The 131481-nt window shown below is 42.5% G+C and overlaps 9 protein-coding genes across 9 annotated transcripts; 1 reads left to right on the top strand and 8 right to left on the bottom strand.

Annotated features, from left to right (window-relative positions):
* Positions 1-10078: 10078 nt before the first annotated feature.
* LOC140727230 (interferon alpha-21-like) lies at positions 10079-16946 on the bottom strand. Its single transcript, XM_073044497.1, has 4 exons — positions 16887-16946; positions 16030-16119; positions 10369-10608; positions 10079-10254 (listed from the first exon to the last, which is right to left on the bottom strand). The coding sequence occupies exons 1-4, from the start codon at positions 16944-16946 to the stop codon at positions 10156-10158; spliced, it is 489 nt and encodes a 162-aa protein (XP_072900598.1). The 3' UTR covers positions 10079-10155.
* A 3663-nt stretch (positions 16947-20609) lies between these two features.
* On the bottom strand, positions 20610-26910 carry LOC140727349 (interferon omega-1-like). The gene is made up of 4 exons (XM_073044622.1): positions 26816-26910; positions 25959-26048; positions 20848-21087; positions 20610-20733 (listed from the first exon to the last, which is right to left on the bottom strand). The coding sequence occupies exons 1-4, from the start codon at positions 26873-26875 to the stop codon at positions 20635-20637; spliced, it is 489 nt and encodes a 162-aa protein (XP_072900723.1). The 5' UTR covers positions 26876-26910; the 3' UTR covers positions 20610-20634.
* A 5377-nt stretch (positions 26911-32287) lies between these two features.
* Positions 32288-39109, bottom strand: LOC140727348 (interferon alpha-21-like). The gene is made up of 4 exons (XM_073044621.1): positions 39015-39109; positions 38159-38248; positions 32501-32740; positions 32288-32386 (listed from the first exon to the last, which is right to left on the bottom strand). Exons 1-4 carry the CDS (start codon positions 39072-39074, stop codon positions 32288-32290), a joined length of 489 nt encoding a protein of 162 aa, XP_072900722.1. The 5' UTR covers positions 39075-39109.
* Positions 39110-44408: 5299 nt separating this feature from the next.
* LOC140727347 (interferon alpha-21-like) lies at positions 44409-51316 on the bottom strand. Its single transcript, XM_073044620.1, has 4 exons — positions 51222-51316; positions 50371-50460; positions 44699-44938; positions 44409-44584 (listed from the first exon to the last, which is right to left on the bottom strand). Exons 1-4 carry the CDS (start codon positions 51279-51281, stop codon positions 44486-44488), a joined length of 489 nt encoding a protein of 162 aa, XP_072900721.1. The 5' UTR covers positions 51282-51316; the 3' UTR covers positions 44409-44485.
* A 5296-nt stretch (positions 51317-56612) lies between these two features.
* LOC140727229 (interferon omega-1-like) lies at positions 56613-63517 on the bottom strand. Its single transcript, XM_073044496.1, has 4 exons — positions 63458-63517; positions 62603-62692; positions 56903-57142; positions 56613-56788 (listed from the first exon to the last, which is right to left on the bottom strand). The coding sequence occupies exons 1-4, from the start codon at positions 63515-63517 to the stop codon at positions 56690-56692; spliced, it is 489 nt and encodes a 162-aa protein (XP_072900597.1). The 3' UTR covers positions 56613-56689.
* A 5411-nt stretch (positions 63518-68928) lies between these two features.
* Positions 68929-75162, bottom strand: LOC140727228 (interferon alpha-7-like). Its single transcript, XM_073044495.1, has 4 exons — positions 75031-75162; positions 74801-74890; positions 69142-69381; positions 68929-69027 (listed from the first exon to the last, which is right to left on the bottom strand). The coding sequence occupies exons 1-4, from the start codon at positions 75160-75162 to the stop codon at positions 68929-68931; spliced, it is 561 nt and encodes a 186-aa protein (XP_072900596.1).
* A 5952-nt stretch (positions 75163-81114) lies between these two features.
* LOC140727227 (interferon tau-3-like) lies at positions 81115-87912 on the bottom strand. The gene is made up of 4 exons (XM_073044493.1): positions 87853-87912; positions 86996-87085; positions 81328-81567; positions 81115-81213 (listed from the first exon to the last, which is right to left on the bottom strand). Exons 1-4 carry the CDS (start codon positions 87910-87912, stop codon positions 81115-81117), a joined length of 489 nt encoding a protein of 162 aa, XP_072900594.1.
* A 3638-nt stretch (positions 87913-91550) lies between these two features.
* Positions 91551-97982, bottom strand: LOC140727346 (interferon alpha-21-like). The gene is made up of 4 exons (XM_073044619.1): positions 97745-97982; positions 96770-96859; positions 91764-92003; positions 91551-91649 (listed from the first exon to the last, which is right to left on the bottom strand). Exons 1-4 carry the CDS (start codon positions 97796-97798, stop codon positions 91551-91553), a joined length of 483 nt encoding a protein of 160 aa, XP_072900720.1. The 5' UTR covers positions 97799-97982.
* Positions 97983-111496: 13514 nt separating this feature from the next.
* On the top strand, positions 111497-115709 carry LOC140727226 (interferon a3-like). The gene is made up of 5 exons (XM_073044492.1): positions 111497-111523; positions 111673-111720; positions 112772-112861; positions 113646-113885; positions 114718-115709. Exons 1-5 carry the CDS (start codon positions 111497-111499, stop codon positions 114814-114816), a joined length of 504 nt encoding a protein of 167 aa, XP_072900593.1. The 3' UTR covers positions 114817-115709.
* Positions 115710-131481: the final 15772 nt, after the last annotated feature.

Raw genomic sequence — 131481 nt, 5'->3', positions numbered from 1 at the left:
AGCCTCCCTATTTCCTCAAAACTTCCTACCCCTCCACCTTCAAATTGCCTGCAAACTTTGCAACAAAGCCATCAATTTCATCATCTAAATCATTGATATATAACGTAAAAAGAATCGGTCCCCAACACAGACCTTTGTGGAACACCACTAGTCACCGGCAGCCAACCAGAAAAGGATCCCTTTATTCCCAGTCTTTGCCTCCAGCCAATCACCCATTGCTTTATCCATGCTAGAATTTTTCCTGTAATACCATGGGCTCATAGCTTGTTAAGCAGCCTCATGTGTGGCACTTTGCCAAAGGCCTTCTGAAAATCCAAGTACACCACATCAACCAACTCTCCTTTGTCCATCCTGCTTGTTACTTCAAAAAATTATAACAGATTTATCAGGCAATATTTTCTCTTGAGGAAACCATGCTGATTATGGCAAGTACGCTAAGACCTCATCTTCTATAATTCGCTCCAACATCTTCCCAGGCACTGAGGTCAGTCTAACTGGCCTATAGTTTCTTTTCTTCTGCCTCTCTCTGTTCTTGAAGAGTGGAGTGGCATTTGCAAATTTTTAGTCTTCCAGAACCATTCCAGCAAATTGTGATTCTTGAAAGATCATTATAAATGCCACCACAATCTCTTCAGCCACCTCTTTCAGAACTCTGGGGTGTATATCATCTAGCCCAGGTTACTTATCTACCTTCAGACCTTTCAGTTTCCCAAGGACCTTCTCTCTAGTCATGGTAACATCACACAATCTTCATGATCCCTGACACCTGGAACTTTTACCATACTGCTGGTGTCTTCCACAGTGAAGACTGATGCAAAATACTTACTCAGTTCATCCACCAATTACTATCCCTCCAGCATCATTTTCCGGTGGTCCAATATAGAACCATAGAACCATAGAACATTACAGCACAGAAACAGGCCCTTCAGCCCTTCTTGGCTGTGCTGAACCTTTTTTCTGCCTAGTCCCACTAACCTGCAACTGGACCATATCCCTCCGTACACCTCTCATCTATGTACCTGTCCAAGTTTTTCTTAAATGAGACAGCATTTACCACTTCATCTGGCAGCTCATTCGACACTCCCATCACTCTCTGTGTGAAGAAGCTCCCCCCCCCCAATGTTCCCTGTACACTTTTCCCCCTTCACCCTTAACACAAGTCCTCTGGTTTTTTTCTCCCCTGCCCTCAGTGGAAAAAGCCTGCTTACATTCATTCTATCTATACCCATCATAATTTTATATACCTCTATCAAATCTCCCCTCATTCTTCTATGCTCCAGGGAATAAAGTCCTGACCTATTCAACCTTCCTCTGTAATTCAGCTTCTCAAGTCCCAGCAGCATCCTTGTAAACATTCTCTGCACTCTTTCAACCTTATTAACATCACTCCTGTAATTAAGTAGCCAAAACTGCTCACAATACTCCAAATTTGGCCTCACCAATGTCTTTTGCAACCACACCATAACATTCCAACTCTTATACTCAATACTTTGACTTATAAAGACCAATGTACCAAAAGCTCTCTTTACGACCCTATCTACCGGTGATGCCACTTTAAGCGAATTATGTATCTGTATTCCCAGATCCCTCTGTTCTACTGCACTCCGCAGTGTCCTACCATTTACCTTGTATGTTCTATCTTGGTTTGTCCTTCCAAAGTGCAATACCTCACAGTAAACTCCATCTGCCATTTTTCAGCCCATTTTTTCAGCTGGTCAAAATCCCTCTGCAACCTTTGAAAACCTTCCTCACTGTCCAATACACCTCCAATCTTTGTATCATCAGCAAATTTGCTGATTCAATTTACCACATTATCATCCAGATCAATGATATAGATGACAAATAACAATGGACCCAGCACTGATCCCTGTGGCACACCACTAGTGACAGGCCTCCACTCAGAGTAGCAATCCTGTACTACCACTCTCTGACTTCTCCCATTGAGCCAACGTCCAATCCAATTTACTACCTCACCATGTATACCTAGCGACTGAATCTTCCTAACTAACCTCCCATGTGGGACCTTGTCAAAGGCCTTACTGAAGTCCATGTAGACAACATCCACTGCCTTCCCTTCATCCACTCTCCTGTCTCTCTTTTTTGCACTTTATATATCTGGAGAAACTGTTGATCACTTCTTTAATATTATTGGCTCGCTTATTTCTTATTCCATCTTTACCTTCTTAATGACTTTTTTAGTTTCCTTCTGTTAGTTTTTTAAAAGCTTCCCAATCCTCTAACTTCCCACCAATCTTTGTTCAATTATATGCCCTCTTTTTGGCTTTTATGTTGGCTTTGATTTCTCTTTTTCGCCACAGTTGTGTCATCTTTCCTTTAGAATACTACTTCCTCTTTGGGATGTATATATCCTGGGCCTTCCAGATTGCTTCCAGAAATTCCAACCATTGCTGCTCTGCTGTCATCCCTGCCAGTTCTTTTCCAATCGATTTTGGCCAACTCCTCTCTCATGCCGCTGTAATTCCCTATACACCACTGTAATGCTGATACATCCGAAGCTTCTCCTTTTCAAATTTCAGGGTGAATTTTATCATATTATGATCATTTTCCCTGATAGGTTCCTTTACCTCGAGCTCTCTAATCAATTCTGGTCCTTTGCAAATCACCCTATCCAGAATAGCTGATACTAGTCAGCCCAACCACGAGCTGCTCTGAAAAGCCATCTCGTAGGGCCAGGCACTCGAGAAATTCTACCTCCTGTAATCTAACACCAACCTGATTTTCCCAAACCACCTGTATATTGAAGACCCCCATGACTGTTGTAACATTGCCCTTTTGGCATGCATTTTCTATCCTCCATTGTAATTTGTAGGCCAGAACCTTACTGCTGTTTGGGGGTCTGTATACAACTCCCATCAGGGACTTTTTACCCTTGCAGATCCACAGCTCTATCCACAATGATGCAACACCTTCTGACCCTATGCCACCTCTTTCTGAGTATTTACTGACTATGCCAGCAGGTAAACAAATCTCAGGATTGTAAATCGTGAAATATATCTATTTTGATAATAACTTTACTTGAACTTCGAACAGATATTGCGAGAGTTTCTGTCTTAAGATGTTTGTTCCAAATTCCATCTATGAATTGTGGATTTTTTCCTGCTATCCTGTACTCCAAAGTTTTGCATTCAATCTATAACATTGGTCATAAAAAATCTCTTCCATGTGGAAAGTTTATGCATGTCTACAATCATAGAACCACGTGATATGGCACATCACTGTCCGGTCTCCTCTCAGCTTTTATCTCCTTGATACCGATGGGCCAGCTATAATGTAAAATAATTTAACGAGAAACCTCACAATTCTTCAGCGCAAGTCATTTAAAGTGAAGTAGGTGGTTCCATCACCAATGAAGCACGCGGGTAGTGTGATGATCTGAGAGGATGCAAGTATTTCCTGTGATCAACAGAACTCGCAATGTTATTGGGGGGTGGGGTAGAGAGAGGAACACACAGGGAGGGAGAGGAAGAAGTAGCAGAAGGTGATAAAGGTGGACGCGTTTATTGGTGACAGAGCATGTGAAATGATGAGAGGGAATTGGGTACAGAGAGTGAATTACCCGTGAGTGGGACAGAGAGAGAGGGGGGAGCAGTGTGATAATTGAAATGAGATCTATTCAGTGTGAATGGGGTCCTGAAACTCAGAGTGACAGAGTCAGAAAATGAGAGTGACAAGGAGAGAAAGAATTCATATTCTGATATAGGCAAATTATTTGGATAAAGTTCGGATCCGATCCTTCGCATTACGTAACATAATGTCTCGAATTAATTACACTAAAGTAAAATGCAGAGTTTACTCACAGGAACCTCCGCCGAAAGTTTCACCAGCTCCAAGGGCTTGGTTTTCAACGACAGCCTCTCAGTCACACACTGTCGAGGGAGGCGGCCACCCTGAGACAGAAGATATCAACGTTACTGACAATCCCCAGACACAGAAACACCGGAGAACAGACTCTTTGAAATCACCTGATCGGTAACAGCAAACAGCCCGGGGACTGTCAGGACCGGTCTCTGGGAGCGGGTTCAACTCACCATTTCTTTCAGTTCGCCCAGAGTCTCTGTGTTGAGAACTCGCAGTAACTGTAACCTCTCACAGCCCAGGGTCAGGGTCACGGTCAACAACAGCCACACACTGCAAACTCTCCAAACACGGCCCAATGCCATCTCCACCCAACACTGAATAAAGCACCGATCTGAGACCAGAATCAGCTCCGAAAACGGGTCTTGTTCGCCGAATGGAACTCTCGATATGGAAATGCCACGGCTTGTGATCCGGGAGCGGACGCCGGTGCTGCCGAGACCCGTGTCTGGGGATCGTGTTGTGAGCTCTCTCTCTCTCTGCCATGCTGCCGGATTTTATATGTTAAAATCCAAAAATAGGTGACATTCGAAAAGTGAAATGACTGCGGGATATTTGGGAACGCGTCGGGAGAGAGCGGTCTCCGCTCTGAAGTAAGGAATCTGAAAGCGGGAGAGTCCAGCTGCAGCGACGGGAAAATCCGCCACCGGAGAGAGCAGCAGCGCTCAGGCTCTTGGTGCGATCGTTCAGTTCGGGGGGTCCAAGGTGTTGTGGAGGGTGGGTCGAGTTTGGCAAGGGACGTGGTGGGGTGAGGACGTGACTGTGTCGGTGCATCCGTCGGGGCTGCATTTTATCAGGGTTACCGTAACACTGCATCTTTCAGCGCTGATCTTCTCTGTTACATCCAACTGCAGTGGTGCCATATCGCAGGGTGGTCAGTGCAGAGCGCCCGGGACACGTCCTTCTGGTGGCGACTGTGCTCGCTATGAAGATGGTCTGGTGTCTGGGTTCTTTACAGAAGACACTTCGGCGTTTCTTTCGTCTCCGGATCGGAAGGCGATTCCGATGCCTGCTCTCTCTCTCTGCGGGTTAGTCTCCAGCTCAGCTTGCAGCTGCGCGGCAAATTCACCCGAAACGAAAGTGTCCCAGGGTAAAGGTGACGGTTCGTCACTTCCGAAAGTGTGCGTGTTAATCAACAGGAATGGATCGGCAATAAAACCTCAGAAGCGAGGACATCTACTTCCTGATTAAGTGCTGGAGTCCTCGGAACAGGGGGTTCTATCTCATTCGTATGCTTTTCGTCACTATCTAGCGCGGGAGTTCTCTGATATTACACTGGTTGATGTATATATTCCCACCCCAGGCAGATGTCAAATTAACACCGGAGGGATTGAGCTCCGTGATTAACTGGCCTCCCCAATGCCTTCCTCAGTATCGAAGGGCACTTCAACCAGTTTAGCTTGAAGGAGCCTCTACCGAACTACTGCCAGCATGCACCGGTAACATCCAAGGACTCAACACACTCGACCACTGCGGGATGCAACAATGAAGAACACGCACCAGACCAGCATCCCTATTTTCTTAGTTGAAGGTGATTCAAAATGTCATCGAATACTCTGCCAAACTTCTGCAGAAACTGTGGAAACTCAATGCACAGGAATTCAAGAGGCTGCAGAGTGTAGTACGCTCGTCCAGTTTCGTCACTCTCCACACCATAAATGACATCGGCAAGAGACAGTGCCCCAGGAAAGCAACATCCATTATAAACGTTCCCACGAGGCAGAAACTAGAGGAGCCAGAAGACTCACATCTCAAAGCTCTTCAGCAGCTTCTTCCCCACTGTCTCGGGGTCCTGTACCGACCTGAAATACCCTAACACGACCCTGGATTAACTTGCACAACTTACTTGTGTAGTTATGTCTACTTTCTTTATTTCGTAACTTGTGTATAATTTATGTTACTGTAAGTTTACAGAACATAGAACAGTACAGCACAGGAACAGGCCCTTCGGCCCACAATGTTGTATCGAGGCAGCTGAAAAATAAATTAAAAACGAATCCCTCCTACCTCCATCTTCCTCATATCCACGTCCATGTGATTATCTAAACGTCTCTTTAAAAGCCTCTACTACCATACAGGCAGCACATTCCAGGCATCTACCACTTCCAAAGTAAAAAAAAACTTACCTCTCGATTCCCCTTTGAACCTACCCCGACCCACCTTCAATGCATGCCCTCTGGTATTAGATATTTCTACCCTGGGAGAAAAAAGATACTCCCTGTCTACTCTACCTATGCATCTCATCATCATATAACCATATAACAATTACAGCACGGAAACAAGCCACCTCGGCCCTTCTAGTTTGTGCCGAACGCTTACTCTCACCCAGTCCCACTGGCCTGTACTCAGCCCATAAATCTCTATTCCTTTCCTGTCCATATACCTATCCAATTTTACTTTAAATGACAATACCGAACCTGCCTCTGCCACTTCTACTGGAAGCTCATTTCACACAGCTACCACTCTCTGATTAAAGAATATAAACCCCTATCAGCTCTCCCTCCCAGCCTATGCTGCTCCAAAGTAAACAACCCAAGTTTGTTCAGCCTCTCATAATAGCACATGCCCTCTAAACCAGGCAACATCCTGGTAAACCTCTTCTGCACCCTCTCGAAAGCTTCAACATCCTTCCTATTGTGGGGTGACCAGAACTGTATGCAATACACTCTCTGGGAGAAGAAGTTTTTCCTTAACTCTGTCCTAAATGACCTACCCCTTATTCTCAAACCATGCCCTCTGGTACTGGACTCTCCCAGCATCTGGAACATATTTCCTGCCTCTATCTTGTCCAATCCCTTAATAATCTTATATGTTTCAATCAGATCCCCTCTCAATCTCCTTAATTCCAGTGTCTAACAAGAGTCTATAAAGTTGCAACATAACCTCTTGACCTTTGAACTCAATGCCACGAATAATAAAAACAAGTACTGTATCCCATAAGCCTTCTTTTTTAACTTTTTTATTGTGTTTTCAAATAGTTACAGAATAAAAGTATGCGAAAAAGAAAATATGTGTTACCCATCCCCCCTCTCCTTAACCCCTCCCCCCTAACATCCCCACTGAAAGAAAAAAGAAAGAAAGAAAGAAAAAAAAGGAATGCCTGGATATTAGAAGATCTCCACATGCTCCACGGAGTTCGTAATAACTTTAGTATATATATTTATTTCTTTCCCCAAGTAACCAATTATTTCATCTTCGGAGCGCCTATATATTTAATCCTGTCTTTTGTAAATAAGGGCGCCACATTTTCAAAAATGTTTCATATTTATCTCTTAAATTATTAGTAATTTTTTCAAGTGGAATACAGCCATAAATTTCTTTCTTCCAACGATCTATACTTAAATATGTATCCGATTTCCAAGTAACTGCAATAGCTTTTTTGGCTACTGCCAATGCAATTTTTAAAAATTCTTTCTGATATTTATTCAATTTGGATATCGGTTTTATCCCTTCAGTATCACCTAGTAAAAATAGTATTGGATTATGTGGAAGTTGTATTCCAATAATTTGTTCCAGTAAAACTCTTAAATTTGTCCAAAAAGGTTGAATTTTAGAACAAGACCAAGTAGAATGTAAAAAAGTACCAACTTCTTGGTTACATCGGAAACACTGATCAGATAAATTTGGGTTTAATTTATTTCTTTTTTGTGGTGTAATATATAGTTGATGTAAAAAATTGTATTGCACTAATCTTAATCGGACATTTATTGTATTTGTCATACTCTCAAGACATATTCTTGACCAATTTTTTTCTTCAATTTTAATATTCAAATCACTTTCCCATTTTTGTCTTGACTTATGGACTCCTTGTTTAATTGCCTGTTTTTGAATCAAATTATACATACAAGAGATAAATTTTTTAGTCTTTCCTTTTTGAATTAAAGTTTCTATTTCATTGGGTTTCGGTAATAACATTGTTTGACCTAACTTATCTCTTAAATAAGCCCTTAGTTGAAAGTAACAAAAAAAGAGTATTGTTTGATACTTTATATTTATTCTTTAATTGATCGAATGACATTAATATACCTCCTTCAAAACAGTCTCCTATATATCTAATCCCTTGTTGAAACCAATTATATAAAAGTTGATTATCCATTGTAAAAGGAATAAGTCTATTTTGAATTAAAGATCTCTTTGCTAATAAGGATTTCTTTGTCTCATCGTCAACATTTATCTTATTCCATAAATCAATCAAATGTTTTAATATAGGAGATTCTTTCTTTTCCCGTATCCATTTAGATTCCCAGTTATATATAGTCTTCTGGTATGTTTTCTCCTACTTTATCTGGTTCTATTCTGATCCATGCCAGTTTATCTTTCTCAAAAAAAGATGCAATAAATCTAAGTTGATTTGCTTTATAATAATTCTTAAAATTTGGAAGTTGTAACCCTCTGAGCTCAAATTTCCATGTCAATTATTCCAATGATATTCTTGACATCTTACCTTTCCAAAGAAACATCCTCACATATTTATTCCCATAAGCCTTCTTAACCACCTTATCGACCTGTGTCCCATTCCTGCCTGCACTACCTTGGAGGTCCTTCTCCTCAGCCTCTTTCCTAACTCTATATACTCACTGTACAGGACTACTTTTTTTTGTAAATTATGTTTGCTAACTTCTGTTTGTAATGTTTATAATATGCTGTGCTGTTCTTGCAAAAAAAAAAGCTATTTTTCATGGCATTTATAACCTTGGCACTGATGCTTCTGACAATAAACTTTAATTTAGAATTTATGATCCTGGATTCTAAAAGCACGTCAGTTCTCAATCCCAGTCCCATTCTGACCTAACTGCAGCCTCCTCCACTGCCACAGTGAGCCCGATATAAGCAAGAAGAGCCGTACGTTATCCTCCCTGACAGTGCTACTGCATGTGGCTTCCGCTTTTAAAAAATGGGCCTGTGTTACTCGTTCACTTCGGATTCAACACTTCCTCATTCAAAGGGAGAATATGAAGATGAAAACCAAGAACTTAAATCCAAGTATCATACAGGGAAGATAAAAATCAAGTCGAATCACTGTGAAGTGTACTCATATGCTGAGTGTGACATTGCAGGGGAAAGAATAAAGCGGGGGAAGTACCTATAACAAGGTGTGAGAAGAAGAAATGTTATATTCTGTGAGGAGGATCAGCGTGCACAAAATTTGTATTCCAAAAATCTGAAATATTCAGAATAATTAACATGTAGTAACATCTTCACTGATTTTTTTTATTAAATGTAGAAATATATTATCCATTGCAATTCTCACAATAATAATAAATTAAAACTTTTCAGCTACATGTACATACTTTTAAAAATGATCACAATAAATACAGTATAAATAAATTAAGTTAACTTTATCTTCTAACCATTGGAAGAACAATCACATTATGCTCACTGAAGGTCAGTGATGAAATCAAGAGGAATGGTTTTGCAAACCACAACCTGTGCACTGAGTGTAGGTCAGAACATTCCCTATGCATATTCCCATTGCAAAAATGACAATTAGAGGAATAATTTTTGGGAAAACGAACGGAACTTTAAACAATTTACTTTTGAAAAGGGGCTGAAACCTACAACTCTCAGATTAAACTGATAACACTAGAGGATGCTGGACAGAAGACATCGCAAACTTTCATGTGCATGAAGTTATGAGAAACAAAATTCCACCCAGGATTAATTTTAGGTAGGGAACTAAAATGATGTAAACCATAACAGAGATAAGATGCAGAATGGCAGATAGAGTAAGAAGCTGTCCACTGTGCACCTTTTCCAGGAATGGATCATTGCATTACAGTAGCTGCCTGTCTTGATATGAATGGACAAGAATAGGATCATTCAGCAAATTCACATGTCATCACTGAGTAATACTACAAAAAATAAATTAATAAATTAATAATACAATAAATTAATTCAACACTGGATATGGAGAAAGACCCAGACATTATTCCTTCCACATCACTTGCCAAATGAAAATGTGTGATTAATATAGTTATATAATAAATAGTAAAAACAGAAAATACTGTAAACATGCACAGCTCAGACAACTGCTGAGTGGAGTGAACAACAGTTAGTGTTTCAAGTTTATGAGCATTGACTCGAGGAATTCACTCAGGTTTCTTCTGCACATGCACTGATTATTTGCACCAGTTGGGTTTTCCATTAACATTTCTAGCTTTTAGTTTAATTTATTTTTCAATGTAACATCAGTCTGTTCAGATATACTTTTCCTTGAAAGTTATTTTAAATAAATAGTCATAAATCTTGGTCCCTTATGAAATTGACTCTGGAAAATCTTCAGTGATCTCTGCTGATTTTTGCCATAATGAGAAGGAGCTGTTTCAAATTCGTCATGGTCTCAGTGCGGGTTGTCTCCCAGGCACAGTTGCTGAATCCCTAAAAGGGAGGACAAAAAGGCAAATGTACTCAATAGTGAAAAATTAGATAATGAACAAGTATAAAGTAGATAAATAAGTGTATTGGCAGGCACATGTTTTAATATCAATATACCTTCTGTTTCAGAAACTCTCTCAATTTCTGGAAGTATTTAAGAATTACGGCATTCTTCCTTGGCCTGGACTCTGAGCCTGGTTTCCGGACACAGACATCCAGCACTCTGAGCTGCCGATCCAAGAGAAGCTGGAGGAGTTCCACTGAGCTCTGGACCCAGCTGACTGAGCTCAGGTTCATACTGTAGATCCTGCGGAGGTGATGCAGGGTCTGATGGACAATCCAGATCCGGTCCTGGGCCTGTGCAAAACATACATGGGAACATTAGTAGGGCCGTGGTCTATCAAACGTTTAGAATTAGAACAGAATGTTTATGAGTCTTAGTACAAGACAAAATCAAACATCAACTTAAAATATACAGGCCGCAAATGGAGGGCTACTAACAACTGTGAATTGAAGGCCACATCATTGGCAGTTTCCGTCTACAGCTAGAGATTTCAACAGGGAATGAGCAATGAACCACACGGATGAAGAAGAAGAAGACGCTTGACTGAATGAGGGAATGGCATCAATGCCACAGGATGCTACTTACACAGAGACTAGAGTCTGCTCTCCTTTCACCAGAAATAGTGAGGGGGAGAGTTTATAGAAATCAACAATCTCATAAAGGGGGGAATCAAGGAGGTGAAACAGACAGTCGTCTGAATGGGTTGTTAAAAAGATTAAACAGTAACTTATAAAGACAGTGGCATAAACATTTGCATGTTAACTTTGCAAACACTAGGAAAGCTGCAGATGCTGGAAATTCAAGCAACACACACAAAATGCTGGTGGAACACAGCAGGCCAGGCAGCATCTATAGGGAGAAGCACTGTCGACGTTTCGGGCCGAGACCCTTTGTCAGGACTAACTGAAAGGAAAGATAGTAAGAGATTTGAAAGTGGGAGGGGGAGAGGGAGATCCAAAATGATAGGAGAAGACCGGAGGGGGTGGGGTGAAGCTAAGAGCTGGAAAGGTGATTGGCAAAAGGGATACAGAGCTGGAGAAGGGAAAGGATCATGGGACGGGAGGCCTAGGGAGAAAGAAAGGGGGAGGGGAACACCAGAGGGAGATGGAGAACAGGCAAAGAGTGATGGGCAGAGAGAGAAACAAAGAGTGGGTAAGAAAGGGAGGAGGGGCATTAACGGAAGGTAGAGAAATCAATGTTCATGCCATCAGGTTGGAGGCTACCCAGCCGGTATATAAGGTGTTGTTCCTCCAACCTGAGTGTGGCTTCATTTTGACAGTAGAGGAGGCCATGGATAGACGTATCAGAATGGGAATGGGACATGGAATTAAAATGTGTGGCCACTGGGAGATGCTGCTTACTCTGCACCTACACACCTATGCTCTGTCCACCTGAGAAAGCAGGATCTCCCAGTAGCCACACATTTTAGGTGAAGTGGTTAGGGGAATAGGTGACAGGTGACTATGGGAATGGGAACTTTTTAGGGGTGTCTTGTAATGTGAGCTGAGGTGTCCTATGTCTGCACCCTGTGGTACCTGATGCCCAATGGCCATCACACATTTTTAAGATAAGCAGATCATAGGCATCTTCTACACTTCAGAACTTGAGTAGAGGCAAATAAAAGTCACAGAAAAAAAGGTGCTGGGGTGCTCTCAGTCCATACCACCCATCAAGCAGCCACCTAAAGAAATCTCATTCAGAGTGATTGGGGCAGTGGTTGTAGAAGGGAGATGCAGCCTGGAGAGAAACTGCGAGGCAGGAGAGGCAGTTAGTCAATAGCAAAGAGTCAACCCTTTCATTTCTTCTACCAAAGTGCATGAACTATACTTTCTGACACTGTATTCCATCTGCCATTTCTTTGCCCATTCTCCTAATCTGTCAGTCTTTCTGCAGCCTCCCTATTTCCTCAAAACTTCCTACCCCTCCACCTTCAAATTGCCTGCAAACTTTGCAACAAAGCCATCAATTCCATCATCTAAATCATTGATATATAACGTAAAAAGAATCGGTCCCCAACACAGACCTTTCTGGAACACCACTAGTCACCGGCAGCCAACCAGAAAAGGATCCCTTTATTCCCAGTCTTTGCCTCCTGCCAATCACCCATTGCTTTATCCATGCTAGAATTTTTCCTGTAATACCATGGGCTCATAGCTGGTTAAGCAGCCTCATGTGTGGCACTTTGCCAAAGGCCTTCTGAAAATCCAAGTACACCACATCAACCAACTCTCCTTTGTCCATCCTGCTTGTTACTTCAAAAAATTGTAACAGATTTATCAGACAATATTTTCTCTTGAGGAAACCATGCTGATTATGGCAAGTACGCTAAGACCTCATCTTCTATAATTCGCTCCAACATCTTCCCAGGCACTGAGGGCAGTCTGACTGGCCTATAGTTTCTTTTCTTCTGCCTCTCTCCCTTCCTGAAGAGTGGAGTGGCATTTGCAAATTTTTAGTCTTCCAGAACCATTCCAGCATCTTGTGATTCTTGAAAGATCATTATAAATGCCACCACAATCTCTTCAGCCACCTCTTTCAGAACTCTGGGGTGTATATCATCTAGCCCAGGTTACTTATCTACCTTCAGACCTTTCAGTTTCCGAAGAACCTTCTCTCTAGTCCTGGTAACATCACACAATCTTCATGATCCCTGACACCTGGAACTTTTACCATACTGCTGGTGTCTTCCACAGTGAAGACTGATGCAAAATACTTACTCAGTTCATCCGCCATTTCCCTGTCCCACATTACTATCCCTCCAGCATCGTTTTCCGGTGGTCCAATATAGAACCATAGAACCATAGAACATTACAGCACAGAAACAGGCCCTTCAGCCCTTCTTGGCTGTGCTGAACCTTTTTTCTGCCTAGTCCCACTAAACTGCACCCTGACCATATCCCTCCGTACACCTCTCATCTATGTACCTGTCCAAGTTTTTCTTAAATGAGACGGCATTTACCACTTCATCTGGCAGCTCATTCCACACTCCCATCACTCTCTGTGTGAAGAAGCTCCCCACCCACCCCCAATGTTCCCTGTACACTTTTCCCCCTTCACCCTTAACACAAGTCCTCTGGTTTTTTTCTCCCCTGCCCTCAGTGGAAAAAGCCTGCTTGCATTCATTCTATCTATGCCCATCATAATTTTATATACCTCTATCAAATCTCCCCTCATTCTTCTATGCTCCAGGGAATAAAGTCCTGACCTATTCAACCTTCCTCTGTAATTCAGCTTCTCAAGTCCCAGCAGCATCCTTGTAAACCTTCTCTGCACTCTTTCAACCTTATTAACATCACTCCTGTAATTAAGTAACCAAAACTGCTCACAATACTACAAATTTGGCCTCACCAATGTCTTTTGCAACCTCACCATAACATTCCAACTCTTATACTCAATACTTTGACTTATAAAGACCAATGTACCAAAAGCTCTCTTTACGACCCTATCTACCGGTGATGCCACTTTAAGGGAATTATGTATCTGTATTCCCAGATCCCTCTGTTCTACTGCACTCCGCAGTGTCCTACCATTTACCTTGTATGTTCTATCTTGGTTTGTCCTTCCAAAGTGCAATACCTCACAGTAAACTCCATCTGCCATTTTTCAGCCCATTTTTTCAGCTGGTCAAAATCCCTCTGCAAGCTTTGAAAACCTTCCTCACTGTCTAATACACCTCCAATCTTTGTATCATCAGCAAATTTGCTGATCCAATTTACCACATTATCATCCAGATCAATGATATAGATGACAAATAACAATGGACCCAGCACTGATCCCTGTGGACCACCACTAGTGACAGGCCTCCACTCAGAGTAGCAATCCTCTACTACCACTCTCTGACTTCTCCCATTGAGCCAACGTCCAATCCAATTTACTACCGCACCATGTATACCTAGCGACTGAATCTTCCTAACTAACCTCCCTTGCGGGACCTTGTCAAAGGCCTTACTGAAGTCCATGTAGCCAACATCCACAGCCTTCCCTTCATCCACTCTCCTGTCTCTCTTTATTGCACTTTATATATCTGGAGAAACTTTTGATCTCTTCTTTAATATTATTGGCTAGCTTATTTCTTATTCCATCTTTACCTTCTTAATGACTTTTTTAGTTTCCTTCTGTTAGTTTTTTAAAAGCTTCCCAATCCTCTAACTTCCCACCAATCTTTGTGCAATTATATGCCCTCTTTATGGCTTTTATGTTGGCTTTGATTTCTCTTTTTCGCCACAGTTGTGTCATCTTTCCTTTAGAATACTACTTCCTCTTTGGGATGTATATATCCTGGGCCTCCCAGATTGCTTCCAGAAATTCCAACCATTGCTGCTCTGCTCTCATCCCTGCAGCTCTTTTCCAATCGATTTTGGCCAAATGCTCTCTCATGCCGCTGTAATTCCCTATACACCACTGTAATGCTGATACATCCGAAGCTTCTCCTTTTCAAATTTCAGGGTGAATTTTATCATATTATGATCATTTTCCCTGATAGGTTCTTTTACCTCGAGCTCTCTAATCAATTCTGGTCCTTTGCAACTCACCCTATCCAGAATAGCTGATACTAGTCAGCCCAACCACGAGCTGCTCAGAAAAGCCATCTCGTAGGGCCAGGCACTCGAGAAATTCTACCTCCTGTAATCTAACACCAACCTGATTTTCCCAAACTCCCTGTATATTGAAGACCCCCATGACTGTTGTAACATTGCCCTTTTGGCATGCATTTTCTATCCTCCATTGTAATTTGTAGGCCAGAACCGTACTGCTGTTTGGGGGTCTGTATACAACTCCCATCAGGGACTTTTTACCCTTGCAGATCCACAGCTCTATCCACAATGATGCAACTCCTTCTGACCCTATGCCACCTCTTTCTGAGTATTTACTGACTATGCCAGCAGGTAAACAAATCTCAGGATTGTAAATCGTGAAATATATCTATTTTGATAATAACTTTACTTGAACTTCGAACAGATATTGCGAGAGTTTCTGTCTTAAGATGTTTGTTCCAAATTCCATCTATGAATTGTGGATTTTTTCCTGCTATCCTGTACTCCAAAGTTTTGCATTCAATCTATAACATTGGTCATAAAAAATCTCTTCCATGTGGAAAGTTTATGGATGTCTACAATCATAGAACCACGTGATATGGCACATCACTGTCCGGTCTCCTCTCAGCTTTTATCTCCTTGATACAGATGGGCCAGCTATCATGTAAAATAATTTAACGAGAAACCTCACAATTCTTCAGCGCAAGTCATTTAAAGTGAAGTAGGTGGTTCCATCACCAATGAAGCACGCGGATAGTGTGATGATCTGAGAGGATGCAAGTATTTCCTGTGATCAGCAGAACTCGCAATGTTACTGGGGGGTGGGGTAGAGAGAGGAACACACAGGGAGGGAGAGGAAAAAGTAGCAGAAGGTGATAAAGGTGGACGCGTTTATTGGTGACAGAGCATGTGAAATGATGAGAGGGAATTGGGTACAGAGAGTGAATTACCCGTGAGTGGGACAGAGAGAGAGGGGGGAGCAGTGTGATAACTGAAATGAGATCTATTCCGTGTGAATGGGGTCCTGAAACTCAGAGTGACAGAGTCAGAAAATGAGAGTGACATGGAGAGAAAGAATTCATATTCTGATATAGTCAAATTATTTGGATAAAGTTCGGATCCGATCCTTCGCATTGTCTCGAATTAATTACATTAAAGTAAAATGCAGTGTTTACTCACAAGAACCTCCGCCGAAAGTTTCACCAGCTCCAAGGGCTTGGTTTTCAACGACAGCCTCTCAGTCACACACTGTCGAGGGAGGCGGCCACCCTGAGACAGAAGATATCAACGTTACTGACAATCCCCACACACAGAAACACCGGAGAACAGACTCTTTGAAGTCACCTGATCGGTAACAGCAAACAGCCCGGGGACTGTCAGGACCGGTCTCTGGGAGCGGGTTCAACTCACCATTTCTTTCAGTTCGCCCAGAGTCTCTGTGTTGAGAACTCGCAGTAACTGTAACCTCTCACAGCCCAGGGTCAGGGTCACGGTCAACAACAGCCACACACTGCAAACTCTCCAAACACGGCCCAATGCCATCTCCACCCAACACTGAATAAAGCACCGATCTGAGACCAGAATCAGCTCCGAAAACGGGTCTTGTTCGCCGAATGGAACTCTCGATATGGAAATGCCACGGCTTGTGATCCGGGAGCGGACGCCGGTGCTGCCGAGACCCGTGTCTGGGGATCGTGTTGTGAGCTCTCTCTCTGCCATGCTGCCGGATTTTATATCTTAAAATCCGAAAACGGGTGACATTCGAAAAGTGAAATGATTGCGGGATATTTGGGAACGTGTCGGGAGAGAGCGGTCTCCGCTCTGAAGTAAGGAATCTGAAAGCGGGAGAGTCCAGCTGCAGCGACGGGAAAATCCGCCACCGGAGAGAGCAGCAGCGCTCAGGCTCTTGGTGCGTTCGTTCAGTTCGGGGGGTCCAAGCTGTTGTGGAGGGTGGGTCGAGTTTGGCAAGGGACGTGGTGGGGTGAGGACGTGACTGTGTCGGTGCATCCGTCGGGGCTGCATTTTATCAGGATTACCGTAACACTGCATCTTTCAGCGCTGATCTTCTCTGTTACATCCAACTGCTGTGGTGCCATATCGCAGGGTGGTCAGTGCAGAGCGCCCGGGACACGTCCTTCTGGTGGCGACTGTGCTCGCTATGAAGATGGTCTGGTGTCTGGGTTCTTTACAGAAGACACTTCGGCGTTTCTTTCGTCTCCGGATCGGACGGCGATTCCGATGCCTGCTCTCTCTGCGGGTTAGTCTCCAGCTCAGCTTGCAGCTGCGCGGCAAATTCACCCGAAACGAAAGTGTCCCAGGGTAAAAGTGACGGTTCGTCACTTCCGAAAGTGGGCGTGTTAATCAACAGGAATGGATCGGCAATAAAACTTCAGAAGCGAGGACATCTACTTCCTGATTAAGTGCTGGAGTCCTCGGAGCAGGGGGTTCTATCTCATTCGTATGGTTTTCGTCACTATAGCGCGGGAGTTCTCTGATATTACACTGGTTGAAGTATATATTCCCACCCCAGGCAGATGTCAAATTAACACCGGAGGGTTTGAGCTCCGTGATTAACTGGCCTCCCCAATGCCTTCCACAGTATCGAAGGGCACTTCAACCAGTTTAGCTTGAAGGAGCCTCTACCGAACTACTGCCAGCATGCACCGGTAACATCCAAGGACTCAACACACTCGACCACTGCGGGATGCAACAATGAAGAACACACACCAGACCAGCATCCCTATTTTCTTAGTTGAAGGTGATTCAAAATGTCATCGAATACTCTGCCAAACTTCTGCAGAAACTGTGGAAACTCAATGCACAGGAATTCAAGAGGCTGCAGAGTGTAGTACGCTCGTCCAGTTTCGTCACTCTCCACACCATAAATGACATCGGCAAGAGACAGTGCCCCAGGAAAGCAACATCCATTATAAACGTTCCCACGAGGCAGAAACTAGAGGAGCCAGAAGACTCACGTCTCAAAGCTCTTCAGCAGCTTCTTCCCCACTGTCTCGGGGTCCTGTACCGACCTGAAATACCCTAACACGACCCCGATTTAACTTGCACAACTTACTTGTGTAGTTATGTCTACTTTCCTTATTTCGTAACTTGTGTATAATTTATGTTACTGTAAGTTTACAGAACATAGAACAGTACAGCACAGGAACAGGCCCTTCGGCCCACAATGTTGTATCGAGGCAGCTGAAAAATAAATTAAAAACGAATCCCTCCTACCTCCATCTTCCTCATATCCACGTCCATGTGCTTATCTAAACGTCTCTTTAAAAGCCTCTACTACCATACAGGCAGCACATTCCAGGCATCTACCACTTCCAAAGTAAAAAAAAACTTACCTCTCGATTCCCCTTTGAACCTAACCCGACCCACCTTCAATGCATGCCCTCTGATATTAGATATTTCTACCCTGGGAGAAAAAAGATACTCCCTGTCTACTCTACCTATGCATCTCATCATCATATAACCATATAACAATTACAGCACGGAAACAAGCCACCTCGGCCCTTCTAGTCTGGGCAGAACGCTTACTCTCACCCAGTCACACTGGCCTGTACTCAGCCCATAAATCTCCATTCCTTTCCTGTCCATATACCTATCCAATTTTACTTTAAATGACAATATCGAACCTGCCTCTACCACTTCTACTGGAAGCTCATTCCACACAGCTATCACACTCTGAGTAAAGAATATAAACCCCTATCAGCTCTCCCTCCCAGCCTATGCTGCTCCAAAGTAAACAACCCAAGTTTGTTCAGCCTTTCATGATAGTACATGCCCTCTAAACCAGGCAACATCCTGGTAAACCTCTTCTGCACACTCTCGAAACCTTCAACATCCTTCCTATTGTGGGGTGACCAGAACTGGATGCAAAACACCAGAGGTGGCCTAACCAGAGTCTATAAAATTTCAACATAAGCTCTTGACCTTTGAACTCAATGCCACGACTAATAAAAACAAGTACTGTATCCGATAAGCCTTCTTAACCACCTTATCGACCTGTGTCCCATTCCTGCCTGCACTACCTTGGAGGTCCTTCTCCTCAGCCTCTTTCCTAACTCTAGATACTCACTGCACAGGACTTTTTTTTGTAAATTATGCTGGCTAACTTCTGTTTGTAACGTTTATAATATGCTGTGCTGTTCTTGCAAAAAAAGAAGCTAATTTACATGGCATTTATAACCTGGGCACTGATGCTTCTGACAATAAACTTTAATTTAGAATTTATGATCCTGAATTCTAAAAGCACGTCAGTTCTCAATCCCAGTCCCATTCTGACCTAACTGCAGCCTCCTCCACTGCCACAGTGAGCCCGATATAAGCAAGAAGAGCCGAACGTTATCCTCCCTGACAGTGCTACTGCATGTGGCTTCCGCTTTTAAAAAATGGGCCTGTGTTACACGCTCACTTCGGATTCAACACTTCCTCATTCAAAGGGAGAATATGAAAATGAAAACCAAGAACTTAAATCCAAGTATAATACAGGGAAGATAAAAATCAAGTCGAATCACTGTGAAGTGTACTCATATGCTGAGTGTGACATTGCAGGGGAAAGAATAAAGCGGGGGAAGTACCTATAACAAGGTGTGAGAAGAAGAAATTTTATATTCTGTGAGGAGGATCAGCGTGCACAAAATTTGTATTCCAAAAATGTGAAATATTCAGAATAATTAACATGTAGTAACATCTTCACTGATTTTTTTATTAAATGTAGAAATATATTATCCATTGCAATTCTCACAATAATAATAAATTAAAACTTTTCAGCTACATGTACATACTTTAACAAATGATCACAATAAATACAGTATAAATAAATTAAGTTAACTTTATCTTCTAACCATTGGAAGAACAATCACATTATGCTCACTGAAGGTCAGTGATGAAATCAAGAGGAATGGTTTTGTAAACCACAACCTGTGCACTGAGTGTAGGTCAGAACATTCCCAATGCATATTCCCATTGCAAAAATGACAATTAGAGGAATAATTTTTGGGAAAACGAACGGAACTTTAAACAATTTACCTTTGAAAAGGGGCTGAAACCTACAACTCTCAGATTAAACTGATAACACTAGAAGATGCTGGACAGAAGACATCGCAAACTTTCATGTGCACGAAGTTATGAGAAACAAAATTCCACCCAGGATTAATTTTAGGTAGGGAACTAAAATGATGTAAACCATAACAGAGATAAGATGCAGAATGGCAGATAGAGTAAGAAGCTGTCCACTGTGCACCTTTTCCAGGAATGGATCATTGCATTACAGTAGCTGCCTGTCTTGATATGAATGGACAAGAATAGGATCATTCAGCAAATTCACATGTCATCACTGAGTAATACTACAAAAAATAAATTAATAAATTAATAATACAATAAATTAATTCAACACTGGATATGGAGAAAGACCCAGACATTATTCCTTCCACATCACTTGCCAAATGAAAATGTGTGATTAATATAGTTATATAATAAATAGTAAAAACAGAAAATACTGTAAACATGCACAGCTCAGACAACTGCTGAGTGGAGTGAACAACAGTTAGTGTTTCAAGTTTATGAGCATTGACTCGAGGAATTCACTCAGGTTTCTTCTGCACATGCACTGATTATTTGCACCAGTTGGGTTTTCCATTAACATTTTTAGCATTTAGTTTAATTTATTTTTCAATGTAACATCAGTCTGTTCAGATATACTTTTCCTTGAAAGTTATTTTAAATAAATAGTCATAAATCTTGGTCCCTTATGAAATTGACTCTGGAAAATCTTCAGTGATCTCTGCTGATTTTTGCCATAATGAGAAGGAGCTGTTTCAAATGCGTCATGGTCTCAGTGCGGGTTATCTCCCAGGCACAGTTGCTGAATCCCTAAAAGGGAGGACAAAAAGGCAAATGTACTCAATAGTGAAAAATTAGATAATGAACAAGTATAAAGTAGATAAATAAGTGTATTGGCAGGCACATGTTTTAATATCAATATACCTTCTGTTTCAGAAACTCTCTCAATTTCTGGAAGTATTTAAGAATTGCGGCATTCTTCCTTGGCCTGGACTCTGAGCCTGGTTTCCGGACACAGACATCCAGCACTCTGAGCTGCCGATCCAAGAGAAGCTGGAGGAGTTCCACTGAGCTCTGGACCCAGCTGACTGAGCTCAGGTTCATACTGTAGATCCTGCGGAGGTGATGCAGGGTCTGATGGACAATCCAGATCCGGTCCTGGGCCTGTGCAAAACACACATGGGGACATAAGTAGGGCCGTGGTCTCACAAACGTTTAGAATTAGAACAAAATGTTTATGAGTCTTAGTACAAGACAAAATCAAACATCAACTTAAAATATACAGACCGCAAATGGAGGGCTACTAACAACTGTGAATTGAAGGCCACATCATTGGCAGTTCCCGTCTACAGCTAGAGATTTCAACAGGGAATGAGCAATGAACCACACGGATGAAGAAGAAGAAGACGCTTGACTGAATGAGGAAATGGCATCAATGCCACAGGATGCTACTTACACAGAGACTAGAGTCTGCTCTCCTTTCACCAGAAATAGTGAGGGGGAGAGTTTATAGAAATCGACAATCTCATAAAGGGGGGAATCAAGGAGGTGAAACAGACAGTCATCTGAATGGGTTGTTAAAAAGATTCAACAGTAACTTATAAAGACAGTGGCATAAACAGTTGCATGTTAACTTTGCAAACACTAGGAAAGCTGCAGATGCTGGAAATTCAAGCGACACACACAAAATGCTGGTGGAACACAGCAGGCCAGGCAGTATCTATAAGGAGAAGCATTTTCGAGGTTTTGGGCCGAGACCCTTTGTCAGGACTAACTGAAAGGAAAGATAGCAAGAGATTTGAAAGTGGGAGGGGGAGGGGGAGATCCAAAATGATAGGAGAAGACCGGAGGGGGTGAGTAGAGCTAAGAGCTGGAAAGGTGATTGGCAAAATGGATACAGAGCTGGAGAAGGAAAAGGATCATGGGACGGGAGGCCTAGGGAGAAAGAAAGTGGGAGGGGAACACCAGAGGGAGATGGAGAACAGGCAAAGAGTGATGGGCAGAGAGAGAAACAAAGAGGGGGGAATAAATAAATCAGGGATTGGATAAGAAAGGGAGGAGGGGCATTAACGGAATTTAGAGAAATCAATGTTCATGCCATCAGGTTGGAGCCTACCCAGCTGGTATATAAGGTGTTGTTCCTCCAACCTGAGTGTGGCTTCATTTTGACAGAGGAGGAGGCCATGGATTGACATATCAGAATGGGAATGGGACATGGAATTAAACTTCCTACCCCTCCACCTTCAAATTGCCTGCAAACTTTGCAACAAAGCCATCAATTTCATCATCTAAATCATTGATATATAACTTAAAAAGAATCGGTCCCCAACACAGACCTTTGTGGAACACCACTAGTCACCGGCAGCCAACCAGAAAAGGATCCCTTTATTCCCAGTCTTTGCCTCCTGCCAATCACCCATTGCTTTATCCATGCTAGAATTTTTCCTGTAATACCATGGGCTCATAGCTGGTTAAGCAGCCTCATGTGTAGCACTTTGCCAAAGGCCTTCTGAAAATCCAAGTACACCACATCAACCAACTCTCCTTTCTCCATCCTGCTTGTTACTTCAAAAAATTATAACAGATTTATCAGGCAATATTTTCTCTTGAGGAAACCATGCTGATTATGGCAAGTACGCTAAGACCTCATCTTCTATAATTCGCTCCAACATCTTCCCAGGCACTGAGGGCAGTCTGACTGGCCTATAGTTTCTTTTCTTCTGCCTCTCTCCCTTCTTGAAGAGTGGAGTGGCATTTGCAAATTTTTAGTCTTCCAGAACCATTCCAGCATCTTGTGATTCTTGAAAGATCATTATAAATGCCACCACAATCTCTTCAGCCACCTCTTTCAGAACTCTGGGGTGTATATCATCTAGCCCAGGTTACTTATCTACCTTCAGACCTTTCAGTTTCCCAAGAACCTTCTCTCTAGTCATGGTAACATCACACAATCTTCATGATCCCTGACACCTGGAACTTTTACCATACTGCTGGTGTCTTCCACAGTGAAGACTGATGCAAAATACTTACTCAGTTCATCCGCCATTTCCCTGTCCAACATTACTATCCCTCCAGCATCGTTTTCCGGTGGTCCAATATAGAACCATAGAACCATAGAACATTACAGCACAGAAACTGGCCCTTCAGCCCTTCTTGGCTGTGCTGAACCTTTTTTCTGCCTAGTCCCACTAACCTGCATCTGGACCATATCCCTCCGTACACCTCTCATCTATGTACCTGTCCAAGTTTTTCTTAAATGAGCCCGCATTTACCACTTCATCTGGCAGCTCATTCCACACTCCCATCACTCTCTGTGTGAAGAAGCTCCCCCCCCCCCAATGTTCCCTGTACACTTTTCCCCCTTCACCCTTAACCCATGTCCTCTGGTTTTTTTCTCCCCTGCCCTCAGTGGAAAAAGCCTGCTTGCATTCATTCTATCTATGCCCATCATAATTTTATATACCTCTATCAAATCTCCCCTCATTTTTCTATGCTCCAGGGAATAAAGTCCTGACCTATTCAATCTTCCTCTGTAATTCAGTTTCTCAAGTCCCAGCAGCATACTTGTAAACCTTCTCTGCACTCTTTCAAACTTATTAACATCACTCCTGTAATTAAGTAACCGAAACTGCTCACAATACTCCAAATTTGGCCTCACCAATGTCTTTTGCAACCTCACCATAACATTCCAACTCTTATACTCAATACTTTGACTTATAAAGACCAATGTATCAAAAGCTCTCTTTACGACCCTATCTACCGGTGATGCCACTTTAAGGGAATTATGTATCTGTATTCCCAAATCCCTCTGTTCTACTGCACTCCGCAGTGTCCTACCATTTACCTTGTATGTTCTATCTTGGTTTGTCCTTCCAAAGTGCAATACCTCACAGTAAACTCCATCTGCCATTTTTCAGCCCATTTTTTCAGCTGGTCAAAATCCCTCTGCAAGCTTTGAAAACCTTCCTCACTGTACAATACACCTCCAATCTTTGTATCATCAGCAAATTTGCTGATCCAATTTACCACATTATCATCCAGATCAATGATATAGATGACAAATAACAATGGACCCAGCACTGATCCCTGTGGCACACCACTAGTGACAAGCCTCCACTCAGAGTAGCAATCCTCAACTACCACTCTCTGACTTCTCCCGTTGAGCCAACGTCCAATCCAATTTACTACCTCACCATGTATACCAGGCGACTGAATCTTCCTAACTAACCTCCCATGCAGGACCTTGTCAAAGGCCTTACTGAAGTCCATGTAGACAACATCCACTGCCTTCCCTTCATCCACTCTCCTGTCTCTCTTTATTGCACTTTATATATCTGGAGAAACATTTGATCTCTTCTTTAATATTATTGGCTAGCTTATTTCTTATTCCATCTTTACCTTCTTAACGACTTTTTTAGTTGCCTTCTGTTAGTTTTTTAAAAACTTCCCAATCCTCTAACTTCCCACCAATCTTTGTTCAATTATATGCCCTCTTTTTGGCTTTTATGTTGGCTTTGATTTCTCTTTTTCGCCACAGTTATGTCATCTTTCCTTTAGAATACTACTTCCTCTTTGGGATGTATATATCCTGGGCCTGCCAGATTGCTTCCAGAAATTCCAACCATTGCTGCTCTGCTGTCATCCCTGCCAGTTCTTTTCCAATCGATTTTGGCCAACTCCTCTCTCATGCCGCTGTAATTCCCTATAGACCACTGTAATGCTGATACATCCGAAGCTTCTCCTTTTCAAATTTCAGGGTGAATTTTATCATATTATGATCATTTTCCCTGATAGGTTCCTTTACCTCGAGCTCTCTAATCAATTCTGGTCCTTTGCAAATCACCCTATCCAGAATAGCTGATACTAGTCAGCCCAACCACGAGCTGCTCTGAAAAGCCATCTCGTAGGGCCAGGCACTCGAGAAATTCTACCTCCTGTAATCTAACACCAGCCTGATTTTCCCAAACTCCCTGTATATTGAAGCCCCCATGACTGTTGTAACATTGCCCTTTTGGCATGCATTTTCTATCCTCCATTGTAATTTGTAGGCCAGAACCTTACTGCTGTTTGGGGGTCTGTATACAACTCCCATCAGGGACTTTTTACCCTTGCAGATCCACAGCTCTATCCACAATGATGCAACTCCTTCTGACCCTATGCCACCTCTTTCTGAGTATTTACTGACTATGCCAGCAGGTAAACAAATCTCAGGATTGTAAATCGTGAAATATATCTATTTTGATAATAACTTTACTTGAACTTCGAACAGATATTGCGAGAGTTTCTGTCTTAAGATGTTTGTTCCAAATTCCATCTATGAATTGTGGATTTTTTCCTGCTATCCTGTACTCCAAAGTTTTGCATTCAATCTATAACATTGGTCATAAAAGTCTCTTCCATGTGGAAAGTTTATAGATGTCTACAATCATAGAACCACGTGATATGGCACATCACTGTCCGGTCTCCTCTCAGCTTTTATCTCCTTGATACCGATGGGCCAGCTATAATGTAAAATAATTTAACGAGAAACCTCACAACTCTTCAGCGCCAGTCATTTAAAGTGAAGTAGGTGGTTCCATCACCAATGAAGCACGCGGGTAGTGTGATGATCTGAGAGGATGCAAGTATTTCCTGTGATCAACAGAACTCGCAATGTTACTGGGGGGTGGGGGAGAGAGAGGAACACACAGGGAGGGAGAGGAAAAAATAGCAGAAGGTGATAATGGGTGACGTGTTTATTGGTGACAGAACATGTGAAATGATGAGAGGGAATTGGGTACAGAGAGTGAATTACCCGTGAGTGGGACAGAGAGAGAGGGGGGAGCAGTGTGATAATTGAAATGAGATCTATTCCGTGTGAATGGGGTCCTGAAACTCAGAGTGACAGAGTCAGAAAATGAGAGTGACATGGAGAGAAAGAATTCATATTCTGATATAGTCAAATTATTTGGATAAAGTTCGGATCCGATCCTTCGCATTACGTAACATAGTGTCTCGAATTAATTACATTAAAGTAAAATGCAGTGTTTACTCACATGAACCTCCGCCGAAAGTTTCACCAGCTCCAAGGGCTTGGTTTTCAACGACAGCCTCTCAGTCACACACTGTCGAGGGAGGCGGCCACCCTGAGACAAAAGATATCAACGTTACTGACAATCCCCACACACAGAAACACCGGAGAACAGACTCTTTGAAATCACCTCATTGGTAACAGCAAACAGCCCGGGGACTGTCAGGACCGGTCTCTGGGAGCGGGTTCAACTCACCATTTCTTTCAGTTCGCCCAGAGTCTCTGTGTTGAGAACTCGCAGTAACTGTAACCTCTCACAGCCCAGGGTCAGGGTCACGGTCAACAACAGCCACACACTGCAAACTCTCCAAACACGGCCCAATGCCATCTCCACCCAACACTGAATAAAGCACCGATCTCAGACCAGAATCAGCTCCGAAAACGGGTCTTGTTCGCCGAATGGAACTCTCGATATGGAAATGCCACGGCTTGTGATCCGGGAGCGGACGCCGGTGCTGCCGAGACCCGTGTCTGGGGATCGTGTTGTGAGCTCTCTCTCTGCCATGCTGCCGGATTTTATATCTTAAAATCCGAAAATGGGTGACATTCGAAAAGTGAAATGACTGCGGGATATTTGGGAACGCGTCGGGAGAGAGCGGTCTCCGCTCTGAAGTAAGGAATCTGAAAGCGGGAGAGTCCACCTGCAGCGACGGGAAAATCCGCCACCCGAGAGAGCAGCAGCGCTCAGGCTCTTGGTGCGTTCGTTCAGTTCGGGGGGTCCAAGGTGTTGTGGAGGGTGGGTCGAGTTTGGCAAGGGACGTGGTGGGGTGAGGACGTGACTGTGTCGGTGCATCCGTCGGGGCTGCATTTTATCAGGGTTACCGTAACACTGCATCTTTCAGCGCTGATCTTCTCTGTTACATCCAACTGCAGTGGTGCCATATCGCAGGGTGGTCAGTGCAGAGCGCCCGGGACACGTCCTTCTGGTGGCGACTGTGCTCGCTATGAAGATGGTCTGGTGTCTGGGTTCTTTACAGAAGACACTTCGGCGTTTCTTTCGTCTCCGGATCGGAAGTCGATTCCGATGCCTGCTCTCTCTGCGGGTTAGTCTCCAGCTCAGCTTGCAGCTGCGCGGCAAATTCACCCGAAACGAAAGTGTCCCAGGGTAAAGGTGACGGTTCGTCACTTCCGAAAGTGGGCGTGTTAATCAACAGGAATGGATCGGCAATAAAACCTCAGAAGCGAGGACATCTACTTCCTGATTAAGTGCTGGAGTCATCGGAGCAGGGGGTTCTATCTCATTCGTATGGTTTTCGTCACTATCTAGCGCGGGAGTTCTCTGATATTACACTGGTTGAAGTATATATTCCCACCCCAGGCAAATGTCAAATTAACACCGGAGGGTTTGAGCTCCGTGATTAACTGGCCTCCCCAATGCCTTCCTCAGTATCGAAGGGCACTTCAACCAGTTTAGCTTGAAGGAGCCTCTACCGAACTACTGCCAGCATGCACCGGTAACATCCAAGGACTCAACACACTCGACCACTGCGGGATGCAACAATGAAGAACACGCACCAGACCAGCATCCCTATTTTCTTAGTTGAAGGTGATTCAAAATGTCATCGAATACTCTGCCAAACTTCTGCAGAAACTGTGGAAACTCAATGCACAGGAATTCAAGAGGCTGCAGAGTGTAGTACGCTCGTCCAGTTTCGTCACTCTCCACACCATAAATGACATCGGCAAGAGACAGTGCCCCAGGAAAGCAACATCCATTATAAACGTTCCCACGAGGCAGAAACTAGAGGAGCCAGAAGACTCACATCTCAAAGCTCTTCAGCAGCTTCTTCCCCACTGTCTCGGGGTCCTGTACCGACCTGAAATACCCTAACACGACCCTGGATTAACTTGCACAACTTACTTGTGTAGTTATGTCTACTTTCCTTATTTCGTAACTTGTGTATAATTTATGTTACTGTAAGTTTACAGAACATAGAACAGTACAGCACAGGAACAGGCCCTTCGGCCCACAATGTTGTATCGAGGCAGCTTAAAAATAAATTAAAAACGAATCCCTCCTACCTCCATCTTCCTCATATCCACGTCCACGTGCTTATCTAAACGTCTCTTTAAAAGCCTCTACTACCATACAGGCAGCACTTTCCAGGCATCTACCACTTCCAAAGTAAAAAAAAACTTACCTCTCGATTCCCCTTTGAACCTACCCCGACCCACCTTCAATGCATGCCCTCTGGTATTAGATATTTCTACCTTGGGAGAAAAAAGATACTCCCTGTCTACTCTACCTATGCATCTCATCATCATATAACCATATAACAATTACAGCACGGAAACAAGCCACTTCGGCCCTTCTAGTCTGTGCCGAACGCTTACTCTCACCCAGTCCCACTGGCCTGTACTCAGCCCATAAATCTCCATTCCTTTCCTGTCCATATACCTATCCAATTTTACTTTAAATGACAATACCGAACCTGCCTCTACCACTTCTACTGGAAGCTCATTCCACACAGCTACCACTCTCTGAGTAAAGAATATAAATCCCTATCAGCTCTCCCTCCCAGCCTATGCTGCTCCAAAGTAAACAACCCAAGTTTGTTCAGCCTCTCATAATAGCACATGCCCTCTAAACCAGGCAACATCCTGGTAAACCTCTTCTGCACCCTCTCGAAAGCTTCAACATCCTTCCTATTGTGGGGTGACCAGAACTGTATGCAATACACTCTCTGGGAGAAGAAGTTTTTCCTTAACTCTGTCCTAAATGACCTACCCCTTATTCTCAAACCATGCCCTCTGGTACTGGAATCTCCCAGCATCTGGAACATATTTCCTGCCTCTATCTTGTCCAATCCCTTAATAATCTTATATGTTTCAATCAGATCCCCTCTCAATCTCCTTAATTCCAGTGTCTAACAAGAGTCTATAAAGTTGCAACATAACCTCTTGACCTTTGAACTCAATGCCACGAATAATAAAAACAAGTACTGTATCCCATAAGCCTTCTTTTTTTAACTTTTTTATTGTGTTTTCAAATAGTTACAGAATAAAAGTATGCGAAAAAGAAAATATGTGTTACCCATCCGCCCTCCCCTTAACCCCTCCCCCCTAACATCCCCACTGAAAGAATAAAGAAAGAAAGAGAGAAAAAAAAGGAATGCCTGGATATTAGAAGATCTCCACATGCTCCACGGAGTTCGTAATAACTTTAGTATATATATTTATTTCTTTCCACAAATAACCAATTATTTCATCTTCGGAGCGCCTATATATTTAATCCTGTCTTTTGTAAATAAGGGCGCCACATTTTCAAAAATGTTTCATATTTATCTCTTAAATTATAAGTAATTTTTTCAGGTGGAATACAGCCATAAATTTCTTTCTTCCAACGATCTATACTTTAATATGTATCCGATTTCCAAGTAACTGCAATAGCTTTTTTGGCTACTGCCAATGCAATTTTTATAAATTCTTTCTGATATTTATTCAATTTGGATATCGGTTTTATCCCTTCAGTATCACCTAGTAAAAGTAGTATTGGATTATGTGGAAGTTGTATTCCAATAATTTGTTCCAGTAAAACTCTTAAATTTGTCCAAAAAGGTTGAATTTTAGAACAAGACCAAGTAGAATGTAAAAAAGTACCAATTTCTTGGTTACATCGGAAACACTGATCAGATAAATTTGGGTTTAATTTATTTCTTTTTTGTGGTGTAATATATAGTTGATGTAAAAAATTGTATTGCACTAATCTTAATCGGACATTTATTGTATTTGTCATACTCTCAAGACATATTCTTGACCAATTTTTTTCTTCAATTTTAATATTCAAATCACTTTCCCATTTTTGTCTTGACTTATGGACTCCTTGTTTAATTGCCTGTTTTTGAATCAAATTATACATACAAGAGATAAATTTTTTAGTCTTTCCTTTTTGAATTAAAGTTTCTATTTCATTGGGTTTCGGTAATAACATTGTTTGACCTAACTTTTCTCTTAAATAAGCCCTTAGTTGAAAGTAACAAAAAAGAGTGTTGTTTGATACTTTATATTTATTCTTTAATTGATCGAATGACATTAATATACCTCCTTCAAAACAGTCTCCTATATATCTAATCCCTTTTTGAAACCAATTATATAAAAGTTGATTATCCATTGTAAAAGGAATAAGTCTATTTTGAATTAAAGATCTCTTTGCTAATAAGGATTTCTTTGTCTCATCGTCAACATTTATCTTATTCCATAAATCAATCAAATGTTTTAATATAGGAGATTCTTTCTTTTCCCGTATCCATTTAGATTCCCAGTTATATATAAAGTCTTCTGGTATGTTTTCTCCTACTTTATCTAGTTCTATTCTGATCCATGCCAGTTTATCTTTCTCAAAAAAAGATGCAATAAATCTAAGTTGATTTGCTTTATAATAATTCTTAAAATTTGGAAGTTGTAACCCTCTGAGCTCAAATTTCCATGTCAATTTTTCCAATGATATTCTTGACATCTTACCTTTCCAAAGAAACATCCTCACATATTTATTCCCATAAGCCTTCTTAACCACCTTATCGACCTGTGTCCCATTCCTGCCTGCACTACCTTGGAGGTCCTTCTCCTCAGCCTCTTTCCTAACTCTATATACTCACTGCACAGGACTTCTTTTTTGTGTAAATTATGTTTGCTAACTTCTGTTTGTAATGTTTATAATATGCTGTGCTGTTCTTGCAAAAAAAAAGCTAATTTTCATGGCATTTATAACCTGGGCACTGATGCTTCTGACAATAAACTTTAATTTAGAATTTATGATCCTGGATTCTAAAAGCACATCAGTTCTCAATCCCAGTCCCATTCTGACCTAACTGCAGCCTCCTCCACTGCCACAGTGAGCCCGATATAAGCAAGAAGAGCCGTACGCTATCCTCCCTGACAGTGCTACTGCATGTGGCTTCCGCTTTTAAAAAATGGGCCTGTGTTACACGTTCACTTCGGATTCAACATTTCCTCATTCAAAGGGAGAATATGAAGATGAAAACCAAGAACTTAAATCCAAGTATCATACAGGGAAGATAAAAATCAAGTCGAATCACTGTGAAGTGTACTCATATGCTGAGTGTGACATTGCAGGGGAAAGAATAAAGCGGGGGAAGTACCTATAACAAGATGTGAGAAGAAGAAATGTTATATTCTGTGAGGAGGATCAGCGTGCACAAAATTTGTATTCCAAAAATGTGAAATATTCAGAATAATTAACATGTAGTAACATCTTCACTGATTTTTTTATTAAATGTAGAAATATATTATCCATTGCAATTCTCACAATAATAATAAATTAAAACTTTTCAGCTACATGTACATACTTTTAAAAATGATCACAATAAATACAGTATAAATAAATTAAGTTAACTTTATCTTCTAACCATTGGAAGAACAATCACATTATGCTCACTGAAGGTCAGTGATGAAATCAAGAGGAATGGTTTTGCAAACCACAACCTGTGCACTGAGTGTAGGTCAGAACATTCCCAATGCATATTCCCATTGCAAAAATGACAATTAGAGGAATAATTTTTGGGAAAACAAACGGAACTTTAAACAATTTACATTTGAAAAGGGGATGAAACCTACAACTCTCAGATTAAACTGATAACACTAGAGGATGCTGGACAGAAGACATCGCAAACTTTCATGTGCATGAAGTTATGAGAAACAAAATTCCACCCAGGATTAATTTTAGGTAGGGAACTAAAATGATGTAAACCATAGCAGAGATAAGATGCAGAATGGCAGATAGAGTAAGAAGCTGTCCACTGTGCACCTTTTCCAGGAATGGATCATTGCATTACAGTAGCTGCCTGTCTTGATATGAATGGACAAGAATAGGATCATTCAGCAAATTCACATGTCATCCTTGAGTAATACTACAAAAAATAAATTAATAAATTAATAATACAATAAATTAATTCAACACTGGATATGGAGAAAGACCCAGACATTATTCCTTCCACATCACTTGCCAAATGAAAATGTGTGATTAATATAGTTATATAATAAATAGTAAAAACAGAAAATACTGTAAACATGCACAGCTCAGACAACTGCTGAGTGGAGTGAACAACAGTTAGTGTTTCAAGTTTATGAGCATTGACTTGAGGAATTCACTCAGGTTTCTTCTGCACATGCACTGATTATTTGCACCAGTTGGGTTTACCATTAACATTTCTAGCATTTAGTTTACTTTATTTTTCATTGTAAATTCAGTCTGTTCAGATATACTTTTCCTTGAAAATTATTTTAAATAAATAGTCATAAATCTTGGTCCCTTATGAAATTGACTCTGGAAAATCTTCAGTGATCTCTGCTGATTTTTGCCATAATGAGAAGGAGCTGTTTCAAATTCGTCATGGTCTCAGTGCGGGTTATCTCCCAGGCACAGTTGCTGAATCCCTAAAAGGGAGGACAAAAAGGCAAATGTACTCAATAGTGAAAAATTAGATAATGAACAAGTATAAAGTAGATAAATAAGTGTATTGGCAGGCACATGTTTTAATATCAATATACCTTCTGTTTCAGAAACTCTCTCAATTTCTGAAAGTATTTAAGAATTACGGCATTCTTCCTTGGCCTGGACTCTGAGCCTGGTTTCCGGACACAGACATCCAGCACTCGGAGCTGCCGATCCAAGAGAAGCTGGAGGAGTTCCACTGAGCTCTGGACCCAGCTGACTGAGCTCAGGTTCATACTGTAGATCCTGCGGAGGTGATGCACGGTCTGATGGACAATCCAGATCCGGTCCTGGGCCTGTGCAAAACACACATGGGGACATTAGTAGGGCCGTGGTTTCACAAACGTTTAGAATTAGAACAGAATGTTTATGAGTCTTAGTACAAGACAAAATCAAACATCAACTTAAAATATACAGACCGCAAATGGAGGGCTACTAACAACTGTGAATTGAAGGCCACGTCATTGGCAGTTTCCGTCTACAGCTAGAGATTTCAACAGGGAATGAGCAATGAACCACACGGATGAAGAAGAAGAAGACGCTTGACTGAATGAGGGAATGGCATCAATGCCACAGGATGCTACTTACACAGAGACTAGAGTCTGCTCTCCTTTCACCAGAAATAGTGAGGGGGAGAGTTTATAGAAATCAACAATCTCATAAAGGGGGGAATCAAGGAGGTGAAACAGACAGTCGTCTGAATGGGTTGTTAAAAAGATTAAACAGTAAGTTATAAAGACAGTGGCATAAACAGTTGCATGTTAACTTTGCAAACACTAGGAAAGCTGCAGATGCTGGAAATTCAAGCAACACACACAAAATGCTGGTGGAACACAGCAGGCCAGGCAGCATCTATAGGGAGAAGCACTGTCGACATTTCGGGCCGAGACCCTTCGTCAGGACTAACACAAAGGAAAGATAGTAAGAGATTTCAAAGTGGGAGGGGGAGGGGTAGATCCAAAATGATAGGAGAAGACCGGAGGGGGTGGGGTGAAGCTAAGAGCTGGAAAGGTGATCGGCAAAAGGGATACAGAGCTGGAGAAGGGAAAGGATCATGGGACAGGAGGCCTAGGGAGAAAGAAAGAGGGAGGGGAACACCAGAGGGAGATGGAGAACAGGCAAAGAGTGATGGGCAGAGAGAGAAACAAAGAGTGGGTAAGAAAGGGAGGAGGGGTATTAACGGAAGGTAGAGAAATCAATGTTCATGCCATCAGGTTGGAGGCTACCCAGCCGGTATATAAGGTGTTGTTCCTCCAACCTGAGTGTGGCTTCATTTTGACAGTAGTGGAGGCCATGGATAGACGTATCAGAATGGGAATGGGACATGGAATTAAAATGTGTGGCCACTGGGAGATGCTGCTTACTCTGCACCTACACACCTATGCTCTGTCCACCAGAGAAAGCAGGATCTCCCAGTAGCCACACATTTTAGGTGAAGTGGTTAGGGGAATAGATGACAGGTGACTATGGGAATGGGAACTTTTTAGGGGTGTCTTGTAATGTGAGCTGAGGTGTCCTATGTCTGCACCCTGTGGTACCTGATGCCCAATGGCCATCACACATTTTTAAGATAAGCAGATCATAGGCATCTTCTACACTTCAGAACTTGAGTAGAGGCAAATAAAAGTCACATTAAAAAAGGTGCTGGGGTCCTCTCGGTCCATACCACCCATCAAGCAGCCAACTAAAGAAATCTCATTCAGAGTGATTGGGGCAGTGGTTGTAGAAGGGAGATGCAGCCTGGAGAGAAACTGCGAGGCAGGAGAGGCAGTTAGTCAATAGCAAAGAGTCAACCCTTTCATTTCTTCTACCAAAGTGCATGAACTATACTTTCTGACACTGTATTCCATCTACCATTTCTTTGCCCATTCTCCTAATCTGTCAAAGTCTTTCTGCAGCCTCCCTATTTCCTCAAAACTTCCTACCCCTCCACCTTCAAATTGCCTGCAAACTTTGCAACAAAGCCATCAATTTCATCATCTAAATCATTGATATATAACGTAAAAAGAATCGGTCCCCAACACAGACCTTTGTGGAACACCACTAGTCACCGGCAGCCAACCAGAAAAGGATCCCTTTATTCCCAGTGTTTGCCTCCAGCCAATCACCCATTGCTTTATCCATGCTAGAATTTTTCCTGTAATACCATGGGCTCATAGCTTGTTAAGCAGCCTCATGTGTGGCACTTTGCCAAAGGCCTTCTGAAAATCCAAGTACACCACATCAACCAACTCTCCTTTGTCCATCCTGCTTGTTACTTCAAAAAATTATAACAGATTTATCAGGCAATATTTTCTCTTGAGGAAACCATGCTGATTATGGCAAGTACGCTAAGACCTCATCTTCTATAATTCGCTCCAACATCTTCCCAGGCACTGAGGTCAGTCTAACTGGCCTATAGTTTCTTTTCTTCTGCCTCTCTCTGTTCTTGAAGAGTGGAGTGGCATTTGCAAATTTTTAGTCTTCCAGAACCATTCCAGCAAATTGTGATTCTTGAAAGATCATTATAAATGCCACCACAATCTCTTCAGCCACCTCTTTCAGAACTCTGGGGTGTATATCATCTAGCCCAGGTTACTTATCTACCTTCAGACCTTTCAGTTTCCCAAGGACCTTCTCTCTAGTCATGGTAACATCACACAATCTTCATGATCCCTGACACCTGGAACTTTTACCATACTGCTGGTGTCTTCCACAGTGAAGACTGATGAAAAATACTTACTCAGTTCATCCACCAATTACTATCCCTCCAGCATCGTTTTCCGGTGGTCCAATATAGAATCATAGAACCATAGAACATTACAGCACAGAAACAGGACCTTCAGCCCTTCTTGGCTGTGCTGAACCTTTTTTCTGCCTAGTCCCACTAACCTGCAACTGGACCATATCCCTCCGTACACCTCTCATCTATGTACCTGTCCAAGTTTTTCTTAAATGAGACAGCATTTACCACTTCATCTGGCAGCTCATTCGACACTCCCATTACTCTCTGTGTGAAGAAGCTCCCCCCCCCCAATGTTCCCTGTACACTTTTCCCCCTTCACCCTTAACACAAGTCCTCTGGTTTTTTTCTCCCCTGCCCTCAGTGGAAAAAGCCTGCTTACATTCATTCTATCTATACCCATCATAATTTTATATACCTCTATCAAATCTCCCCTCATTCTTCTATGCTCCAGGGAATAAAGTCCTGACCTATTCAACCTTCCTCTGTAATTCAGCTTCTCAAGTCCCAGCAGCATCCTTGTAAACATTCTCTGCACTCTTTCAACCTTATTAACATCACTCCTGTAATTAAGTAGCCAAAACTGCTCACAATACTCCAAATTTGGCCTCACCAATGTCTTTTGCAACCACACCATAACATTCCAACTCTTATACTCAATACTTTGACTTATAAAGACCAATGTACCAAAAGCTCTCTTTACGACCCTATCTACCGGTGATGCCACTTTAAGCGAATTATGTATCTGTATTCCCAGATCCCTCTGTTCTACTGCACTCCGCAGTGTCCTACCATTTACCTTGTATGTTCTATCTTGGTTTGTCCTTCCAAAGTGCAATACCTCACAGTAAACTCCATCTGCCATTTTTCAGCCCATTTTTTCAGCTGGTCAAAATCCCTCTGCAACCTTTGAAAACCTTCCTCACTGTCCAATACACCTCCAATCTTTGTATCATCAGCAAATTTGCTGATCCAATTTACCACATTATCATCCAGATCAATGATATAGATGACAAATAACAATGGACCCAGCACTGATCCCTGTGGCACACCACTAGTGACAGGCCTCCACTCAGAGTAGCAATCCTGTACTACCACTCTCTGACTTCTCCCATTGAGCCAACGTCCAATCCAATTTACTACCTCACCATGTATACCTAGCGACTGAATCTTCCTAACTAACCTCCCATGTGGGACCTTGTCAAAGGCCTTACTGAAGTCCATGTAGACAACATCCACTGCCTTCCCTTCATCCACTCTCCTGTCTCTCTTTTTTGCACTTTATATATCTGGAGAAACTGTTGATCACTTCTTTAATATTATTGGGTCGCTTATTTCTTATTCCATCTTTACCTTCTTAATGACTTTTTTAGTTTCCTTCTGTTAGTTTTTTAAAAGCTTCCCAATCCTCTAACTTCCCACCAATCTTTGTTCAATTATATGCCCTCTTTTTGGCTTTTATGTTGGCTTTCATTTCTCTTTTTCGCCACAGTTGTGTCATCTTTCCTTTAGAATACTACTTCCTCTTTGGGATGTATATATCCTGGGCCTTCCAGATTGCTTCCAGAAATTCCAACCATTGCTGCTCTGCTGTCATCTCTGCCAGCTCTTTTCCAATCGATTTTGGCCAACTCCTCTCTCATGCCGCTGTAATTCCCTATACACCACTGTAATGCTGATACATCCGAAGCTTCTCTTTTTCAAATTTCAGGGTGAATTTTATCATATTATGATCATTTTCCCTGATAGGTTCTTTTACCTCGAGCTCTCTAATCAATTCTGGTCCTTTGCAAATCACCCTATCCAGAATAGCTGATACTAGTCAGCCCAACCACGAGCTGCTCTGAAAAGCCATCTCGTAGGGCCAGGCACTCGAGAAATTCTACCTCCTGTAATCTAACACCAGCCTGATTTTCCCAAACTCCCTGTATATTGAAGACCCCCATGACTGTTGTAACATTGCCCTTTTGGCATGCATTTTCCATCCTCCATTGTAATTTGTAGGCCAGAACCGTACTGCTGTTTGGGGGTCTGTATACAACTCCCATCAGGGACTTTTTACCCTTGCAGATCCACAGCTCTATCCACAATGATGCAACTCCTTCTGACCCTATGCCACCTCTTTCTGAGTATTTACTGACTATGCCAGCAGGTAAACAAATCTCAGGATTGTAAATCGTGAAATATATCTATTTTGATAATAACTTTACTTGAACTTCGAACAGATATTGCGAGAGTTTCTGTCTTAAGATGTTTGTTCCAAATTCCATCTATGAATTGTGGATTTTTTCCTGCTATCCTGTACTCCAAAGTTTTGCATTCAATCTATAACATTGGTCATAAAAAATTTCTTCCATGTGGAAAGTTTATGGATGTCTACAATCATAGAACCACGTGATATGGCACATCACTGTCCGGTCTGCTCTCAGCTTTTATCTCCTTGATACCGATGGGCCAGCTATCATGTAAAATAATTTAACGAGAAACCTCACAATTCTTCAGCGCAAGTCATTTAAAGTGAAGTAGGTGGTTCCATCACCAATGAAGCACGCGGGTAGTGTGATGATCTGAGAGGATGCAAGTATTTCCTGTGATCAACAGAACTCGCAATGTTATTGGTTGGTGGGGTAGAGAGAGGAACACACAGGGAGGGAGAGGAAAAAGTAGCAGAAGGTGATAAAGGTGGACGCGTTTATTGGTGACAGAGCATGTGAAATGATGAGAGGGAATTGGGTACAGAGAGTGAATTACCCGTGAGTGGGACAGAGAGAGAGGGGGGAGCAGTGTGATAACTGAAATGAGATCTATTCCGTGTGAATGGGGTCCTGAAACTCAGAGTGACAGAGTCAGAAAATGAGAGTGACATGGAGAGAAAGAATTCATATTCTGATATAGTCAAATTATTTGGATAAAGTTCGGATCCGATCCTTCGCATTACGTAACATAGTGTCTCGAATTAATGACATTAAAGTAAAATGCAGTGTTTACTCACATGAACCTCCGCCGAAAGTTTCACCAGCTCCAAGGGCTTGGTTTTCAACGACAGCCTCTCAGTCACACACTGTCGAGGGAGGCGGCCACCCTGAGACAGAAGATATCAACGTTACTGACAATCCCCACACACAGAAACACCGGAGAACAGACTCTTTGAAATCACCTGATCGGTAACAGCAAACAGCCCGGGGACTGTCAGGACCGGTCTCTGGGAGCGGGTTCAACTCACCATTTCTTTCAGTTCGCCCAGAGTCTCTGTGTTGAGAACTCGCAGTAACTGTAACCTCTCACAGCCCAGGGTCAGGGTCACGGTCAACAACAGCCACACACTGCAAACTCTCCAAACACGGCCCAATGCCATCTCCACCCAACACGGAATAAAGCACCGATCTGAGACCAGAATCAGCTCCGAAAACGGGTCTTGTTCGCCGAATGGAACTCTCGATATGGAAATGCCACGGCTTGTGATCCGGGAGCGGACGCCGGTGCTGCCGAGACTGGTGTCTGGGGATCGTGTTGTGAGCTCTCTCTCTGCCATGCTGCCGGATTTTATATGTTAAAATCCGAAAATGGGTGACATTCGAAAAGTGAAATGACTGCGGGATATTTGGGAACGCGTCGGGAGAGAGCGGTCTCCGCTCTGAAGTAAGGAATCTGAAAGCGGGAGAGTCCAGCTGCAGCGACGGGAAAATCCGCCACCGGAGAGAGCAGCAGCGCTCAGGCTCTTGGTGCGTTCGTTCAGTTCGGGGGGGTCCAAGGTGTTGTGGAGGGTGGGTCGAGTTTGGCAAGGGACGTGGTGGGGAGGACTTGACTGTGTCGGTGCATCCGTCGGGGCTGCATTTTATCAGGGTTACCGTAACACTGCATCTTTCAGCGCTGATCTTCTCTGTTACATCCAACTGCAGTGGTGCCATATCGCAGGGTGGTCAGTGCAGAGCGCCCGGGACACGTCCTTCTGGTGGCGACTGTGCTCGCTATGAAGATGGTCTGGTGTCTGGGTTCTTTACAGAAGACACTTCGGCGTTTCTTTCGTCTCCGGATCGGAAGGCGATTCCGATGCCTGCTCTCTCTCTCTGCGGGTTAGTCTCCAGCTCAGCTTGCAGCTGCGCGGCAAATTCACCCGAAACGAAAGTGTCCCAGGGTAAAGGTGACGATTCGTCACTTCCGAAAGTGGGCGTGTTAATCAACAGGAATGGATCGGCAATAAAACCTCAGAAGCGAGGACATCTACTTCCTGATTAAGTGCTGGAGTCCTCGGAACAGGGGGTTCTATCTCATTCGTATGGTTTTCCTCACTATCTAGCGCGGGAGTTCTCTGATATTACACTGGTTGATGTATGTATTCCCACCCCAGGCAGATGTCAAATTAACACCGGAGGGATTGAGCTCCGTGATTAACGGGCCTCCCCAATGCCTTCCTCAGTATCGAAGGGCACTTCAACCAGTTTAGCTTGAAGGAGCCTCTACCGAACTACTGCCAGCATGCACCGGTAACATCCAAGGACTCAACACACTCGACCACTGCGGGATGCAACAATGAAGAACACGCACCAGACCAGCATCCCTATTTTCTTAGTTGAAGGTGATTCAAAATGTCATCGAATACTCTGCCAAACTTCTGCAGAAACTGTGGAAACTCAATGCACAGGAATTCAAGAGGCTGCAGAGTGTAGTACGCTCGTCCAGTTTCGTCACTCTCCACACCATAAATGACATCGGCAAGAGACGGTGCCCCAGGAAAGCAACATCCATTATAAACGTTCCCACGAGGCAGAAACTAGAGGAGCCAGAAGACTCACATCTCAAAGCTCTTCAGCAGCTTCTTCCCCACTGTCTCGGGGTCCTGTACCGACCTGAAATACCCTAACACGACCCCGGATTAACTTGCACAACTTACTTGTGTAGTTATGTCTACTTTCTTTATTTCGTAACTTGTGTATAATTTATGTTACTGTAAGTTTACAGAACATAGAACAGTACAGCACAGGAACAGGCCCTTCGGCCCACAATGTTGTATCGAGGCAGCTGAAAAATAAATTAAAAACGAATCCCTCCTACCTCCATCTTCCTCATATCCACGTCCATGTGATTATCTAAACGTCTCTTTAAAAGCCTCTACTACCATACAGGCAGCACATTCCAGGCATCTACCACTTCCAAAGTAAACAAAAACTTACCTCTCGATTCCCCTTTGAACCTACCCCGACCCACCTTCAATGCATGCCCTCTGGTATTAGATATTTCTACCCTGGGAGAAAAAAGATACTCCCTGTCTACTCTACCTATGCATCTCATCATCATATAACAATTACAGCACGGAAACAAGCCACCTCGGCCCTTCTAGTTTGTGCCGAACGCTTACTCTCACCCAGTCCCACTGGCCTGTACTCAGCCCATAAATCTCCATTCCTTTCCTGTCCATATACCTATCCAATTTTACTTTAAATGACAATACCGAACCTGCCTCTGCCACTTCTACTGGAAGCTCATTTCACACAGCTACCACTCTCTGAGTAAAGAATATAAACCCCTATCAGTTCTCCCTCCCAGCCTATGCTGCTCCAAAGTAAACAACCCAAGTTTGTTCAGCCTCTCATAATAGCACATGCCCTCTAAACCAGGCAACATCCTGGTAAAACTCTTCTGCACCCTCTCGAAAGCTTCAACATCCTTCCTATTGTGGGGTGACCAGAACTGTATGCAATACACTCTCTGGGAGAAGAAGTTTTTCCTTAACTCTGTCCTAAATGACCTACCCCTTATTCTCAAACCATGCCCTCTGGTACTGGACTCTCCCAGCATCTGGAACATATTTCCTGCCTCTATCTTGTCCAATCCCTTAATAATCTTATATGTTTCAATCAGATCCCCTCTCAATCTCCTTAATTCCAGTGTCTAACAAGAGTCTATAAAGTTGCAACATAACCTCTTGACCTTTGAACTCAATGCCACGAATAATAAAAACAAGTACTGTATCCCATAAGCCTTCTTTTTTAACTTTTTTATTGTGTTTTCAAATAGTTACAGAATAAAAGTATGCGAAAAAGAAAATATGTGTTACCCATCCCCCCCTCTCCTTAACCCCTCCCCCCTAACATCCCCACTGAAAGAAAAAAGAAAGAAAGAAAGAAAAAAAAGGAATGCCTGGATATTAGAAGATCTCCACATGCTCCACGGAGTTCGTAATAACTTTAGTATATATATTTATTTCTTTCCCCAAGTAACCAATTATTTCATCTTCGGAGCGCCTATATATTTAATCCTGTCTTTTGTAAATAAGGGCGCCACATTTTCAAAAATGTTTCATATTTATCTCTTAAATTATTAGTAATTTTTTCAAGTGGAATACAGCCATAAATTTCTTTCTTCCAACGATCTATACTTAAATATGTATCCGATTTCCAAGTAACTGCAATAGCTTTTTTGGCTACTGCCAATGCAATTTTTAAAAATTCTTTCTGATATTTATTCAATTTGGATATCGGTTTTATCCCTTCAGTATCACCTAGTAAAAATAGTATTGGATTATGTGGAAGTTGTATTCCAATAATTTGTTCCAGTAAAACTCTTAAATTTGTCCAAAAAGGTTGAATTTTAGAACAAGACCAAGTAGAATGTAAAAAAGTACCAACTTCTTGGTTACATCGGAAACACTGATCAGATAAATTTGGGTTTAATTTATTTCTTTTTTGTGGTGTAATATATAGTTGATGTAAAAAATTGTATTGCACTAATCTTAATCGGACATTTATTGTATTTGTCATACTCTCAAGACATATTCTTGACCAATTTTTTTCTTCAATTTTAATATTCAAATCACTTTCCCATTTTTGTCTTGACTTATGGACTCCTTGTTTAATTGCCTGTTTTTGAATCAAATTATACATACAAGAGATAAATTTTTTAGTCTTTCCTTTTTGAATTAAAGTTTCTATTTCATTGGGTTTCGGTAATAACATTGTTTGACCTAACTTTTCTCTTAAATAAGCCCTTAGTTGAAAGTAACAAAAAAAGAGTATTGTTTGATACTTTATATTTATTCTTTAATTGATCGAATGACATTAATATACCTCCTTCAAAACAGTCTCCTATATATCTAATCCCTTGTTGAAACCAATTATATAAAAGTTGATTATCCATTGTAAAAGGAATAAGTCTATTTTGAATTAAAGATCTCTTTGCTAATAAGGATTTCTTTGTCTCATCGTCAACATTTATCTTATTCCATAAATCAATCAAATGTTTTAATATAGGAGATTCTTTCTTTTCCCGTATCCATTTAGATTCCCAGTTATATATAAAGTCTTCTGGTATGTTTTCTCCTACTTTATCTGGTTCTATTCTGATCCATGCCAGTTTATCTTTCTCAAAAAAAGATGCAATAAATCTAAGTTGATTTGCTTTATAATAATTCTTAAAATTTGGAAGTTGTAACCCTCTGAGCTCAAATTTCCATGTCAATTATTCCAATGATATTCTTGACATCTTACCTTTCCAAAGAAACATCCTCACATATTTATTCCCATAAGCCCTCTTAACCACCTTATCGACCTGTGTCCCATTCCTGCCTGCACTACCTTGGAGGTCCTTCTCCTCAGCCTCTTTCCTAACTCTATATACTCACTGTACAGGACTACTTTTTTTTGTAAATTATGTTTGCTAACTTCTGTTTGTAATGTTTATAATATGCTGTGCTGTTCTTGCAAAAAAAAAAGCTATTTTTCATGGCATTTATAACCTTGGCACTGATGCTTCTGACAATAAACTTTAATTTAGAATTTATGATCCTGGATTCTAAAAGCACGTCAGTTCTCAATCCCAGTCCCATTCTGACCTAACTGCAGCCTCCTCCACTGCCACAGTGAGCCCGATATAAGCAAGAAGAGCCGTACGTTATCCTCCCTGACAGTGCTACTGCATGTGGCTTCCGCTTTTAAAAAATGGGCCTGTGTTACTCGTTCACTTCGGATTCAACACTTCCTCATTCAAAGGGAGAATATGAAGATGAAAACCAAGAACTTAAATCCAAGTATCATACAGGGAAGATAAAAATCAAGTCGAATCACTGTGAAGTGTACTCATATGCTGAGTGTGACATTGCAGGGGAAAGAATAAAGCGGGGGAAGTACCATAAACAAGATGTGAGAAGAAGAAATGTTATATTCTGTGAGGAGGATCAGCGTGCACAAAATTTGTATTCCAAAAATCTGAAATATTCAGAATAATTAACATGTAGTAACATCTTCACTGATTTTTTTTATTAAATGTAGAAATATATTATCCATTGCAATTCTCACAATAATAATAAATTAAAACTTTTCAGCTACATGTACATACTTTTAAAAATGATCACAATAAATACAGTATAAATAAATTAAGTTAACTTTATCTTCTAACCATTGGAAGAACAATCACATTATGCTCACTGAAGGTCAGTGATGAAATCAAGAGGAATGGGTTTGCAAACCACAACCTGTGCACTGAGTGTAGGTCAGAACATTCCCTATGCATATTCCCATTGCAAAAATGACAATTAGAGGAATAATTTTTGGGAAAACGAACGGAACTTTAAACAATTTACCTTTGAAAAGGGGCTGAAACCTACAACTCTCAGATTAAACTGATAACACTAGAGGATGCTGGACAGAAGACATCGCAAACTTTCATGTGCATGAAGTTATGAGAAACAAAATTCCACCCAGGATTAATTTTAGGTAGGGAACTAAAATGATGTAAACCATAACAGAGATAAGATGCAGAATGGCAGATAGAGTAAGAAGCTGTCCACTGTGCACCTTTTCCAGGAATGGATCATTGCATTACAGTAGCTGCCTGTCTTGATATGAATGGACAAGAATAGGATCATTCAGCAAATTCACATGTCATCACTGAGTAATACTACAAAAAATAAATTAATAAATTAATAATACAATAAATTAATTCAACACTGGATATGGAGAAAGACCCAGACATTATTCCTTCCACATCACTTGCCAAATGAAAATGTGTGATTAATATAGTTAAATAATAAATAGTAAAAACAGAAAATACTGTAAACATGCACAGCTCAGACAACTGCTGAGTGGAGTGAACAACAGTTAGTGTTTCAAGTTTATGAGCATTGACTCGAGGAATTAACTCAGGTTTCTTCTGCACATGCACTGATTATTTGCACCAGTTGGGTTTTCCATTAACATTTCTAGCTTTTAGTTTAATTTATTTTTCAATGTAACATCAGTCTGTTCAGATATACTTTTCCTTGAAAGTTATTTTAAATAAATAGTCATAAATCTTGGTCCCTTATGAAATTGACTCTGGAAAATCTTCAGTGATCTCTGCTGATTTTTGCCATAATGAGAAGGAGCTGTTTCAAATGCGTCATGGTCTCAGCGCGGGTTGTCTCCCAGGCACAGTTGCTGAATCCCTAAAAGGGAAGACAAAAAGGCAAATGTACTCAATAGTGAAAAATTAGATAATGAACAAGTATAAAGTAGATAAATAAGTGTATTGGCAGGCACATGTTTTAATATCAATATACCTTCTGTTTCAGAAACTCTCTCAATTTCTGGAAGTATTTAAGAATTGCGGCATTCTTCCTTGGCCTGGACTCTGAGCCTGGTTTCCGGACACAGACATCCAGCACTCTGAGCTGCCGATCCAAGAGAAGCTGGAGGAGTTCCACTGAGCTCTGGACCCAGCTGACTGAGCTCAGGTTCATACTGTAGATCCTGCGGAGGTGATGCAGGGTCTGATGGACAATCCAGATCCGGTCCTGGGCCTGTGCAAAACATACATGGGAACATTAGTAGGGCCGTGGTCTCACAAACGTTTAGAATTAGAACAGAATGTTTATGAGTCTTAGTACAAGACAAAATCAAACATCAACTTAAAATATACAGACCGCAAATGGAGGGCTACTAACAACTGTGAATTGAAGGCCACATCATTGGCAGTTTCCGTCTACAGCTAGAGATTTCAACAGGGAATGAGCAATGAACCACATGGATGAAGAAGAAGAAGACGCTTGACTGAATGAGGGAATGGCATCAATGCCACAGGATGCTACTTACACAGAGACTAGAGTCTGCTCTCCTTTCACCAGAAATAGTGAGGGGGAGAGTTTATAGAAATCAACAATCTCATAAAGGGGGGAATCAAGGAGGTGAAACAGACAGTCGTCTGAATGGGTTGTTAAAAAGATTAAACAGTAACTTATAAAGACAGTGGCATAAACATTTGCATGTTAACTTTGCAAACACTAGGAAAGCTGCAGATGCTGGAATTCCAAGCAACACACACAAAATGCTGGTGGAACACAGCAGGCCAGGCAGCATCTATAGCGAGAAGCAGTGTCGACGTTTCGGGCCGAGACCCTTTGTCAGGACTAACTGAAAGGAAAGATAGTAAGAGATTTGAAAGTGGGAGGGGGAGAGGGAGATCCAAAATGATAGGAGAAGACCGGAGGGGGTGGGGTGAAGCTAAGAGCTGGAAAGGTGATTGGCAAAAGGGATACAGAGCTGGAGAAGGGAAAGGATCATGGGACGGGAGGCCTAGGGAGAAAGAAAGGGGGAGGGGAACACCAGAGGGAGATGGAGAACAGGCAAAGAGTGATGGGCAGAGAGAGAAACAAAGAGTGGGTAAGAAAGGGAGGAGGGGCATTAACGGAAGGTAGAGAAATCAATGTTCATGCCATCAGGTTGGAGGCTACCCAGCCGGTATATAAGGTGTTGTTCCTCCAACCTGAGTGTGGCTTCATTTTGACAATAGAGGAGGCCATGGATAGACGTATCAGAATGGGAATGGGACATGGAATTAAAATGTGTGGCCACTGGGAGATGCTGCTTACTCTGCACCTACACACCTATGCTCTGTCCACCAGAGAAAGCAGGATCTCCCAGTAGCCACACATTTTAGGTGAAGTGGTTAGGGGAATAGATGACAGGTGACTATGGGAATGGGAACTTTTTAGGGGTGTCTTGTAATGTGAGCTGAGGTGTCCTATGTCTGCACCCTGTGGTACCTGATGCCCAATGGCCATCACACATTTTTAAGATAAGCAGATCATAGGCATCTTCTACACTTCAGAACTTGAGTAGAGGCAAATAAAAGTCACAGAAAAAAAGGTGCTGGGGTCCTCTCAGTCCATACCACCCATCAAGCAGCCACCTAAAGAAATCTCATTCAGAGTGATTGGGGCAGTGGTTGTAGAAGGGAGATGCAGCCTGGAGAGAAACTGCGAGGCAGGAGAGGCAGTTAGTCAATAGCAAAGAGTCAACCCTTTCATTTCTTCTACCAAAGTGCATGAACTATACTTTCTGACACTGTATTCCATCTGCCATTTCTTTGCCCATTCTCCTAATCTGTCAGTCTTTCTGCAGCCTCCCTATTTCCTCAAAACTTCCTACCCCTCCACCTTCAAATTGCCTGCAAACTTTGCAACAAAGCCATCAATTCCATCATCTAAATCATTGATATATAACGTAAAAAGAATCGGTCCCCAACACAGACCTTTCTGGAACACCACTAGTCACCGGCAGCCAACCAGAAAAGGATCCCTTTATTCCCAGTCTTTGCCTCCTGCCAATCACCCATTGCTTTATCCATGCTAGAATTTTTCCTGTAATACCATGGGCTCATAGCTGGTTAAGCAGCCTCATGTGTGGCACTTTGCCAAAGGCCTTCTGAAAATCCAAGTACACCACATCAACCAACTCTCCTTTGTCCATCCTGCTTGTTACTTCAAAAAATTGTAACAGATTTATCAGACAATATTTTCTCTTGAGGAAACCATGCTGATTATGGCAAGTACGCTAAGACCTCGTCTTCTATAATTCGCTCCAACATCTTCCCAGGCACTGAGGTCAGTCTAACTGGCCTATAGTTTCTTTTCTTCTGCCTCTCTCCCTTCTTGAAGAGTGGAGTGGCATTTGCAAATTTTTAGTCTTCCAGAACCATTCCAGCATCTTGTGATTCTTGAAAGATCATTATAAATGCCACCACAATCTCTTCAGCCACCTCTTTCAGAACTCTGGGGTGTATATCATCTAGCCCAGGTTACTTATCTACCTTCAGACCTTTCAGTTTCCGAAGAACCTTCTCTCTAGTCCTGGTAACATCACACAATCTTCATGATCCCTGACACCTGGAACTTTTACCATACTGCTGGTGTCTTCCACAGTGAAGACTGATGCAAAATACTTACTCAGTTCATACGCCATTTCCCTGTCCAACATTACTATCCCTCCAGCATCGTTTTCCGGTTGTCCAATATAGAACCATAGAACCATAGAACATTACAGCACAGAAACAGGCCCTTCAGCCCTTCTTGGCTGTGCTGAACCTTTTTTCTGCCTAGTCCCACTAAACTGCACCCTGACCATATCCCTCCGTACACCTCTCATCTATGTACCTGTCCAAGTTTTTCTTAAATGAGACGGCATTTACCACTTCATCTGGCAGCTCATTCCACACTCCCATCACTCTCTGTGTGAAGAAGCTCCCCACCCACCCCCAATGTTCCCTGTACACTTTTCCCCCTTCACCCTTAACACAAGTCCTCTGGTTTTTTTCTCCCCTGCCCTCAGTGGAAAAAGCCTGCTTGCATTCATTCTATCTATGCCCATCATAATTTTATATACCTCTATCAAATCTCCCCTCATTCTTCTATGCTCCAGGGAATAAAGTCCTGACCTATTCAACCTTCCTCTGTAATTCAGCTTCTCAAGTCCCAGCAGCATCCTTGTAAAGCTTCTCTGCACTCTTTCAACCTTATTAACATCACTCCTGTAATTAAGTAACCAAAACTGCTCACAATACTACAAATTTGGCCTCACCAATGTCTTTTGCAACCTCACCATAACATTCCAACTCTTATACTCAATACTTTGACTTATAAAGACCAATGTACCAAAAGCTCTCTTTACGACCCTATCTACCGGTGATGCCACTTTAAGGGAATTATGTATCTGTATTCCCAGATCCCTCTGTTCTACTGCACTCCGCAGTGTCCTACCATTTACCTTGTATGTTCTATCTTGGTTTGTCCTTCCAAAGTGCAATACCTCACAGTAAACTCCATCTGCCATTTTTCAGCCCATTTTTTCAGCTGGTCAAAATCCCTCTGCAAGCTTTGAAAACCTTCCTCACTGTCTAATACACCTCCAATCTTTGTATCATCAGCAAATTTGCTGATCCAATTTACCACATTATCATCCAGATCAATGATATAGATGACAAATAACAATGGACCCAGCACTGATCCCTGTGGCACACCACTAGTGACAGGCCTCCACTCAGAGTAGCAATCCTCTACTACCACTCTCTGACTTCTCCCATTGAGCCAACGTCCAATCCAATTTACTACCGCACCATGTATACCTAGCGACTGAATCTTCCTAACTAACCTCCCTTGCGGGACCTTGTCAAAGGCCTTACTGAAGTCCATGTAGCCAACATCCACAGCCTTCCCTTCATCCACTCTCCTGTCTCTCTTTATTGCACTTTATATATCTGGAGAAACTTTTGATCTCTTCTTTAATATTATTGGCTAGCTTATTTCTTATTCCATCTTTACCTTCTTAATGACTTTTTTAGTTTCCTTCTGTTAGTTTTTTAAAAGCTTCCCAATCCTCTAACTTCCCACCAATCTTTGTGCAATTATATGCCCTCTTTTTGGCTTTTATGTTGGCTTTGATTTCTCTTTTTCGCCACAGTTGTGTCATCTTTCCTTTAGAATACTACTTCCTCTTTGGGATGTATATATCCTGGGCCTCCCAGATTGCTTCCAGAAATTCCAACCATTGCTGCTCTGCTCTCATCCCTGCAGCTCTTTTCCAATCGATTTTGGCCAAATGCTCTCTCATGCCGCTGTAATTCCCTATACACCACTGTAATGCTGATACATCCGAAGCTTCTCTTTTTCAAATTTCAGGGTGAATTTTATCATATTATGATCATTTTCCCTGATAGGTTCTTTTACCTCGAGCTCTCTAATCAATTCTGGTCCTTTGCAAATCACCCTATCCAGAATAGCTGATACTAGTCAGCCCAACCACGAGCTGCTCTGAAAAGCCATCTCGTAGGGCCAGGCACTCGAGAAATTCTACCTCCTGTAATCTAACACCAACCTGATTTTCCCAAACTCCCTGTATATTGAAGACCCCCATGACTGTTGTAACATTGCCCTTTTGGCATGCATTTTCTATCCTCCATTGTAATTTGTAGGCCAGAACCGTACTGCTCTTTGGGGGTCTGTATACAACTCCCATCAGGGACTTTTTACCCTTGCAGATCCACAGCTCTATCCACAATGATGCAACTCCTTCTGACCCTATGCCACCTCTTTCTGAGTATTTACTGACTATGCCAGCAGGTAAACAAATCTCAGGATTGTAAATCGTGAAATATATCTATTTTGATAATAACTTTACTTGAACTTCGAACAGATATTGCAAGAGTTTCTGTCTTAAGAAGTTTGTTCCAAATTCCATCTATGAATTGTGGATTTTTTCCTGCTATCCTGTACTCCAAAGTTTTGCATTCAATCTATAACATTGGTCATAAAAATCTCTTCCATGTGGAAAGTTTATGGATGTCTACAATCATAGAACCACGTGATATGGCACATCACTGTCCGGTCTGCTCTCAGCGTTTATCTCCTTGATACCGATGGGCCAGCTATAATGTAAAATAATTTAACGAGAAACCTCACAATTCTTCAGCGCAAGTCATTTAAAGTGAAGTACGTGGTTCCATCACCAACGAAGCACTCGGGTAGTGTGATGATCTGAGAGGATGCAAGTATTTCCTGTGTTCAACAGAACTCGCAATGTTATTGGGGGGTGGGGTAGAGAGAGGAACACACAGGGAGGGAGAGGAAAAAATAGCAGAAGGTGATAAAGGGTGACGCATTTATTGGTGACAGAGCATGTGAAATGATGAGAGGGAATTGGGTACAGAGAGTGAATTACCCGTGAGTGGGACAGAGAGAGAGGGGGGAGCAGTGTGATAATTAAAATGAGATCTATTCCGTGTGAATGGGGTCCTGAAACTCAGAGTGACAGAGTCAGAAAATGAGAGTGACATGGAGAGAAAGAATTCATATTCTGATATAGTCAAATTATTTGGATAAAGTTCGGATCCGATCCTTCGCATTACGTAACATAGTGTCTCGAATTAATGACATTAAAGTAAAATGCAGTGTTTACTCACATGAACCTCCGCCGAAAGTTTCACCAGCTCCAAGGGCTTGGTTTTCAACGACAGCCTCTCAGTCACACACTGTCGAGGGAGGCGGCCACCCTGAGACAGAAGATATCAACGTTACTGACAATCCCCACACACAGAAACACCGAGAACAGACTCTTTGAAATAACCTGATTGGTAACAGCAAACAGCCCGGGACTGTCAGGACCGGTCTCTGGGAGCGGGTTCAACTCACCATTTCTTTCAGTTCGCCCAGAGTCTCTGTGTTGAGAACTCGCAGTAACTGTAACCTCTCACAGCCCAGGGTCAGGGTCACGGTCAACAACAGCCACACACTGCAAACTCTCCAAACACGGCCCAATGCCATCTCCACCCAACACGGAATAAAGCACCGATCTGAGACCAGAATCAGCTCCGAAAACGGGTCTTGTTCGCCGAATGGAACTCTCGATATGGAAATGCCACTGCTTGTGATCCAGGAGCGAACGCCGGTGCTGTAGAGACCCGTGTCTGGGGATCGTGTTGTGAGCTCTCTCTGCCATGCTGCCGGATTTTATATCTTAAAATCCGAAAACGGGTGACATTCGAAAAGTGAAATGACTGCGGGATATTTGGGAACGCGTCGGGAGAGAGCGGTCTCCGCTCTGAAGTAAGGAATCTGAAAGCGGGAGAGTCCAGCTGCAGCGACGGGAAAATCCGCCACCGGAGAGAGCAGCAGCGCTCAGGCTCTTGGTGCGTTCGTTCAGTTCGGGGGGTCCAAGGTGTTGTGGAGGGTGGGTCGAGTTTGGCAAGGGACGTGGTGGGGAGGACTTGACTGTGTCGGTGCATCCGTCGGGGCTGCATTTTATCAGGATTACCGTAACACTGCATCTTTCAGCGCTGATCTTCTCTGTTACATCCAACTGCAGTGGTGCCATATCGCAGGGTGGTCAGTGCAGAGCGCCCGGGACACGTCCTTCTGGTGGCGACTGTGCTCGCTATGAAGATGGTCTGGTGTCTGGGTTCTTTACAGAAGACACTTCGGCGTTTCTTTCGTCTCCGGATCGGAAGGCGATTCCGATGCCTGCTCTCTCTGCAGGTTAGTCTCCAGCTCAGCTTGCAGCTGCGCGGCAAATTCACCCGAAACGAAAGTGTCCCAGGGTAAAGGTGACGGTTCGTCACTTCCGAAAGTGGGCGTGTTAATCAACAGGAATGGATCGGCAATAAAACCTCAGAAGCGAGGACATCTACTTCCTGATTAAGTGCTGGAGTCCTCGGAGCAGGGGGTTCTATCTCATTCGTATGGTTTTCGTCACTATCTAGCGCGGGAGTTCTCTGATATTACACTGGTTGAAGTATATATTCCCACCCCAGGCAGATGTCAAATTAACACCGGAGGGATTGAGCTCCGTGATTAACTGGCCTCCCCAATGCCTTCCTCAGTATCGAAGGGCACTTCAACCAGTTTAGCTTGAAGGAGCCTCTACCGAACTACTGCCAGCATGCACCGGTAACATCCAAGGACTCAACACACTCGACCACTGCGGGATGCAACAATGAAGAACACGCACCAGACCAGCATCCCTATTTTCTTAGTTGAAGGTGATTCAAAATGTCATCGAATACTCTGCCAAACTTCTGCAGAAACTGTGGAAACTCAATGCACAGGAATTCAAGAGGCTGCAGAGTGTAGTACGCTCGTCCAGTTTCGTCACTCTCCACACCATAAATGACATCGGCAAGAGACAGTGCCCCAGGAAAGCAACATCCATTATAAACGTTCCCACGAGGCAGAAACTAGAGGAGCCAGAAGACTCACATCTCAAAGCTCTTCAGCAGCTTCTTCCCCACTGTCTCGGGGTCCTGTACCGACCTGAAATACCCTAACACGACCCTGGATTAACTTGCACAACTTACTTGTGTAGTTATGTCCACTTTCCTTATTTCGTAACTTGTGTATAATTTATGTTACTGTAAGTTTACAGAACATAGAACAGTACAGCAAAGGAACAGTCCCTTCGGCCCACAATGTTGTATCGAGGCAGCTTAAAAATAAATTAAAAACGAATCCGTCCTACCTCCATCTTCCTCATATCCACGTCCACGTGCTTATCTAAACGTCTCTTTAAAAGCCTCTACTACCATACAGGCAGCACATTCCAGGCATCTACCACTTCCAAAGTAAAAAAAAACTTACCTCTCGATTCCCCTTTGAACCTACCCCGACCCACCTTCAATGCATGCCCTCTGGTATTAGATATTTCTACCCTGGGAGAAAATGATACTCCCTGTCTACTCTACCTATGCATCTCATCATCATATAACCATATAACAATTACAGCACGGAAACAAGCCACCTCGGCCCTTCTAGTCTGTGCCGAACGCTTACTCTCACCCAGTCCCACTGGCCTGTACTCAGCCCATAAATCTCCATTCCTTTCCTGTCCATATACCTATCCAATTTTACTTTAAATGGCAATACCGAACCTGCCTCTACCACTTCTACTGGAAGCTCATTTCACACAGCTACCACTCTCTGAGTAAAGAATATAAACCCCTATCAGCTCTCCCTCCCAGCCTATGCTGCTCCAAAGTAAACAACCCAAGTTTGTTCAGCCTCTCATGATAGCACATGCCCTCTAAACCAGGCAACATCCTGGTAAACCTCTTCTGCACCCTCTCGAAAGCTTCAACATCCTTCCTATTGTGGGGTGACCAGAACTGTATGCAATACACTCTCTGGGAGAAGAAGTTTTTCCTTAACTCTGTCCTAAATGACCTACCCCTTATTCTCAAACCATGCCCTCTGGTACTGGACTCTCCCAGCATCTGGAACATATTTCCTGCCTCTATCTTGTCCAATCCCTTAATAATCTTATATGTTTCAATCAGATCCCCTCTCAATCTCCTTAATTCCAGTGTCTAACAAGAGTCTATAAAGTTGCAACATAACCTCTTGACCTTTGAACTCAATGCCACGAATAATAAAAACAAGTACTGTATCCCATAAGCCTTCTTTTTTTAACTTTTTTATTGTGTTATCAAATAGTTACAGAATAAAAGTATGCGAAAAAGAAAATATGTGTTACCCATCCCACCTCCCCTTAACCCCTCCCCCCTAACATCCCCACTGAAAGAAAAAAGAAAGAAAGAAAGAAAAAGGAATGCCTGGATATTAGAAGATCTCCACATGCTCCACGGAGTTCGTAATAACTTTAGTATATATATTTATTTCTTTCCCCAAGTAACCAATTATTTCATCTTCGGAGCGCCTACATATTTAATCCTGTCTTTTGTAAATAAGGGCGCCACATTTTCAAAAATGTTTCATATTTATCTCTTAAATTATAAGTAATTTTTTCAAGTGGAATACAGCCATAAATTTCTTTCTTCCAACGATCTATACTTAAATATGTATCCGATTTCCAAGTAACTGCAATAGCTTTTTTGGCTACTGCCAATGCAATTTTTATAAATTCTTTCTGATATTTATTCAATTTGGATATCGGTTTTATCCCTTCAGTATCACCTAGTAAAAGTAGTATTGGATTATGTGGAAGTTGTATTCCAATAATTTGTTCCAGTAAAGCTCTTAAATTTGTCCAAAAAGGTTGAATTTTAGAACAAGACCAAGTAGAATGTAAAAAAGTACCAATTTCTTGGTTACATCGGAAACACTGATCAGATAAATTTGGGTTTAATTTATTTCTTTTTTGTGGTGTAATATATAGTTGATGTAAAAAATTGTATTGCACTAATCTTAATCGGACATTTATTGTATTTGTCATACTCTCAAGACATATTCTTGACCAATTTTTTTCTTCAATTTTAATATTCAAATCACTTTCCCATTTTTGTCTTGACTTATGGACTCCTTGTTTAATTGCCTGTTTTTGAATCAAATTATACATACAAGAGATAATTTTTTTAGTCTTTCCTTTTTGAATTAAAGTTTCTATTTCATTGGGTTTCGGTAATAACATTGTTTGACCTAACTTTTCTCTTAAATAAGCCCTTAGTTGAAAGTAACAAAAAAGAGTGTTGTTTGATACTTTATATTTATTCTTTAATTGATCGAATGACATTAATATACCTCCTTCAAAACAGTCTCCTATATATCTAATCCCTTGTTGAAACCAATTATATAAAAGTTGATTATCCATTGTAAAAGGAATAAGTCTATTTTGAATTAAAGATCTCTTTGCTAATAAGGATTCTTTGTCTCATCGTCAACATTTATCTTATTCCATAAATCAATCAAATGTTTTAATATAGGAGATTCTTTCTTTTCCCGTATCCATTTAGATTCCCAGTTATATATAAAGTCTTCTGGTATGTTTTCTCCTACTTTATCTCGTTCTATTCTGATCCATGCCAGTTTATCTTTCTCAAAAGAAGATGCAATAAATCTAAGTTGATTTGCTTTATAATAATTCTTAAAATTTGGAAGTTGTAACCCTCTGAGCTCAAATTTCCATGTCAATTTTTCCAATGATATTCTTGACATCTTACCTTTCCAAAGAAACATCCTCACATATTTATTCCCATAAGCCTTCTTAACCACCTTATCGACCTGTGTCCCATTCCTGCCTGCACTACCTTGGAGGTCCTTCTCCTCAGCCTCTTTCCTAACTCTATATACTCACTGCACAGGACTACTTTTTTTTGTAAATTATGTTTGCTAACTTCTGTTTGTAATGTTTATAAGATGCTGTGCTGTTCTTGCAAAAAAAAAGCTATTTTTCTTGGCATTTATAACCTGGGCACTGATGCTTCAGACAATAAACTTTAATTTAGAATTTATGATCCTGGATTCTAAAAGCACGTCAGTTCTCAATCCCAGTCCCATTCTGACCTAACTGCAGCCTCCTCCACTGCCACAGTGAGCCCGATATAAGCAAGAAGAGCCGTACGTTATCCTCCCTGACAGTGCTACTGCATGTGGCTTCCGCTTTTAACAAATGGGCCTGTGTTACACGCTCACTTCAGATTCAACACTTCCTCATTCAAAGGGAGAATATGAAGATGAAAACCAAGAACTTAAATCCAAGTATCATACAGGGAAGATAAAAATCAAGTCAAATCACTGTGAAGTGTACTCATATGCTGAGTGTGACATTGCAGGGGAAAGAATAAAGCGGGGGAAGTACCTATAACAAGGTGTGAGAAGAAGAAATGTTATATTCTGTGAGGAGGATCAGCGTGCACAAAATTTGTATTCCAAAAATGTGAAATATTCAGAATAATTAACATGTAGTAACATCTTCACTGATTTTTTTTATTAAATGTAGAAATATATTATCCATTGCAATTCTCACAATAATAATAAATTAAAACTTTTCAGCTACATGTACATACTTTTAAAAATGATTACAATAAATACAGTATAAATAAATTAAGTTAACTTTATCTTCTAACCATTGGAAGAACAATCACATTATGCTCACTGAAGGTCAGTGATGAAATCAAGAGGAATGGTTTTGCAAACCACAACCTGGGCACTGAGTGTAGGTCAGAACATTCCCTATGCATATTCCCATTGCAAAAATGACAATTAGAGGAATAATTTTTGGGAAAACGAACGGAACTTTAAACAATTTACCTTTGAAAAGGGGCTGAAACCTACAACTCTCAGATTAAACTGATAACTCTAGAGGATGCTGGACAGAAGACATCGCAAACTTTCATGTGCATGAAGTTATGAGAAACAAAATTCCACCCAGGATTAATTTTAGGTAGGGAACTAAAATGATGTCAACCATAACAGAGATAAGATGCAGAATGGCAGATAGAGTAAGAAGCTGTCCACTGTGCACCTTTTCCAGGAATGGATCATTGCATTACAGTAGCTGCCTGTCTTGATATGAATGGACAAGAATAGGATCATTCAGCAAATTCACATGTCATCACTGAGTAATACTACAAAAAATAAATTAATAAATTAATAATACAATAAATTAATTCAACACTGGATATGGAGAAAGACCCAGACATTATTCCTTCCACATCACTTGCCAAATGAAAATGTGTGATTAATATAGTTATATAATAAATAGTAAAAACAGAAAATACTGTAAACATGCACAGCTCAGACAACTGCTGAGTGGAGTGAACAACAGTTAGTGTTTCAAGTTTATGAGCATTGACTCGAGGAATTCACTCAGGTTTCTTCTGCACATGCACTGATTATTTGCACCAGTTGGGTTTTCCATTAACATTTCTAGCTTTTAGTTTAATTTATTTTTCAATGTAACATCAGTCTGTTCAGATATACTTTTCCTTGAAAGTTATTTTAAATAAATAGTCATAAATCTTGGTCCCTTATGAAATTGACTCTGGAAAATCTTCAGTGATCTCTGCTGATTTTTGCCATAATGAGAAGGAGCTGTTTCAAATGCGTCATGGTCTCAGTGCGGGTTATCACCCAGGCACAGTTGCTGAATCCCTAAAAGGGAGGACAAAAAGGCAAATGTACTCAATAGTGAAAAATTAGATAATGAACAAGTATAAAGTAGATAAATAAGTGTATTGGCAGGCACATGTTTTAATATCAATATACCTTCTGTTTCAGAAACTCTCTCAATTTCTGAAAGTATTTAAGAATTGCGGCATTCTTCCTTGGCCTGGACTCTGAGCCTGGTTTCCGGACACAGACATCCAGCACTCTGAGCTGCCGATCCAAGAGAAGCTGGAGGAGTTCCACTGAGCTCTGGACCCAGCTGACTGAGCTCAGGTTCATACTGTAGATCCTGCGGAGGTGATGCAGGGTCTGATGGACAATCCAGATCCGGTCCTGGGCCTGTGCAAAACACACATGGGGACATTAGTAGGGCCGTGGTCTCACAAACGTTTAGAATTAGAACAGAATGTTTATGAGTCTTAGTACAAGACAAAATCAAACATCAACTTAAAATATACAGGCCGCAAATGGAGGGCTACTAACAACTGTGAATTGAAGGCCACATCATTGGCAGTTTCCGTCTACAGCTAGAGATTTCAACAGGGAATGAGCAATGAACCACACGGATGAAGAAGAAGAAGACGCTTGACTGAATGAGGGAATGGCATCAATGCCACAGGATGCTACTTACACAGAGACTAGAGTCTGCTCTCCTTTCACCAGAAATAGTGAGAGGGAGATTTTATAGAAATCGACAATCTCATAAAGGGGGGAATCAAGGAGGAGAAACAGACAGTCGTCTGAATGGGATGTTAAAAAGATTAAACACTAACTTATAAAGACAGTGGCATAAACAGTTGCATGTTAACTTTGCAAACACAAGGAAAGCTGCAGATGCTGGAAATTCAAGCAACACACACAAAATGCTGGTGGAACACAGCAGGCCAGGCAGTATCTATAGGGAGAAGCACTGTCGACGTTTCGGGCCGAGACCCTTCGTCAGGACTAACTCAAAGGAAAGATAGTAAGAGATTTGAAAGTGGGAGGGGGAGAGGGAGATCCAAAATGATAGGAGAAGTCCGGAGGGGGTGGGGTGAAGCTAAGAGCTGGAAAGGTGATTGGCAAAAGGGATACAGAGCTGGAGAAGGGAAAGGATCATGGGACTGAGGCCTAGGGAGAAAGAAAGGGTTAGGGGAACACCAGAGGGAGATGGAGAACAGGCAAAGAGTGATGGGCAGAGAGAGAAACAAAGAGGGGGGAATAAATAAATCAGGGATTGGATAAGAAAGGGAGGAGGAGCATTAACGGAAGTTAGAGAAATCAATGTTCATGCCATCAGGTTGGAGGCTACCCAGCCGGTATATAAGGTGTTGTTCCTCCAACCTGAGTGTGGCTTCATTTTGACAGTAGAGGAGGCCATGGATTGACATATCAGAATGGGAATGGGACATGGAATTAAAATGTGTGGCCACTGGGAGATGCTGCTTACTCTGCCCCTACACACCTATGCTCTGTCCACCAGATAAAGCAGGATCTCCCAGTAGCCACACATTTTAGGTGAAGTGGTTAGGGGAATAGATGACAGGTGACTATGGGAATGGGAACTTTTTAGGGGTGTCTTGTAATGTGAGCTGAGGTGTCCTATGTCTGCACCCTGTGGTACCTGATGCCCAATGGCCATCACACATTTTTAAGATAAGCAGATCATAGGCATCTTCTACACTTCAGAACTTGAGTAGAGGCAAATAAAAGTCACTGAAAAAAAGGTTGCTGGGGTGCTCTCAGTCCATACCACCCATCAAGCAGCCACCTAAAGAAATCTCATTCAGAGTGATTGGGGCAGTGGTTGTAGAAGGGAGATGCAGCCTGGAGAGAAACTGCGAGGCAGGAGAGGCATTTAGTCAATAGCAAAGAGTCAACCCTTTCATTTCTTCTACCAAAGTGCATGAACTATACTTTCTGACACTGTATTCCACCTACCATTCCTTTGCCCATTCTCCTAATCTGTCAAAGTCTTTCTGCAGCCTCCCTATTTCCTCAAAACTTCCTACCCCTCCACCTTCAAATTGCCTGCAAACTTTGCAACAAAGCCATCAATTCCATCATCTAAATCATTGATATATAACGTAAAAAGAATCGGTCCCCAACACAGACCTTTGTGGAACACCACTAGTCACCGGCAGCCAACCAGAAAAGGATCCCTTTATTCCCAGTCTTTGCCTCCTGCCAATCACCCATTGCTTTATCCATGCTAGAATTTTTCCTGTAATACCATGGGCTCATAGCTTGTTAAGCAGCCTCATGTGTGGCACTTTGCCAAAGGCCTTCTGAAAATCCAAGTACACCACATCAACCAACTCTCCTTTGTCCATCCTGCTTGTTACTTCAAAAAATTATAACAGATTTATCAGGCAATATTTTCGCTTGAGGAAACCATGCTGATTATGGCAAGTACGCTAAGACCTCATCTTCTATAATTCGCTCCAACATCTTCCCAGGCACTGAGGGCAGTCTGACTGGCCTATAGTTTCTTTTCTTCTGCCTCTCTCCCTTCTTGAAGAGTGGAGTGGCATTTGCAAATTTTTAGTCTTCCAGAACCATTCCAGCATCTTGTGATTCTTGAAAGATCATAATAAATGCCACCACAATCTCTTCAGCCACCTCTTTCAGAACTCTGGGGTGTATATCATCTAGCCCAGGTTACTTATCTACCTTCAGACCTTTCAGTTTCCCAAGAACCTTCTCTCTAGTCCTGGTAACATCACACAATCTTCATGATCCCTGACACCTGGAACTTTTACCATACTGCTGGTGTCTTCCACAGTGAAGACTGATGCAAAATACTTACTCAGTTCATCCGCCATTTCCCTGTCCAACATTACTATCCCTCCAGCATCGTTTTCCGGTGGTCCAATATAGAACCATAGAGCCATAGAACATTACAGCACAGAAACAGGCCCTTCAGCCCTTCTTGGCTGTGCTGAACCTTTTTTCTGCCTAGTCCCACTAACCTGCACCTGGACCATATCCCTCCGTACACCTCTCATCTATGTACCTGTCCAAGTTTTTCTTAAATGAGACCGCATTTACTACTTCATCTGGCAGCTCATTCCACACTCCCATCACTCTGTGTGAAGAAGCTTCCCCCCCCCCCAATGTTCCCTGTACACTTTTCCCCCTTCACCGTTAACACAAGTCCTCTGGTTTTTTTTCTCCCCTGGCCTCAGTGGAAAAAGCCTGCTTGCATTCATTCTATCTATGCCCATCATAATTTTATATACCTCTATCAAATCTCCCGTCATTCGTCTATGCTCCAGGGAATAAAGTCCTGACCTATTCAACCTTCCTCTGTAATTCAGTTTCTCAAGTCCCAGCAGCATCCTTGTAAACCTTCTCTGCACTCTTTCAACCTTATTAACATCACTCCTGTAATTAAGTAACCAAAACTGCTCACAATACTCCAAATTTGGCCTCACCAATGTCTTTTGCAACCTCACCATAACATTTCAACTCTTATACTCAATACTTTGACTTATAAAGACAAAATGTACCAAAAGCTCTCCTTACGACCCTACCTACCGGTGATGCGACTTTAAGGGAATTATGTATCTGTATTCCCAGATCCCTCCGTTCTACTGCACTCCGCAGTGTCCTACCATTTACCTTGTATGTTCTATCTTGGTTTGTCCTTCCAAAGTGCAATACCTCACAGTAAACTCCATCTGCCATTTTTCAGCCCATTTTTTCAGCTGGTCAAAATCCCTCTGCAAGCTTTGAAAACCTTCCTCACTGTCCAATACACCTCCAATCTTGGTATCATCAGCAAATTTGCTGATCCAATTTACCACATTATCATCCAGATCAATGATATAGATGACAAATAACAATGGACCCAGCACTGATCCCTGTGGCACACCACTAGTGACAGGCCTCCACTAGTAGAGTAGCAATCCTCTACTACCACTCTCTGACTTCTCCCATTGAGCCAACGTCCAATCCAATTTACTACCTCACCATGTATACCTAGCGACTGAATCTTCCTAACTAACCTCCCTTGCGGGACCTTGTCAAAGGCCTTACTGAAGTCCATGTAGACAACATCCACTGCCTTCCCTTCATCCACTCTCCTGTCTCTCTTTATTGCACTTTATATATCTGGAGAAACTTTTGATCTCTTCTTTAATATTATGAGCTAGCTTATTTCTTATTCCATCTTTACCTTCTTAATGACTTTTTTAGTTTCCTTCTGTTAGTTTTTTAAAAGCTTCCCAATCCTCTAACTTCCCACCAATCTTTGTTCAATTATATGCCCTCTTTTTGGCTTTTATGTTGGCATTGATTTCTCTTTTTCGCCACAGTTGTGTCATCTTTCCTTTAGAATACTACTTCCTCTTTGGGATGTATATATCCTGGGCCTTCCAGATTGCTTCCAGAAATTCCAACCATTGCTGCTCTGCTGTCATCCCTGCCAGTTCTTTTCCAATCGATTTTGGCCAACTCCTCTCTCATGCCGCAGTAATTCCCTATACACCACTGTAATGCTGATACATCCGAAGCTTCTCCTTTTCAAATTTCAGGGTGAATTTTATCATATTATGATCATTTTCCCAGATAGGTTCTTTTACCTCGAGCTCTCTAATCAATTCTGGTCCTTTGCAAATCACCCTATCCAGAATAGCTGATACCAGTCAGCCCAACCACGAGCTGCTCTGAAAAGCCATCTCGTAGGGCCAGGCACTCGAGAAATTCTACCTCCTGTAATCTAACACCAGCCTGATTTTCCCAAACCACCTGTATATTGAAGACCCCCATGACTGTTGTAACATTGCCATTTTGGCATGCATTTTCCATCCTCCATTGTAATTTGTAGGCTAGAACCGTACTGCTGTTTGGGGGGTCTGTATACAACTCCCATCAGGGACTTTTTACCCTTGCAGATCCACAGCTCTATCCACAATGATGCAACACCTTCTGACCCTATGCCACCTCTTTCTGAGTATTTACTGACTATGCCAGCAGGTAAACAAATCTCAGGACTGTAAATCGTGAAATATATCTATTTTGATAATAACTTTACTTGAACTTCGAACAGATATTGCGAGAGTTTCTGTCTTAAGATGTTTGTTCCAAATTCCATCTATGAATTGTGGATTTTTTCCTGCTATCCTGTACTCCAAAGTTTTGCATTCAATCTATAACATTGGTCATAAAAAATCTCTTCCATGTGGAAAGTTTATGGATGTCTACAATCATAGAACCACGTGATATGGCACATCACTGTCCGGTCTCCTCTCAGCTTTTATCTCCTTGATACCGATGGGCCAGCTATAATGTAAAATAATTTAACGAGAAACCTCACAATTCTTCAGCGCAAGTCATTTAAAGTGAAGTAGGTGGTTCCATCACCAATGAAGCACGCGGGTAGTGTGATGATCTGAGAGGATGCAAGTATTTCCTGTGATCAGCAGAACTCACAATGTTACTGGGGGGTGGGGTAGAGAGAGGAACACACAGGGAGGGAGAGGAAAAAGTAGCAGAAGGTGATAAAGGGTGACGCATTTATTGGTGACAGAGCATGTGAAATGATGAGAGGGAATTGGGTACAGAGAGTGAATTACCCGTGAGTGGGACAGAGAGAGAGGGGGGAGCAGTGTGATAATTGAAATGAGATCTATTCCGTGTGAATGGGGTCCTGAAACTCAGAGTGACAGAGTCAGAAAATGAGAGTGACATGGAGAGAAAGAATTCATATTCTGATATAGTCAAATTATTTGGATAAAGTTCGGATCCGATCCTTCGCATTACGTAACATAGTGTCTCGAATTAATTACATTAAAGTAAAATGCAGTGTTTACTCACATGAACCTCCGCTGAAAGTTTCACCAGCTCCAAGGGCTTGGTTTTCAACGACAGCCTCTCAGTCACACACTGTCGAGGGAGGCGGCCACCCTGAGACAGAAGATATCAACGTTACTGACAATCCCCACACACATAAACACCGGAGAACAGACTCTTTGAAATCACCTGATTGGTAACAGCAAACAGCCCGGGGACTGTCAGGACCGGTCTCTGGGAGCGGGTTCAACTCACCATTTCTTTCAGTTCGCCCAGAGTCTCTGTGTTGAGAACTCGCAGTAACTGTAACCTCTCACAGCCCAGGGTCAGGGTCACGGTCAACAACAGCCACACACTGCAAACTCTCCAAACACGGCCCAATGCCATCTCCACCCAACACTGAATAAAGCACCGATCTCAGACCAGAATCAGCTCCGAAAACGGGTCTTGTTCGCCGAATGGAACTCTCGATATGGAAATGCCACTGCTTGTGATCCAGGAGCGGACGCCGGTGCTGCCGAGACCCGTGTCTGGGGATCGTGTTGTGAGCTCTCTCTGCCATGCTGCCGGATTTTATATCTTAAAATCCGAAAATGGGTGACATTCGAAAAGTGAAATGACTGCGGGATATTTGGGAACGCGTCGGGAGAGAGCGGTCTCCGCTCTGAAGTAAGGAATCTGAAAGCGGGAGAGTCCAGCTGCAGCGACGGGAAAATCCGCCACCGGAGAGAGCAGCAGCGCTCAGGCTCTTGGTGCGTTCGTTCAGTTCGGGGGGTCCAAGGTGTTGTGGAGGGTGGGTCGAGTTTGGCAAGGGACGTGGTGGGGTGAGGACGTGACTGTGTCGGTGCATCCGTCGGGGCTGCATTTTATCAGGGTTACCGTAACACTGCATCTTTCAGCGCTGATCTTCTCTGTTACATCCAACTGCAGTGGTGCCATATCGCAGGGTGGTCAGTGCAGAGCGCCCGGGACACGTCCTTATGGTGGCGACTGTGCTCGCTATGAAGATGGTCTGGTGTCTGGGTTCTTTACAGAAGACACTTCGGCGTTTCTTTCGTCTCCGGATCGGACGGCGATTCCGATGCCTGCTCTCTCTGCGGGTTAGTCTCCAGCTCAGCTTGCAGCTGCGCGGCAAATTCACCCGAAACTAAAGTGTCCCAGGGTAAAGGTGACGGTTCGTCACTTCCGAAAGTGGGCGTGTTAATCAACAGGAATGGATCGGCAATAAAACCTCAGAAGCGAGGACATCTACTTCCTGATTAAGTGCTGGAGTCCTCGGAACAGGGGGTTCTATCTCATTCGTATGGTTTTCGTCACTATCTAGCGCGGGAGTTCTCTGATATTACACTAGTTGAAGTATATATTCCCACCCCAGGCAGATGTCAAATTAACACCGGAGGGATTGAGCTCCGTGATTAACTGGCCTCCCCAATGCCTTCCTCAGTATCGAAGGGCACTTCAACCAGTTTAGCTTGAAGGAGCCTCTACCGAACTACTGCCAGCATGCACCGGTAACATCCAAGGACTCAACACACTCGACCACTGCGGGATGCAACAATGAAGAACACGCTCCAGACCAGCATCCCTATTTTCTTAGTTGAAGGTGATTCAAAATGTCATCGAATACTCTGCCAAACTTCTGCAGAAACTGTGGAAACTCAATGCACAGGAATTCAAGAGGCTGCAGAGTGTAGTACGCTCGTCCAGTTTCGTCACTCTCCACACCATAAATGACATCGGCAAGAGACAGTGCCCCAGGAAAGCAACATCCATTATAAACGTTCCCACGAGGCAGAAACTAGAGGAGGCAGAAGACTCACATCTCAAAGCTCTTCAGCAGCTTCTTCCCCACTGTCTCGGGGTCCTGTACCGACCTGAAATACCCTAACACGACCCTGTATTAACTTGCACAACTTACTTGTGTAGTTATGTCTACTTTTCTTATTTCGTAACTTGTGTATAATTTATGTTACTGTAAATTTACAGAACATAGAACAGTACAGCACAGGAACAGGCCCTTCGGCCCACAATGTTGTATCGAGGCAGCTGAAAAATAAATTAAAAACGAATCCCTCCTACTTCCATCTTCCTCATATCCACGTCCATGTGCTTATCTAAACGTCTCTTTAAAAGCCTCTACTACCATACAGGCAGCACATTCCAGGCATCTACCACTTCCAAAGTAAGAAAAAACTTACCTCTCGATTCCTCTTTGAACCTACCCCGACCCACCTTCAATGCATGCCCTCTGGTATTAGATATTTCTACCCTGGGAGAAAAAAGATACTCCCTGTCTACTCTACCTATGCATCTCATCATCATATAACCATATAACAATTACAGCACGGAAACAAGCCACCTCGGCCCTTCTAGTCTGTGCCGAACGCTTACTCTTCACCCAGTCCCACTGGCCTGTATTCAGCCCATAAATCTCCATTCCTTTCCTGTCCATATACCTATCCAATTTTACTTTAAATGACAATGCCGAACCTGCCTCTACCACTTCTACTGGAAGCTCATTCCACACAGCTACCACTCTCTGAGTAAAGAATATAAACCCCTATCAGCTCTCCCTCCCAGCCTATGCTGCTCCAAAGTAAACAACCCAAGTTTGTTCAGCCTCTCATAATAGCACATGCCCTCTAAACCAGGCAACATCCTGGTAAACCTCTTCTGCACCCTCTCGAAAGCTTCAACATCCTTCCTATTGTGGGGTGTCCAGAACTGTATGCAATACACTCTCTGGGAGAAGAACTTTTTCCTTAACTCTGTCCTAAATGACCTACCCCTTATTCTCAAACCATGCCCTCTGGTACTGGACTCTCCCAGCATCTGGAACATATTTCCTGCCTCTATCTTGTCCAATCCCTGAATAATCTTATATGTTTCAATCAGATCCCCTCTCAATCTCCTTAATTCCAGTGTCTAACAAGAGTCTATAAAGTTGCAACATAACCTCTTGACCTTTGAACTCAATGCCACGAATAATAAAAACAAGTACTGTATCCCATAAGCCTCCTTTTTTAACTTTTTTATTGTGTTTTCAAATAGTTACAGAATAAAAGTATGCGAAAAAGAAAATATGTGTTACCCATCCCCCCTCCCCTTAACCCCTACCCCCTAACATCCCCACTGAAAGAAAAAAGAAAGAAAGAGAGAAAAAAAAGGAATGCCTGGATGTTAGAAGATCTCCACATGCTCCACGGAGTTCGTAATAACTTTAGTATATATATTTATTTCTTTCCCCAAGTAACCAATTATTTCATCTTCGGAGCGCCTATATATTTAATCCTGTCTTTTGTAAATAAGGGCGCCACATTTTCAAAAATGTTTCATATTTATCTCTTAAATTATAAGTAATTTTTTCAGGTGGAATACAGCCATAAATTTCTTTCTTCCAACGATCTATACTTAAATATGTATCCGATTTCCAAGTAACTGCAATAGCTTTTTTGGCTACTGCCAATGCAATTTTTATAAATTCTTTCTGATATTTATTCAATTTGGATATCGGTTTTATCCCTTCAGTATCACCTAGTAAAAGTAGTTTTGGATTATATGGACGTTGTATTCCAATAATTTGTTCCAGTAAAACTCTTAAATTTGTCCAAAAAGGTTGAATTTTAGAACAAGACCAAGTAGAATGTAAAAAAGTACCAATTTCCTGGTTACATCGGAAACACTGATCAGATAAATTTGGGTTTAATTTATTTTTTTTTTGTGGTGTAATATATAGTTGATGTAAAAAATTGTATTGCACTAATCTTAATCGGACATTTGTATTTGTCATACTCTCAAGACATATTCTTGACCAATATTTTTCTTCAATTTTAATATTCAAATCACTTTCCCATTTTTGTCTTGACTTATGGACTCCTTGTTTAATTGCCTGTTTTTGAATCAAATTATACATACAAGAGATAAATTTTTTAGTCTTTCCTTTTTGAATTAAAGTTTCTATTTCATTGGGTTTCGGTAATAACATTGTTTGACCTAACTTTTCTCTTAAATAAGCCCTTAGTTGAAAGTAACAAAAAAGAGTGTTGTTTGATACTTTATATTTATTCTTTAATTGATCGAATGACATTAATATACCTCCTTCAAAACAGTCTCCTATATATCTAATCCCTTTTTGAAACCAATTATATAAAAGTTGATTATCCATTGTAAAAGGAATAACTCTATTTTGAATTAAAGATCTCTTTGCTAATAAGGATTTCTTTGTCTCATCGTCAACATCTATCTTATTCCATAAATCAATCAAATGTTTTAATATAGGAGATTCTTTCTTTTCCCGTATCCATTTAGATTCCCAGTTATATATAAAGTCTTCTGGTATGTTTTCTCCTATTTTATCTAGTTCTATTCTGATCCATGCCGGTTTATCTTTCTCAAAAATAGATACAATAAATCTAAGTTGATTTGCTTTATAATAATTCTTAAAATTTGGAAGTTGTAACCCTCTGAGCTCAAATTTCCATGTCAATTTTTCCAATGATATTCTTGACATCTTACCTTCCCAAAGAAACTTCCTCACATATTTATTCCCATAAGCCTTCTTAACCACATTATCGACCTGTGTCCCATTCCTGCCTGCACTACCTTGGAGGTCCTTCTCCTCAGCCTCTTTCCTAACTCTATATACTCACTACAAAGGACTTCTTTTTTTTTTGTAAATTATGCTTGCTAACTTCTGTTTGTAATGTTTATAATATGCTGTGCTGTTCTTGCAAAAACAAAAGCTAATTTTCATGGCATTTATAACCTGGGCACTGATGCTTCTGACAATAAACTTTAATTTAGAATTTATGATCCTGGATTCTAAAAGCACATCAGTTCTCAATCCCAGTCCCATTCTGACCTAACTGCAGCCTCCTCCACTGCCACAGTGAGCCCGATATAAGCAAGAAGAGCCGTGCGTTATCCTCCCTGACAGTGCTACTGCATGTGGCTTCTGCTTTTAAAAAATGGGCCTGTGTTACACGCTCACTTCGGATTCAACACTTCCTCATTCAAAGGGAGAATATGAAGATGAACACCAAGAACTTAAATCCAAGAATCATACAGGGAAGATAAAAATCAAGTCAAATCACTGTGAAGTGTACTCATATGCTGAGTGTGACATTGCAGGGGAAAGAATAAAGCAGGGGAAGTACCTATAACAAGGTGTGAGAAGAAGAAATGTTATATTCTGTGAGGAGGATCAGCGTGCACAAAATTTGTATTCCAAAAATCTGAAATATTCAGAATAATTAACATGTAGTAACATCTTCACTGATTTTTTATTAAATGTAGAAATATATTATCCATTGCAATTCTCACAATAATAATAAATTAAAACTTTTCAGCTACATGTACATACTTTTAAAAATGATCACAATAAATACACTATAAATAAATTAAGTTAACTTTATCTTCTAACCATTGGAAGAACAATCACATTATGCTCACTGAAGGTCAGTGATGAAATCAAGAGGAATGGTTTTGCAAACCACAACCTGTGCACTGAGTGTAGGTCAGAACATTCCCAATGCATATTCCCATTGCAAAAATGACAATTAGAGGAATAATTTTTGGGAAAACGAACGGAACTTTAAACAATTTACCTTTGAAAAGGGGCTGAAACCTACAACTCTCAGATTAAACTGATAACACTAGAGGATGCTGGACAGAAGACATCGCAAACTTTCATGTGCATGAAGTTATGAGAAACAAAATTCCACCCAGGATTAATTTTAGGTAGGGAACTAAAATGATGTAAACCATAACAGAGATAAGATGCAGAATGGCAGATAGAGTAAGAAGCTGTCCACTGTGCACCTTTTCCAGGAATGGATCATTGCATTACAGTAGCTGCCTGTCTTGATATGAATGGACAAGAATAGGATCATTCAGCAAATTCACATGTCATCACTGAGTAATACTACAAAAAATAAATTAATAAATTAATAATACAATAAATTAATTCAACACTGGATATGGAGAAAGACCCAGACATTATTCCTTCCACATCACTTGCCAAATGAAAATGTGTGATTAATATAGTTATATAATAAATAGTAAAAACAGAAAATACTGTAAACATGCACAGCTCAGACAACTGCTGAGTGGAGTGAACAACAGTTAGTGTTTCAAGTTTATGAGCATTGACTCAAGGAATTCACTCAGGTTTCTTCTGCACATGCACTGATTATTTGCACCAGCTGGGTTTTCCATTAACATTTCAAGCATTTAGTTTAATTTATTTTTCAATGTAACATCAGTCTGTTCAGATATACTTTTCCTTGAAAGTTATTTTAAATAAATAGTCATAAATCTTGGTCCCTTATGAAATTGACTCTGGAAAATCTTCAGTGATCTCTGCTGATTTTTGCCATAATGAGAAGGAGCTGTTTCAAATGCGTCATGGTCTCAGTGCGGGTTGTCTCCCAGGCACAGTTGCTGAATCCCTAAAAGGGAGGACAAAAAGGCAAATGTACTCAATAGTGAAAAATTAGATAATGAACAAGTATAAAGTAGATAAATAAGTGTATTGGCAGGCACATGTTTTAATATCAATATACCTTCTGTTTCAGAAACTCTCTCAATTTCTGGAAGTATTTAAGAATTGCGGAATTCTTCCTTGGCCTGGACTCTGAGCCTGGTTTCCGGACACAGACATCCAGCACTCTGAGCTGCCGATCCAAGAGAAGCTGGAGGAGTTCCACTGAGCTCTGGACCCAGCTGACTGAGCTCAGGTTCATACTGTAGATCCTGCGGAGGTGATGCAGGGTCTGATGGACAATCCAGATCCAGTCCTGGGCCTGTGCAAAACATACATGGGGACATTAGTAGGGCCGTGGTCTCACAAACGTTTAGAATTAGAACAGAATGTTTATGAGTTTTAGTACAAGACAAAATCAAACATCAACTTAAAATATACAGACCGCAAATGGAGGGCTACTAACAACTGTGAATTGAAGGCCACATCATTGGCAGTTTCCGTCTACAGCTAGAGATTTCAACAGGGAATGAGCAATGAACCACACGGATGAAGAAGAAGAAGACGCTTGACTGAATGAGGGAATGGCATCAATGCCACAGGATGCTACTTACACAGAGACTAGAGTCTGCTCTCCTTTCACCAGAAATAGTGAGGGGGAGAGTTTATAGAAATCAACAATCTCATAAAGGGGGGAATCAAGGAGGTGAAACAGACAGTCGTCTGAATGGGTTGTTAAAAAGATTCAACAGTAACTTATAAAGACAGTGGCATAAACAGTTGCATGTTAACTTTGCAAACACTAGGAAAGCTGCAGATGCTGGAAATTCAAACAACACACACAAAATGCTGGTGGAACACAGCAGGCCAGGCAGTATCTATAGGGAGAAGCACTGTCGACGTTTCGGGCCGAGACCCTTCGTCAGGACTAACTCAAAGGAAAGATAGTAAGAGATTTCAAAGTGGGAGGGGGAGGGGTAGATCCAAAATGATAGGAGAAGACCGGAGGGGGTGGGGTGAAGCTAAGAGCTGGAAAGGTGATTGGCAAAAAGGATACAGAGCTGGAGAAGGGAAAGGATCATGGGACGAGAGGCCTAGGGAGAAAGAAAGGGGGAGGGGAATACCAGAGGGAGATGGAGAACAGGCAAAGAGTGATGGGCAGAGAGAGAAACAAAGAGTGGGTAAGAAAGGGAGGAGGGGTATTAACGGAAGGTAGAGAAATCAATGTTCATGCCATCAGGTTGGAGGCTACCCAGCTGGTATATAAGGTGTTGTTCCTCCAACCTGAGTGTGGCTTCATTTTGACAGTAGTGGAGGCCATGGATAGACGTATCAGAATGGGAATGGGACATGGAATTAAAATGTGTGGCCACTGGGAGATGCTGCTTACTCTGCACCTACACACCTATGCTCTGTCCACCAGAGAAAGCAGGATCTCCCAGTAGCCACACATTTTAGGTGAAGTGGTTAGGGGAATAGATGACAGGTGACTATGGGAATGGGAACTTTTTAGGGGTGTCTTGTAATGTGAGCTGATGTGTCCTATGTCTGCACCCTGTGGTACCTGATGCCCAATGGCCATCACACATTTTTAAGATAAGCAGATCATAGGCATCTTCTACACTTCAGAACTTGAGTAGAGGCAAATAAAAGTCACAGAAAAAAAGGTGCTGGGGTCCTCTCAGTCCATACCACCCATCAAGCAGCCACCTAATGAAATCTCATTCAGAGTGATTGGGGCAGTGGTTGTAGAAGGGAGATGCAGCCTGGAGAGAAACTGCGAGGCAGGAGAGGCAGTTAGTCAATAGCAAAGAGTCAACCCTTTCATTTCTTCTACCAAAGTGCATGAACTATACTTTCTGACACTGTATTCCATCTGCCATTTCTTTGCCCATTCTCCTATTCTGTCAAAGTCTTTCTGCAGCCTCCCTATTTCCTCAAAACTTCCTACCCCTCCACCTTCAAATTGCCTGCAAACTTTGCAACAAAGCCATCAATTCCATCATCTAAATCATTGATATATAACGTAAAAAGAATCGGTCCCCATCACAGACCTTTGTGAAACAACACTAGTCACCGGCAGCCAACCAGAAAAGGATCCCTTTATTCCCAGTCTTTGCCTCCTGCCAATCACCCATTGCTTTATCCATGCTAGAATTTTTCCTGTAATACCATGGGCTCATAGCTGGTTAAGCAGCCTCATGTGTGGCACTTTGCCAAAGGCCTTCTGAAAATCCAAGTACACCACATCAACCAACTCTCCTTTGTCCATCCTGCTTGTTACTTCAAAAAATTATAACAGACTTATCAGGCAATATTTTCTCTTGAGGAAACCATGCTGATTATGGCAAGTATGCTAAGACCTCATCTTCTATAATTCGCTCCAACATCTTCCCAGGCACTGAGGTCAGTCTAACTGGCCTATAGTTTCTTTTCTTCTGCCTCTCTCCCTTCTTGAAGAGTGGAGTGGCATTTGCAAATTTTTAGTCTTCCAGAACCATTCCAGCATCTTGTAATTCTTGAAAGATCATTATAAATGCCACCACAATCTCTTCAGCCACCTCTTTCAGAACTCTGGGGTGTATATCATCTATCCCAGGTTACTTATCTACCTTCAGACCTTTCAGTTTCCCAAGAACCTTCTCTCTAGTCATGGTAACATCACACAATCTTCATGACCCCTGACACCTGGAACTTTTACCATACTGCTGGTGTCTTCCACAGTGAAGACTGATGCAAAATACTTACTCAGTTCATCTGCCATTTCCCTGTCCAACATTACTATCCCTCCAGCATCGTTTTCCGGTGGTCCAATATAGAACCATAGAACCATAGAACATTACAGCACAGAAACAGGCCCTTCAGCCCTTCTTGGCTGTGCTGAACCTTTTTTCTGCCTAGTCCCACTAAACTGCACCCTGACCATATCCCTCCGTACACCTCTCATCTATGTACCTGTCCAAGTTTTTCTTAAATGAGACGGCATTTACCACTTCATCTGGCAGCTCATTCCACACTCCCATCACTCTCTGTGTGAAGAAGCTCCCCACCCCCCCCCCCCCCCAATGTTCCCTGTACACTTTTCCCCCTTCACCCTTAACACAAGTCCTCTGGTTTTTTTCTCCCTGCCCTCAGTGGAAAAAGCCTGCTTGCATTCATTCTATCTATGCCCATCATAATTTTATATACCTCTATCAAATCTCCCCTCATTCTTCTATGCTCCAGGGAATAAAGTCCTGACCTATTCAACCTTCCTCTGTAATTCAGCTTCTCAAGTCCCAGCAGCATCCTTGTATACCTTCTCTGCACTCTTTCAACCTTATTAACATCACTCCTGTAATTAAGAAACCAAAACTGCTCACAATACTCCAAATTTGGCTTCACCAATGTCTTTTGCAACCTCACCATAACATTCCAACTCTTATACTCAATACTTTGACTTATAAAGACCAATGTACCAAAAGCTCTCTTTACGACCCTATCTACCGGTGATGCCACTTTAAGGGAATTATGTATCTGTATTCCCAGATCCCTCTGTTCTACTGCACTCCGCAGTGTCCTACCATTTACCTTGTATGTTCTATCTTGGTTTGTCCTTCCAAAGTGCAATACCTCACAGTAAACTCCATCTGCCATTTTTCAGCCCATTTTTTCAGCTGGTCAAAATCCCTCTGCAAGCTTTGAAAACCTTCCTCACTGTCTAATACACCTCCAATCTTTGTATCATCAGCAAATTTGCTGATCCAATTTACCACATTATCATCCAGATCAATGATATAGATGACAAATAACAATGGACCCAGCACTGATCCCTGTGGCACACCACTAGTGACAGGCCTCCACTCAGAGTAGCAATCCTCTACTACCACTCTCTGACTTCTCCCATTGAGCCAACGTCCAATCCAATTTACTACCGCACCATGTATACCTAGCGACTGAATCTTCCTAACTAACCTCCCTTGCGGGACCTTGTCAAAGGCCTTACTGAAGTCCATGTAGACAACATCCACAGCCTTCCCTTCATCCACTCTCCTGTCTCTCTTTATTGCACTTTATATATCTGGAGAAACTTTTGATCTCTTCTTTAATATTATTGGCTAGCTTATTTCTTATTCCATCTTTACCTTCTTAATGACTTTTTTAGTTTCCTTCTGTTAGTTTTTTAAAAACTTCCCAATCCTCTAACTTCCCACCAATCTTTGTTCAATTCTATGCCCTCTTTTTGGCTTTTATGTTGGCTTTGATTTCTCTTTTTCGCCACAGTTATGTCATCTTTCCTTTAGAATACTACTTCCTCTTTGGGATGTATATATCCTGGGCCTCCCAGATTGCTTCCAGAAATTCCAACCATTGCTGCTCTGCTGTCATCCCTGCCAGCTCTTTTCCAATCGATTTTGGCCAACTCCTCTCTCATGCCGCTGTAATTCCCTATACACCACTGTAATGCTGATACATCCGAAGCTTCTCCTTTTCAAATTTCAGGGTGAATTTTATCATATTATGATCATTTTCCCTGATAGGTTCTTTTACCTCGAGCTCTCTAATCAATTCTGGTCCTTTGCAAATCACCCTATCCAGAATAGCTGATACTAGTCAGCCCAACCACGAGCTGCTCTGAAAAGCCATCTCGTAGGGCCAGGCACTCGAGAAATTCTACCTCCTGTAATCTAACACCAGCCTGATTTCCCAAACTCCCTGTATATTGAAGACCCCCATGACTGTTGTAACATTGCCCTTTTGACATGTATTTTCTATCCTCCATTGTAATTTGTAGGCTAGAACCGTACTGCTGTTTGGGGGTCTGTATACAACTCCCATCAGGGACTTTTTACCCTTGCAGATCCACAGCTCTATCCACAATGATGCAACTCCTTCTGACCCTATGCCACCTCTTTCTGAGTATTTACTGACTATGCCAGCAGGTAAACAAATCTCAGGATTGTAAATCGTGAAACTTTACTTGAACTTCGAACAGATATTGCGAGAGTTTCTGTCTTAAGATGTTTGTTCCGAATTCCATCTATGAATTGTGGATTTTTTCCTGCTATCCTGTACTCCAAAGTTTTGCATTCAATCTATAACACTGGTCATAAAAATCTCTTCCATGTGGAAAGTTTATGGATGTCTACAATCATAGAACCACGTGATATGGCACATCACTGTCCGGTCTCCTCTCAGCTTTTATCTCCTTGATACCGATGGGCCAGCTATAATGTAAAATAATTTAACGAGAAACCTCACAATTCTTCAGCGCAAGTCATTTAAAGTGAAGTAGGTGGTTCCATCACCAACGAAGCACTCGGGTAGTGTGATGATCTGAGAGGATGCAAGTATTTCCAGTGTTCAACAGAACTCGCAATGTTATTGGGGGGTGGGGTAGAGAGAGGAACACACCGGGAGGGAGAGGAAAAAATAGCAGAAGGTGATAAAGGGTGACGCATTTATTGGTGACAGAGCATGTGAAATGATGAGAGGGAATTGGGTACAGAGAGTGAATTACCCGTGAGTGGGACAGAGAGAGAGGGGGGAGCAGTGTGATAATTAAAATGAGATCTATTCCGTGTGAATGGGGTCCTGAAACTCAGAGTGACAGAGTCAGAAAATGAGAGTGACATGGAGAGAAAGAATTCATATTGTGATATAGTCAAATTATTTGGATAAAGTTCGGATCCGATCCTTCGCATTACGTAACATAGTGTCTCGAATTAATGACATTAAAGTAAAATGCAGTGTTTACTCACATGAACCTCCGCCGAAAGTTTCACCAGCTCCAAGGGCTTGGTTTTCAACGACAGCCTCTCAGTCACACACTGTCGAGGGAGGCGGCCACCCTGAGACAGAAGATATCAACGTTACTGACAATCCCCACACACACAAACACCGAGAACAGAGTCTTTGAAATAACCTGATTGGTAACAGCAAACAGCCCGGGGACTGTCAGGACCGGTCTCTGGGAGCGGGTTCAACTCACCATTTCTTTCAGTTCGCCCAGAGTCTCTGTGTTGAGAACTCGCAGTAACTGTAACCTCTCACAGCCCAGGGTCAGGGTCACGGTCAACAACAGCCACACACTGCAAACTCTCCAAACACGGCCCAATGCCATCTCCACCCAACACTGAATAAAGCACCGATCTCAGACCAGAATCAGCTCCGAAAACGGGTCTTGTTCGCCGAATGGAACTCTCGATATGGAAATGCCACGGCTTGTGATCCGGGAGCGGACGCCGGTGCTGTAGAGACCCGTGTCTGGGGATCGTGTTGTGAGCTCTCTCTGCCATGCTGCCGGATTTTATATCTTAAAATCCGAAAACGGGTGACATTCGAAAAGTGAAATGATTGCGGGATATTTGGGAGCCTGTCGGGAGAGAGCGGTCTCCGCTCTGAAGTAAGGAATCTGAAAGCGGGAGAGTCCAGCTGCAGCGACGGGAAAATCCGCCACCGGAGAGAGCAGCAGCGCTCAGGCTCTCGGTGAGTTCGTTCAGTTCGGGGGGTCCAAGCTGTTGTGGAGGGTGGGTCGAGTTTGGCAAGGGACGTGGTGGGGAGGACATGACTGTGTCGGTGCATCCGTCGGGGCTGCATTTTATCAGGGTTACCGTAACACTGCATCTTTCAGCGCTGATCTTCTCTGTTACATCCAACTGCAGTGGTGCCATATCGCAGGGTGGTCAGTGCAGAGCGCCCGGGACACGTCCTTCTGGTGGCGACTGTGCTCGCTATGAAGATGGTCTGGTGTCTGGGTTCTTTACAGAAGACACTTCGGCGTTTCTTTCGTCTCCGGATCGGAAAGCGATTCCGATGCCTGCTCTCTCTGCGGGTTAGTCTCCAGCTCAGGTTGCAGCTGCGCGGCAAATTCACCCGAAACTAAAGTGTCCCAGGGTAAAGGTGACGGTTCGTCACTTCCGAAAGTGGGCGTGTTAATCAACAGGAATGGATCGGCAATAAAACCTCAGAAGCGAGGACATCTACTTCCTGATTAAGTGCTGGAGTCCTCGGAACAGGGGGTTCTATCTCATTCGTATGGTTTTCGTCACTATCTAGCGCGGGAGTTCTCTGATATTACACTGGTTGAAGTATATATTCCCACCCCAGGCAGATGTCAAATTAACACCGGAGGGATTGAGCTCCGTGATTAACTGGCCTCCCCAATGCCTTCCTCAGTATCGAAGGGCACTTCAACCAGTTTAGCTTGAAGGAGCCTCTACCGAACTACTGCCAGCATGCACCGGTAACATCCAAGGACTCAACACACTCGACCACTGCGGGATGCAACAATGAAGAACACGCACCAGACCAGCATCCCTATTTTCTTAGTTGAAGGTGATTCAAAATGTCATCGAATACTCTGCCAAACTTCTGCAGAAACTGTGGAAACTCAATGCACAGGAATTCAAGAGTCTGCAGAGTGTAGTACGCTCGTCCAGTTTCGTCACTCTCCACACCATAAATGACATCGGCAAGAGACAGTGCCCCAGAAAAGCAACATCCATTATAAACGTTCCCACGAGGCAGAAACTAGAGGAGCCAGAAGACTCACATCTCAAAGCTCTTCAGCAGCTTCTTCCCCACTGTCTCGGGGTCCTGTACCGACCTGAAATACCCTAACGCGACCCTGGATTAACTTGCACAACTTACTTGTGTAGTTATGTCTACTTTTCTTATTTCGTAACTTGTGTATAATTTATGTTACTGTAAATTTACAGAACATAGAACAGTACAGCACAGGAACAGGCCCTTCGGCCCACAATGTTGTATCGAGGCAGCTGAAAAATAAATTAAAAACGAATCCCTCCTACCTCCATCTTCCTCATATCCACGTCCATGTGCTTATCTAAACGTCTCTTTAAAAGCCTCTACTACCATACAGGCAGCACTTTCCAGGCATCTACCACTTACAAAGTAAAAAAAAACTTACCTCTCGATTCCCCTTTGAACCTACCCCGACCCACCTTCAATGCATGCCCTCTGGTATTAGATATTTCTACCCTGGGAGAAAAAAGATACTCCCTGTCTACTCTACCTATGCATCTCATCATCATATAACCATATAACAATTACAGCACGGAAACAAGCCACCTCGGCCCTTCTAGTCTGTGCCGAACGCTTACTCTCACCCAGTCCCACTGGCCTGTACTCAGCCCATAAATCTCCATTCCTTTCCTGTCCATATACCTATCCAATTTTACTTTAAATGACAATACCGAACCTGCCTCTACCACTTCTACTGGAAGCTCATTCCACACAGCTACCACTCTCTGAGTAAAGAATATAAACCCCTATCAGCTCTCCCTCCCAGCCTATGCTGTTCCAAAGTAAACAACCCAAGTTTGTTCAGCCTCTCATGATAGCACATGCCCTCTAAACCAGGCAACATCCTGGTAAACCTCTTCTGCACCCTCTCGAAAGCTTCAACATCCTTCCTATTGTGGGGTGACCAGAACTGTATGCAATACACTCTCTGGGAGAAGAACTTTTTCCTTAACTCTGTCCTAAATGACCTACCCCTTATTCTCAAACCATGCCCTCTGGTACTGGACTCTCCCAGCATCTGGAACATATTTCCTGCCTCTATCTTGTCCAATCCCTTAATAATCTTATATGTTTCAATCAGATCCCCTCTCAATCTCCTTAATTCCAGTGTCTAACAAGAGTCTATAAAGTTGCAACATAACCTCTTGACCTTTGAACTCAATGCCACGAATAATAAAAACAAGTACTGTATCCCATAAGCCTTCTTTTTTTAACTTTTTTATTGTGTTTTCAAATAGTTACAGAATAAAAGTATGCGAAAAAGAAAATATGTGTTACCCATCCGCCCTCCCCTTAACCCCTCCCCCCTAACATCCCCACTGAAAGAATAAAGAAAGAAAGAGAGAAAAAAAAGGAATGCCTGGATATTAGAAGATTTCCACATGCTCCACGGAGTTCGTAATAACTTTAGTATATATATTTATTTATTTCCCCAAGTAACCAATTATTTCATCTTCGGAGCGCCTATATATTTAATCCTGTCTTTTGTAAATAAGGGCGCCACATTTTCAAAAATGTGTCATATTTATCTCTTAAATTATAAGTAATTTTTTCAAGTGGAATACAGCCATAAATTTCTTTCTTCCAACAATCTATACTTAAATATGTATCCGATTTCCAAGTAACTGCAATAGCTTTTTTTGCTACTGCCAATGCAATTTTTATAAATTCTTTCTGATATTTATTCAATTTGGATATCGGTTTTATCCCTTCAGTATCACCTAGTAAAAGTAGTATTGGATTATGTGGAAGTTGTATTCCAATAATTTGTTCCAGTAAAACTCTTAAATTTGTCCAAAAAGGTTGAATTTTAGAACAAGACCAAGTAGAATGTAAAAAAGTACCAATTTCTTGGTTACATCGGAAACACTGATCAGATAAATTTGGGTTTAATTTATTTATTTTTTGTGGTGTAATATATAGTTGATGTAAACAATTGTATTGCACTAATCTTAATCGGACATTTATTGTATTTGTCATACTCTCAAGACATATTCTTGACCAATTTTTTTCTTCAATTTTAATATTCAAATCACTTTCCCATTTTTGTCTTGACTTATGGACTCCTTGTTTAATTGCCTGTTTTTGAATCAGATTATACATACAAGAGATAAATTTTTTAGTCTTTCCTTTTTGAATTAAAGTTTCTATTTCATTGGGTTTCGGTAATAACATTGTTTGACCTAACTTTTCTCTTAAATAAGCCCTTAGTTGAAAGTAACAAAAAAGAGTGTTGTTTGATACTTTATATTTATTCTTTAATTGATCGAATGACATTAATATACCTCCTTCAAAACAGTCTCCTATATATCTAATCCCTTGTTGAAACCAATTATATAAAAGTTGATTATCCATTGTAAAAGGAATAAGTCTATTTTGAAATAAAGATCTCTTTGCTAATAAGGATTTCTTTGTCTCATCGTCAACATTTATCTTATCCCATAAATCAATCAAATGTTTTAATATAGGAGATTCTTTCTTTTCCCGTATCCATTTAGATTCCCAGTTATATATAAAGTCTTCTGGTATGTTTTCTCCTACTTTATCTAGTTCTATTCTGATCCATGCCAGTTTATCTTTCTCAAAAAAAGATGCAATAAATCTAAGTTGATTTGCTTTATAATAATTCTTAAAATTTGGAAGCTGTAACCCTCTGAGCTCAAATTTCCATGTCAATTTTTCCAATGATATTCTTCACATCTTACCTTTCCAAAGAAACTTCCTCACATATTTATTCCCATATGCCTTCTTAACCACCTTATCGACCTGTGTCCCATTCCTGCCTGCACTACCTTGGAGGTCCTTCTCCTCAGCCTCTTTCCGAACTCTATATACTCACTGCACAGGACTTCTTTTTTTTGTAAATTATGTTTGCTAACTTCTGTTTGTAATGTTTATAATATGCTGTGCTGTTCTTGCAAAAAAAAAGCTAATTTTCATGGCATTTATAACCTGGGCACTGATGCTTCTGACAATAAACTTTAATTTAGAATTTATGATCCTGGATTCTAAAAGCACGTCAGTTCTCAATCCCAGTCCCATTCTGACCTAACTGCAGCCTCCTCCACTGCCACAGTGAGCCCGATATAAGCAAGAAGAGCCGTACGTTATCCTCCCTGACAGTGCTACTGCATGTGGCTTCTGCTTTTAACAAATGGGCCTGTGTTACACGCTCACTTCGGATTCAACACTTCCTCATTCAAAGGGAGAATATGAAAATGAAAACCAAGAACATAAATCCAAGAATCATACAGGGAAGATAAAAATCAAGTCCAATCACTGTGAAGTGTACTCATATGCTGAGTGTGACATTGCAGGGGAAAGAATAAAGTGGGGGAAGTAGCTATAACAAGGTGTGAGAAGAAGAAATGTTATATTCTGTGAGGAGGATCAGCGTGCACAAAATTTGTATTCAAAAATGTGAAATATTCAGAATAATTAACATGTAGTAACATCTTCACTGATTTTTTTATTAAATGTAGAAATATATTATCCATTGCAATTCTCACAATAATAATAAATTAAAACTTTTCAGCTACATGTACATACTTTAAAAAATGATCACAATAAATACACTATAAATAAATTAAGTTAACTTTATCTTCTAACCATTGGAAGAACAATCACATTATGCTCACTGAAGGTCAGTGATGAAATCAAGAGGAATGGTTTTGCAAACCACAACCTGTGCACTGAGTGTAGGTCAGAACATTCCCAATGCATATTCCCATTGCAAAAATGACAATTAGAGGAATAATTTTTGGGAAAACAAATGGAACTTTAAACAATTTACCTTTGAAAAGGGGCTGAAACCTACAACTCTCAGATTAAACTGATAACACTAGAGGATGCTGGACAGAAGACATTGCAAACTTTCATGTGCATGAAGTTATGAGAAACAAAATTCCACCCAGGATTAATTTTAGGTAGGGAACTAAAATGATGTAAACCATAACAGAGATAAGATGCAGAATGGCAGATAGAGTAAGAAGCTGTCCACTGTGCACCTTTTCCAGGAATGGATCATTGCATTACAGTAGCTGCCTGTCTTGATATGAATGGACAAGAATAGGATCATTCAGCAAATTCACATGTCATCACTGAGTAATACTACAAAAAATAAATTAATAAATTAATAATACAATAAATTAATTCAACACTGGATATGGAGAAAGACCCAGACATTATTCCTTCCACATCACTTGCCAAATGAAAATGTGTGATTAATATAGTTATATAATAAATAGTAAAAACAGAAAATACTGTAAACATGCACAGCTCAGACAACTGCTGAGTGGAGTGAACAACAGTTAGTGTTTCAAGTTTATGAGCATTGACTCGAGGAATTAACTCAGGTTTCTTCTGCACATGCACTGATTATTTGCACCAGTTGGGTTTTCCATTAACATTTCTAGCATTTTATTTTTCAATGTAACATCAGTCTGTTCAGATATACTTTTCCTTGAAAGTTATTTTAAATAAATAGTCATAAATCTTGGTCCCTTGTGAAATTGACTCTGGAAAATCTTCAGTGATCTCTGCTGATTTTTGCCATAATGAGAAGGAGCTGTTTCAAATGCGTCATGGTCTCAGTGCGGGTTATCTCCCAGGCACAGTTGCTGAATCCCTAAAAGGGAGGACAAAAAGGCAAATGTACTCAATAGTGAAAAATTAGATAATGAACAAGTATAAAGTAGATAAATAAGTGTATTGGCAGGCACATGTTTTAATATCAATGTACCTTCTGTTTCAGAAACTCTCTCAATTTCTGAAAGTATTTAAGAATTACGGCATTCTTCCTTGGCCTGGACTCTGAGCCTGGTTTCCGGACACAGACATCCAGCACTCTGAGCTGCCGATCCAAGAGAAGCTGGAGGAGTTCCACTGAGCTCTGGACCCAGCTGACTGAGCTCAGGTTCATACTGTAGATCCTGCGGAGGTGATGCAGGGTCTGATGGACAATCCAGATCCGGTCCTGGGCCTGTGCAAAACATACATGGGGACATTAGTAGGGCCGTGGTCTCACAAACGTTTAGAATTAGAACAGAATGTTTATGAGTCTTAGTACAAGACAAAATCAAACATCAAAAAATATACAGACCGCAAATGGAGGGCTACTAACAACTGTGAATTGAAGGCCACATCATTGGCAGTTTCCGTCTACAGCTAGAGATTTCAACAGGGAATGAGCAATGAACCACACGGATGAAGAAGAAGAAGACGCTTGACTGAATGAGGGAATGGCATCAATGCCACAGGATGCTACTTACACAGAGACTAGAGTCTGCTCTCCTTTCACCAGAAATAGTGAGGGGGAGAGTTTATAGAAATCAACAATCTCATAAAGGGGGGAATCAAGGAGGTGAAACAGACAGTCGTCTGAATGGGTTGTTAAAAAGATTAAACAGTAACTTATAAAGACAGTGGCATAAACAGTTGCATGTTAACTTTGCAAACACTAGGAAAGCTGCAGATGCTGGAAATTCAAGCAACACACACAAAATGCTGGTGGAACACAGCAGACCAGGCAGCATCTATAGGGAGAAGCACTGTCGACGTTTCGGGCCGAGACCCTTTGTCAGGACTAACTGAAAGGAAAGATAGTAAGAGATTTGAAAGTGGGAGGGGGAGAGGGAGATCCAAAATGATAGGAGAAGACCGGAGGGGTTGGGGTGAAGCTAAGTGCTGGAAAGGTGATTGGCAAAAGGGATACAGAGCTGGAGAAGGGAAAGGATCATGGGACGGGAGGCCTAGGGAGAAAGAAAGGGGGAGGGGAACACCAGAGGGAGATGGAGAACAGGCAAAGAGTGATGGGCAGAGAGAGAAACAAAGAGTGGGTAAGAAAAGTAGGAGGGGCATTAACGGAAGGTAGAGAAATCAATGTTCATGCCATCAGGTTGGAGGCTACCCAGCCGGTATATAAGGTGTTGTTCCTCCAACCTGAGTGTGGCTTCATTTTGACAGTAGAGGAGGCCATGGATAGACGTATCAGAATGGGAATGGGACATGGAATTAAAATGTGTGGCCACTGGGAGATGCTGCTTACTCTGCACCTACACACCTATGCTCTGTCCACCAGAGAAAGCAGGATCTCCCAGTAGCCACACATTTTAGGTCAAGTGGTTAGGGGAATAGATGACAAGTGACTATGGGAATGGGAACTTTTTAGGGGTGTCTTGTAATGTGAGCTGAGGTGTCCTATGTCTGCACCCTGTGGTACCTGATGCCCAATGGCCATCACACATTTTTAAGATAAGCTGATCATAGGCATCTTCTACACTTCAGAACTTGAGTAGAGGCAAATAAAAGTCACAGGAAAAAAAGGTGCTGGGGTCCTCTCAGTCCATACCACCCATCAAGCAGCCACCTAAAGAAATCTCATTCAGAGTGATTGGGGCAGTGGTTGTAGAAGGGAGATGCAGCCTGGAGAGAAACTGCGAGGCAGGAGAGGCAGTTAGTCAATAGCAAAGAGTCAACCCTTTCATTTCTTCTACCAAAGTGCATGAACTATACTTTCTGACACTGTATTCCATCTGCCATTTCTTTGCCCATTCTCCTAATCTGTCAAAGTCGTTCTGCAGCCTCCCTACTTCCTCAAACTTCCTACCCCTCCACCTTCAAGTTGCCTGCAAACTTTGCAACAAAGCCATCAATTCCGTCATCTAAATCATTGATATATAACGTAAAAAGAATCGGTCCCCAACACAGACCTTTGTGGAACACCACTAGTCACCGGCAGCCAACCAGAAAAGGATCCCTTTATTCCCAGTCTTTGCCTCCTGCCAATCACCCATTGCTTTATCCATGCTAGAATTTTTCCCGTAATACCATGGGCTCATAGCTTGTTAAGCAGCCTCATGTGTGGCACTTTGCCAAAGGCCTTCTGAAAATCCAAGTACACCACATCAACCAACTCTCCTTTGTCCATCCTGCTTGTTACTTCAAAAAATTATAACAGATTTATCAGGCAATATTTTCTCTTGAGGAAACCATGCTGATTATGGCAAGTACGCTAAGACCTCATCTTCTATAATTCGCTCCAACATCTTCCCAGGCACTGAGGTCAGTCTAACTGGCCTATAGTTTCTTTTCTTCTGCCTCTCTCCCTTCTTGAAGAGTGGAGTGGCATTTGCAAATTTTTAGTCTTACAGAACCATTCCAGCATCTTGTGATTCTTGAAAGATCATTATAAATGCCACCACAATCTCTTAAGCCACCTCTTTCACAACTCTGGGGTGTATATCATCTAGCCCAGGTTACTTATCTACCTTCAGACCTTTCAGTTTCCCAAGAACCTTCTCTCTAGTCATGGTAACATCACACAATCTTCATGATCCCTGACACCTGGAACTTTTACCATACTGCTGGTGTCTTCCACAGTGAAGACTGATGCAAAATACTTCCTCCGTTCATCCGCCATTTCCCTGTCCAACATTACTATCCCTCCAGCATCGTTTTCCGGTGGTCCAATATAGAACCATAGAACCATAGAACATTACAGCACAGAAACAGGACCTTCAGCCCTTCTTGGCTGTGCTGAACCTTTTTTCTGCCTAGTCCCACTAACCTGCACCTGGACCATATCCCTCCGTACACCTCTCATCCATGTACCTGTCCAAGTTTTTCTTAAATGAGCCAGCATTTACCACTTCTTCTGGCAGCTCATTCCACACTCCCATCACTCTCTGTGTGAAGAAGCTCCCCCCCCCCCAATGTTCCCTGTACACTTTTCCCCCTTCACGCTTAACACAAGTCCTCTGGTTTTTTTCTCCCCTGCCCTCAGTGGAAAAAGCCTGCTTGCATTCATTCTATCAATGCCCATCATAATTTTATATACCTCTATCAAATCTCCCCTCATTCTTCTATGCTCCAGGGAATAAAGTCCTGACCTATTCAACCTTCCTCTGTAATTCAGTTTCTCAAGTCCCAGCAGCATCCTTGTAAACCTTCTCTGCACTCTTTCAACCTTATTAACATCACTCCTGTAATTAAGTAACCAAAACTGCTCACAATGCTCCAAATTTGGCCTCACTAATGTCTTTTGCAACCACACCATAACATTCCAACTCTTATACTCAATACTTTGACTTATAAAGACCAATGTACCAAAAGCTCTCTTTACGACCCTATCTACCGGTGATGCCACTTTAAGCGAATTATGTATCTGTATTCCCAGATCCCTCTGTTCTACTGCACTACGTAGTGTCCTACCATTTACCTTGTATGTTCTATCCTGGTTTGTCCTTCCAAAGTGCAATACCTCACATTAAACTCCATCTGCCATTTTTCAGCCCATTTTTTCAGCTGGTCAAAATCCCTCTGCAAGCTTTGAAAACCTTCCTCACTGTCCAATACACCTCCAATCTTTGTATCATCAGCAAATTTGCTGATCCAATTTACCACATTATCATCCAGATCAATGATATAGATGACAAATAACAATGGACCCAGCACTGATCCCTGTGGCACACCACTAGTGACAGGCCTCCACTCAGAGTAGCAATCCTCTACTACCACTCTCTGACTTCTCCCATTGAGCCAACGTCCAATCCAATTTACTACCGCACCATGTATACCTAGCGACTGAATCTTCCTAACTAACCTCCCTTGCGGGACCTTGTCAAAGGCCTTACTGAAGTCCATGTAGACAACATCCACAGCCTTCCCTTCATCCACTCTCCTGTCTCTCTTTATTGCACTTTATATATCTGGAGAAACTTTTGATCTCTTCTTTAATATTATTGGCTAGCTTATTTCTTATTCCATCTTTACCTTCTTAATGACTTTTTTAGTTTCCTTCTGTTAGTTTTTTAAAAACTTCCCAATCCTCTAACTTCCCACCAATCTTTGTTCAATTCTATGCCCTCTTTTTGGCTTTTATGTTGGCTTTGATTTCTCTTTTTCGCCACAGTTATGTCATCTTTCCTTTAGAATACTACTTCCTCTTTGGGATGTATATATCCTGGGCCTCCCAGATTGCTTCCAGAAATTCCAACCATTGCTGCTCTGCTCTCATCCCTGCAGCTCTTTTCCAATCGATTTTGGCCAACTCCTCTCTCATGCCGCTGTAATTCCCTATACACCACTGTAATGCTGATACATCCGAAGCTTCTCCTTTTCAAATTTCAGGGTGAATTTTATCATATTATGATCATTTTCCCTGATAGGTTCTTTTACCTCGAGCTCTCTAATCAATTCTGGTCCTTTGCAAAACACCCTATCCAGAATAGCTGATACTAGTCAGCCCAACCACGAGCTGCTCTGAAAAGCCATCTCGTAGGGCCAGGCACTCGAGAAATTCTACCTCCTGTAATCTAACACCAACCTGATTTTCCCAAACTCCCTGTATATTGAAGACCCCCATGACTGTTGTAACATTGCCCTTTTGGCATGCATTTTCTATCCTCCATTGTAATTTGTAGGCCAGAACCTTACTGCTGTTTGGGGGTCTGTATACAACTCCCATCAGGGACTTTTTACCCTTGCAGATCCACAGCTCTATCCACAATGATGCAACACCTTCTGACCCTATGCCACCTCTTTCTGAGTATTTACTGACTATGCCAGCAGGTAAACAAATCTCAGGATTGTAAATCGTGAAATATATCTATTTTGATAATAACTTTACTTGAACTTCGAACAGATATTGCGAGAGTTTCTGTCTTAAAATGTTTGTTCCAAATTCCATCTATGAATTGTGGATTTTTTCCTGCTATCCTGTACTCCAAAGTTTTGCATTCAATCTATAACATTGGTCATAAAAGTCTCTTCCATGTGGAAAGTTTATAGATGTCTACAATCATAGAACCACGTGATATGGCACATCACTGTCCGGTCTCCTCTCAGCTTTTATCTCCTTGATACCGATGGGCCAGCTATAATGTAAAATAATTTAACGAGAAACCTCACAATTCTTCAGCGCAAGTCATTTAAAGTGAAGTAGGTGGTTCCATCACCAATGAAGCACGCGGGTAGTGTGATGATCTGAGAGGATGCAAGTATTTCCTGTGATCAACAGAACTCGCAATGTTACTGGGAGGTGGGGGAGAGAGAGGAACACACAGGGAGGGAGAGGAAAAAGTAGCAGAAGGTGATAAAGGGTGACGCATTTATTGGTGACAGAGCATGTGAAATGATGGGAAGGAATTGGGTACAGAGAGTGAATTACCCGTGAGTGGGACAGAGAGAGAGGGGGGAGCAGTGTGATAACTGAAATGAGATCTATTCCGTGTGAATGGGGTCCTGAAACTCAGAGTGACAGAGTCAGAAAATGAGAGTGACATGGAGAGAAAGAATTCATATTCTGATATAGTCAAATTATTTGGATAAAGTTCGGATCCGATCCTTCGCATTACGTAACATAGTGTCTCGAATTAATTACATTAAAGTAAAATGCAGTGTTTACTCACATGAACCTCCGCCGAAAGTTTCACCAGCTCCAAGGGCTTGGTTTTCAACGACAGCCTCTCAGTCACACACTGTCGAGGGAGGCGGCCACCCTGAGACAGAAGATATTAACGTTACTGACAATCCCCACACACAGAAACACCGGAGAACAGACTCTTTGAAATCACCTGATCGGTAACAGCAAACAGCCCGGGGACTGTCAGGACCGGTCTCTGGGAGCGGGTTCAACTCACCATTTCTTTCAGTTCGCCCAGAGTCTCTGTGTTGAGAACTCGCAGTAACTGTAACCTCTCACAGCCCAGGGTCAGGGTCACGGTCAACAACAGCCACACACTGCAAACTCTCCAAACACGGCCCAATGCCATCTCCACCCAACACGGAATAAAGCACCGATCTGAGACCAGAATCAGCTCCGAAAACGGGTCTTGTTCGCCGAATGGAACTCTCGATATGGAAATGCCACGGCTTGTGATCCGGGAGCGGACGCCGGTGCTGCCGAGACCCGTGTCTGGGGATCGTGTTGTGAGCTCTCTCTCTGCCATGCTGCCGGATTTTATATGTTAAAATCCGAAAACGGGTGACATTCGAAAAGTGAAATGACTGCGGGATATTTGGGAACGCGTCGGGAGAGAGCGGTCTCCGCTCTGAAGTAAGGAATCTGAAAGCGGGAGAATCCAGCTGCAGCGACGGGAAAATCCGCCACTGGAGAGAGCAGCAGCGCTCAGGCTCTTGGTGCGTTCGTTCAGTTCGGGGGGTCCAAGGTGTTGTGGAGGGTGGGTCGAGTTTGGCAAGGGACGTGGTAGGGTGAGGACGTGACTGTGTCGGTGCATCCGTCGGGGCTGCATTTTATCAGGGTTACCGTAACACTGCATCTTTCAGCGCTGATCTTCTCTGTTACATCCAACTGCTGTGGTGCCATATCGCAGGGTGGTCAGTGCAGAGCGCCCGGGACACGTCCTTCTGGTGGCGACTGTGCTCGCTATGAAGATGGTCTGGTGTCTGGGTTCTTTACAGAAGACACTTCGGCGTTTCTTTCGTCTCCGGATCGGACGGCGATTCCGATGCCTGCTCTCTCTGCGGGTTAGTCTCCAGCTCAGCTTGCAGCTGCGCGGCAAATTCACCCGAAACGAAAGTGTCCCAGGGTAAAAGTGACGGATCGTCACTTCCGAAAGTGGGCGTGTTAATCAACAGGAATGGATCGGCAATAAAACCTCAGAAGCGAGGACATCTACTTCCTGATTAAGTGCTGGAGTCCTCGGAGCAGGGGGTTCTATCTCATTCGTATGGTTTTCGTCACTATCTAGCGCGGGAGTTCTCTGATATTACACTGGTTGAAGTATATATTCCCACCCCAGGCAGATGTCAAATTAACACCGGAGGGATTGAGCTCCGTGATTAACTGGCCTCCCCAATGCCTTCCTCAGTATCGAAGGGCACTTCAACCAGTTTAGCTTGAAGGAGCCTCTACCGAACTACTGCCAGCATGCACCGGTAACATCCAAGGACTCAACACACTCGACCACTGCGGGATGCAACAATGAAGAACACGCTCCAGACCAGCATCCCTATTTTCTTAGTTGAAGGTGATTCAAAATGTCATCGAATACTCTGCCAAACTTCTGCAGAAACTGTGGAAACTCAATGCACAGGAATTCAAGAGGCTGCAGAGTGTAGTACGCTCGTCCAGTTTCGTCACTCTCCACACCATAAATGACATCGGCAAGAGACAGTGCCCCAGGAAAGCAACATCCATTATAAACGTTCCCACGAGGCAGAAACTAGAGGAGCCAGAAGACTCACATCTCAAAGCTCTTCAGCAGCTTCTTCCCCACTGTCTCGGGGTCCTGTACCGACCTGAAATACCCTAACACGACCCTGGATTAACTTGCACAACTTACTTGTGTAGTTATGTCTACTTTCCTTATTTCGGAACTTGTGTATAATTTATGTTACTGCAAGTTTACAGAACATAGAACAGTACAGCACAGGAACAGTCCCTTCGGCCCACAATGTTGTATCGAGGCAGCTTAAAAATAAATTAAAAACGAATCCGTCCTACCTCCATCTTCCTCATATCCACGTCCACGTGCTTATCTAAACGTCTCTTTAAAAGCCTCTACTACCATATAGGAAGCACTTTCCAGGCATCTACCACTTCCAAAGTAAAAAAAAACTTACCTCTCGATTCCCCTTTGAACCCACCCCGACCCACCTTCAATGCATGCCCTCTGGTATTAGATATTTCTACCCTGGGAGAAAAAAGATACTCCCTGTCTACCTATGCATCTCATCATCATATAACCATATAACAATTACAGCACGGAAACAAGCCACCTCGGCCCTTCTAGTCTGTGCCGAACGCTTACTCTCACCCAGTCACACTGGCCTGCGCTCAGCTCAGGAATCTCCATTCCTTTCCTGTCCATATACCTATCCAATTTTACTTTAAATGACAATACCGAACCTGCCTCTACCACTTCTACTGGAAGCTCATTTCACACAGCTACCACTCTCTGAGTAAAGAATATAAACCCCTATCAGCTCTCCCTCCCAGCCTCTGCTGCTCCAAAGTAAACAACCCAAGTTTGTTCAGCCTCTCATGATAGCACATGCCCTCTAAACCAGGCAACATCCTGGTAAACCTCTTCTGCACCCTCTCGAAAGCTTCAACATCCTTCCTATTGTGGGCTGACCAGAACTGGATGCAACATAAGCTCTTGACCTTTGAGCTCAATGCCACGACTAATAAAAACAAGTACTGTATCCCATAAGCCTTCTTAACCACATTATAGACCTGTGTCCCATTCCTGCCTGCACTACCTTGGAGGTCCTTCTCCTCAGCCTCTTTCCTAACTCTATATACTCACTGCACAGGACTTTTTTTTGTAAATTATGTTTGCTAACTTCTGTTTGTAATGTTTATAATATGCTGTGCTGTTCTTGCAAAAAAAAAGCTAATTTTCATGGCATTTATAACCTGGGCACTGATGCTTCTGACAATAAACTTTAATTTAGAATTTATGATCCTGGATTCTAAAAGCACGTCAGTTCTCAATCCCAGTCCCATTCTGACCTAACTGCAGCCTCCTCCACTGCCACAGTGAGCCCGATCTAAGCAAGAAGAGCCGTACGTTATCCTCCCTGACAGTGCTACTGCATGTGGCTTCTGCTTTTAACAAATGGGCCTGTGTTACACGCTCACTTCAGATTCAACACTTCCTCATTCAAAGGGAGAATATGAAGATGAAAACCAAGAACTTAAATCCAAGTATCATACAGGGAAGATAAAAATCAAGTCGAATCACTGTGAAGTGTACTCATATGCTGAGTGTGACATTGCAGGGGAAAGAATAAAGCAGGGGAAGTACCTATAACAAGGTGTGAGAAGAAGAAATGTTATATTCTGTGAGGAGGATCAGCGTGCACAAACTTTGTATTCCAAAAATGTGAAATATTCAGAATAATTAACATGTAGCAACATCTTCACTGATTTTTTTTATTAAATGTAGAAATATATTATCCATTGCAATTCTCACAATAATAATAAATTAAAACTTTTCAGCTACATGTACATACTTTTAAAAATGATCACAATAAATACAGTATAAATAAATTAAGTTAACTTTATCTTCTAACCATTGGAAGAACAATCACATTATGCTCACTGAAGGTCAGTGATGAAATCAAGAGGAATGGTTTTGCAAACCACAACCTGTGCACTGAGTGTAGGTCAGAACATTCCCAATGCATATTCCCATTGCAAAAATGACAATTAGAGGAATAATTTTTGGGAAATCAAAACGGAACTTTAAATAATTTACCTTTGAAAAGTGGCTGAAAACTACAACTCTCAGATTAAACTCATAACAGTAGAGGATGCTGGACAGAAGACATTGCAAAATTTCATGTGCATGAAGTTATGAGAAACAAAATTCCACCCAGTATTAATTTTAGGTAGGGAACTAAAATGATGTAAACCATAACAGAGATAAGATGCAGAATGGCAGATAGAGTAAGAAGCTGTCCACTGTGCACCTTTTCCAGGAATGGATCATTGCATTACAGTAGCTGCCTGTCTTGATATGAATGGACAAGAATAGGATCATTCAGCAAATTCACATGTCATCACTGAGTAATACTACAAAAAATAAATTAATAATACAATAAATTAATTCAACACTGGATATGGAGAAAGACCCAGACATTATTCCTTCCACATCACTTGCCAAATGAAAATGTGTGATTAATATAGTTAAATAATAAATAGTAAAAACAGAAAATACTGTAAACATGCACAGCTCAGACAACTGCTGAGTGGAGTGAACAACAGTTAGTGTTTCAAGTTTATGAGCATTGACTCGAGGAATTAACTCAGGTTTCTTCTGCACATGCACTGATTATTTGCACCAGTTGGGTTTTCCATTAACATTTCTAGCATTTAGTTTAATTTATTTTTCAATGTAACATCAGTCTGTTCAGATATACTTTTCCTTGAAAGTTATTTTAAATAAATAGTCCTAAATCTTGGTCCCTTATGAAATTGACTCTGGAAAATCTTCAGTGATCTCTGCTGATTTTTGCCATAATGAGAAGGAGCTGTTTCAAATTCGTCATGGTCTCAGCGCGGGTTATCTCCCAGGCACAGTTGCTGAATCCCTAAAAGGGAAGACAAAAAGGCAAATGTACTCAATAGTGAAAAATTAGATAATGAACTAGTATAAAGTAGATAAATAAGTGTATTGGCAGGCACATGTTTTAATATCAATATACCTTCTGTTTCAGAAACTCTCTCAATTTCTGAAAGTATTTAAGAATTGCGGCATTCTTCCTTGGCCTGGACTCTGAGCCTGGTTTCCGGACACAGACATCCAGCACTCTGAGCTGCCGATCCAAGAGAAGCTGGAGGAGTTCCACTGAGCTCTGGACCCAGCTGACTGAGCTCAGGTTCATACTGTAAATCCTGCGGAGGTGATGCAGGGTCTGATGGACAATCCAGATCCGGTCCTGGGCCTGTGCAAAACATACATGGGAACATTAGTAGGGCCGTGGTCTATCAAACGTTTAGAATTAGAACAGAATGTTTATGAGTCTTAGTACAAGACAAAATCAAACATCAACTTAAAATATACAGACCGCAAATGGAGGGCTACTAACAACTGTGAATTGAAGGCCACGTCATTGGCAGTTTCCGTCTACAGCTAGAGATTTCAACAGGGAATGAGCAATGAACCACACGGATGAAGAAGAAGACGCTTGACTGAATGAGGGAATGGCATCAATGCCACAGGATGCTACTTACACAGAGACTAGAGTCTGCTCTCCTTTCACCAGAAATAGTGAGGGGGAGATTTTATAGAAATCAACAATCTCATAAAGGGGGGAATCAAGGAGGTGAAACAGACAGTCGTCTGAATGGGTTGTTAAAAAGATTAAACAGAAACTTATAAAGACAGTGGCATAAACAGTTGCATGTTAACTTTGCAAACACTAGGAAAGCTGCAGATGCTGGAAATTCAAGAAACACACACAAAATGCTGGTGGAACACAGCAGGCCAGGCAGCATCTATAGTGAGAAGCATTGTCGACATTTCGGGCCGAGACCCTTTGTCAGGACTAAATAAAAGGAATGATAGTAAGAGATTTGAAAGTGGGAGGGGGGGGGGGAGATCCAAAATGATAGGAGAAGACCGGAGGGGTTGGGGTGAAGCTAAGAGCTGGAAAGGTGATTGGCAAAAGGGATACAGAGCTGGAGAAGGGAAAGGATCATGGGACAGGAGGCCCAGGGAGAAAGAAAGGGGGAGGGGAACACCAGAGAGAGATGGAGAACAGGCAAAGAGTGATGGGCAGAGAGAGAAAAAAAGAGGGGGGAATAAATAAATCAGGGATTGGATAAGAAAGGGAGGAGGGGCATTAACGGAAGTTAGAGAAATCAGTGTTCATGCCATCAGGTTGGAGGCTACCCAGCCAGTATATAAGGTGTTGTTCCTCCAACCTGAGTTTGGCTTCATTTTGACAGTAGAGGAGGCCATGGATAGACGTATCAGAATGGGAATGAGACGTGGAATTAAAATGTGTGGCCACTGGGAGATGCTGCTTACTCTGCACCTACACACCTATGCTCTGTCCACCAGAAAAAGCAGGATCTCCCAGTAGCCACACATTTTAGGTGAAGTGGTTAGGGGAATAGATGACAGGTGACTATGGGAATGGGAACTTTTTAGGGGTGTCTTGTAATGTGAGCTGAGGTGTCCTATGTCTGCACCCTGTGGTACCTGATGCCCAATGGCCATCACACATTTTTAAGATAAGCAGATCATAGGCATCTTCTACACTTCAGAACTTGAGTAGAGGCAAATAAAAGTCACAGAAAAAAAGGTGCTGGGATCCTCTCAGTCCATACTACCCATCAAGCAGCCACCTAAAGAAATCTCATTCAGAGTGATTGGGGCAGTGGTTGTAGAAGGGAGATGCAGCCTGGAGAGAAACTGCGAGGCAGGAGAGGCAGTGGAACAGCATAATGGCAGTCAGTTATATGATGTGAAATATGTCTATTTTAGTACAAGTAATGTAGGAACAAGGGTGATGAAGTTAGAGGATAGGTCAGTACATGGAAGTTCAATGTTGTGGCCATTACAGAGACTTGCCTGTCAGAAGGGCAAGAATTTTCTGTTGCATTTTCTGGGGTTTAGATTTTTCAAAAGGGACAGGGAGAGAGGTAAAAGAGGTGGGGGAGTGACATTGCTAATCAGTGATTGTATCGCAGGGCATCCTTGAGGGATCGTCTACTGAATCAGTGTTGATGGAAGTCAGAAATAGCAAGGGAGCAGTCACTCTATTGAAAGTTTTCTGTCGATCCCCCAACAGTATCCGAGATACTGAGCTGCAGATTGGGAGGCAGATTTTGGAAAGATACAGGGTTGTTGTCATGGGTGACTTCAAGTTCTCTAATATTGATTGTCAGCTCCTCAGTGCAAAAAGTTTAGATGGGACAGAACACATTAGGTGTGTCCTGGAAGGATTCCTGACACAGTGTGCAGACAGGCCAACTAGAGGAGAGGTCACATTAAGACTGGTTCTAGCCAATGAATGTGGTCAGGTGGCATATCTTTTTTAGATGAGCATTTTGGAGACAGTGATTACAACTCCCATACCTTTACCATAGCCTTTTAGAAGGATAGGAGCAGACAGTATGATAAATTATTTAATAGGAGGCAGGTGAATTATGATGCTATTAGGTAGGAACTTGAGAGCATAAATTGGGAACAGATGCACTCAGAGAAATGCACAATGGAAATGTGAAGGCTGTAGTACTTGCATGTGATTCTGGATAGGTTTATCCTATAAAGGCAAGGAAAGGATGGTAGGGTGAAGGAATCACGGTTGACAAGAGAAGTGGAACACCTAGTTTAGAGGAAGAAAGAAACATACCTAACATTTAGTAAAACAAGATCAGACTCTTGAGAGTTACAAGGTAGGCTATAACACATAGGAGCATAATTAGACCATTTGGCCCATCTAGTCTGCTAGTAGCCAGGCAACAGCTAACGAATGGACTTAGGAGAGCTAGAACTGGACATGAAAAGGCCATCACAAGTCAAATTAAGGAAATCTCCAAGGCAGAACAGTGGATGTAGTATGTATGGATTTTAGTAAGGCATTTGACAATGTTCCCCATGGTAAGCTCATTCAAAAAGTAAAGAGGCATTGAATTCAGGGAAACGTGGCTACGTGGATTCAGAGTTGCCTTGCCCACAGAAGGCAGGAGGTGGTAGCAGACGGAACACATTCTGCCTTGAAGTCTTCTCACTTGCGGTGTTTGCAAAAATCTGTCCTGAGACCCTTCTCTTTGTAATATTTTTTAAATGACTTAGATCAGGAAGCGGAAGGGAGAGTTAGTAAGTTTGCAGATAACACAAAGATTGATGGTGTTATGCATAGAATAGAGGATTGATTTGGGTTACAATGGGACATTCATGGAATGCAGAGCTGGGCTGGAAAATGGCAGATGGTGTTCAATTTAGAAAAGTATCAAGTTTTTCTCTTTGGAAGGTCAAAATTAAAGGCAGAATATACAGAGTTAACGGCAGGGATCTTAAGTGGAGGAAAAGAGGGATCTTGAAATCCATGTTCATAGATCCCTTAAAGTTGCTGTGGAAGTTGACAGGATGATTAAGAAGACATATGGAGTTACTCATAGGATTGAGTGTAAGAGCTGTTAGGTAATGTTGCAGTTCTATGTTCTATGTTTCTATAACTCTTCTAAAAAACTCTGGTTAGACCACACTTGGAGTATTGTGCTCAGTTTTGTTCACTTCAATATAGGAAGTACATGGCTTTAGAGGGGGTGCAGAGGAGATTTACCATGATGCTGATCAGATTAGAGGGCATGTCTCATGAGGATAAATTGGGTTTTTCTCTTTGGACAGAAGGAAGATGAGAGGTGACTTGATAGAGGTGTACAAGATGATAACAGGCAAAGGTAGAGTGGGCAACAGAGACTTTTTCCCAGGATGAAAATGGCTAATACAAGGAGCATAACTTTCAGGTGTTTGGAGGAATGTATGGGGAGGCAGTGTCAGAGGTAGGTCTTTTACACGGAGAATGGTGGATGCATAGAATGTCTTGCCAGGGTAGTGGTTGAGGCAAATACATTTGGGACATTATTGGGACTCTTAGATAGACATATGGAAGAAAGAAAAATGGAGGACTATGAGGGAGGGATGGGTTAGATTGATATTAGAATAGACATTGTGCATGTACTGTGCCGCATTGTTCTCATGCTCATTCACCATTAGCTGCTCAGTAGCTTTGGCAATTGAAGCAATCATATACTCCTTAAATGTTGTGAAAATTTCTGCCCTCAATATCTTCACAGACGCTGGGTTCCAAATTTCAAGTATACCCTGGAGGAACATTTTTCTAATGTCCCATCCAAACCTCTTACTTTTTTGTCTTAAATCAATGTAGACACCTCAGCTGTGGGGAAAAATAATGCAATACATTCTAATTCCACCACACATAATTTGATGCACCTCTATTCCCTACACACACACACACACACACACACACACACACACACACACACACACACACACACACACACACACACACACACACACACACACACACACACACACACACACACACACACACACACACACACACACACACACACACACACACACACACACCCTTCGTCTCCTTGATCCCAGTGGGCCAGCTAAGCTAAACAATCATTTAACCATGTTGGAGGGGGCACTTAAACTTGGGTGTCCGATTATTAGGATGGTGCAGTTGATTTCATCACCCATGGTGGACACAGTTTGTGTGTTAATTCCAGGAGATTTTGAGGGGATAGGAAGATTTACAGCAGATGGTCGGAAGGGATAAATTCAATGGGTAGTTGAAACGATCAGACAGCGTGAGCAGGAAGCGCAAGGAGAAAGACAGAGTAACAAGCAGAAGGTCGCAGAGAGCGGCATGTTTAGTGTTAGAGCATGTGAGATGAGGAGAGGGTGTTAGATACAGAGTGTGGGCCACCAGTGAGAGGGACACAGGAGGAGATCGACAGGGTGTGAAGGCTGCAGTCAGATATATTCCCTTTGAATGTTTTCCTTAGGATCCGAGCTGGAGTGACAGAAAATGCCAATGACATGGAGAGAAAGCATTGACATTCTGTAATAGTTTATTCACCTGTTAAATTTCAGGTCAGGTTCTTAGCATTACACAAATGCCTCGAATAAATTACGTTAAAGTAAAATCCAGAGTTTACTCACAGGAACCTCCGCCGAAAGTTTCACCAGCTCCAAGGGCTTGGTTTTCAACGACAGCCTCTCAGTCACACACTGTCGAGAGAGGCGGCCACCCTGAGACAAAAGATATCAACGTTACTGACAACCCCACACACAGAAACACCGGAGAACAGACTCTTTGAAATCACCTGATTGGTAACAGCAAACAGCCCGGGGTCTGTCAGGACCGGTCTCTGGGAGCGGGTTCAACTCACCATTTCTTTCAGTTTGCCCAGAGTCTCTGTGTTGAGAACTCGCAGTAACTGTAACCTCTCACAGCCCAGGGTCAGGGTCACGGTCAACAACAGCCACACACTGCAAACTCTCCAAACACGGCCCACTGCCATCTCCACCCAACACGGAATAAAGCACCGATCTGAGACCAGAATCAGCTCCGAAAACGGGTCTTGTTCGCCGAATGGAACTCTCGATATGGAAATGCCACTGCTTGTGATCCGGGAGCGGACGCCGGTGCTGCCGAGACCCGTGTCTGGGGATCGTGTTGTGAGCTCTCTCTGCCATGCTGCCGGATTTTATATGTTAAAATCCGAAAACGGGTGACATTCGAAAAGTGAAATGACTGCGGGATATTTGGGAGCCTGTCGGGAGAGAGCGGTCTCCGCTCTGAAGTAAGGAATCCGAAAGCGGGAGAGTCCAGCTGCAGCGACGGGAAAATCCGCCACCGGAGAGAGCTGCAGTGCTCAGGCTCTTGGTGCGTTCGTTCAATTCGGGGGGTCCAAAGGGCTGTGGAGGGTGGGTCAGCTTTAGCGGGGAACGACGGACGTGGCTGTTTCCGTGCCTCGGTGAGGGTTGCATTTTTATCAGGGTTACAGTTACACTGCCCCTTTCAGCGCTGATCTTTTAACCACAACAATTACAGCACGGGAACAGGCCATCTCGGCCCTTCTAGTCCTGCGGAGACACAAACAGATTTATGTTGAATTCGCACCTTGGACTCACCCAGTTCCAGTGAAACCACACGGCATGGTGGTCAGTGCAGAAAGGGTAGGCCATAGCGACGGGTACTCCAGTCCGTGACCGCGCCCTCTAGGCACAGAGTGTCTTTGCAGTTGTTGCTGTAGTCTGTATTTAAATAAGACATTTCGATTTCTCCTTTAAATCGATCCGCTGGGACACCGAGTCGGATGGCTTTTCTTTCCCCAGGAAAGACTCCAGCTCCGTTTGCAACTGGAAGAAAAGCGGAAGTAACCCCAGACAAGAAAAGGGTTTCGTCACTTCCGAAATTGAATGTGTTTGTAAATGATCAAATAAAACTGCAGATCGCAGGTTTTGAAACCGGAGTAATTCTCAACTCCACTCTCATTCGTGCTGCGGGGCACCTCCTCCACTGCCAGAGTGAGGTACAACGTAAACTGGAAGAACTAACCTTACCTTCCCTCTCGTTACGATTGCAAGAGGCATCTGCTGTTCAACAGACGCATACAAAATGCTGGAGTAACTCAGCAGGACAGGCAGCATCCCTGGGAAAGAGTGAACAGTCGGGACTGAAGAAGGGGCTCGCCCCGAAATGTTGACTCTTTTCTATAGACGCTGCCTGGCCTGCTGAGTTCCGTCAGCATTTTGCACGATTTGCTTGGATTTCCAGCATCTGCAGATTTTCTCATCTTCGAGGCATCTGCTGTGTACATCTTAGTCTTTGCGGCATCTTCACTTCGGATTCAACCCTTTCTCGTTTCAAAAGAAATATAAAGAAATAAAACCAACAGATTACATCCGTGTAAGAACATTGAAATATAAAACTGGGACAACTCACAACAAAATGTAGGCACTTGGCTTATTCCGGCGAGTGAAAACTACAGCGTAAGGTACAAAGAGCGAAGTGCTTACAACGCGGAAAATGCAGAAAATCTTTAGAATCTATATTCAATAGGGAAGAGGGTTGCATCACTTTCTGAGTCGGAATTGAAGCGTTTAAATAACAAAAAAGAACAGAAATGTATTTTAAAAGAACGCAGACATCAGAGGCACTCTGTACTTAGCGAGCACAATCCCGGGGAAGTGTACCCCCGCAGAGCGAATCTCCACAGGTTGGCTGTGACCCGGGCTGTCTGCACTGTCCCACCCTGCGCTGTGGTGTCAGCGGAGCTGGCTGAGTGCGAGGACGGATTTAATAGGAATTCTCTCTGCGGATCCGAATATCAGCGCTGAAAGACACGGTGCTACCGTAACCCTGATAAAATACAGTCTCCACCGAGGCACCGGCACTGTCACGTCCTCATCCCACCCTCGTCCTCTGCCAAGCCTGACCCTCCCTCCACAACACCTTGGATCCCTCAAGCTGACCGCATTAACTCCGGGGCCTGAGCGCTGCTGGAATGGCGGATTTTCCCGTCGCTGCTGCGGGACTCTCCCGCTTTCGGATTCCTTACTTCAGAGCGGAGATCGCTCTCTCCCGACGTGTTCTCAAATATTCCGCAATCATTTCACTTTTCGAATGTCACCCGTTATCGGATTTTAAGATATAAAATCCGGCAGCATGGCAGAGAGAGCTCACAACACGATCCCCAGACACGGGTCTCGGCAGCACCGGCGTTCGCTCCCGGATCACAAGCCGTGGTATTTCCATATCGAGAGTTCCATTCGTCGAACAAGACCCGTTTTCGGAGCTGATTCCGGTCCAGATCGGTGCTTTATTCAGTGTCGTGAAGATGGCATTGGGCCGTGTTTGGAGAGTTTGCAGTGTGTGGCTGTTGTTGACCGTGACCCTGACCCTGAGCTGTGAGAAGCTGCAGTTTTTGCAAGATCTCAACGGAAAGACTCTGGGCAAACTGAAAGAAATGGTGAGTTAAACCCGCGCCCAGAGACCGGTCCCGACAGTCCCGGGCTGTTTGTTGTTAACAATCAGGCACTTACAAAGAGTCTGTTCTCCGGTGTTTCTGTGTGTGGGGATTGTCAGTAACGTTGATATCTTCTGTCTCAGGGTGGCCGCCTCCCTCGACAGTGTGTGACTGAGAGGCTGTCGTTGAAAACCAAGCCCTTGGAGCTGGTGAAACTTTCGGCGGAGGTTCCTGTGAGTAAACTCTAAAGATTTTGCTTTAATATTATTTATTCAAAACATTAATGTAAATATTGTGAAAAATCTGATCTGAACTCTAACCGGAGAATGGGCAACAGCAGAATATTGTTTCATTAGCTCTGTGCGCGTCACCTTCTTAGAATCACTATCACTGACTCCGAAGAGCCCATGCATGCCGAAAAGATCTCACTTTAGTGATCACCCTCCTCTCATCTCTCTCTCTATCCCACTCAAGAGTAGCTCACTCTCTTGTATCTAATTCTCTCCAGTCATTTCACTTGCTCTGCTGGGTTTCCACGTCTAACCATATCACCGTCCATGACTCACGCTCCCTCTTTCTTGTTTCACTCTCTCGTTATCTCAGCCACCCACTGAATTTATATTTTCTGTCGCTATCCCGGAAATCCTCTCATCCCTTCAATCATGCTGCCTGTGTCCAGCACAGCTGACTGCTCTTCCTGATACCTGTGCTGCAGTGACAGGTTGTGAGGTTTCCCCTTTCGGAATAGTTACATTACTCCACATCTCTGCTGGTCCATTGAATCATGGAGAAGCGGCTGAGGGCAAAAGTGATAGAGGTGTGCGATATTATACGTGGTTCTGTAAATGTAAATATAGGTAGCTGTAAACCTTTCCCCATAGCTTTGTGTATAAAGCCAGCGCTCTAGGTTGAAGGCAGGGATTAACAGGTTTGGATGGAATCCAAGGGAAAAAAAACAATTCCCCTAGTTTGTAGTCGGAATTTGAAATACAATGCCTGTTAGAGTGGCAGGGGCAAAAACTCTCAGAATTTTTGAAGAGTTACTTGGTATTATATAATGTGCCGAGGTAAGTTAAGCTAGTGACCAAGTTACTACTTGATGGTGCCATGGACTGAGAATGTTGAAGATTATGTAGATGTAAAGCTGGCTTTATGACTTGCCTCCATTCAAGTTTTGAGGGAGGGCCATTGCGGGTTAATTGTCATATAGTGCACCCTTGTCAAAGGGCAGCTCTCCCCTTTATATCTCTCCCTTCCCTTGACCTTCTAGAATCTACATTTTCTGCTGTAGCCTTGTTCTCTCTTTCGTTATGTAGCCTTGTGACGACTTATTTTGCATACTACTGTTTATACTGCTGTCTGAATACATTACGGTTCAAGCTTTTTACACGACCCATGTTTCATCAACATTCTTTTCCTCCTCTTCATTTGATTGCACATCTATTGAACATTTATCTTTCCCTCACCACCTCTGTCTTGAGGAGATCTGACCAAAATTCCCTGCGCTCTGACTGAATGGCCTTGTATCTTTGACGCTATTCTTGCAGATCAGTTCCACACTCAATCAAGGATTTTGACATTCTGTCGTGCATCTGAGGTTTTACCAATAATACGTTGATCATTCTTTGTTTAACCTGCAAACTGTGGACTGCAATTCATATAAGACCATAAGTCATAGGAGCATAACCAAGCCATTCAGCCCATCTAGTCTGCATCATGATTGATCCCGAATCCCACTCAACCCCATATACCTGCCTTCTCGCCATATCCTTTGATGCCCTGACCAAGCAGGAAACTACCAATTTCTGCTTTAAATATGCCCACGGACTTGGCCTCCTCCACAGTCTCTGGCAGAGCATTCCACAGAGTCACTACTGTCTGGCTAAAAAATTCCCCTTACATCTGTTCTAAAAGGTCACCCCTCAATATTAAGGCTGTACCCTCTAGTTCTGAACACCCCCCACCTTAGGATACATCCTCTCCACATCCATCTTATATAATCCTTTCAACATTCAGTAGGTTTTGATAAGATCCCCACGCATTCTTCTAAATTCCAGTAAATACAGGCCCAAAGCTGCCAAATGTTCCTCACATGTTAACCCTTCATTCCCGGAATTATCCTCGTGAACCTCCTCTGGATTCTCTCCAATGACAACACATCCTTTCTGAGATATGGGGCCCAAAACTGCTGACAATACTCGAAGTGCAGCCTGATTCGTGTCTTATAAAGCCTCAACATTATCTCCTTGATTTTATATTCTATTCCCCTTGAAATAAGTGCCAACATTGCATTTGCCTTCTTAACCTGCAAATTAACCTTCTGGGAGTCTTACACGAGGACTCCTAAGTCCCTTTGCTCCTCTGATGTTTGAATTTTCTCCCCGTTTTTGATAATAGTTTGCACTTTTACAAAGCTGCATCATCATACATTTCCCAACACTATATTCCATCTGTCACATATTTGCCCATTCTTCCAATCTGTCTAAGTCCTGCTGCAATTGCATTGCTTCCTCAGCAGTACCAACCCCTCCACTTACCTTCATATCGTCCGCAAACCTTGCCACAATGCCATCAATTCCATTATCTAAATCATTGACAAACAATGTGAAAAGCAGCGGTCCCAATACTGACCCCCAAGGAACACCACTGGCAGCCATCCAGAAAATGCCCCCCTGATTCCCACTCGCTGCTTCCTGCTTGTCAACCATGCCTGTCTCTTCCCTTTAACACTATTGTATCTTATCTTGTTAGGCAGACTCATGTGTGGCATCTTATTAAACGCCTTCTGAAAAATCCAAGTAAACTGCATACACAGCCACTCCCTTGTCCACCCAGCTGGTTACTTCCTCGAAAAACTTTAACAGATCTGTCAGGCAAAATTTCCCTTTACAGAAAGGAGACTTATTTTATCATTAGTTGCCAAGTACCCTAAAGCCTCATCCTTATTAATCGACTCCAACACGTTCCCAACCACTGAGGTTAGGCTAACTGACCTTTAATTTCCTTTCATTTGGCATGCTCAACATCTCTCTGAGGGCTTATTGTTTGGGGTTGATGTTAGATAAGCATTCTGTTCTAAATCTCAACTTCACTGGAACCACGGCCCTTCTAATGTCCCCATGTGTGTTTTGCACAGGCCCAGGACTGGATCTGGATTGTCCATCAGACCGTGCATCACCTCCGCAGGATCTACAGTATGAACCTGAGCTCAGACAGGCGGGTGGAAGACTTCAAGATTCACTTGGATCGGCAGCTCAGAGCACTGGACGTTTGTGTCGGGAAACCAGGCTCAGAGTCCAGATCAGGGAAGAATGCTGCAATTGTTAAATATTTTCACGTACTGAGAGAGTTTCTGAAACAGAAGGTGAGTTGGCTCAGATTATTCTCTGTGATTATGAACAGGTCCATGCAGCTAATTAATATCTGTTCATTATCTAATATATTGCTTTATTGCCTTTCCTCTTTTAGCGATTCAGTGACTGTGCCTGGGAAAAAACCCACGATGAGACCAGGAGACATTTACAACAACTCCGTTTCATTATGGCAAAAGTCGGTAAAGTTCACCGAAGACTTTCCAGAGATAATATCAAAGAAGGCGAAGATTGGTGACTATTTAATTAAAACATTTTATGTGTAAAAAGATATCCAAATGGACTAATATTACATTTTGGAAGGAAAATAAAACAATTTCCAGAGCTATTTATGAAAACAGAAGATGATGGAAATACAGAATCTGCGTGCAGATGAAACCTGAGTTTATTTATCGGACCAAATAAAATACTGTCTTAAATGCTCATCAATATGAGCATTTCTTTACGCTAAAGATTACCGTTATTTGTCAAACATAACATCGAAACGTACTTTGAAACGCGTTGTTTGCATTAGCGAAAAACGTTGGGGGAGTCCGGAGGTGCCGCCGGCGGCAAAATAGCATTCTCACCACTTACTACTCGTTTGTCTTCGGAACGTATGTGGAAGGAAACAGGAGTACTCAGAGAAAATCCACACGATCATGGGGCGAACATACAAACTCCTTAGAGAGAGAGGTGGAAACGGAACCCCAATCGCTAGTGCTAAATGCTAAGCCTATGCAACATTAACTATTGTTCATGCCCATTCGTCACTACGTGATATGTAGAATACGGTCAGTAATTTTCTATTCTCCTCTGCCCTTGTGTGTTATGTTGAATGTTAAGGCAATTTTCATCTGGTGAGTGATGGAGAATAGAGAATGTCTGGATCTATCTTGATATTTATGCACTGATATATTGATTGATGTATTTATTTGATCTACTGTGATGAGATTTGAATTTGGTGAATGGTCCTGTTTCTGTTCCCAGTTTAACCGATTGACGGTTACTGCAATGCAAGGTTCCATTTCCGGAGAAGCTGCTCTGTGGTCAGCATCTCACTCTCACTGCCTTTCTTGAGCTTGTTTCGTTGCGGTTGCCAGTAATTACTTCTGTTCCAGTTATTTTTGAACTAATCCAATATAGTTCTCATATAAAATGAACTGCGCAGCAAATCATTTTCCATAGTTTTGCATAAAATAAGAATCATAATTTTTGAGCTTGCTTTTGTGGTATCACTGGGCTCTGTTAACTTTTTTTTTAAAAGCAATAGGGTTCAGTATTACCACAAAAAGAATTTTCTTGCCGTGTGTGGTAGCAGGCTAATGATGCTCGACCTCTTTCCTGACCATCAATCATGATTACTTACTTCTGTAGCTGATCAACAGCTAGCTGATCAATTCATCTCGACAATCCTGTTGTCATGTTAATGTGAAGACACTTAAATGCGGGAACAGAGCCCCAAAACGTTGTTAATTTATTGTCTATTTATTGAGAGATATATAATGAATACTATTTCTAAAAGTGGTAAAATTTATACTAAAGATGTTGATGTAAATAAAAGTATTATTTTGAACACTTTTGTCGTGTGATACATCATTATGCCTGCTATTCCTCCTTACCTAGGATCATTTCAAAATTCAAATTTCAAAGTAAATTTATGATCAAAGTACATATACAACCCTGAGATTCATTTCCTTGCGGGCATAGACAGTAAATTCAGAAAACATAATAAAACCAGTGAAGGACTCCGTCTACACGAGGAAATCTGCAGATGCTGAAAATTCAAGCAACACACACAAAATGCTGGTGGAACACAGCAGGCCAGGCAGCATCTATAGGGAGAAGCGCTGTCGACGTTTCGGCCCGAGACCCTTCGTCAGGGCTAACTGAAAGAAGAGATAGCAAGAGATTTGAAAGTGGGGGTGGGGGGGGGAGATCCGAAATGATAGGAGAAGACCGGAGGGGGTGGGGTGAATCTAAGAACTGGAAAGGTGATTGGCAAAAGGGATACACAGCTGGAGAAGGAATAGGATCATGGGACAGGAGGCCTAGGGAGAAAGAAAGGGGCAGGGGAACACCAGAGGGAGATGGAGAGCAGGCAAGGAGGGATTGTGAGCGGGGCAGAGAGAGAAAAAAAAGAGAGAGAGAAAAGAAAAGGGGGGATAATAAGTAAGTAAGTAAGTAAATAAATAAATAAATAAATAAATAAATAGATAGATCGATAAATAAATAAATAAATAAATAAGGGATAGGGTAAGAAGGGGAGGAGGGGCATTAACGGAAGTTAGAGAAATCAATGTTCATGCCATCAGGTTGGAGGCTACCCAGCCGGTTTATAAGGTGTTGTTCCTCCAACCTGAGTGTGGCTTTATCTTGACAGTAGAGGAGGCCATGGATAGACATATCAGAATGGGAATGGGACGTGGAATTAAAATGTGTGGCCACTGGGAGATCCTGCTTTCTCCGGTGGACTGAGCGTAGGTGCTCAGCGAAACGGTCTCCCGTCTGCGTCGGGTCTCACCAATATATAAAGGGCCACACCGGGAGCGCCGGACGCAGTATACCACACCAGCCGACTCACAGGTGAAGTGTCGCCTCACCTGGAAGGACTGTCTGGGGCCCTGAATGGTGGTGAGGGAGGAAGTGTAAGGGCAGGTGTAGCACTTGTTCCGCTTACAAAGACTGCGTCCAACAAGATGGACAAACAAGCAATGGGCAAAATACAACAAACTGCGAATTATTATTATTATTATTATTATTATTATTATTATTATTATTATTATTATTATTATTATTATTATTATTATTATTATTATTATTATTATTATTATAGTAATAATCTGTGAGAGGTTTTCAGTCCCCCATCCGGCCCGATGTGGCGGATTTGGGAAAGTTCTGCGGATATGCAGGGCAGATGAAAAATAAAATACTCCCGCGGACCAAAGCAGAAACTAATCTAGCTACGTCTGTACCCAGACTGGGCCGTGCTTTGGTCAGCCTCTGCACTCCATGTAGGGGCAGCTGAAGCCATAAGTATAAAATGCAGTCCCCTTTCATTTTAGAAAGTAGAGATATCTACGAAATAGAGTGATACGACCACTGACTGGGGATCGTCAGGGCATGCCTGGAGCATGACGGTGCGCAAACCGCTAACGGTGCACTGCTGAATAGGCGGGTAGGCACCGGGACACCTGAAAAAGATACTGGCAGCATTCAAAGTAGCCCAGGAAAACCCCAAGCTGCGACTGCTGCGAGTGTTTCTCAGGGGAGCTGTCCACTTACAACTGAGACCAGTCAGGCAGTTAAGAAGGACACGGATGAAATAGTCATTAGAAGTAAACACATTCAGAATGCGTGTATATTACCGAGTTTGCCAAGCTGTATGGGTCCTAATGCCCTTCCCTTGGACAACATCGCTGGCGTGGAGAGGGGAGACTTGCAGCTTGGGCAACTGCCGGTCTTCCACTAAAAAAATACCTTGCCCAGGCTTGCGCCTTGGAAACTCTCCAAGGTGCAAATCCATGGTCTATCGAGACTAACGGAGGCCTGCACACTACATCTTACCGAGTAATGGAACTTGAAACTGAAATGACAGCATACAGGGACAAATTTCATCAACAGTTATAGCGCAATAACCCTTCATGCGGGTAAATGCACAACGAATAGTAGATCAACGTAGAGCGATAGTAAAAAAATGACTTCATCCCAATCGATACGTTAAACCAAATAGAACATGAAGTTACTGAAGAGCTAGAAAGAAACCAACCTGAAGTTCTGACGAAGGGTCTCGACCCGAATAATCGACTGTTTACTCGTTTCCATAGATGCTGCTTAGCCTAATGCGTTCCTCCAGCACTTGGTCTGTGTTGCAACCGAAAGACCAAAATAATGCTATGCAATAAAATAATGAAAATGCAATGCACCTGTAACTCTTGCTCCGGCTAGCGACTTAATATAGGGGATGGTCCGAAACCAATCTGCAAAATTTGCAAAGAAAAATAAGAATGGAAATGTTAAATTTCAGAAAACTCTGTGTACACTTAAATGCTTAGAACAGAATGAGGAAGAGGAGTTACAAGCATTTAAAAATTACACAACAGTCAGATAAAACTTCTAAGGATATATTTTCATCAACGAAAATACGATTGAGCACTCCAGGCGAGCGTACGCAATTCTGATAAGAAGTACCCACCACTAAACTGAAACGAAAGCACAACCCAGGAAAAATGAAGAAACTATCACTATTGAAGAAAACGTTAACCAAAGGAAGGGTATGACCCGGATGGAAGACCTTCCCTCGATCTGAGCATACAGGATGTTGACAAGGAAGTGTCGTAGGAGATACCTCTTCCCAGAAACAGAAGGGTACCATGTGATAATACAGGACCAGGTGGTTAACATTAAAAATAATCGAAGATACGTAATAAAAGTCCAATAAAAGACCCAACAAACTCAAGGCGATAAATCAGAAAATGCCAGTAGAAACCAGAAATAATCCAAGACATTACAAGATCCTGCAACAGTTTAACTCAATCTGATGATTTACACAGGCACAATCAGGTGGGAAACATCATTCCATCAAAATCTTGCTTTAAAATACAAACTTATAAAAGAAACCATGCCTTAATATAAATATGAGCCTGATCCAGTTTTAGAGTCAGAGTCCCATAAATAATATTACACTGATCGGTTATTGCAGATAGAACAATCCATAATAATCGTCCAGATATAATAATAAAGAATGATCATGCAAGAACAACTTACTTAATAAATATAGTCATTCTAAGCACACATAACATACAGAGATCAGTAAGTGAAAATTTCCAGAAATATGTTGAATTAAAACAGGAAATTGGGAGACTTTGGAACATGAACAGAGTGGACATCGTCCTGATAGTAATATCTACAACTGGTATCATCCCAACATCACTATGGCCTACACAGTGATATTTATGTAAGTCTCCAAAAGCCACAATACTAAGCACCACTAGAACAGTACGAAAGTTCTTAGCAATTGAGAAATGAGTGTGTTTACCTATGCCCATAGCTTGAGTTTTACCAGCCTAAGCTGAGAAGAAAAGCTTAAAAATTAATAATAATAACTTTACCCGAATAACCTCTACAAAGAGTGGCCATGGATTCGGTGCATAGGTCTGAAGTGCACCAGAACTTGAGGCTTTTCAAATACTCATACGGTGGCGGGGCCGGGTTACAATTTTTTTACATTCGAATTATGCAAAGACCATTGACTCCTCCAGGCCATAGACATTTAGGTAAGAGGTGGTGTGTTGAAAGGAGATATGTGGGAACAATGTAAACCCAGAACTTCCTACCCAGCCTCAGAAATGACCCAGATCCGCCCCAGTTTGTTTAATGCCTCAACGGGCCAACATCAGGTGTGGTTTCTATGGCTGCTCACTCTACTGTGGACCATCGGGACAACATGGGCACATACCTCAGGCTGCGGTTTATCAATTAAAACTCGGATTTCAACACAAAAACCCCGCCATGGCATGGACGGCCCCAAGCCCAACTGCGAAAGGACGGGTTTGAGGCAGCAACTCTATCCCTCAAAAACCCAGTGCTACAGAAACGCCAACAGAAGCTCTAAAGGCCTCATCTGTGGGAGAGGATGGGCTACACTCGGAGACAACGTGAATGGCTGGCTCGGAACAGAGGACTCTGGCGAGCTACTGTCGGTGGCCTATTCCCCGGTAGGAATGATGGGGTTAAGCATCATCTATATCATCCCATCGAAACTCATCATCAGACTTGAGGACATGGGCCTTCCTGATCCGTACCTGCCTCCGTAATTAAATACTCGCCTTCCTCATTGTAAACTTCAATCAGTGAGGATTAGCAATAGCATCTCTCTTCGCCGATCATCAACGCAGTTACACTCGCAGGCTGCTCTATTGTCTATACACATTCACTGTGTGGCTAAGCACAGCTTCAACACTAACTTCACATGCACCGACAACGTCACTGTTGCTGGATGAATAACAGATAGAGCTGAGCCAGCTTACTGCAGAAAGTTCATCGCCCGTTTGACTGGTATCTCAAGATCAACCACTCGCTCAACGTCAGCAAATATAAAGAGCTGATTATTGCCTTCAGCAAGATTGAGGAGGGCAAACCTATACCACTGCACATTGGGGGATCCACAGCGAAATTTCGTGGGCGTTAACATATCGGATAACTTGCCATAGCCCAACACATATGAAACCGGCATTTTACCGGGCGTCTCTGGAGACGCGGCTCGTTAGCCCCTCGCGCACAGCCACTGGACGCAGCGGTGCGAAAACCACTTTTCTCCAACTCCGTATGTCTAGGGTCAATATGACGGGTCCCAGCAAAATCGGGAAGTTGCGATATGTCGACATCCGAACCCCGATCTGTGCGAATACTGGGTAAATACTGCTCCTGTGCAATTTGCCGTCGGCAAGAAACAACAGATGGGACATTGCATACAGTGATAAAGAAAGTACATTTACAAATTGCAGCTTTATCGAACGGTTTGTAGGGGAAAGAGAAAAGGAAAAATAAAAAGGATCCATTGCATCTAACACATTCCAAATGCGCGCAGAAGTTGGAGCTCATCTTGAAGTTGTCTTTAACTCGTGGTCAGAATGAAAGCACGCACCACGCAAATGTGGCTCGAATTCCATCTCGAACAAACGGGGTCCCCCACGGGTCCATTCTCCTTGAAGCCTTTCATCTGCACAAAGCACCTTGTGCCAACGGCATCGGCAGCCTGGTTGGCTGACAGAACGTTCCTAGGTTGAACAACGTCTCCTCTTCTTTACCTCCCAAACGCAAACATGCTGAAAGCAGAACAGATAGCTCTTACAGAACTGCGAACATGAAATACCTACAGCATAGCAGCAACAATCTTCATCAGGGCTTTACACGTCGACGTAACCGCAAGGAAGGCACGCTAGCATCTTCATTTTCTTACCAGTTTAATAAGGTTCGGCTTGTCACCGAATATTCTAACAGACGTCTGCGCATGTACCGTTGAAAGTTTTCCGCTTCTTGCACCATAATGTGGATCGGCAGAATTCGGACGTGCAGGAATGTAAGAATCTGTAGGGAGCAGTACCAATGCACCACGGGCACCTTCCTCCACCGCCACCACCATCGAAAATATCTACCTGAGGCATTGGTTCAAGAAGGCAGCATCAATCGTTAATGCTGATAAGTGTGAGGTGCTACATTTTGGTAGGACTAATCAAAATAGGACATACATGGTAAATGGTAGGGCATTGAGGAATGCAGTAGAACAGAGTGATCTAGGAATAATGGTGCATAGTTCCCTGAAGGTGGAATCTCACGTGGATAGGGTAGTGAAGAAAACTTTTGTTATGCTGGCCTTTATAAATCAGAGCACTGAGTATAGGAGTTGGGAGGTAATGTTAAAATTGTGCAAGGCATTGGTAAGGCCGAATTTGGAGTATTGTGTACAGTTCTGGTCACCGAATTATAGGAAAGATGTCAACAAAATAGAGAGAGTACGGAGGAGATTTACTAGAATGTTACCTGGGTTTCAGCACCGAAGTTACAGGGAAAGGCTGAACGAGTTAGGTCTTTATTCTTTGGAGCACAGAAGGCTGAGGGGGGGGGGGGGGACTCGATAGAGGCATTCAAAATTATGAGGGGGATAGATAGAGTTGACGTGGATAGGCTTTTTCCATTGAGAGTAGGAGAGATTCAAACAAGAGGACATGAGTTGAGAGTTAAGGGGCAAAAGTTTAGGGGTAGCACGAGGGGGAACTTCTTTACTCAGAGAGTGGTAGCTGTGTGGAACGAGCTTCCAGTAGAAGTGGTGGAGGCAGGTTCGATTTTGTCATTTGAAAAAAAAAAAAGGATAGGTATATGGACAGGAAAGGAATGGAGGGTTATGGGCTGAGTGCAGGTCAGTGGGACTGGGTGAGAGTAAGCGTTCGGCACGGACTAGAAGGGCCGAGATGGCCTGTTTCCGTGCTGTAATTGTTATATGGTTATATGGTTATAATCGTACAAGGTTGTCACCATCTAGACCATGATATAATTCTACACCTACTATCCAGGAAGAGGTACATAAGCTTGAAGTCCCACGCAACTAGGTTCCAGGGCAGTTACATCCCTTCAACTATTCCGTTCCTGAATCAGCCTGCACAACCATAATCACTCCAGATTAGTAACACTATAACATCAATATGTTGCAATAAAATGAATATTTTGCCTAATTTTATTTGTTCTTGTAAAAGCTCTGTATAATTTAAGGTTGGTTAAGTTATTGTTTTGTGAATTACTTTATTGTCACCAAACAATTGATACTAGAGCGTACAGTCATCACAGTGATATTTGTTTCTGAGCTTCGCGCTCCCTGGAGTACAAATCGAAATAAATATAATAAAAATTTAAATTATAGATCATAATTAGAAAATAGTAAAGGGAAAGTAATATTGCAAGTCAGGTCCCGATATTTGGAAGGTACGGCCCAGATCCGGGTCAGAATCTGCTCGGCAGTCTTATCACAGTTGGAAAGATGCTGTTCCCAATCTGGCAATGCAGGTAACATGACGCTGTGCGCTTACGATGCCGCGGTAAACATGCTTTTCATTGTGCAGCTGCATATACATACTTAACATATGACTATAACGAGACTTTGGCCGTGACCCGAGTTGTTTGCAAACCCGCCCACTTTCGGAAGTGACGAACAGTTACGTTCCCCGGATGCTTTCGGTTTGGGTGAAAATACCGGAGAAGCGGCAGGAAAGCAAAGGAAAGCAAAGAGATTGGGGTAGGGTTCGTCTTCCGATCCAGCGTGGAAGAGGCTTAATTTAAAATAAAGAAAACAGAAATGTGGTCTGTGAAAAGAAACACGTACAACAAACTTTCTCTACATAGAGAACACAGACACTGGCAGGTGTATCCGTGCAGAGGGTCGCCACCGATCGCTATGACCCGGGGCCTCTGCACTGACCACCCTGCAGAGTGGCTTTGCTGGAGTTGGGGGTGAGTGCAAAATGAGATTTTAACAAAATCTGTCTGTGGATCCGAAGATCAGCGCTGAAAGGCGCAGAGTTACTGTAACCCTGATAAAATGCAGCCCCCACCAATGCACGGCCACCGTCACGTCCGCAAAACCACCCTCGGCCCCTGGTAAACCTGACCCTCCCTTCACAACCCCGTTGATCCCCCGATCTGAACGCACCAAGAGCCTGAGCGCTGCTGCTCTCTCCGGTGGCGGATTTTCCCGTCGCTGCAGCTGGACTCTCCCGCTTTCAGATTCCTTACTTCAGAGCGGAGACCGCTCTCTCCCGACACGTTCCCAAATATCCCGCAATCATTTCACTTTTCGAATGTCACCCGTTTTCGGATTTTAACATATAAAATCTGGCAGCATGGCAGAGAGAGTTCACAACACGATCCCCAGACACGGGTCTCTACAGCACCGGCGTTCGCTCCCGGATCACAAGCCGTGGCATTTCCATATCGAGAGTTCCATTCGGCGAATAAGACCCGTTTTCGGAGCTGATTCTGGTCTCAGATCGGTGCTTTATTCAGTGTTGGGTGAAGATGGCATTGGGCCGTGTTTGGAGAGTTTGCAGTGTGTGGCTGTTGTTGACCGTGACCCTGTCCCTGGGCTGTGAGAGGTTACAGTTACTGCGAGTTCTCAACAGAGAGACTCTGGGCAAACTGAATGAAATGGTGAGTTGAACCCGCTCCCAGAGACCGGTCCTGACAGTCCCGGGCTGTTTGCTGTTACCAATCAGGTGATTTCAAAGAGTCTGTTCTCCGGTGTTTCTGTGTGTGGGGATTGTCAGTAACGTTGATATCTTCTGTCTCAGGGTGGCCGCCTCCCTCGACAGTGTGTGACTGAGAGGCTGTCGTTGAAAACCAAGCCCCTGGAGCTGGTGAAACTTTCGGCAGAGGTTCCTGTGAGTAAACTCTGAATTTTATTTCTATGTTAATCATTCGAGATATTCTTGCAGAGTAATGTTGAGAATCGTATCTGAACTTTATACAGAGAACAAAACTATGATAGAATGTCGACATTTTTTCTCCAAGTCGCTCTCTTCCTCTGTCGTTGTCGCTGATTCTAAGGAAACCATTCACAATTAATTTATCTCACTTCTGTTATCACACGTCTTGGGTCCTCAACGGTGACCCGTAAAGCGCTGGGTTCTTGGTTTGAGCACCGGTACTTACTCATTGTAACCTTAACCAGGGTCGTTAAACCCTTGTGCTTTCTGTTTAATCTTGTCAAATTAATTGTGACTGTCACGGGTTTCCTTCATTCTAAAATACTTTAAAGCGGACATTTAGCGCTGATCACAGGGCTCTGTTGGTACTCCTATGTATCACTGGTGTCTGGTCTCCACGTGGGAGTCTGCCATTCTTCTGCACCTGGGTTCAGTCAGTGTCAGCGCTCACCATGACAACTTCATTCACGTTTCCTGTCGCCCATTCACTGGTAGTTCACTCTCTGTACCTAACACCCACTGGCTTGCTCTACTCCCACTAAACTTGCCAATATCAATGAACTTGTATTTTCTACTCTCATGCTCTCTTGTTACCTCAACTCCCCATTGAATTTATCTCCTCTGTTAATCTGGAAATCCATTCATCCATCTATCATTACACAAAATGGGTTCACTCTAGGTGATTTCACCATCTACTCCGGTCTAACAATTTGACACCTCATTGTAATATGTTTCACAGGCCCAGGAAAGGATCCAGATTGTCCATCAGACCCTGCATCACCTCCGCAGGATCTACAGTATGAACCTGAGCTCAGTCAGCTGGGTCCAGAGCTCAGTGGAACACTTCCGGCTTCTCTTGGATCGGCAGCTCAGAGAGCTGGATGTCTGTGTCCGGAAACCAGGCTCAGAGTCCAGACCAAGGAAGAATGCCACAATTCTTAAATACTTCCGGAAATTGAGAAAGTTTCTGAAAAAGAAGGTGAGTTGATATGAAAACGTGTGATTGCCAACACATTTCTTCAGTCCTTTTATAACCACATAACCATATAACAATTACAGCACGGAAACAGGCCACCTCGGCCCTTCTAGTCCGTGCCGAACGCTTACTCTCACCCAGTCCCACTGACCTGCACTCAGCCCATAACCCTCCATTCCTTTCCTGTCCATATACCTATCCAATTTTTTTAAATGACAATATCAAACCTGCCTCTACCACTTCTACTGGAAGCTCCACAGCTACCACTCTCTGAGTAAAGAAATTCCCCCTCGTGTTACCCTTAAACTTTTGCCCCCTAACTCTCAACTCATGTCCTCTTGTTTGAATCTCCCCTACTCTCAATGGAAGAAGCCTATCCACATCAACTCAATCTATCCCCCTCATAATTTTAAATACCTCTATCAAGTCCCCCCCTCAACCTTCTCTGCTCCAAAGAATAAAGACCTAACTTGTTCAACCTTTCTCTGTAACTTAGGTGCTGAAACTCAGGTAACATTCTAGTAAATCTCCTCTGTACTCTCTCTATTTTGTTGACATCTTTCCTATAATTCAGTGACCAGAACTGTACACAATACTCCAAATTTGGCCTCACCAATGCCTTGTACAATTTTAACATTACATCCCAACTCCTATACTCAATGCTCTGATTTATAAAGGTCAGCATACCAAAAGCTTTCTTCACCACCCTATCCACATGAGATTCCACCTTCAGAGAACTATGCACCATTATTCCTAGATCACTCTGTTCTACTGACAACATATTTTATATGTTTTCATTATCTAATGCATTGATCTGTCATTTTCACTTCTTCAGGGATTCAGTGAATGTGCCTGGGAGATAACCCGCGTTGAGACCAGGACACATTTACAACAACTCTTCCTCATTATGGCAAAAATTAGCAAAAATATGTGAAGATTCTGCAGAGACAACCACATGGGCAACTGACATTAATGGCTATTTACCAAAAGTGTGTTTTATTTATGGAAAAAGATTGCAAAGGAAAAAAAGACGAATGTCGGAAATTTGAGCGAAAACAGAAGTTGACGGAAATATTACACGTGGAGAAGAAAACTGAGTTAATGATTTCAGTCAACAAAAAAGTTACATCATGAATCCCCATCAACAAGAGAACATTTTCAGTATTTTCTGACTTTACAATATATTGTGTTGTTACATTGCTGTGATTTTCAGTTGGCAAGTAAGGTAGAACAGAAGATGTCTAGATCTTTATTCACATGCCAGTGTTGACTTAATTTATTGATATTGATTTTTGTATGACTATCCTGGATTGAGATGTAAATTTGGTGAATGATCCTGAATCCGTTCCCGTTTTAAAGACAGTCAGATCCTTCAGTACAAAATTTCATTACTGGAGAAGATGAGTGGTGCTTCAAATTATGTTAACTACAACACTAAAGTGAGATGGATAATCACTCATTTTCCACAACATCATGTCGACGACATGTTGCGATTTTTGCCCAGCTTCCTTTAGTGTTAGCAATTTCAGTTGGCGAGTTGTAGGGCGTTCCTCCTTTCCAAGGCTAAACTGTTTATTGCCATTCAATTTTCTGCAACTTCTCCCTTACCTGTTGCTCTTGCGAGAGGAGTACGATCGTGAATTTCTAAGCCTGCATTACGCTCTGGTACGCTCTGTAGGACCATTGATCTTGAATTTATCCCGAACAGACAGTATTCAACATGTACTTGTTAACCCTATAGTCTTAAGATAAATTTATATTAATTTATTTATATTTATTGTGATATTAATGTGCAATTGTGACTCATTAATTTTAATTTATTACTATTCCGAGATAAGCAATGGAAATATTTTTTCTAAATTAAAAACTTTTTGTAAAGATGTGGATGTTAAGTGTTTTCAATAATATACAATGCTAGAGGTATACTGTATATATGATCTTCCTCAAGGAATATAACGTTTGAAGTTTCTTGACACTCCCTCCACGACCCCTTGGACCCCCGATCTGAACCGGAGCCTGAGCGCTGCTGCTCTCTCGGGTGGCGGATTTTCCCGTCGCTGCTGCGGGACTCTCCCGCTTTCAGATTCCTTACTTCAGAGCGGAGACCGCTCTCTCCCGACGCGTTCCCAAATATCCCGCAATCATTTCACTTTTCGAATGTCGCCCGTTTTCGGATTTTAACATATAAAATCCGGCAGCATGGCAGAGAGAGCTCACAACACGATCCCCAGACACGGGTCTCGGCAGCACCGGCGTCCGCTCCCGGATCACAAGCCGCTGCCTTTCCATGTCCAGAGTACTAGACGACAAACAGGACCCGTTTTCGGAGTTGATTCTGGTCTCAGGTACATCATGTTTAAAGATTTAAGGAGCAGAATTAAGCCGATCGGCTATCGAGTTTAGTCCCCATTCGATCATGGCCGATTTATTTTCCCTCTCAAGCGCATTCTCATGTCTTCTTCCCACTAACTTTGACGCCCTTGCTAATTAAGCATCTATCAACATACACTTTCAGTATAACCCATGACTTGGCCTCTATAGCAGTCTGTGGGAATTAATCTCAAAGACTTACACCTTCTGGTTTAAGAAATTCTACCAAAACCCTGCTCTAAAAGGACGCCCTTCTCGAGTCAAGTCAAGTCACTTTTATTGTCATTTCGACTATAACTGCTGGTACAGTACATAGTAAAAATGAGACAACGTTTTTCAGGACCACGGTGTTACATGAAACAGTGCAAAAACTAGACTGAACTACGTAAAAAAAAAACACACACACAGAAAAAAAAACTACACTGGACTACAGATCTACCCAGGACTGCACAAAGTGCACAAAACATTGCAGGCATTACAATAAATAATAAACAAGACGATAGGGCAGTAAGTTGGTGTCAGTCCAGGCTCTGGGTATTGAGGAGTCTGATAGCTTGGGGGAAGAAACTGTTACATAGTCTGGTTGTGAGAGCCCGAATGCTTCGGAGCCTTTTCCCAGACGGCAGGAGGGAGAAGGGTTTGTATGAGGGGTGCGTGGGGTCCTTCATAATGCTATTTGCTTTGCAGATGCAGCGTGTAGTGTAAATGTCCATAATGGTGGGAAGAGAGACCCCGATGATCTTCTCAGCTGACCTCACTATCCGCTGCAGGGTCTTGCGATCCGAGATGGTGCAATTTCTGAACCAGGCAGTGATGCAGCTGCTCAGGATGCTCTCAATACAACCCCTGTAGAATGTGATGAGGGGGGCGGGGGGGGGGGGTAGAGATGGACTTTCCTCAGCCTTCGCAGAAAGTAGAGACGCTGCTGGGCTTTCTTTGCTACGGAGCTGGTGTTGAGGGACCAGGTGAGATTCTCCATGAGGTGAACACCAAGAAATTTGGTGCTCTTAACGATCTCTACCGAGGAACCGTCGATGTTCAGCGGGGATGTTCGTGCCCTCCTGAAGTCAACAAACATCTCTTTTGTTTTGTTCACATTCAGAGACAGGTTGTTGGCTCTGCACCAGTCCTTTAGCCACTGCACCTCCTCTCTGTAAGCTGACTCGTTGTTCTTGCTGATGAGACCCACCACGGTCGTGTCATCGGCGAACTTGATGATGTGGTTCGAGCTGTGTGTTGCAGCACAGTTGTGGGTCAGCAGAGTGAACAGCAGTGGACTGAGCACGCAACCCTGGGGAGCTCCCGCGCTCAGTGTGATGGTGTTGGAGATGCTGCTCCCGATCCGGACTGACTGAGGTCTCCCAGTCAGGAAGTCTAGGATCCAGTTGCAGAGGGAGGTGTTCAGGCCCAGTAGGCTCAGCTTTCTAATCAGTTTCTGAGGGATGATTGGGTTGAATGCTGAACTGAAGTCTATGAACAGCATTCGAACGTACGTGTCTTTGCTGTAGGAAGAAGCAAGACTGCAGGACTTCAATTCTGTAGGTGCGCCTTCAGGTTCCTAGACTCCCCAACGATAGGAAATAACCTGTCCACATCCACTCTTTCTAGGCCTTTCAACATTCAGTCGGTTTCAAATAAAATACTCCCTCTTTTTTCTAAACTCCAGAGAGCACAGACCCAGAGCCATCAAACACCCCTCATATGTTAATCCTTTCACTTCCGGATCATCCTCACAAGACTTCTCTGAACGCACCCCTATACCAGTGCATCCTTTCTTAGATATGGGGCTGGAAGATGTTCACAATACTCAACTGCGGTGTGAGCAATGCCTTGTAAATCCTCGGCATCACGTGTTTGCTTTAATACTCTAGTCCCCTCTAAATGTATTTGTCTTCCTTACGACAGACTCAACCTGCAAGTTAACCTTTAGGGAACCTTGTACTGGGCATCCCAAGACTCCTTTCACTTCTGATTGCAGAATTTGCCCCCTTTAGAAAATAGCCTTTATTCTTTCTACCAAGGTGTATTACCATACACTACCCTTCACTGCATTCCATCTACCACGTCTTTGCCCATTCACCTAACCTGTCTAAGTCCTTCTGCAGCCTCGCTTCTTCCTCAGCATTACCTGCCCCTCCACTTACCTTTGTATCACCCACAAACATGTCCTCAAAGTCATCAATTCTGTCATCCAGATCATTAACATATAATGTGAAAATTAGCAGACCCATCAATAACCTTGCGGACCATCACTCGTCACCGGCAGTAAACCAGTAAAGGCTTCCTTTAATCCAACTATTTGCCTTCTGCCAGTCAGCCAATCTTAGAACGTAGAACATAGAATAGGACAGCACAGCAATAGGCCATTCGGCCCTCAGTATTGTTCTGAAGCAGCTAGAAAGCAAATCAAAAACACCCAAACACTAATCCTTCCTAGCTGCACAGTGGCAATATCCCTTCATCACCCTGACATCCATGTGCCCATCCAAACATCTGTTAAAAGCTTCTAATGTATTTCCCTCTACCACCACACAGAGAGTGCATTTCAGGCATCCTTAACTCTCCGAGTTAAAAAACCTACCCCTCATAACCTCCTTGAGCCTACTCCCTCTGACTTTCATGCCATAAGGAAACCATGCTGCCTTTGGCCTATTGTATTGTGTGCTCCAAGTACCCCATAACCTCATCCTTAATAATAGAGACTAACATTTTGCCTACCACTGAAGTCAGGTTATTGGGCCTATAATTTCCTGTCTTTTGCCTTCCTCCCTTCTTAAAAAGTAGAGTGATGTTTGCAATTTTCCAGTCCTCTGAAAGCATTCCTGACTCCAGTAATTTTTGAAAGATCACTTCTAGTGCCCCACTATCTCTTTAACTGCGCAAATAATATCACAACCAGCGTCCACCACAGATGATTGAATGATGTAATCTACACTAAGGAACTGATGGCAGATTACAAGGATTCCGTCTCCGAAGGGCTCCTGGGGGATCTAGACAGAGGTGTACCAAATTCTGGGTGGCATAATTAGCATGAATAGCAATAAAATTTTCCCCAAAGCAAATTACACAGATTTATGTCAAAATGTAAAAGGTGTGGATGGGATATAAGGAAAATGAAACTATAGTTGGAATTTTGAACACGCTGTCTGAGAGGGTGGTGGAGGAAGAATCCCTCAGAACATTTAAGAAGTATCTATATGAGCTTCTCAGTTGCCAAGGCTACTGACCAGCTATCGGTAAGTGGGATTTCTTTCAGTGGCATTTTGTTGGGAGGGATGAACCAAAAAGACTTCAGGGCCTGTTTCTGTGACGTAATGGCCCCGTGGCCCTGCAATTCTGTGTCTTGCATTTTCTCAAGTTCTGAAGTGTAGATGTCCGTGTTCTATTGCTTTTTTTTCCAAAATATGTGTTGGCCATTGTACATTGGATACCACAAGTTACTGACATTGGGAGTCTGGGCTCACGTTGCAAGACTCTGCTTTTCAGTTCCTATTCCCTGAATCATGTTTCACTAACCACTTCACCTAAATGCTATTTCCTTGTGCCAACGTAGCTGATAAATAATTGTCTATGCTGTTCTTTTTATAAGTTACTGCTGATTCTTTTAAACATTCCATTCAGACAATTCCTTCCACCGGCCTGCTTGATCTCCCCTTCATGAGATTGCATAGGTCTATAAAATCTCCCCCTCACCATCTCTAGCTAAAACAGAACAGCCTACATTCCCTGAGTCTCTCCATATAACTGATATCCTGCTATGGATACTATGCATTTTGTCGAGTCCTGTCACTCTGTCTTTCACCTAATGCCTTACTCACAGCTACTAGCTCACACACAGCTTGGTTACCAATTGCAGATCACATAGCTCTGAACTTCTTTCAGATCACAGAAGTCAGCAGTCCTTCTTCTGGGTGCTGATAGCTTGATAGGGATGTTTAAGGCGCTATTCTATTCAGATACATAGCATTCTAATTTAATTCTAAAGCTTATTAGCATCAGAGCCTATCTAATGTCCCCATGTGTGTTTTGCACAGGCCCAGGAAAGGATCCAGATTGTCCATCAGACCGTGCATCACCTCCACAGGATCTACAGTATGAACCTGAGCTCAGTCAGCTGGGTCCAGAGCTCAGTGGAACTCCTCCAGCTTCTCTTGGATCGGCAGCTCAGAGTGCTGGATGTCTGTGTCCGGAAACCAGGCTCAGAGTCCAGGCCAAGGAAGAATGCCACAATTCTTAAATACTTTCAGAAATTGAGAGAGTTTCTGAAACAGAAGGTGAATTAACATGAAACCTTGTGATCACCGAAACATTTATTCAAACACTTTATATTGGGTTATTATATAATGTATTTCATTTTCTCTCTTTCAGGGATTCACTGCCTGTGCCTGGGAAGTAACCTGTGCTGAGACCAGGGCACATCTACAACAGCTCCTTCTCATTATGGCAAAGATAAACTCAGGACTCTGAAAGTTTTCCAGTTATGTGGAGACATGCCATTATTTATTTTAAAAAGCTGTTTTCTGTGTTAATGGTGTCCCAAAATTTTGTTAATTTATTGTTATTTATTGAAGAATATACACTTCTAGGTGCTTTTTTATACTGTTCTTTTTAATGAAGATGAGAGTCTAAATAAATTGTACCTAAAATCACATTGTTTATTTATGTTGGCTGATTTCCCTTACTCAGATGACGGAATTGATGGCTTTGTGGCCAAGATTGCAGATGATATGAAGGCAAGTAGAGTGGCAGGAAGTTTTGAGGAAGTAGAGAGGCTACAGAAGGATGTAGACAGATTAGGAGAATGGGCAAAGAAATGGCAGGTGGAATACAGTGCAGGAAAGTGTATGTTCATGCACTTTGGTAGAAGAAATGAAAGGGTTGATTATTTTCTAAATGGAGAGAAAATACAAAAATTTGAGGTGCAAAGGGACTTGTGCAGGATTCCCTAAATGTAAACTTGCAGGTTTAGTCGGTGATGAGGAAGGAAAATGCAATGTTAGCATTGATTTTGAGAGGACTAGAACATAAAAGCAAGGATGTGATGTTAAGGCTTTATAAAGCACCACTGAGGCCTCATTTGGAGTATTGTGAGCAGGTCTGTGCCCCTTATCTTAGAAAGAATGTGCTGAAACTGGAGAGGTTTCAAAAGAGGTTCACGAAAATGATTCCAGGTTTGAACGGCTTGTCATATGAAGAGATTTTGACGGCTCTGGGCCTATATTCACTGGAATTCACATGAATGAGATGTGACCTCAGTGAAACCTATTGAGTGGTGCAAGGCCTTGATAGAGTTGATGTGGAGAGGATGTTACCTATGATGGGGGAGTCCAAGACCTGAGGGCACCACCTCAGAATAGAGGATTCTCCTTTTAGAATGGAGATGAGGTGGAATTTCCTTAGCCAAAGAGTGGTGAATCTGTGGAATTCATTGCCATAAGTGGTTGTGGAGACCAAGTCTTTGGGTATATTCAAGGCAGAGGTTGATAGATTCTTGATTGGTCAGGGCATGAAGGGATATGGGGAGAAAGCAGGAGATTAGGGCTGAGAGGAAAATTGGGTCAGCCATAATAAAATGATGGAGCAGACTTGATGGAGCAGGTCTAATTCTGCTCCTATGTCTCATGGTCTAAGACATAAATTTCAGAGTAAATTTTCACATATTGATATTTATCTTTGTACTATTGCCCTATGATGAAATGTAAAAGGCTTGATTGAAGGAATTTGGTGAATGATCTCATTACTGCCATGTCCTCTATAGAGCAGCCACTGCTGCAATGTAAAATTTTATGTTGGGATAAGAGGCTCTGTGGCCACCTCATGCTTCACTGTTTCACTGTGAGTAATGAGCTGTGTTACTTTACTTCATCCCTTAAAGTGAACTCAGTGACGGTTAGCCTCTCATGACTTCACACAAATGTAGCATTGCCATTTTTGTACAATATGCAAAGTCAAAGATTTCAGAAAGGAAAAGGCATCTTCAAAAATAATTGAAATTTAAGGTAGGGAGTTTTAAGGCTATTATATGTATATCAACTTTCTGTTAATTTTACAATGTATTTGTCTTGGTTTAGTCTTGACAATTTGAATTGGAGAGGTGCAGATGATTATTCCTTTTCAAAGTCTTCATTTTCCATTTAGTTTTCTGAAGCTTCTTATTTGTATTGCTGATATTCCCACAGGATTATGCTTCAGGAATGTCCCAACCAACACTCAGCCTGTTGTTTATTTTTAAAACACTGTAGGCACTTGGAAATTAAATTTATTGACTCAGGATGTTTAACTTCATCTTTGACACACAGTAATGCTTACACATTTATTCTTTCAGTGATCGATGTCAAATGGCCCAATTCTGTTCCCGTGCCCTAAGGTTTAGTTAATCTCTGTTAATCTTACTTCATTTTAATTCATCGCTATTATGTCTTTGGCTGTCTTGACAGAGTTGAAAGATTTTTCTTCATTTATTTTTACTTACTGAGTATTATACAATTGGGTTTGAAATGTTGATCGTAGATTCTAATTTTACATTGTTGCATGGAGAGTCAGAAGCAGGTTTAATATCACCTGCATATGTTGTGAAATCTGTTGCCTCAGTGGCAGCAGTGCAACTCAATGCATAATAATAGTGAACAAACTGCAGCCTTAAAACCAGTCATTTCGATGGGCTCGTTAACCGTGCTTGGCAGCTCATCTAGGAGAAGGAAAACTCTGATCTCAAACCTCTGCTGCCTTGTGGCTGTACCCACACATAGGAATGGCTTCAGGAGTAAACCACGAGGGAAAAATCCAGAGCTGGAGTCCCTGAGGCAGTCCAACATTGAGTTCAAAGCTGAATGGCAGCTGTTGCTGGTACCAAACTGTGCCCATCTCTGCTGCTCCTTTGGGTTCATCATTGCATGGCGAGGGGGAGCTTGCTACATGGGCAACCACTTGTTCTCCATGTCGTACTGCCCAGGCTTGGGTATCAAGACAGCTAGGACACAACACCCACGGTCAACTCGGACTGATGGTGGCCCTCGACTCGACCTCAGAATTGTGCAAAAATAACTTCTTTAAAAAAAAACTGTAATGAGGATGTGTTAATGGGTACATTGTCATTCAGAAATCTGAGGGCAGAGGGAAAGAGGCTGTTCCTGAATCATTGAGTGTGTACCTTCAGGCTCCTGTAAGTTTTTTACTCAGAAAGTTGTGGATGCCTGGAAGCTTGGTATGGTGATAGAGACAAATACATTAGAAGCTTTTAGGAGACATTTGGATAGGCACATGGATGTAAGGCAGATGGAGGGATATGGACGTGGTGTAGATAGGAAGGATTCGTGTTTGGGTGCTTTTGATTTGCTTTTTAGCCGGTTCAGCACAACATTCTGTAGCCTCTCTACAGCTTGTTCTTGTGCTGTATTTTCTATGTTCTATGTTCATCTTTCTGACACTGGAAAAAGATTTTCCTTATTCAGTCAATAAACTCAATTCTCTCCTCTAAGTCATCCTAAATCTTCCACATTCCATTTCTGAGTGCAGCAAGTTGCTCCCAATCCAGATGACCTTGAGAATTGGCTCATCTGGAGGATCTGCTGGCTCACAGTCCCAGCAAACCAGGTTCAATCCTGAACTCAGATGCCATTTGCGTGGAATTTTGCTTGTTCCTCTGGTGACCATGTGGTCTTCCCTACTCCCTTCCCCATCCCAAAACCATGCAGATTGGTTGGTTAATTGGCTGAAAGTTTTCCCTAGTGCATGGAGAGGTGGTAGGATCTGGATGAAGCTGATGTGAATGAGGTGAGAATAAAATGGGATTGGTGCAGGATTAGTGTAGATGAGCATTTCTGAAGGGCCTATTTCCATACTGAATCTTTTATTCAAATTCTGGTTTGCAATTTCAGAGGTCTGACAAGCAAAAGCCTGACACAGTTGTACATGTTTGCACATATAGAACCACTTGTAGGAAGTGTGCCGGACCTCTCCATCACAATCTCTGAATATACAGGTAACTTGTATTTCAAGCAGGATGGATCCACCACTGGTGGTATACAGCAAAGAGGAGGGCCAATATGGTCTCAACACTGATGTTGGACTTCACCTCAATGTCTATGGACACATTTCCTGATCATCTCCACTCCACCACCCCAGATTTTCCTATTATTTTATTTATTTTCTTAAATATTTTTCCTTTTTGGAGGTTCAATAATTGTGCTCGGAAAATAATGTGCATTGGGATCAGGAGGGTTAATTCACAACAGATATTTCTCATAATAGCAACTACCAGAAGCAGAAACTGAAAAATTTCCAGCAAATTGTTTATTGGTGACTAAAAATGATAATGGATTATCATTTGAACTTATTGATGATTATTTGATGTATTTTCCTGTGATAGAAAGCTTTAGTGGGGGAAATTTGTGGAAGATTTTATTTATCCTCCCCCTTTAAAGACTGGCACTTATTACAAGAATAAGTTTCATTTCAGCTTCACTTTGTGCATCTTATCACACATGTTAAGTTTCCAGTCAGTCTCTGTTGTGGTTGTACTATTTTTGATCTTCCTTTCAAGTGAGTGAGTTCAGGGGAGCGTGGCCATATGGTACACTCTCCCTGCCTTTTGTAGAACATCAGAGACACTTCCACTGACCCTGGCAACCAAGTATGCCGGAGGCATGCATTGCTGCAGCTCCCAACTGACTGTATTGTGTGGTTCGAGTTGTCAGTGGTTTTACATCAGGGATTGCACACTCATTGCGCTAGCCACACCAAAATCATTGACTGCACAGGCAGAAAAGCGACAGCCGGCTACTAGGTGAGCAGCAGTTCAGGAGGGTAGTGCAGGAATCCCCTTTGCCCATCCTGCCTAGCACGTTCAGTACTCTTCGGGGGTAGCTTCCCAAGAGACAGTAGCAAGAGCTGAATTTTCAACAATGTAACTGACTCTGCTACATGGAAAACAGAGGAGGAGAGTTTGGGGAAGAGAATGGGGGTGGGTGACTTTCTACTGTGGGAGGAAACTGGAGCACCCAGAGGATTCCCACATGGTCATGGGCAGAACGGAAAAGTGATGGTTGACGACTAGGTGAGGAGTAGGTGCAGTCAAGTGAAAACGGGAAGACAGGAAGTTAGATCAGACGATTGCCTGGCTAAGGGTATGGAATACATGATTTTAGATATTTGGATTTTTGGAACTGGTTTTGGAGAAGATGGAACCCGCGCAGGAAAAACAGGGTGCCCTGAACCAGAATGGGGCCAACATCCTTACAGGAAGCTTTGCTCATGCTGCTAAGGAGGTTTAAGCTAATTTGCCAGGGGATTAAGGTGCAAAAATAGGTGTACGGTTGGTGGTGGGAGATGGAGGGGTGTGCATGGTAGTACATCAGTTAGCTAAGAACAACTAAATCTGTCCAGCAGGCAAAGCAGACATGGGCATGTAAAGGTGGGAATGAGAACTGGAATGCTACATTTGAAGGCAAGAAGCACGAGCAGTATGGAGAATGAGTGAACCTTGGTTAAAGGTATCTTGGTGAGCAAACTTCGGAACGTGCATTGTGATCTGCTCTTTGAATGTTCTTCCTTCTTAGAAGGAAATGCTCATCTTTGCAGTTCCACAATGCTTAGAGTGAGTTTGGTCATTTAGCTGCAATGGACAAGAACCAGTGCTGTGTTACACCAGGTATTGAAAGCTAGTAAATTAACATAACAAATTATTCTTAATTGTACAATACCTCATGACCATGTGTACTTTTATTTGATGCTAATTTCATGGGCCTTTAATACATCACTACCATAGCTATTGCTTAGCTGACCTAACTGACACATGATTCCCATATATGGGGAATGAGTACAGTGTAGTCTTCTCCAGGTTCAAATTCAACAGCTACACTTATAATAGGTAGCATAAATGAAGTATTGTTCTGCATTGGTGGCTCTGTTTCCTTTAAGCCTTGTAAGGCTATTACCAGAATGGTCAACTGATGTGCTTCCATCTTCTTCCAAGTTACGTGAGTAAGGTATTTATCATTGCATATTAAGAAACAATATAATTGAAGATAATAATGTGGGTGAACTAAAATACTAAAATATGTATTGAAATAGGATATTATTTACAAAATCCATCACTGAACTACAAATTAATGCCTGATACCTATGAACTCGGGCACCATGGTAGTGTAGCAGCTTGCACGATGCTATTACAGCTCAGGGTGTTTCAGAGTTCAGAATTCAAACCTGGCACCATTCTGTAAGGAGTCTGTACATGGAATGTATGGATTTTCCAGTATCCTCCCACAGTCCAAAGGCATACTGGATAGGTTACTTGGTCATTGTAAATTGTCACTTGATTAAGTTAAGCTGGGGCAGCACTGCTCAAAGGGCCAGAAGGACCAACTCCATGTTTCATCAATAAGTAAATAAAGTTCAATAAAATCTTAGGTCTGCTGCACTGTTGACACTGATATGATAACTACATACCTCTATGCTATACAAAAATGAACTAACTTTTTCAAGTTTGGGCTGACATGTAATGACCACCTTACATTATAAGAAATCAGCACTGGTATTCACAATGATGGATTCAGGCCATCCTTACTCCTGAGAAATGGCCTAAAATTATAAAGTTAGCAGAATTACAACATTTCATCAATCTACCTGTCACACAGGGACATGGAGACTGGACCCAAATGCAGGACACAGGCACTGAAGTACTAGGGGCAGGACAGGAACAACTAAAGGATAGAACAAGATGGGGAGACCATGGCATGCAAAGGTGATCCTGGGGTTCAGAGAGTTCATGGCAAAGGCAGGACCCTGGCTAGGCTAAAGGATGGGTCTATGGGACAAGGAATGCTGGGAGGATAGCCCCCTGGGCAGGCCACATTACTTCTGGGCAGGGCCCAGCCTCCCAGGCAGGAACACAGGGGTCAGGGCAGGTCACAGGGCACAACCCATCAGAAGCAGGGGGGTAGGAAAGGGTTGGAGTCCCCCACCAGGCAACAGCGGTCCAGCCTGCTTACCCAACGGAGGCAAGGGATCAGAAGGGAGCTCAGTCCAGGTTGACTACAAGAACACACTAACAGAACTAGATAATTAATGGTGGGTACACCAAACCAGGGTCAAAACAGGATAGCCAGGCAAACAAGGCAGACCAGCCTAAACAGCAAGTACAAAAAAAATACCAACCCCCAACTAGACTCAGTCCCAGCGCCCCTATATATACACCTGCCAGCCGATAGGTCTCAGGTGCACCTCCTTAAGCCAAGATGATCCTATTTGGGTTTAATGGTGAAAGGAGGGACAGCTACAAGACCCGGAGTCCGGAATCCACAGACCGGATCAAGACCCGGAAAGAGGGCTCCAGACTGGACCATAACACTATCAGATGAGTTTGTCAGGCTTGACTATGGGACAAAACATTCAAATGAGGTTACCACAGCCTAATACTTTTCCTGCAAAATATCAAAGCAATTTCTCTAATTTTTATTTTCTCTGAGTTTGTTTCTCTTTCACTACAGTGATTAGGCAAGTCACTGATCTCTGCATTGACATTCCCAGTTGTCTGCAGGTTTCACAGTTGCTTTCAGTCTGAATATCACTTTCAACTTAATTTCACTGAATGTGGAGAGTGGGACTTTTCAATGCAGCCTCTGTGTAGGTAAGGAAGGTATCTTAAACCACCAACACAATCAGATGTGGGAATGCTATTGAAATTTAGGTTTTCCCTCTCAACTTTCCCAAGTATAGCAAGAAATTTTTAATATCTCACATACAATGGCTGGTTGTGGGAAATGTAAAATGTTACAATGGTGTGGGAGGGTATGAGATCATCGGAATTCTAGATTAATGCCCTCCGATGGCCTACGCCTCCATGCAGAACTCTCTAAATCTATACAATCCCAATTTCTGGAAAGATGGGCTACTGTAGAATTGTAGAATCTTGCAGCAGAAAAACAGGTCCTTCAGCTCATCATCCATCCTGACCACCAAACACCCGTTTACATCCAATCCAGAAAGAATCCTGTTTTATTCTTCTTACATTGTCATCAACTAGGGGCAATTTATAGTGGCCAATGGTGCAACTTTGGGATGTGGTAGGAAAGCAGAGCATCCAGAGTAAACCCATGCAGTCACGGGGAGAATATCCGATTTCCACACAGGCAGCACCCAACGTCAGGGTTACCAGCTAAACCAGTGTTTATCCTTCATTGCTGCTGGCTGTTAAGGGAAAACGAGCTACTTTTCAAAACTATAGCTTTTCATAAGTAGATTAGTTTATTGTGGTCAATATACAATCGTACAGTGCAGACAATCCGTTCAGATCATTTCATTGCGTCAGTGCATTGAGGTAGTATAAAAGAAAAAAAATAACAGAGTGTAGAACAAATTATTACAGTTAAAGAGAAAATGAAGTGCATGCAGACGATAAAGTGCAAGGCCACAACAGTTAGATTGTGAGGTCAAGAGTCTATGCTATCATTCTAGGGAACTGTTTAACAGTCTTATAACCGTGGGAGAGAAGCTGTCCTTGAGCCTGATGGTGACTGATGTCAGGCTTTCGTATCTTCTGCCTGATGCAAGGGGAGGGGTGTCTTTGATTATGCTGGCTGCTTTTCCAAGACAGCAAGAATTGTAGATAGAGTTCATGGAGGGATACTGGTTTCCGCAATATGCTGAGCTGTTGTCAGGGCAGGTGGTGACATTCACTTCTTCTTCTGTTCCAGATGTGAATTAAGCTCATTGGGAAGCAATGTACTGCTGTCAGTGACGCTGCCTGACCTGTTTTGTAGCCTGTTGTCACGTGTAGGCCCTGCCACAACCGACAGCTGGGCTGCATCCACGATAGCTTTACAAAGGTCATACCCGGATCTCTTGCATTCCAGCCATAGTCCTGGACTTCCACAGTTCATTCACAGCTTCCGGTTTGGAAACACCTGGATTGACTCCTTTGTGCACAGTACTTTATACACTTGCTGATAAGGCCCATGACAGTGGTGAAATACTCATTTAGGTTGGCTACTGAGTCCTTGAATATGGACCATTCTACTAACTCAAAACAGTCGTGAGAAGCTCCTCTATTTCCTCAGACCAGCACTGTATGACTGGATACGAGATGGCTTTGAATGCAGGGAGAAGGAACTCAGTCTGCTGGTCTGGGTTACCCAGGTGTGGGTGGGGATGGGGATCTTTAATGGCTGTATGGTAATAGTCAGGTTCCTAGGCAGAACAGGAGAAGTGCTGGTAGCGCTTTGCTAGCACATGCCTGAGGTTGGCCTGGATGAAGTCACTAGATAAGATGACAAGGGCCACAATGCTGTTGATTGCAGAGTATCGTTAATTGATTGCACGCTTCACATCCACTTGGGGTGGGATGTAGACTACCGTTAGGATAGCTGAAGTGATCTCCCGTTGCACGTCACATTAGGGTCAGTTGAGCAGAAACTTACCAGGACCAACATGCCCATACACCATGAGGAGTTGACTAGTACGTAAGCCCCTCTGCCAGACAACAGAGTACAATCCATCCAGTGAACTGAGAAGCCCTCAGGTTGGATAGTGCAGTCAGGAGAAGAAGGTGTAAGCCGCGTTTCGGTAGACAAAACACACAGCAGTTTTTTAGCTCCATTTGATCAGTCAGACTTGCTTTTATTTCATCAACTTTGTTAATAAGATGTTAAGAGTAGGAACAAGAGCAAGCCATTCAGCCCCATAAACCTACTCCGGCATTTAACAGGATCATGGCTGATTAGACATTCATCAAATCCACTCTCCTGCCCTTTGCCCATAACCTTTGATTCCCTGAACAATTAGGAATCTATTTACCTCAACCTTGAATGTACATGATAAATCTCCCTACACAGCTCTCTCTGGCAAAGAGTTCCATGGGCTAACAACCCTCTGAGAGAGAAATTCTTCCTCATCTCAGTCTTAAGTGGGCACCCCTCATTCAGAGACCTTCCTTCTGGTTCTAGATCTCCCATAAGTGTTCTCTTGGGATTTATTCTGTCTAGATCCTAAAACATATGTTACAATAAGATCGCTGTTTGTTCGTCTAAACTCCAGGGGAGATAGTGGAATGTTGTCTCTTATTTTGAGGAAATTGGAGGAAAATCCCAGCCAGTTATACTCTCCTTACAGTCAATTTCCTCTATATGTTGGATCATCCTCGTGAACCTTCGCAAATGGAATAATATTTTCCTTAAGTAGGATGGAAAACCTGTACACAGTATGTTCACAGGACACTATTCTCCAGATGTAGTCTCATTAGGTTTTTGTACAGCTACAGTAAGCCTTCTCTACTTTATACTCCAATCTCCTTGAAATAAGAGACAACATTCCATTGTCCTTCCCTGATACCTGGTGCACTTATGTGCTACCTTTCTGTTTTCATGAACAAGATCTCCTAAATCCTTTGGCACTGCTGCTTTCTTCACTGTTTCTCCAATTATTTAATGCTCTATTCTTTTATTCCTCCAAGTAAAATGAACAAATCAACATTTTCTAAGTTTACATTCCATTAGCCAATTTTTTCACCATTCAGTTAATAGTTCAATATCCCTCGAAATAAAATTATTTATATCCTCTATGTGACTGGCGCTTCCAGCTATTTTATGCCATCTCCAAATCTGGTTACTGTAGATTTGCTTACCCCCTGTAAATCACTAACATATTGTAGATAGTATGGCCCTGGTGGAGATCCATGTGAGACCCCTCTGGTCACACATTGCCAACCTGAGAATGTCCATTTATCTCTAACTAATCATCTATCGACATCAATATTTCTTCTTCAGCATCATTGGCTCCTATTTCTGATTTAACTCTTCAGAAGAAACCTCATAGAATGCATTCTAGAAATCCAAATGCAGTATTTCCAATTGTTTTCACTTGATTTCTCTTTTACCTAGTGTAGGGCAGTCCAAAACTATGGGTATAGATTTAGAGCGTGAGGGAAAAGATTAAGAAGGGACGTAAGGGGCAACTTTTTTATGCAAAGGGAGGCGAGTGTATGGAATCAGCTGTCCAAAGAAGTGGTAGAGGCAGGTACAATAGTATCATTTAAGATGCACTCAGATAGATAATCATCAGGGAGGGCAGCTGAGAGAGATATTGGTCAAATGCAGGAATTGGGACTAACAGCATGAGCATCATGGTCAGAATGGACTTGGAGCTTGTATCTGTGATTCTATTCACTCTAGCTAAGAATCCCTCAATGGACCACTAATAAATTTGTTTTACATAATTTTTCCTCCATTATGACATG

The sequence above is a fragment of the Hemitrygon akajei genome, chromosome 5 (genome assembly GCF_048418815.1).
Source record: "Hemitrygon akajei chromosome 5, sHemAka1.3, whole genome shotgun sequence".
Taxonomy (NCBI): domain Eukaryota; kingdom Metazoa; phylum Chordata; class Chondrichthyes; order Myliobatiformes; family Dasyatidae; genus Hemitrygon; species Hemitrygon akajei.
This window is presented reverse-complemented; position numbering and strand designations above follow the sequence as displayed.

Excerpts from the sequence above, each read along its gene's own strand:
- LOC140727230 (XM_073044497.1), bottom strand. The coding sequence starts at position 16,946 with ATGGCACCACAGCAGTTGGATGTAACAGAGAAGATCAGCGCTGAAAGA. Across the intron at positions 16,120-16,886 it reads CTGAAAGATGCAGTGTTACG|GGTGGCCGCCTCCCTCGACA; the intron begins GTAATCCTGATA and ends CTTCTGTCTCAG. Across the intron at positions 10,255-10,368 it reads GAGAGTTTCTGAAACAGAAG|GGATTCAGCAACTGTGCCTG; the intron begins GTATATTGATAT and ends CCTCCCTTTTAG.
- LOC140727228 (XM_073044495.1), bottom strand. The coding sequence starts at position 75,162 with ATGGCATTGGGCCGTGTTTGGAGAGTTTGCAGTGTGTGGCTGTTGTTG. Across the intron at positions 74,891-75,030 it reads TGGGCGAACTGAAAGAAATG|GGTGGCCGCCTCCCTCGACA; the intron begins GTGAGTTGAACC and ends CTTCTGTCTCAG. Across the intron at positions 69,028-69,141 it reads GAGAGTTTCTGAAACAGAAG|GGATTCAGCAACTGTGCCTG; the intron begins GTATATTGATAT and ends CCTCCCTTTTAG.
- LOC140727347 (XM_073044620.1), bottom strand. The coding sequence starts at position 51,281 with ATGGCACCACTGCAGTTGGATGTAACAGAGAAGATCAGCGCTGAAAGA. Across the intron at positions 50,461-51,221 it reads CTGAAAGATGCAGTGTTACG|GGTGGCCGCCTCCCTCGACA; the intron begins GTAATCCTGATA and ends CTTCTGTCTCAG. Across the intron at positions 44,585-44,698 it reads GAGAGTTTCTGAAACAGAAG|GGATTCAGCAACTGTGCCTG; the intron begins GTATATTGATAT and ends CTTCCCTTTTAG.
- LOC140727226 (XM_073044492.1), top strand. The coding sequence starts at position 111,497 with ATGACGCTGTGCGCTTACGATGCCGCG. Across the intron at positions 111,524-111,672 it reads TGTGCGCTTACGATGCCGCG|AAATACCGGAGAAGCGGCAG; the intron begins GTAAACATGCTT and ends CGGTTTGGGTGA. Across the intron at positions 112,862-113,645 it reads AACTTTCGGCAGAGGTTCCT|GCCCAGGAAAGGATCCAGAT; the intron begins GTGAGTAAACTC and ends TATGTTTCACAG.
- LOC140727346 (XM_073044619.1), bottom strand. The coding sequence starts at position 97,798 with ATGGCCTACCCTTTCTGCACTGACCACCATGCCGTGTGGTTTCACTGG. Across the intron at positions 92,004-96,769 it reads AACTTTCGGCGGAGGTTCCT|GCCCAGGACCGGATCTGGAT; the intron begins GTGAGTAAACTC and ends TGTTTTGCACAG. Across the intron at positions 91,650-91,763 it reads GAGAGTTTCTGAAACAGAAG|GGATTCAGCAACTGTGCCTG; the intron begins GTATATTGATAT and ends CTTCCCTTTTAG.
- LOC140727348 (XM_073044621.1), bottom strand. The coding sequence starts at position 39,074 with ATGGCACCACTGCAGTTGGATGTAACAGAGAAGATCAGCGCTGAAAGA. Across the intron at positions 38,249-39,014 it reads CTGAAAGATGCAGTGTTACG|GGTGGCCGCCTCCCTCGACA; the intron begins GTAACCCTGATA and ends CTTCTGTCTCAG. Across the intron at positions 32,387-32,500 it reads GAGAGTTTCTGAAACAGAAG|GGATTCAGCAACTGTGCCTG; the intron begins GTATATTGATAT and ends CCTCCCTTTTAG.
- LOC140727227 (XM_073044493.1), bottom strand. The coding sequence starts at position 87,912 with ATGGCACCACAGCAGTTGGATGTAACAGAGAAGATCAGCGCTGAAAGA. Across the intron at positions 87,086-87,852 it reads CTGAAAGATGCAGTGTTACG|GGTGGCCGCCTCCCTCGACA; the intron begins GTAACCCTGATA and ends CTTCTGTCTCAG. Across the intron at positions 81,568-86,995 it reads AACTTTCGGCGGAGGTTCAT|GCCCAGGACCGGATCTGGAT; the intron begins GTGAGTAAACAC and ends TGTTTTGCACAG.
- LOC140727349 (XM_073044622.1), bottom strand. The coding sequence starts at position 26,875 with ATGGCACCACTGCAGTTGGATGTAACAGAGAAGATCAGCGCTGAAAGA. Across the intron at positions 26,049-26,815 it reads CTGAAAGATGCAGTGTTACG|GGTGGCCGCCTCCCTCGACA; the intron begins GTAACCCTGATA and ends CTTTTGTCTCAG. Across the intron at positions 20,734-20,847 it reads GAGAGTTTCTGAAACAGAAG|GGATTCAGCAACTGTGCCTG; the intron begins GTATATTGATAT and ends CCTCCCTTTTAG.
- LOC140727229 (XM_073044496.1), bottom strand. The coding sequence starts at position 63,517 with ATGGCACCACTGCAGTTGGATGTAACAGAGAAGATCAGCGCTGAAAGA. Across the intron at positions 57,143-62,602 it reads AACTTTCAGCGGAGGTTCAT|GCCCAGGACCGGATCTGGAT; the intron begins GTGAGTAAACAC and ends TGTTTTGCACAG. Across the intron at positions 56,789-56,902 it reads GAGAGTTTCTGAAACAGAAG|GGATTCAGCAACTGTGCCTG; the intron begins GTATATTGATAT and ends CCTCCCTTTTAG.